This window comes from Pollachius pollachius (assembly GCF_949987615.1).
Source record: "Pollachius pollachius genome assembly, chromosome: 14".
Lineage (NCBI taxonomy): Eukaryota > Metazoa > Chordata > Actinopteri > Gadiformes > Gadidae > Pollachius > Pollachius pollachius.
Genome location: NC_136947.1, coordinates 9,461,527 through 9,605,705, shown reverse-complemented (window position 1 = coordinate 9,605,705; position 144,179 = coordinate 9,461,527). Strand labels below are relative to the sequence as shown.

Genomic DNA, 144,179 nt, shown 5'->3' with positions numbered 1-144,179 from the left:
CCCCCCGGCGCCGCCCCCTCCCCCTCCCCCGCGGTCCACCTCCCTGCGGAGAGGAAAATTAAAAAGCATCACAAGCTGTCAGCCGCGCCGGAACAGGCCACGCCCCCTCAGAGTGGGCCACGCCCCCCTGGTCGTCAAACCATCGCTTCAGGTCAATAGAAGCCACAACAGCAGCAGCAGCAGCAGCAGCAGCAGTAGCAGCACGCATTGGGAGCTGATAGTATTTCCATGCGGACGTGTGGAGATGATGTTGTTGTCTCATTGTTTATCTGTGTAGCCACAGGCAGCTCAATCAATCCAGGTCAATGACGTTTATTATTAATGACCATAATTGGCCCGTTATTGGTGTTTTTCTCTTATTAAGGATGCGTCGTTAGAGTGCAGAATAATGAGCATGTGGGGGATGGTGAGGGGGTGTGACAGTGGAGCAGCTAGAGGCTTTCGTACTCCTGCCCCACGCCCAGAGTCTACCAGTAGCTCCGCTCTCCTGCGCACCAGTTAACCAACAACACAAGGTTCACCCCACTATGAGCCACAAGGCCATCACAGTCTGTTAATGACGGAGGTCATACATCATGTGCTCAGTCTGACCTCGTAGGATCTGACGAGATCAGCCTCATCTACAAATAATGACCCTCATTCACTCTGTTTCAACTCACAAGGAACTCAACCCTGCCTGACCTTTGAGTACTCAGAATCAGAATCAGAATCAGAAAACTTTATTGATCCCCGGGGGGAGATTGTTTCGTTCCAGGTGCTCCGTGCAAATAGAAATTACAAGCACAGAAGATAAGATTAAAAAAAGAATAAAGTAAGAATTGGACATCTCTTAGTGAAAGTGGACATCTCTTAGTGGGTTATAATACAATATTTACATTCTGTTTCATGTCAGATTATCAGAGGGAGGAGTTATAGATTTGAATGGCTACAGGCAGGAATGACTTCCTGTGGCGCTCAGTGGTGCATTTAGGAGCAATGAGTCTCTCACTGAAGGAGCTCCTCTGTTTGACCAGAGTGTGTGGTGAGGGTGGGAGCCATACTGCAGGATCGCCCGCAACTTCGACAGCATCCTCCTGTATGACACTGCTGTCAAAGTGTCCAGCTCCACCCCCACTCAGCACACGGACAGAGAGGGTTGTGCTAGGGAAGGGGGTGTTAGGTGGGTTGGTGTTACGAGGGTGGTGTTACAAAGGATGGAGATACAAAGCTCATCCTACCTGAATCATGGCCACATTCAAAGATCTGGCCACCAGTTTTGAAGTCGTTCAAAACCACGCAGACAAAGAGGCACAACGTGCTTTGAAAAGAACAACAAAGGGAAATGGTAATCTAACTCCTGAATACTACGCAGAATCCTAGATCGATGATCTAATGGAAAGTTTTAACCTCAAATGAAGGGCCTAATTAAGAAGAACGAGGCAGCCTGGGCCTCCAGGTTCATGACTCAGCCTCCAGAGAGGAGGCTGGAGGTAGCCCGGGCCTCCAGGTTCAGAGCCTCCAGAGAGGAGGCTGAGAGGAGGCTGGGCCTCCAGGTTCATGAGGCCGCCTCCAGAGAGGCGGAGGCGCTCCTGGCTTCTTCCCCGTCAGCGGCTGGCTCCGTTCCCAGCCTGCAAGTGTAAATTGGATTAGCAGCTAGCATGACACCTGGGAGGCTGGTGATGCTGGCCTGCGAAGGGCCATGAAAACTGTCAGAATCCAATATGCTGTGAATATGTTAGCGACGAGCGCTAGCCAGCTCAGCGGTTAGCTCTGACGCTGTCGGGACACAAACGCCCCCGGTCCAAACCCCACTGGGCCTTTGTGGGCGGGGTAAGCATCTCCACTATGGATTTACACCATCATGGGGGAGGTGGTGTACTCTGACATCCATAGACATCGACGTTAGGATACAAAGCACATTTGGTACCGAGAATGTGAGGGCAGCGAACGTGTCAGCGTGCAGGGCAAAGAACAAGTCTGACTACTGCATGTGAGTGCAGGTAGCCTGAGAGGGCGTGTAGCTAAAGAGAGTCCGAGCACAGGCAGGGTAAATAAAGGCTTTGTTTCCTCACTGACTGTCACATGCTTCAGGTTTCACCACGTCTTCTTCTCCCGCCGTCGCATTCCATGTTTCATTACAAAGAAAACACACACAACTGTCTCTTTGTTGACCGTCTTCTAACAGAACTGTTTGTCGACACAGAACATCATGGCCGGTGACCTCTGACCCCTCGCGTCAGGCGCCCTGGCGTCATGGGAGATGTTGACATTTGCCTTCAGCGGTGCTCACGCTGCACATCACGGACATCTGAGGAGGCCTCCTGGCCGCCCGGGGAAATACTAACGCGAGGCGGCGTCCAGCGTCCCTCTGCGTGACGTGGGAGGCGGCCTCTGACAGGAAGCCGGTCCCTCACGGAGGGAACGCCGGCGCTGGATCTGATGGAGGCACGGACGCTCGCTCGGGTCAGCGGAGGGTTAGAGTCGGAAGAGAGACGGTCAGAAGAGAGACCAGATGAACAGAAGGTCGGAGAGATGATGGCGTTGGTAGAAGAGGGGTCTTCATTCAACACGTTCCTAGCCCCCGGTATATCCAGACACACAAGCACTCATCTGCAGAGCCCTAAATCTCGTAGAGGACGCTTAACGACAAACAGAGAGCAAAAGGACTCTCTGATCTGAGGCCTTATAGGCATCCCTGAGCGAGGGGCCCCTTAGAGCCCACCTGCTGCTTCAGGAAATGCGTCTGAATGCACGCTACGTCAATTTGGATAAAAGCATCTGCTGAATAATGAACTGAATTAACATGAGTTAATGTTAACAATTAATTGTTAACACATGTTAACAATTAACATGTGTGATAGTAAAGTAATTATAACCTCTTTTTGTTTCAACTTAATTATGCAGTATTGTATTCTTTCCTTCTCCCCATGAAGCAGCATCAGGTTTATGGGCTGTTTCCCCCTTCCTCTGTGTGTGGCCGTTGAGGAGATGGAACTCCTAATGTATTACTATGAATATATATCTCTGAGTATAGAACTATGGAGATATAACTCTTACTACTATTTTCACGGAGGGGGATAAAACAAGGTCCTGTTCCTTTAAGGACGAAGCAATTTATTAACCCGACGTGAGGAGAGATGGAGAGCATGACCTCGACGTCTGTCATGGTATTGATGGTGTGGTCCCCCTGTCATGTTTCGCAATGTGTTCTGTGATACTATGTAATGTGGTGGCATGCTAGTACTGTGGTACTATGATGGAACTGTGGTACTATGTAATGTGGTGGCATGCTAGTACTGTGGTACTATGATGGAACTGTGGTACTATGATGGAACTGTGGTACTATGTCATGTGGTGGTATGCTAGTACTGTGGAACTATGATGGAACTGTGGTACTATGATGGAATTGTGGTACTATGGTAGTTCTGTGGGACTATGATAGTACTATGGCACTATCATAGTACTGTGGTACTATGATGGAACGGTGGTACTATTGTAGTTCTGTGGGACTATGATAGTACTATGGCACTATCATAGTACTGTGGAACTATGATGGAACTGTGGAACAATGATAGTTCTCTGGTACTTTCTTAGTACTGTGGTACTATTATATTACTTTGGTACTACGTTAGTTCTGTAGTACTATGGTAGAACTGCTATGTGCCACATGTATATCACTACTCCACTGGTTTGAGGAGGTCTCTTGGGAATTAATGAATGAATGGATGAATGAATGAATCGTTGCCCCAACACCACCTCTGCCAAACAGCCCTCCCCTTTGAGTCCACAAGCCAGCACACGTCTGTCCCCCCCGGCCCCTCATTGGCCGGCTGGCGGTGCCAACAGGAAGGACTGCGCCAGACACAGCCAAACAAATCGTATGTTTCCTGTTTCAGCAAGCCGCTCAGACGCAGAATTAAACCCTCAAGTCTTACTTCTGATCTCCTCACATCCATTAATCCACAGAGAAGATTTGTTCACTTGTCTGTAAGAAGTTATAATTCATTCTCTCTCTCCATTCCAGCTCAACGGGAAAACACTTTAACTGTCTACTTTGACCGAAAAGGGCCGACCGTTATACTCCTCAGACCTGGGTGAAGGTTGATGAGGGACCTTCCTCACCTCAAGAAAGGTGGGGGAGGTAGGAGGGAGGAGGGGAGAGGAGGGAGGAGGGGGGAGTTAGAAGAGAGGAGGGGCTGTGGTAGGAGGGAAGTGGTGGGGTTGGGGGGAGGATTGGGGAGAGTGGGAGAGGTAGGAGGGATGAGGTAGGGAGAGGTGGGGGAGGCAGGAGGGAGCTAGGAGGGAGGAGGGAGGTAGGAGGAGAGGGGAGGTGGGGGAGGGATGGAGAGGTAGGAGGGAGGCAGGAGTGGGGAGGGGGGCAGGGAAAGGTGGAAGGGAGGAGGGAGGAGGGAGAGGTAGGGAGGCAGGGGGGAGGGGGGGGGGGGGGAGGCGGGGGGAGAGCTATGTGGCTGTGGCTGTGGCTGGCGATCCGCCCCCTGGGTAGATTATCCCCGGGAGCTAATCCCGTCTGAAATCATCTTCAATTTGAAGAGTAAGCTGAAAATCACTCTCACTGTAAGCCTGCAGCTCACTCAATACGCTCCCGATCCGACAGAGGGGATGAGCTGCTGTAGGCAACCCACAGGACCAGATCCAGGAACATAGAGGACCAGGACCAGGACCTGGACCAGAGGGGTGTGTTACAAGTATTGGTATGGAGTCATGGGGAGCAGGCAGGTGAGGGGACAGCTTTCTCTGCGAGAGAGTGAAGGGAGGAATGGATGAGAGGGGGAGAGATGGAGAGGTGGAGAGAGGGAGAGATGGAGAGATTGAGAAATGGAGATATGGAGAGGTGGAGAGGGAAAGGTGGAGGGATGGAAAAGGTGGAGAGGTGAAGAGATGGCTGGAGAGATGGGAGAAAGATGAGGTGGAGGAATGAATAGAACCAGGGATGGAAGGATGGAGGGTGGAGGGACAGAGGGACCCCATCAGATCCATGTCAGTCCTGGCTGTGAGAGCCAGCAGGGGGTGGTTTATTTACTGGGTCACATCAGAGAGAGAGAGGCTGGAACAGAGACCCCTGTGGAGGTGACCCCCTCTGGGACCCAGGCCGCGGACCCCCGCGCGGCCCTCCCTGCCCCTCCAGCACCACACCGACCCAGCGGTCAGAACCCTTCCTGGCCCTCACACACACATCCTGGCCCTCGGAGGGGTTGGATCGGTAGGTTTGTCCCTCGATGACCACGCCTCACCGACCCAGCAGTCCCAGGGGGTCAGTGGCCTCCATTAAACATTGACTGGGAGGAGGTCCAGACAGGGCAATAGGTCACGACCTCTGACAAGGTCCTGCAGTTCACTCTGAAGCTCTGTTCACACTGAGGGAGTAGAGAGAAGCTTCACACAGGGACTCTCCACGACGCTTTAGACAACGCGCCGGTGAACCGGAGCACAGGGGAATTCCATGCACTGCTTCCGAAAAAACAGATCTGCTTTCGGTGTATTTGTTTGTCTTTGCGGGCTGTAAATCTCCTCACAGCGAGATGACACAGCGCTATCATGGTCTGAGCAACACCATTTGTTCTCTAAAACATACCAAAGCTGGGGCTAACCGTGTTTAATTAGCAGTTCTGTTAGCATCAATCACCGCGATCGATCGGAGATGTAGCGATGGCCAGAGCTGTCTGGAAGATGGAGCGTTCTCAGCTCGCTGATGAAGACGAGGATTTCAGGAAGCCTCGCTGAACCAGCAGTCAGCAAGGGGAAGCTAAGGAAGCTAACCCTCAAGGTCAAACGGACGCACGCGCTGGGAATGTGGATGGATGGCGTGCGATCCGAGTTCAGAGATCAATGGGGGAGCAGGCAGCCATCTTGTTAGCGGCAGAGGCCCGAGCTGCCTGCTCTGAGTCCAACACCATCCTGTCTGCAGGATTACATTACGCTACGCTACAGATTATAATGCCGCGGGACGCCGTCCCCGCCCACTTGCCACCAGGACGTCAGCTGGCACGCTAATGACACAAGAGTTACCATGTAGACACACCCACACACATGCATGCACACACAGACACACACACAGACACACATACAAAAACAACCACAGATATAGTCACACACACACACACACACACAAATATAGACACAAAACACAAACACTAACACTATAACAGACACACACACACTCACAAACATGCACACATACATAGACAATCGCAGATGTAGAAACACACACAGACAAACTCACAAATAAGGAAATAATCCTATTGATTTACTTTCTTCTGTGGTTCAGACACACAGACACACAACAGCGGGTTAGAGATAGATGTTTGTAGCCTGCTCCTCTATTAGACAGAATAAGACCTCTGTAAAACGACACCAGACAGATTTATATCAGGACATAAAACACGGCAAAACGCCCAGAGCCAGATAGAGAGAGAGGGTGAGAGAGAGAGAGAGAGAGAGAGATTTTTATTTTTTTATTTTTATAATATCGCTCTTTTTACATTTTACTTTTTAAAGCACTTTTAAAGTATAACATTTGATATGTATAGATATTTTGTATTTAACGGTTCATAATTATTATTATTATGATATAGACCTTACCTTTTTACTTTTTATTTTATAACGCTGTTTATTTTATTGTTCACCTGCTTTGGCAATGCAAATGTATATTTCTCATGCCAATAAAGTTTTTCTGAATTGAATTGAGAATTGAATTGAGAAAGAGAGAGAGAGATAGAGGGAAAGAAAGGAAGAGGAGGAGAGAGAGAGAGAGAGAGAGAGAGAGAGAGAGAGAGAGAGAGAGAGAGAGAGAGAGAGAGAGAGGGAGGGAGAGGAAGAGAGAGAGAGAGGGAGAGAGAGAAAGCCCCCAAAGCACCTCCATCAGCTCTCTCTAGAGACTCACATCCATCAACTCCACCACTTCCATCACCCCACTACAGACACACCTCCTTCACATCCCGCTACACACTCTATTCAGACTTCAAACGCTGAAACAGGACCCCAGGTAGCCAGAGACAAAATGGAGGGAGGACAAAACAGCTTTCTGTCCATTCGATTCTTATTGCTTTACGTTTCTAGATCTGGTCAATAAAACAGGTTCATTGGTACCAGGGGGCATGGTGTGGGGAGAAGGGCTTGCTCACCTCGTCCAGGATGCCCTGTATTCGATTTGGAGGAAAACAAGGTTCTCACACACAAGGAGTGTGTGAGTGAGGACTGTAGGATTTTCCAAGGAAGATTATAGAATGCTGAGAAGCTCCTCATCCTAGTTCTAACAACGTCCTTAGAAAGGTATTCGTAAAGACAAAGGACCATCTCAACATTCTGAAAGATTCCCACATCCAAGAGCTCACTGATGAGCTGCTGGATACGCAAGCAGAACAGAATCAATTCTTACTTTCTATTCGATTGATTGATTGACTATTTTGCAATTCATTATTTTTATTTGAAATACATCTATTCCCATTATATGATAAAAACAAGAATATTTATAATAGTAGAATTGCAGCAACGTTGGAATAGTAGTTCCGACGTTGCTACCATTCTACCATTTGTTTTCCGACAACACTTGCTATGCTGACAAGCTCCTCCCCCTCCAAGCGAGGTAAGGGGTCATGGGCCATGGGGTTGACGTCGCTGGCGTTTTAATAGCTGAAGCTGGCATCTTTCCAAAGGAGGAGGAGGAGGGAAAGGAGGAAGAGGAGGACGAGGAGGAAGAGGAGGTGGCGGAGGTAGAAGGGCGGGAGAGGGAGATATTTCTAAACGGCTGGTAAAGTGGGTGGTTGGAGTCCTGACCCCTCATTAAATAGTAAAACCCTCTGAGTGCTGTTTCTAGTAACCACTAGAACAGGTCTCCAGTCCACCATGAGGAGGCAGAAGAGGATGAGGGGGAGGAGAACGAGGGGGGAGGAGAACGAGGGGGGAGGAGGATGATGCAGAGGAGAAAGAGTAGAGAAGGCAGAGCAGGAGAGGAGGATGAGGAGGAGAGAGAGGGGAGGAGGAGGAGAAAGAGGGGAGGAGACGGGAGGAAAGGAGGGAACATAAGGGAGGACAAAAGAGGTTGGGCTGAGAAGGGAGTGAAGGAGGAGATGCAGGAAAGAAGAAGGAGTAAAGATACCTGAGGAGAAGAGAGGCTAAATGGGGGCAGATGAGAAAATAAGGAAGGGGGAGAGAGGAGCGATGGGAGGGGGGAGGAAAGGAAAGATGAAAGGAGCAGAAAAAAGGATTGGAAGGGGGGACAAAGGAAAGGAGATTAAAGGAGAGGAGCGGCTTGGGGAGCAGAGGAGGAGATGAAAGAGGGACAGGGGGGGGGAGGAGAGGAGGAGGGGAGGGGGGGAGAGGAGGAGGGGAGGGGTAAGAAGAGATGAGGATGGGAGGGGGAGACAGGGGGAGAGGAGAGGACCAAGGAGGCGAGAAGGGAGTGAGAGAGAGAGAGATTCAGACCGAGAGAGAGAGAGAGAGAGAGAGAGAGAGAGAGAGAGAGAGAGAGAGAGAGAGAGAGAGAGCGAGAGAGAGCGAGAGAGAGAGGGAGCGAGAGAGAGAGAGAGAGAGAGAGAGAGATATTAGTAGAGATATGAGTAGAGATGGGAGATCTGGGGAAGAAGAGGAGAGAGAGAAGGAGGGCGAGCGAAGGAGAAGAGAGGATGTTGGCACTATAATGAGATTTGTGTGGAAAGGATTTGAGAGCAAAAAACAGCAGGGATGCAAGAGAGAAAAAAGAGAGAGAGAGCGACTGAGCGAGGGAGAGTCTGATCCCTCCCTCCTCCACCTTCCACAGCCTCCAAATCTTCTGCCTGCGACACAAACAATCTGCATCCCCCCCCAGACGTAGATCTCATGTAAGTGAAGTCCCCACATCTACACCATTGTTCCCGACCCCCCTCGCTGCTCTGAGGAGCCACGCCCCCCCTCGCTGCTCTGAGGAGCCACGCCCCCCCCCCTCGCTGCTCTGAGGAGCCACGCCCCCCACCTCCGCTGCTCTGAGGAGCCACGCCCCCACAGAGCCGCTCCTCAGGGAGAACACTCCGAGCACTTTCCATTAGATAAGCTAAGAGTCGGCTGTCAAACTGCCTCCCATTAATTCTCAGAGCGGCTCCACTATCTCCCCGCAGGTAAGCTGCTCTGACCTTCAGCACTGAGCTCCGGGGGTGTGTGTGTGTGAGTATGTTTGAATGTATATCTCTGTGTTGGTATGTGCGCCAATGTCCGCGTGTGTGTTTGGGTGTGTGGAGGCGGGAGTTAATGTTTGTGTGTGTGCTTGTAGAGGGGGAAGTGTGGTTGTGTGTGTGTGTGTGTGTGTGTGAAGAAAAGAAAGAGCTTGGAGATTATTGCTCTTATAATGCGTTTTTATTCAATAGAGACCCCCTCCCCCCACACACACACACAGACACACACACACACACACACACACACAAGATCCCACACATACTCCTCCACAAAAGCACACACTCACACACACACACAGTGTGTGGAGCTTGATGTCTGTCCAGCAGTAAACACCACTAGAGTATCATATGTAAACACTAGCAAGCTCAACTGCTGCTCCAAAACGCTGTGAAACGTCCAGGCTAACCGCTAACCGCTAACGGCCCAAACGGCAGTTGGACTCAAGTGTGTGTGTGTAAACGGGGACACTTTTAACTTTTAGTCCCTGGCTGACCAAGGGGCCCCCAGCACCCGGCGCCCACTCAGCGCTGCGTCACGCGGGGACTGTCAACAGACCCGCGGCTAACGAGCGCTATTAGTTGACCAGGACTAAGCTGCCGCTGCGCGCTAGCAGGACAGCGCTTTCAGGACAGCGCTAGCAGGACAGCGCTAGCAGGACAGCGCAAGCATTATCCCCCCAACTCCATCACCTCCCTCACGGCAATCACGCCACACCCCCATCCACATACCCCCCCCCCCCCCCCCCCACGCACCCCCAAAGACAGGCTCAGAGAGGACCAAGGGCCCCGCTAAACACCCCCGACATAGAGCCCCACCCGTCCCTAGCCGTCGCCCCGGCCGTGACGGAACGTGCTCCCCCAGCCCAGGGGGGAGGGGGCCCTGTCTGGGTGGTTTAGCTCCCCCGTCCCCTGGGGTCACGTTGACAGGCCCTCCCCATCAGGAGCCCGTCCTGGGCTCCACAGACGGGGCCGCGGGGCCCGTGAAACAGGGGCCGTGATACGGGGGGGGTCGTCATGGCGATGATACGAGGGGCCGTGATGGCGAGGATACGGAGACGCCGTTTTGCCCCGCCCCCCTCTTACGCCATTGGCAGTTTGAGTCACGCACTTTGGTCTCTGATCACTTTAAAGCGCTCAGGCGACAAAGAAGAAAAACACTCGTTGGGGTTTTCTCAACCGCTTCGTGTTCCGATACGTGATCAAATATAAGAACATATAAGATAATAATTTAATAATATGTTAGAACATCTCAGATAGGAGAATAAGGAAAAAAAAATCCCTCCATATCTTTGTATATATATGTGTTTTAACTACTATACCATTGAGGTGTGGTGGAAATGCACGCCTTTCATTCATGAATACGTTCATTTCAAGCGTTTTCTCCGACAGTCGCGGCCTGCTGAGTCCTCAGCTGAGAACATCTCCTGGAGACACTGATCATCTTGAGGAACGCCGTCTGAACGGAAAACAGTTTATCTGAACGCATGTTCCATTGTGGAGCCGCCACTGCTCGATAAAACCCTATTATCCTCCATAACTCCCTCAACTCTCCCCCTCCTTCCTCCCTCTCTCCCCATCTCTCTCTCTCTCTCTCTCGCTCGCTCCCCCATTTCTCCCCCCCCTCTCTCTACCCTGCCTCTCCACCCCTCTCTCTCTCTCTCTCTCTCTCCCCCTCCCTCTCTCTCTCACTCTCTCTCTCTCTCTTTGTGTTTGCATAGGCACTGACCGTCTCTCCATTAAACCTGAGGGGAGTAAATAATGTGTCGTGCTGCCAAGCACACACGTGTGTGTCTGCCGACCGACGGCGAGATAATCATCCATTAAGTTGGGCTGAAAGGCGCTGTTGTGTCAGGATGGTGCTATTGAACACAATCAGAGCCCTCGCTCTCTCTCTCTCTCTCACTCTCTCTCTATCTCTCTCTCTCTATCTCTCTCTCTCTCTCTCTGCGATATCGAGCGAGTTGAAGTTATTACAGATTCACAAAACATGGGCTGCGTAGAAGGCAGGGAAAAAGATTGGAGTGTGTAAAATTATAAAATGAACCGACTCACATCCCACGTGCTAGCTTGTTGTGTGTTTGTGTGTGTGTGTGTGTGTGTGTGTGTGTGTGTGTGTGTGTTTGTGTGCCTGTGCGTGTCTGTGTGTCTGTGTCTCTGTTTGGTGTGTCTGTTTGTCTCTCTGCGTGTGTGTGTGTGTGTGTGTGTGTCTGTGTGTGTGTGTGTGTGTATGTGTGTGTGTGTGGGGCAGCAATTGGAAGTTGAAAATAGAAGCCTTATCTAATAGGGCTGTGACTAACAGCAGGCTGCATTGCGCTTGTACTGGTTTGGTTTGTACTGGTTTGACTTCAACTGGTTTTGTTTGTACTGGTGTGGTTTGTACTGGTTTTGTTTGTTCTGGTTTTGTTTTTACTGGTTTTGTTTGTACTGGTTACGTTTGTACTGGTTTGGTTTGTAGGGTTAGGTTTTCCAGCTGTGGCCTTCAGGGGCCTCTGATAACTGCCTCTCCTGCCGCTGACCCCCTGGAAACCCTCAGTCGGGTACTCCCTGTTCACTTCATTTACTCTTTGGAAGCGTGTGACGAGACCGTGAGACGAGGCGGATAATACCGGACGCCGGTTGGCCGCCAGGGGGCGCTAGACCCGTCGCACGTGGCGCTGGGTTCAGGACCGGCGCGTGGACAGCTCTCGGTGCTGAACCCTGAGTGCTGAGCGGAGTGTTACATACACCGTATTAATACCAAGAACGGTTAGAAGAACGTGCACAAAGCACTCAGTTCACAACGTGAGGCCGTGGAGCCGACTTCATGCTAACACAACAACGGTGTTCAACTCGACAACCGTCCTACCTTTCTGTTCCCGCCACCCTGACGGTTAACGTTACGCTGTCGTCATGTTCCTATACGACCGGACACGTGAGGCAGAGCCGCAACACCCTGAGATCTACACCCGCTGAGCCTCGTGTGCATATGGAGCAGAAGTGATGGGGGTCCTACCTGGTTGGTGGAGAGTGGCGTGCTCCTCGGGACGAGCAGCTGCAGGGCGACCTGCAGGGCGGAAGTGGTCAGACCGGCCATGATGGCCCAGGTGAGCGGCAGCGGCAGCATGCTGTAGGTGGCGAACAGCGTGAACAGCACGTAGCCCACGCCGTCGCCCAGCAGCCCGTAGCCCAGCCCCGCCGCAAGGATCTGCGTGGCCATGGTTGCCCAGGTGACGGCCCCGCTGTACTGCAGGTAGCTGTGCGAGGTAGTGTCCTTGCGCACCACCACCAGCGCGCAGATCACCACCTCCACGCCCGTGAAGAAGCCCAGCAGCGCGCCTTTGACGGGGTCCATGGGCACCGAGGCCAGCGTCAGGTGCAGCACTAGCAGCGTGAGCTTGGTCACCACGTCCAGGATGTTCATCACCACCACCGACTTCCGCCGCTGGCCCAGGAAGTAGCGCTGGTAGAGGCGCTCCAGGTCCCGCGACTTGAAGGAGTTGCGCAGCGTGGGGAAGATGACACCGCGGTACGTGTAGCCCCAGTTCAGGAAGAAGTCCGAATTGCTTGGCGCGCAGTCGATCTGCAGGAAGCCCAGGTCGCTGCTCGCGCGCTCCGGGAACACCTTGGCGTTCCCGCCGTTGTTGTGCCGCTCACCGACGGACGTCCGACCCGCCGACTGCTTCCGCGCCCCCTGCTCGTCGTAGCGCGCGTCGTCCTCCTCGCGCGGCGCGCAGCCGTCCTGCGCGGCGCCTCCTTGCTCGTGGATGAAGCGCTGTTCAGTTATGTGCCGCACAGCGTTTTGCCATAGCAGGCGCTTGGGGCGCGCGCTGCTGACGCCCCCGCCGGTCGGCGTCTTGTTGATTGTGTACAACTCCTCGCTCGCGCTCGAGCACCGAACTTCTGATAATTCCATTGTTCTCGGTTCCCCGCCACACCCCCCCCACCCCGACCCCCCCCGCTCCTCGGGTCTGACCCCCCCTCCCCCCCAACCCGCCTCCCGCCCCCGGATACGAGTTATCTAAACGCGGTCAGCGATCCCGGAGCGATCATCGTCGGGCGCGTGTTTGAACGGAGGTCGCATGCTGGTCTCCGGGGTGTGTCACGCACGGCCGATAATGGAGCGCGCTCGGGGGTCTTCGTCGTCTCGCACGTTGGGTCGCACGGAAGCCACGCGCACATCCTCGCGGCGATAAACCATCACCCGTGTTGTTGGCCGAAGGGTTCCCGCCTCTGCTCGCCGTCACCGCTGCCGGTTCTGCGCTTGAATCAGCGCGCGACGCTGTCTCGTAGCACCGAGGAGCACGTGCCCACCGCCCGCACCATCAGGGCGCCGGTGGACCCGGGGGGTCGTCCACAGACTCCGGTCCGTCTTCAGACCCGAGGAACCTCCGAGGTCTTCCGGCGACCCGCTGGGTCAAGAGACACCGGAGACCGACACCTGGATGAGGCGCGTGTTGTTCAGCCACTTGCGCGTGCGTCGGTACCGATGCCGATTATTCCGTTAACGTTGCACCTCGTTTTGGCGAGTCCAGGTTTGGGTTGTACCGGTTCCTCCGAAGACGTCTGAAACGGTGGAGCTCGAGCCGGTCCCCCTCGTGCGGTCCTTGAGATCCACGCGCGGGTCAGGAGGGATATTCCCCGAGTGGTCAAACCCTCGGTCGCTCGCACCGTTTCGGAATCACATCTCTAGGATCAGCGTCAAGTGCACGAGACCCTCACAGTGTGCCGACCCCCTCCCTCCTCGCGCCTCTTCATAACACGCCGGCTCGTGCTTGACTGCAGCGCCCGCGTGGCGGGCTGTTGTTGAGGCGGTGGGACGGCGGGTCACGCGGAACGGGCAACCTAAGGCAGCTCAACAGATAACAGCTGTCGCGTGTTTTTACTCCATTTCGTCCGAATTAACTGGCGCTCCAAATTCCTGAGAATTAAAGATCGCGATGTCTCAAGGTTTCCCCCGCGTGTTAACGACGAAAGGCTGAAAAACCAAACGGCTGAAAAACCAAACAGTCCATTAGCCCGTGTGTGCTGCACGAGACATCGTCCTCCTCGCCGGTGCTGGTCGACTCTCTTCTCCGGTCCCCTCGCGCGCTACAGTCTTTGTTTTTATGTGTAGCGCGTGGAATGGATTGGCAGCGCGCGGCGATGCTGCTGGTCGGCGGAGGAGCGAGCGAGTCAGATGGCTCCGCTTGACGTCAGAGCAACCTCTGCATGTGGCGCGCGCTTGTGTGTGTGTGTGTGTGTGTGTGTGTGTGTGTGTGTGTGTGTGTGTGTGTGTGTGTGTGTGTGTGTGTGTGTGTGTGTGTGTGTGTCTGTCTCTCCCTCCTTATCTCTTTTTTCCTTTTTGTCTTTCACTTCCTCCCCGTCGCGGCATACTATCTCCTCATGTCGTGCTTCTCCCTCTTATTCTCTTTCTGTCTCTCCCTCTCTTCCTCTCTCCCTCTCCTTCATCTATCCTCTTGCCTTATTTCTAGCCCGCTTACTCCCCCCCCTTCTCTCTCTCTCTCTCTCTCTCTCTCTCTCTCTCTCTCTCTCTCTCTCTCTCTCTCTCTCTCTCTCTCTCTCGTCTGCGGAGCAACAGACAGTGCGGCGCGAGGCGAGCGGAGCGGAAAGGATTAACGCGAGGAAATAAAGAGAAAAACAGGCCCTTGTGTGTGCGTTCGTGTGCGTGTGTTTGCTTGTGTGTGTTCGTGCGTGTGAAAGGGAGGGACGGGGTGGCAAAAATTAAAAGGGATACTAGAGTGATTATTTCACAGGATCATTCTGTTGCCCTTCCCTGGTGTGTGGATATCAAAATGTATAAGTCTGTGCGTAGGAGGAGGGGATGTGTGTGTGTGTGTGTGCGTGTGTGTAAGTGTGTCACACACGCACACACACACACACACACACACACACACACACACACACACACACACACACACACACACACACACACACACACACACACTCCTCCTGGTTTATGGTAGATAGAAGCTAGTGTCTAGTGCATATCGTCACATTAAACAGTAATAAGTGAAGGAGAAGGTGAGGTCTGTTCATGCATAAGGGGATCCCAGCTCCCTTGTGACCGGTTAACCCCAGGCACAAAGTTTAACGTTAGAGAACAAAAGTGACAGGTAGGGTGGCTAGACAATACAAGGAATAGGAATTATTGAGGAGTTACATCGGTTGTTTACCACCCTCTGGTTAACCAATACAATAGTTTTATTGGGCAGCAGAGCTGCACTCCGCATCCTAAGACCTGCCCAATACGGTGTAAGAAGTCCTTGCTTTGCCAATGCTTTGGACTTCTCCTTGCGGAGCTAACTCCCATCTAAAGCCTTGGATTATTGTATATTTGTTGTATGTTATTATATGTTTTTTACTTACTTAATTACTTGTGACTAATTGTTATAAGTTTAGATTACTCTTTATCCTTAAACATTCCCACCACAGGTTCTGATGAGATCATTAAGGAGGTGGGGTTCTCCTGTTGGAGGTCTGAGAGGAGCAGAGACCAGCACCTTCTCTGGTGATGAGGTCATTAGGGAGGTGGGGTTCTCCTGTTGGAGGTCTGAGAGGAGCAGAGACCAGCACCTTCTCTGGTGATGAGGTCATTAGGGAGGTGGGGTTCTCCTGTTGGAGGTCTGAGAGGAGCAGAGACCAGCACCTTCTCTGGTGATGAGGTCATTAGGGAGGTGGGGTTCTCCTGTTGGAGGTCTGAGAGGAGCAGAGACCAGCACCTTCTCTGGTGATGAGGTCATTAAGGAGGAGGGGTTCTCATCTTGGATGTTTACATGAGGGGTTGAGATCTCCTCTTGAAGGTCTGAGGGGAGTGGAATTTGTCTTCTGCAGCGTGGGAGATGAGGAGCAGCTTCTCCCTGAGGTCTGACGCCTGGAGGAGGAGCAGAGAGGAGCAGAGAGGAGTACCTCCCCGGGAGACAAGGGAGACGAGACGAGGACCTCCTGTGGATGAGGAGGAAAGGAGCTCTGCTCCAGCGAGGGCGGAGGAGGAGGAGGAGGAGGAGGAGTAGACCTCCTCCTGTAGGCGCTGACTCCTTACTCTGCTGTCTATTTTTACCGTCTCCCCTCTCCTCTCCTCTCCTCTCTCCTCTCTCCTCCCCTCCCCTCTCCTCCCCTCTCCTCTCCCCGCTCCTCTCCTCTCCTCTCCTCTCTCCTCCTCTCCTCTCGCTCCTCCTCGCTCCTCTCTCCTCCCCGCTCCTCTCCTCTCCTCTCTCCTCCTCTCCTCTCGCTCCTCCTCGCTCCTCTCTCCTCCTTGCTCCTCTCTCCTCCCCGCTCCTCTCCTCTCTCCTCTTTTCCTCCTCGCTCTCCTCTATCCTCCCCCCTCTCCTCTATCCTCCCCCCTCTCCTCTCCTCTCTCCTCGCTCCTCTCCTCTCTCCCCGCTCCTCTCCTCTCTCCTCGCTCCTCTCTCTCCTCCCCGCTCCTCTCCTCTCTCCTCGCTCCTCTCTCTCCTCTCCGCTCCTCTCCTCTCTCCTCCCCGCTCCTCTCCTCTCTCCTCGCTCCTCTTTTCCTCCTCGCTCTCCTCTATCCTCCCCCCTCTCCTCTCCTCTCTCCTCTCTCCTCTCTCCTCTCTCTCCTCCCCGCTCCTCTCCTCTCTCCTCGCTCCTCTCTCTCCTCCCCGCTCCTCTCCTCTCCTCTCTCCTCCTCGCTCCGCTCTCTCCTCCTCGCTCCTCTCCTCTCCTCTCTCCTCCTCGCTCCGCTCTCTCCTCCTCGCTCCGCTCTCTCTTTGTGACTCGTTCTCATATTACTATGGATTTCTTTATCTACCTAAACAACACATACATTATACATACAGGGTAAACATTTTAAATAGGTGACAGGGTGCTGGCCGGTTAACTGTAAGGAGAGTCCAGGCATCAAGATATATCTGAAAACATCTCCCTTTGGTGTGTGAATCTTCACATGCATGTTGTTGAGGATTGTATTTACCCGCTGTAGAACATAACAAACCCGTCGTATCATCCTGCAACGCCTCTCTGTGGATATCTCAGCCTCCTAAACCGAGGCCATATCACTTCCTTAACAACTATTTTCACTTTTTAACTTTTCCCTCCCTCTCTTAGAACTAAATTGTCATCAATTATTTAAAACGTTTTGACATCCTCTCTGAGGTCGTAATTGGACGCCTTCAGCCCAACGCTGACATGAGACCTCCTCAGATACCAAACGTTCCTCATGTCAGAGACGCTAATCATCTGCTGAATGAGGGTCCTGTTTCTGGCCATACACTCAATGACATTAAGGCCCAACGTTTAACGTCGTCCCGGGCCGACGTCGCCTCCCACCAGCCGCCGTTTCATTCGCCGTCTCAACAGAAAGTCTGAGAAGGAAATTAGGACATTTGGGCATGCGTACATACCCATTGTGAGTGAGGACAGCCGAGCAGGCGCAACACACACCCACACACACACACCTATTAACACACACACACACACACACACACACACACACACACACACCTTCCTCACAACATTTCATTTTATTTCACGTGCTGGGGAGGGAAGAGAATTCACACACGCACACACACACGCACACACACGCACTCCCCTCTGTCTGAGAGATGGTTGAGAAGATAGGGATGACTTTAACGTTGTATAGAAACTACATGCAGTTAGTTTAATAAGAACTGATTCATTTCAAATAGCTATGGGTGGAATCAGCTCACACACACACACACTCTCTCTAGGTGTGACTGGAACCAATCTCTTCCTCTATGGCTTTCACTGCGCTCCTCCACTACAGGGGCACAGGGTGATGGTTGTTGAGTCAGGTTTGTAGTGTGTGTGGAGACGGCTGGTTCAACCTGGGCACACTGACTACTCAATGTGCAACAGATGTGCAGCCTCACCCAGCCCCAGAGACCAATCAATCAGTCTGACTCAGGCCAGGAGAGGCTGCTTCAACCAGCCATCCTCCACACACGCTCCAGCCTGCATGGGCTTTCTCCATACAAGCAAGAGACAGCGAACACGCACATGTCTGGCTCATGGGGCGACCCTCTCAAAGAGATGGTGAACGTCCTACAGGAAGCATGTCTTTCACCAGAGAAGACATGCAGAGACCGCCTTGTGTGCGCTCTTCCATTGAAGGTCTGCAGGGAATCTCACATGAAGGCTGGGACAGAGAGACTGTTCAAAGCCCTCTTCTGTTGAGAACTACATGGGTAGGAACGGCTTCACATATGTTACTGTCTTGTGATGTCTTCCAGGGACCTTGAGAGGCTTTTTGTGTCACACATGTCCTATCCTAAATCATGGGATGACTGTTTGATGTCGTCAGAGATGAAAAAAACGTCAGTCAACATGCAGGCGTGTGAGTGAGTAACACAGGACGGTATGGGAGAGAGAGGGGAAGAAATGCAGCATAGGACCCAGGCAGGAATCGAACCAAGGGACTGGGCCTTAATTGACTTTATTTAGTTGGACTCATTTGAAGGCACGAGGAATCCCTCCACCTGGTGTTGAACAGTGGTAGTGACGAAAAGCCTTATAATCAGGTCAGTAATTGTATGCAGGTGTGCATACAAACTGTTTGAATCAGTCAGTACGTTTAAATGCACAGCTTAATCTGATTTAAGCCATAGTTTGACTATGCTCCTCTATTGGACAACTGCAATTGTCCAATAGAGGATGCCCTCTTGTCTACTTTCAAGACTCCAGAAAGTAAGAGTTTGCTTGGATGGTCCCAGTGTAGTTTGAAAAATGCACTCCCTGCCGGCGACTTTCATTGGTTAGTGCTGCAAATTTGTCCCGGGAGTGCATTTTTCAAACTACACTGGGACCATCCAAGCAAACTCTTACTTTCTGGAGTCTTGAAAGTAGACAAGAGGGCATCCTACACGACGGAGTTGGGTATCTTACATTATGTCAAATTAAATTACTTAGTTCAACTGAATTCCCCCCAAATTATTGCATTAACATGCCGCAAGTGTCCTTCAATGTATTTTAATGGTCTGCTTGGATGGTCCAAGTGTAGTTTTAAAAATGCACTCCCTGCCGGCGACTTTCATTGGTTAGTGCTGCAATTGTGTCCCACCCACGGACGCTCTGCCTCATACGGATACAAATCACTTTTGCTACACATGTACCACCTAGACTTGTTGTAAAACTACCTGCAAAAAAAACCACAGCTGAGACTTGCAGGAGCAGATTCGAGCAGTTGTAACGATGGACTTGTGCTTGCTCGTTAAAATGCTGAATCAACATAGCGTTCTACATCTTTTTATTAGTGAGGAAATTTTTCACAGATGTGCAACTTCTGATGCATGAGTTCAAAATTTTGGTTTACGACTGCACACATTTTGGGCATGTTCTCAGATTATGAAACACAGGTGTGCGAATGTGTTTTGCACAAACTGCGCTGCAATGATTGTAGTAAAAGGATTTGTGCACCTGTAACACAGACTTGCGTACTCGTAGACCCTATTTTGTGTTTACAATGGTAGAAAAAATATTTACGACTTCAAATGTACTGTTACACATTTGTGACTTTAGAGTACACATGCACAACAAATATATACGACTTCAAATTTCCTGTGACTTTAGTGTACGCATTCAAAATCTGCAGTTACAGGTGCTAAAGTAACTTTTGCTACAATAATACCTTCATACCCCGGTATGATAGGTGGCGCTGTACCCATTTCAACTAGTGGTATTAGAGTCACCGGCTGACCTCTTTATGTCACCAGCAACAATAAACTCAGGCGTCATTCACTTCACTAGCGGCTCCAGGATTTTGATTGTGGGTGGGCCTCCAGAAAACTGGATGGGCCAGTTAAAATAAGCCAAAAAAAAAAAACGGGTTCCCCTTCATTTCCGTTTCAGCACCTTTCTGCGGCACTGAGGACAGCGACTCAGTAGCCTACCTGTGTGGCTCTTGTGTCGCTGTCCTCAGCTCAGAGCTGAAGCGGACAAAGACACACACCTTGGCAGTAAGCATAACTTAATTTACCTCTTTTGAACGTTCAATACAAAAAGACTTAAACTGAATTTTTATCTTTGTAGGGTCTGTTTCTCTCTCCATTCATTTAACCAGCACGGCGCACAGGGAACTGTCTGAAATTATTTAACTGTTTCTTATAAATTCAGAATGACAGAAGAACTGTATGGACATGAAATAACAGCAGCATTGAATCGAACACAGCCGCTAAACACAAACAGCAGGAAAACGATAAAAAATTATTTCTCCTGTAGCTTATTTCTTAAGAAAAATTAAATGAATAACATATCTAACCATATAAACAACAGCATAAAAATCCGAGATAACTGATAAATAATCACAAATGCACACAATTCAATTCAAACTTGCTTGTGGGACTTGGGGCTGACAGCAGGAGACGGTTTCGTGCTGAACACAGCAAGAATTTCTTGATATTCCAGTAAATCAGTCAATTCCCTTTCAAATGAAAGCAGGGACCACGAGTTCAGTCTATCTGTCAACATTGTTGCCCTGGCAGCTGAAAAGACAGCTGAAAAGAGTCTCTCCACAGTACTTGTCGTCATGGGCAATGTGAGGAGGCTGTTCATGTTGGGGAAAATATCACGGGGGCATGCGTCGAGCACTTCTATGAGTGTTTCTTTTTTCTCGTTCATGGTCTTGTTGGCCTTTGCCTTTCTTTTAAGATGCTGCACAAACACAGTGTGCTCTGCGTCTTCCACTTTAATGGAAAAGTGCGCGCAGGCGGGCCGGATGAGAGCCTTGTCACCAAAGGTGTCTGACCATGGCAAGCAGGCAGCAGCGGCTCTCATAAAGCGTATGTGTCGGGCTTGAAACGAATGTTCAGCTCCATCATCTGCTTGTCCAGTATGTCATTCCATAATTTAATTTCTGTAGGATTGAATTTTGTTGTACGGGTGATGAGTTGCCCAGTAGTATCAACCTGCGTATTGCAGCCTGTGAGAAGGTAGTCCACACGTGGGGTAGGAGCCGCTGATTGGCTGATAAGCTTTTACTCAACGCTTTCCTCAGGCTGCTTATTGGATCAACAGCTAGAATGAAAATCACTCACTACTCACTATAGGCCTGGGTCAAAATGGGCGGGCCCGGACCTAAAATGGGTGGGCCCATGCCCAGCCGGGCCCAATGGTAGCGCCGCGGGTGGTTCACTTCGGGTCCATGTCATTTCTCCGACGCTCCATTGTTCCGACCGCTCGGTCATACGTTGAGCAGCTCCTCCGGGAGTCTGTATAGGCAACACCCCCATTCTCCTTCATGTCGCGGTTAATCTGGACTTCAGATAGTCAAATCCAAAGCTCCTTTCCCCCAATTCCTTCTCCACAATGGCCGAGATAACCCCCAACACGAGTCTTTACTTGTTGTGGAAGTACTAGAGAGTCGGAGAACCCGACGCAGTCTTTAAGATAAAAAATATCAGAGAATATCCCCGTCAGTGCGGACGCGACACATGAATGAATGAATAAAGATCTTAAACATATAAAACATGTGTGTGCCCAAAGTTATTACTTTACAACCTTGTTGATGAACAACATTTAGAAAAACATGTACTTTTGATTCAGCCTTGGATGAAATTGAAGTAAGTAAAACCTTGCCTGCTGTCAGCTCCCAGACCGTAGTCGAGGAGCACAGGGGAGACGTTCCCTCCAGAGCCGATGTTCTTTGGGGGGTAACACCCTTCTCTTTGACCGGCAGTGGGTCTGCTTATTAGACTGACCATTCTTCCGGCACTTTGAGTGTGCCCTGCCGAAGGGTCTGGAGAACAGCAATACATTTCTTTCTAGTTTCGAAACGATTTTACGGGAACCAATCACCAAGCTGGCTTTTCCCCCTGGCACGCTATTGGATGGTTTAACACAATGATGACAGGGAAGCAACGGCAAGCAGCCCATTGCGTACAGAGTCATTTGAAATAGGCCCATTGAACAAGCCTCTTGTGCTGAAGAAAATGACAGCAGCTTCCCCAGACCAGGCCGCCGGGAGCAGTGCATACTTCCGCAATCCACCAGTGCTCAGCGGCCAAGCCTGGTATTGCACCTGTTTTAGCAGGCTGTGGACGGGTCCGTCAATTCATGGAGTCCCAGAAGTAGATATCGCCGTTCACTCCAATACAAGTGGGGAACAGGAATGTGTCTCCGCAAAAAATGTCTGGTTATCAATCAAAGGCTTATAATTATATTTATACCATGTTCTACAAAAATGTAAGTTTTCTCTTTTCAAAACGCCTCCTCAAGCGTTTTATTAGCCGTTTTATGTATTTATGTTTTGCTGGAGAAGGAGGGGTGGGCAGCTGAAAGGAGTCGTAGTGAAACAAACGGCTCAGTGTGCATGGACCTATTAAAGAAGTGCACGGCTCAATAACATCTTTAATCATATTTACACACAGTAGGCCGAATGTCCTCTGAATATTGAAATAAAAAGATTCTCACAATTGTATTTCTGTCATTCAGATCTGATGGGTCTGTGTATATATTTGGGCATTTGATTCTCGTTTTCAGAAACAGAAAAACAGAAAAATATATTAAAAAACGAGTTGTAATTAAGATTTTTGTTTTAAAATACAAAACTGAAAATGTATTTACAATGTGTTTTTCTTTATTAGGTCAAAAATTGACAAACTAATCTAAAATAATATAAATTATATATTTTTTATTATTGTTGAAAAATAATTCTTGCCCAGATGGCAGGATGAGTGTAATTTAAAGATCACATACAGAGAATCATTGGGGGTGTTAGTAACTTATACTTCCATGTTCGGTAAACAATGCGACTGGGCTCGTTCGTGATGCTACAATGCTAACAATGCTAGAAAACGAGAATATTTCTGCATCCGGTACTTCACGGACTAGGGCAGGCCTGTCAAACTCAAATACCCAGTGGGCCGAAATAAAAAACTGGGTCCAAGCCGTGGGCCGGACATATCAATATTTATTATGAACTTAAGTTTTACCTATATTGAATCTGAAAGTGGCCTAAAGCTTAGGCTTATTAGCTATTGCAATAAAATCTATTCATTTGTAGGCCTAAACATGAACTCAGCCTTAGTTTTACACATACATATATAATCTGAAACAAGGAGTCTAACTCAGATCAAATTTCAAAATATAATAATGAAGACACTAATTCTCATGCCTCTCTCATTGAAAATCCAAACAATAAGATTTATTTATTTGTAGGCCTGAACATGAACTCAGCCTTAGTTTCACACATATAAATAGATATGTAATCTGAAACAAGGAGGCTAACTCAGATCAAATTTCAAAATAAAATAAAAAAGACACTAATTTCACATGCCTCAATTAATATCCAAACATATACAAAAGTGCAAAAATGAAACCTATGCTACATTAAAGCTCAGTTTACTGCACTGTGATTTGCCCTGGTGCCTGAACCAGATACTTGACATCTCTTCTTCGACGCAAGTTCCTCAATGTTTGGGGTCAGGCTCTGAGCTGAGGAAATCCTCAGGACTGAGTGAAGGTGTTCATCAGTGAGACAACTCCTGTGTGATGTTTTGTTCAACTTCATTACAGAGAAAAGTTGTTCACATAGGTATGTGCTACCAAACATAGAGAGCATTTGAGCAACTTGAGCACGCAGCTTTGTGGCATTGCGGCATTGTGTCAGGGATGAAACGTGGAAAATGTGCAGCACCAACAGAGTCATACTTCGACTTGAGTGTGTCGCTACATTGGAGTTCGATCAGCTCCATTTGGAGGTTGGTTGGTGCGCTTTCCACGTCTACGGCAAACGGATTACTGAGCAGTTCAAACCTACTCTTTTGAGCTTCAAAGTCGGCAAATCGGAGTGTGAAGTCGGCGCTAAGTATGCCGAGCTTTTCAGCAAATTGTGCACTTTGGAACACAGAGACCTGCTCTTTCATAGTTTGGCAGCACGGGAAATGGCCCAGGTTTTCTCGCAGGATTTGCATCTCCCACAGGCGCAGTTTGGTTTTAAATGCCTTCACCGCAGCGTGCATGTCAGTGATCACATGATCCCGCCCTTGAAGCTGCAGGTTGAGTGCATTGAGATGGCTTGTAATGTCACACAGAAACGCCCATTCACACCAAAACTCTTTGTCCCGGAGCTCTGTTGTGTCTTTCCCTTTGCTTTCCATGAACTGACATATTTCCTCACGCAACTCGAAACATATGTTCAGCACCCTCCCCCAGCTTAGCCACCGCACCTCTGTGTGATAGACCACATCACCATATTCCGAACCAATCTCCACCAGAAAGGACTTGAATTGACGGTGATTTAAACCTTTGGCTCTAATGAAATTAACTGCTTGTGTTACAGTTCTCATTACGTGATCCATTTTCAAAGCTTTGCCACACAACGATCCCTGGTGATACACTGTCAGCTCACCTGCGCCGTTCACCTCCAGCACCTTCTCCCGAATCCTGCCCACCAATCCATTCTTTTGACCGCACATCGCAGGCGCCCCATCCGTTGTTAGTCCCACAAGTTTATCCCAAGGCAGACCCATTTCATTCACACATTTGCACACCTCATCAAAGAGATCCTTCCCGGTAGTTGTGCCATGCATTGATTTCAGTCCTAAAAGTTCCTCTGTAACGCGCAGGCTCGAGTCAACTCCGCGGATGAAGATTGACAGCTGGGCCGTATCTGATGTGTCAGTGCTCTCATCCACAGCGAGGGAGTATGCGATAAATTGTTTTCCCTTTTCCGTCAGCTGTTGTTGTAAATTGGTGGAGAGCTCACATACACGATCAGCAACGGTGTTTCTGCTCAGACTGACGTTTAAAAAGGCTTGTCTTTTATCTGGGCACAAGACATCGCAAACTTTTAACAAGCAGTTTTTTAGAAATTCTCCCTCGGTAAAGGGCCGGGCGGATTTAGCAATCTCCTCCGCCACAATGAAACTGGCCTTTACAGCAGCATCACTTTGTATTTTGGCTTTAACAAACATAGTCTGCTGTGACATCAAACTTCGTTTCAACTCCACTACCTTCTGTAGCTTCTGTTGAATGTTCATATCCTTGTACTTGTCTTGATGTCTCGTTTCATAGTGCCGTCTTAAAGTGTACTCTTTCGTGACAGCCACATCTGCTCCGCACACAAGACAGATGGGTTTGCCCTTCATATCGGTGAACATGTATTCAGCCTCCCACCTCTCTTGAAAAACCCTGTTCTCAATGTCCACCTTCCGTTTAGCCATTTTTTTTTTCGGGGAAAGCGACAGGTAGCTAACAAAAAGTTAGCTAAAAAACCTAGGCTACTTCAGGTGATAAACAGTATGCGGCTGCTGCAGTAAACATTCTAGACTAGAGCGCTACAGGTAGTGGGGGCTGGGCTCGCGCTTGCGGGCCTCGATTGACGTATACCAGCGCAGCGGCAGTGCATTGTGGGACTTGTAGTTTTAACGCTGAAATGCGATAAACCGGCGGGCCAGTTCTGATAGATTAGATATTATCTGGCGGGCCAAATTAAATTACACCGCGGGCAGGATTAGGCCCGCGGGCCTTGAGTTTGACAGCTATGGACTAGGGCGTGTCTAGGCGCCCATGATGCGGAAGCAAATCTCTCCTTGACGTTCCCCTGCGCCATTGAGCAGTTTTCATAGGAATGAATGGGCGGCCATTTTTCAGTCTGTGGTCCATTATTTTTATGTCCATGCCCCAGACCAACGTACAGTAGCTTGGTCTGGCAATAGCCAGGCTATCTGCTTATAGGTCGGAATATGGTCGGAGTGAAGCGGCCATCGTTTCTTTACAGGCTGGGTACTTTATTCATAGTTCCACTAACTTTACAGTACACGTTTGCATCATCAACATGAATGCATGTTGATTAATGCATTCATGTTGATCATCATCAACATGAATGCATGCTGATGATGATGCACTTCTTATAGGGGGTAACTACATTGGCACGACACCGGCTTCCTCCATCTTCTCGCGCCACCTTTTTAAATGAATCGCTGTTTCTCGTTTTCCGACGTCGACAACAACACGACTACCGTCTCCTACTTCTAGCTCACGCCCCTCGGAAAAAAACTTGAGCATGCACAGAATGCAAAATCCAATTTAAATTCGATTGGCTGTATACATGCACGCTTAAATTGACTAACAATCAAATAATCTTAATTAGACTATGAATAACCCGATTCGAATCGATTTTAGTCTTACTAAGTTGTATGCATGCATCTTAATAATCGAATCATAGTCGGACTATGTTCGATTTTCTTGAGTTTCATGTAACCGCACTGAGTGAATAAGGGTCTAAAATAAAGGTCCATCCGTACGAAAATGTTGCGGAAACAGGGAGGAAATGGGCATTGCCACCTTTCACCACCAACGTCGTGATTTATAAAAATAATCAATGCGGAAAGGAGTGAGCAGTTCTACACATCCTTTCACCCACGCATATAATTTTGGATTTATTCATAAATGTTATCAATGGACCCATTATGAAATATGAATTAGGGAAATATGTTCACACAACCCTTTCAAATCACAATTCTGCCAGACCAACTGTATCACATTATTATGAATCATTAATTAGCCTGAAACGTATATATGTAAGCCTAAATTCAATAAGCCTATAGGCTATATTAATTAATTATCCTATTGGCACAAGGCCTATAAATAATGCCCTGGTGGCCTCTGTATTCTGGCGAGGGGTATGAGACGCAAGCGCGTTTTTCTTAGGCGTAGGCGTATCCATTTTTCTGTGTAATGATAGGTCAGCAAAGGCTCCTTATATACTAGGAATAATCAAGACATTAAATCAACTCATTTTTCAAGTCAAGGGTCCCAGAGGGAACGTGGGGGTAATTTCAGGGGGGAAAGAAGTCACACACTCTCACACACACACATACACAGACACACACAGACACACACACACAAAATGTCTGCAGCTCCGGAGCTGAAGGTCGTAGAAACTTCGATCCAAATCGAAGGCGTTTTCCTTGAACCCAAATTATGTCTGAAGCGACCACTTTTTGAGTCTCTATGACATTCCGTTCTGGAGTTGTGTGCCAGACAATGCGATGTGTTCTGCATTGACATCTCTGTCCTGGGTCGGTTGTTTTTGTTTTCGGTCTGTGTTATGGTGGTGTGTAACGAGGTTACAAGATCTGAAACAAATGGACCTCCTTATGTTTGTACTGTATGTATGTATGTATGTATGTATGTATGTATGTATGAGAATAGGCAAATGTGTCGATGGACATGTGACCGAGAATGAACAGGTGAATGTGAAGCCGAGGGTACATTAGCCGATCAACCTACAGTGTAGGGGTTGTCACTTTCCATTGTGCAGAATAATTTAGCTTGTTTTCATTCGGTATCTTCACTCTGGCAACCTTCTAGCGGAGCGACTCTACAATATGGAACCTGGACTGCAGTCACCATTCAACTCAAATAATGACTAATAACGTTGTAAAACGGTTTATATTAGCCCAAAAAATACAACTGTGCTGCTTCCATCTAAAAACACTTTTCCATAGGGATAGTTTGTACCGTTGGCAAACCTAGCCTGCGTGAGTGGGCCTCAGGTTTTCACCGTTTGACAACATTTGACAACTCATCTCTCACTCAGTGAAACAGGCGACAAGAGCAGAATCATCTCTCAGTCAGAGAAACAGGCGACAGGGAAAACAGTATCCAGTCTAGTATAAACACAGATTCAGACATTTAAAGAGGTCTTGTACTAAATATATATATATATATATATATATATATATATATATATATATATATATATATATATATATATATATATATATATATATATATATATATATATATATATATATATATATATATATATATATATATATATAAATTACACACGGGTACAGCTGAGGGTCTAAATGTATCTTATGAAGACACTAATGAGATGCTTGACTATTGAATGTGAGCAGCCATATCTCCAGGGTCACACACATTGACCTGCTAATGTTTCGTGTGTGTATGTACTATATATGTATAATATATTTGTGCAGCTGGCCACAAAGGTTGCATATATCCATGAATTATGTGATATGAATTATGTTGATAATGATATAAACCGCCAGCAAAGTCATCAAAGTCACAGATTTCCGATTTGTGTTCCTTGAATGAAATTATGTTCTGTATTTAAATACCAGATGAATAAATATCCACAGCCCGGAAAGAGCTGTACTGTGGACCGCTCAGAGGTCAGGATCTGTACTGTCATCCTATTGGTCAGGCTTAAATGGAGCGTTCAAGTGTGAAACAAGGGAAGGGATTGGACCAGAGGCTAAATCTGTTAAATAGGGATCACACTGGTGTCACACTAGTTCCCAGCCATCACACTCTTGGGAGTGTGTGTGTGTGTGTGTGTGTGTGTGTGTGTGTGTGTGTGTGTGTGTGTGTGTGTGTGTGTGTGTGTGTGTGTGTGTGTGTGTGTGTGTGTGTGTGTGTTCGCCTCTCTGTGTGTGTGCACGTCTTTGTGTTACACCTGTGTGTGTCTGCCTGTGTTTGTGTGTGTATTTTCATGTTTGTTCTTGACGGAGTTTGTTTAATCGGTGCTGCGGTTTCCCACACACACACACACAACAGGAAGACGGCTTGACCTTTGACCTCTTGCCAGTATCTACCAGGAGAAGACTATGATCCTATTCTGCACCAATAAAATAATGTGGTTGTACTGGCAAGCGCCCAGTATGTACCAGTAGAATACTGTGATTTTTACTGGTCAGCTCCCGGACGTCCTTAGATCACCGCCAGGGGAGGACTTCTGCCTTCGACACGCCAGCCGTAAAACAACCTTCTGATAACCAGACGACAAGGAACTGGTGGCGCCGGTCTGATAGACCGCCTGAGGGAGGGGCGACCAGCCTGTCAAACACCTTCCTCTCTCCTGATGTACCTTTCCCTCTCCTCGCGGTAACGCTTCTCCTCATGATTTCTTCCTCCCCTCTCTCCTTCTGTACCCTCTGCTCCCCTCTCCTCTCCTTTCCTCTCATCATCTCTTTTTCCCTACTCTCCCCTCCTTATCTCCTTTCCTCTCCTCATCTCCTTTTCTCTCCCCTCCTCTCCTCTCCTCCTCTCATGTCCTCCTCAAACTCCACCAGATCTCTGACGGTTTAGGTTTGCTTGTTTTGGATCCTGTGGGGCAGCCTATGACCGGAGACGTTTGGTTGTAGACTCTGATTAACCTGCAGATCATCTATCCCTCTGGAAAGAGATCATCAGGACCATTACGCTACAACCTCTGACCTTTGAACTCTAAGATAGGAGAAGGACTCAATCAATTCCTGCGCTAGCTGGAAGTTAGCTGTCTCATTAGCTTTGTTAGCTCCATCAGGTTGTGCTCACTGCTCGCCTCTGTAATTCCTTTGATTGCATTTGGAAAATGTTCACCGAAAATAAATCGATGGATAGCAAACATCCTGTGCAATTTTATTAAACACAAGCGATAAAGGGAAGTTTAATTTAGGTTTGTAATTAAAATACAGAGAATGAATGAAAAACTCCTCATGACGTGTTATCTCAACCCACCAAATATTTAATCGTCATAATATTTAATTAAATAAAGTAGATATTAAGTTCAGTTTTGTTCCAATCTAATCCCATCAAATTCCATTGTGACGTAGCCATGCATGCTAATTCCCACTAGCCTCGAAGCGTATTAAAGTTATTTTAAGGAACTGTATGAGATGTGCGCTGGACCTCGTGTAACTAGCTTTTGGCTAACGTTGACCACACGAACCAACACAGCTTTATCTGTGGGGGAAACATAACATTGTACTATTGGTTGAAAGATGATCCCGCCCCTTTCCACAGCTTTCCATCACAACCCAAAGAGTTGGGTTGTGGAAGTCGATTTAGGTAAAAGATGAGTGGTAAAAATAACTATGATGAATATTAGAAAATAATAACTAATAAACTGATGTTTTGATGCAGTAATGAACGGAACGACTAGGATTCTAAATGTTGGTGATTTTGGTGGTGATTTTAACCTTAACGTTTGAGCAGATCTTAAATGGACCAATGAGTCACACATCCTGCTATGTGGTGTGGGTGTCTGTTTTCTTATCTATGTTTATTCTTGTTTGGGGGCCAGCGTGTGTACGTATATACTGTATATGCATATTAATACTTTGTGCATGTACGCAAATACGTATATTTCCATCCCGAGGAAAATAATGATTTTCTGCCTTTTTCCCACAGAAATCAATGAGTTGGTTTGTTGCTAATCACACACACACACACACACACACACACACACACACACACACACACACACACACACACACACACACACACACACACACACACCTGGCTATGTATAGATGGGCTATGGATCCCTGTGTGTGTGAGTGTTAACTAGATGGATGTGTTTCAGAGGTGTTCTGGCACTAAACTTGTAATAACAGCGACAGTATCAGCTGCTAAAAATGAAACAGGGTGTGAGAACAGCAGGTTTTTATCACAAGTCCCTGGAATGAGCTGAAACGCCATCGCACACGCTTTCTTCTCTGTCCGACTCACACTCCTCAACCGGCAGAAGGAAGACATTTATTTTGTGATTTACACCTGCAGTTAAGGGCGTGGCTCTGTAGCCCACCTGTGATGGGCTACAGAGCCGTGACGTAAAGCAGTATAGAGAAAAATCCTTCCGATCCGTAACAACCTCTCTGTTTTGTGAGAAAGCGACAAGCTTGCTACGTGCGCGTTATAGTGGAAGCTCGTAGAATAATATACTTCAGGCTGAAAGGTTGACCTTGCTGTTTGAACATGAACTAACCGTAGACGACAAGGAAGACGGCACACAAAAGACGGCAGGAACCGACCGCAAACATGTTGACATGGTGAACGCACTCAGAATTTCCCTCGTCACCGTGGTGAAGGTCAGACGCAGTCTTCGTTGACGCTCGTCGTTCTCTGGACGTAGACGTGATCTACTCAAGGTCACTCCCCTCCCCGCTGTCAGGCGGCGAGCACTGAGCAGGGTGCTAAGGAATGCTGAGAGCTCGTTCCCGTGGCGATAGAATCCATGGAGACGACAGAGGGAATAAAATAAAATGCATATTCTGTCTAAACAACTAAACGGTTCGAGGGACATTTCATCAAAAGTCCTACACTCTCAGCTCTTTAATCTGAGCGGCTGGGTCCCGACGGGGGGGGGGGGGGGTCCAGACCCTCATTTAGAGGACTTTAATTAGACCCGGCAGGCGAGCGATCCGAGGGGGGCCGGGGAAACCGCTCAGAGAAATATGGGACGATCAGGGGGGCTGGGAGCGCTCTATTTTTACCAGTAGTCTCAGGACATCGTCAAGATAAAAAGCATAAAATTCAGACTAAACCGTCCCTCTCAGCCAAACAGTCTTTGATTATTGACACATTTTTGTATATTCGTGCGCAACAAGAATAAAATATGTTTGTCTTTGCGCTACCGCAAACACACAACCAAGCTACACCTCCTAGATTCCCCCAAAATGCAGGGGTTGATATGTCGGTTTTATTGATCAGTTCTATTCCTGGCTCTGCTGTGAACAACATGTTCATGATAAGGAGCTAGCTGGAGGCTAAACGCTACACACGCAGCTAGGGAAGAAACCATTGATCTGGACCGAAGCATTAGCATAACTGAGCCGCAAACTCGATTTCACACCCCAGTTAGCTTCCTCTGCCAGCGAGTGGGAAATCATCTACCGTTACCACCTCGACTAGTGACGACCACCGAGGGAATCAACCCGGGTTCCTCAGAGCGGTGACGCAGAGAACTCACTGCTCAAATCTCTCTGATTCTGATACTTATTTTGAAAACATATTTGTTGCTCTTGTTGTGTTGTTTCATTTGTTAAGCAGTTTGTGTTGCTGTGTTGCGCGAGAAGGGCTATATAAATTAAGTTTGAATTAATCAGTGCCTTTTGGATCATACCAAAAAAATCTTAACCTAAAGATATTGGTACTATTGGTCATATTGATCACGTGATCACATGCTCTGGATGAAAGTATATTTATAATCTAATAATTATATTCTTTATTATCTATTCACATTCTCCCTTTGTCTAACCACCAGCATATATATAAACTATATTCCACATTTATGCATTCTGTTGAACTGTTTCATTTTTGTTATGTTTATCTTTACTGGTCTTGCACTATTTCTTCACCCCTATTTGTGACTCTTAATCTCTTAAACTCTTAATAGTTTTTCTTCTTGTTAATGCCTTCTACGTATTGGCCGCTTGCCAGGTCAAAAGGAATCCCCTTCAGAATGAGACTGTTCTACTTTGAGTATGAAAAAATAAAACACTTTGGCTTTCCTTTGACTTAAATAGATTTAGTGAAAAATAGATTGACTTGATTCCATGTTACCATGTTCACATTTCACCCAGCCGTGTTTCTGAGCTAAAGTGTGCAGTGGCGGCTAGTGTTAGCTGTCAGAGCAAACATGGCTGTCTTACGCTGCTGTCAGTTGGAGAGCGGGGTGGGGAGAGTGGGGGGGAGGAGGGGGAGACCGATGAGAGAGACTCAGAACGTTGGATTAACAGGTAGCTGCTGGACTGTACTGAGTCTTTTGATCATTTTAAATAATTATTTCTCAACAGTAATACTTGCTGCTCCATTAATCTAAAGCCTGAATTGGGCTTTTTTTCATTTCATTATATTAAAAATATATATATTATTTATTATTGTTAATTATCTATTAATGCTGCTACTTATTTTTACATTTTTACTCATCTTTATTAACTTCATCTTGTATTGCTTTGTGTTATTCTGATATGTCCAGGTTATTTTAGGGACAGGCTAAATATGACACATTGGGTTCACCTGTGTTCGCATAAACCAGGGAGGTGTTGGGCTTTCCCCTGGAGCAACACACCGGACATAAACATAACTAAACATAGATTCGAAACATAGCGTCTACAAAACGTGGCTTGACTCAGTAACCGCTGAAATGAATTAGCAGTCTCCCTCCATCCTCGTAGAAGGGCAAAGATCAATGATGACGCAAATTAGAAACTACCTAATGCCAAACTGCCTTGCTGTGGCCATGCACTTCAACCCGCACGCACAAACACACGCACAAACCCACATACCAATGCAGTCATCGATGTTTGCTTACGTCCTTTGGGTAATATAAGGGGAAAGTTGGTTCTTGCTAATTCAGCACAATTTAGCAATCGAGACAAAGATGAACCCAACCTTTAGCAAACCGCACCAGGGCAGTAACATTCAGTGTTAGTAGCTAGCAAGTATCCTAGTTAACACTGTATGCATCTCAAGATGGCAGGACGTGGCATCATTGGTCAATATTGGGTTTGATTTGTGACATCACAAAATTAGCCCGAAAAAGGGCAGAGTGTAAAAATATTAAAACTCATTTATGTAGTATATAAGGGGCCTTTTACTTCTGAATGCAGTAGCTCTCATGTACAAATAATGAACGGACAAAAGCAAAGTATCGCACTGTATTTGAAGGCAACAGAAAAAGGAATTGCTTGCCGCTAAACCGAAGCTAAAGGCTGCAGACCCTGGACGATGCTCGAAGCTCCCTCCTTGCTTCTCCGGTGACATTTATATCCACGGCTGGGGTTTACTGATACGCCCAATCCTTATTAAATATTAAAGGCCATCTGGAGGAGTCTGTGTGTGTTGTTTAAATGTTTGCTAACACATTCCGGTGACAGTCAAACATTTTTAGAAACCGACGGGATACCCAGCCAAGTTCAACATTTGCAGACTGCTGCTTAGCGGTCGACAAACCAACTATCTAACCAATCACGACTCACCTATTACAGTAGCGCTAGCTAGCAGGCTTGCTGTGTATTTGCCATTTCCAGCTCTATTTTTTTTTCCCATACAGTTATTTATAATTCAGCTAGCGGTCAAGACAGTCCAGCTATAAAGTTGGGTGCTGAATAAACAGCTTTACTAACGGCGTTACTTTTTTCAGTAACAAGTAATCTAATTGAATACTCCTCCCATCATTATAACGTTGTTACAGTTACTGCCAAAAAATACGGCACGTTACAAAATTGAATCCCTCTCTCTCTCTCTCTCTCTCTCTCTCTCTCTCTCTCTCTGAGGAAGAGGCTCAGAGCAGCGATGATTCAGAGACATTAGCATACAACGCACGCTTGCTTTGTGTTCGATCTCCACCTCTGTCAGAGCTAAACACGTGCCTTGTCCACTTTTCCCAAAGTCCTTCAGTCTTGACCAAGACAAAAGCCGCCTCTTGTCAATCTTAAACGGCTGTGGTGTACTCCGCCTCGCGAGAGAGTGCAGACAGCATCGTGTGTGTCTCTCACCCCCCCCTGAGACGGAGCACACACACGTCTCTCTGCATCGCGGCCTCACCACCGCCTTCAACCAGCTGAGAGACGCAGCACAAGGCCAGAGTCTGAGGCCTCCAGCCCACGGAGACACAGCTTGAACGGAAAAATAGAAACCATCATAAAGCGAGCAATCACAAGCAATCCCATTTCGATGGAGCGTTCGCTCGGCTCTGATATTTTTAGAGCATTAAACACCCACCAACCGTCAGCTAACGACCCGGCGAACACAGAACAACACTCAAAGCAGCCGCTAATGTTATTAAAAAGACTCTGGTACCATCAGGGCCCTGGCACAACAGGTGTGCCGATGGCTAACGAGGGATTTGAACCTTTTAGGCGGATGAAGGTGGAGCGGGACGCGGACCGCAGGGACGGGGTGTCTCGGCTCAGGAGAGGAGGCACAGCGTCTTACAGCAGGACAGGAATAGACTGGTTTTAATCAGTCTGGACGGCTGAGTGGCTGCAGACAAAGAGCTGACGAACACGACGGAGAACAATGGGCAGAGTGACGGGCGTGTTTCAGTCGCTGTCTGCTCGCCGTCACTCGAAGGGAATCAACGTTAAGGGTCGACATGGGCTGATGAAGCTCCCTATGCAGATATAGCACCACCACCACCTCCATCACCACCACCACCTCCACCACCAAAGTGCTCCCACTGAGGCTGAGTAAAACATACAAATTCTTATTTTCCTGGGGTTAGACACTGATGAAAACGTACTTATGAATATTCTGCCATGTTTCTGCCAAGGCTGTTGAATTCCACAAACTTTTACAGAAACACTTTGAGGTCTTGAGATCCCAGGGTTGGACATTGATTGGAGAGAGGCTTGGCTGCTGTTGGTTTGAGTTTCAGAGCACTAGGCAGATGCCTTCAGCAGACATTCCATCAGCTCTTCCTGCCAAATAGGAGCCCTCTCTCTCCATCCACTCCAGCATGAGTTTGTCGATAGATCGGGATATAAACTCAATGTGAGGTCATTACACAGCAGCTGAGATGGGGACATAGAGATGTGTGTTGTCTGTTGTGTCGCTGTCTACGTCTCACTAATGAACACCAAAAGAACAGTTGATCTGACCTATGACCTTGTCCGCAAGATGGACTCTACGACCTTGTGAACTGGTACCCTTCTCTCCCCACCAACACCACCGCCCCCTCCCCCATCACCTCCACAATCACCACCACATCCCCCATCACCACCATTTCCACAACCACCACCTCCTACGGGGTGGTGATGGGGGGTCAGTAATGCGGAGGGGTGATAGTGATGGGGGGGTGATCGTTGAGAACAGCTGGAGCGGTTACACCACCTCCTCAGCCGCTCGCTGTAATTAACGACATTTTAACGACCAAGCGCTTCAAATGAGGAGCGTTGAAGTTTAATAATGGGACTTGTATTAGCTGATATTTATATGACATTTACCAAAAGGTTGTCAAATAAGGATTTAGTAGACTTTGATATTGCCGTTTCTTCTCAATGAAAAATTGAATTCCTTAAATCTTTGATAAATCGACTATTGTATACAATACCTCCCCAACATACAATGTGTATACAGCATATACACACACTATATATACACACACACACACACACACACACACACACACACACACACACACACACACACACACACACACACACACACACACACACACACATATATATATATATATATATATATATATATATATATATATATATATATATATATATATACATAAATACATGCATACACACACACACAGACCACATTTATTCAATATATGTATTATTGAATTACATATGAGGCATGTTAAATGATGCCTGTGTGTGTGTGTTTCCTTTTTTAACCTTAGGATTGTGTTGCCAGCTACAAGCCCACTAGACACACACACACACACACACACACACACACACCTGCACTAGCCATGAGAAGAACACAGTAGGGATCCCCTGGGGTCAGGGGTCACCACAGGCTCCGACCAACGCTGCTAATCTTGGTCCGGAGGCATCGCTATGGATACCGGCAGTGTTGGGCAAGTTACTTTAAAAAAGTAATAAGTTACAGTGACTGGTTACTTCTCATAAAAAGTAACTCTTGCATTACTTTTTGTCACGGGCGCTGGCCAGGGCGCAGAAAATGGACTGCAATGCAGCCACGATAAACTTGAACAAAAAAATAATTTATTTTAAACAGGGTTCGTAGGCAACAGGGTCCAACGAGCACGGGCAAATCAGCAGTGGGGGAAAACTAAAGAGCTTGGCTAGGCACTGGGGCACTATAGTCCAGGGAAACAGAAAACTAGTGGGCGCAACGACCGGAAAAGTGTCCTATAGGAAGTCCAAAAACGGGAGGGAAAAGAGCAACTTACGATGCTGTGGTGTGGCGTGGCGTGGCCTGGCGATTCTGTGGCTCGCCGTGGCGTGGCGTGGCGTGGCGTGGCGTGGGGTGGGGTGGGGTAGGGTGGGGTGGCGTGGCTGTAGCAGGCGTACCGTGGCGTGGCTCCATGAACAAAGATAAATCCACATTGGCCGACCGGCCGCCTGCGGCTTGAATAGTCTATTCTGTGGGAGGTTGTATCAGTCACTGATTGGTAATCAGCCACAGGTGCGCTGGTGGCAAAGCATGCCAAAAACCAGGAGCGGAGTAAGGCCATGGAGTGGGGGTGGCTTGGGCACAGAGAAGGCAGGTAGCAGGCGGGAAAACCCGGCTCAGGATCAGGAAGAGCCGGCCCGGACTGTGACACTTTTAAGTACATTTTTTAATGCTCAAATGTGGATGGTTGATAATGGTGCAACGGTATGCAAAAATAAAACTGTTAAACAAATGGGTGCATGTACAATAAAATAAAAGTAAATAACCTTAGTAGTAATATACCTTAGAAAGGTATAATTGTGTAAAAAGTGTGTTGGTATGGTTGTGGGTGTGATGTGTGTGTGTGTGTGTGTGTGTGTGTGTGTGTGTGTGTGTGTGTGTGTGTATATGCGTGTGTGTTGAATGTCTGAGCAGAACCTTATTAAAGATGTTCTTTAAACTAGAACGAAGCAGAACCACAAAGGGGTTCTGAGCCTGAAAAGGTTTTCTTGTGACCTTAAGATAGAGTCCTAAACATCCAGTTTCTGTTCCTCCCGATCTTCAGATCCATACCCCAGGATTCCCCCTGGTCTGACCCTTACATACATAGTACAAAGTGATGACCCCAGTGGGATTCAAACCACCTACCCTCGAAGTGCTACTGTCTTGAGCTCCTCAGACCAGTTGATTCCATCCCAACCTGCAACCTCAAGGGTTAGAAGTCATCACCGTAACCACGGCGAAATTACAGTACCTCCTGAAGGCTCTTTAATGTCCCCGTAACCACGGCGACACTACGTATAGAACCTCCGGAAGGTTCCGTCTGGGGGTGAGGACCGAACATGCGACTGTAACCATTCCGACATTACCAGGCGAGTCCTCCGGGAGCGTTGCCAAGGGTGACCGCCCCCTCGACAGCGGCGGATTTATGTACGGTGCTGATTAAAGCCGATGGCGTGGGGCGGGCAGGTGGCGGCCGCGCCCCACGCCCGCGCCTCGCCCCCGCCGCCCCTAAATGTCACCCGGACGTGATGGATGGCAAGGAGCGGGAGAGACTCATGAAAAACAAAAGGGCCACCTCACCTCAACCGCCACGTAGATAAATCTCACGACACGGAAACACACGCTCCACCTAGCTCGTTTACCGCATGCCACCTAGCTCGGTTGGCACGTGCAGTGGAAGAACTGAGATTAGCGTAGCATATAGCGATGAGCTTCGAATATAATAAATTAGAATTGATAATATCAGTTAGTGCAGCACATAGTGATTGGCATTAATGCGTAGCTTTTGGCATTCGATATGTGAATGAGGAGAGCGTGCACAGATTAGCATTTAGCATACAGATGATGAGACTTTTATTGATTGGTATGAAGATTAGAATTTTGCATGTAGATTAGCATGGTTTTATCTATAGCGGACGGTTGGGGGAGGTGTCCATTCTTATGCTAATCTCGTAATAATTTCGAGATTCTGCTGCTATAAAGTGGTTTCTAACTATTTATTTAGCATGAATGCAGAGAAACCGTACGTTTGTCCGTCCTCCCTCGAAGGCAGGACGGACAAAGAGGGTAAACCTGGAGGGAGGAGCAGGAATCGATGGGTCTGTCTTGCACGGCGTTATGGGTGGACCTGACGGACCTAGGACCACCCACTGTTCAACAGGCCCACCCAAAACCTTTCTTAAAAAAAAAAAAAATAAAGGTTATTATATTTTAATCATTATTATTATTACTTTTTTAAAAGGCTTCTGAAATGCTTTATTTTTGCAATGCAGCAAACTTTGTTGATATTGATGCTTGATCCGATTTGCGTTAAAGGGCTGTTATCTTCGTGGATGACCATGAAATCGCGGTAGGCTACAGTATTAATTATTATCTCGTAGTAGCCTAGGCTACATTTGAATGCATCTGCTTTGTATAATAAGCCAAGCTCAGTCTGATGCTAATGATATCGAAATATTGTTGAAAACTTAAAACAATTAAACAGAATTATGAAATAGTCGGCCTCATGTTATACAAGCATAACTAAACTATGTGGGAAATATTCGATTCCTGACCACTTTTACAGTCTCTAGGCCTTAAATATATAGAGTGGCGCGCAAAAGCACAGCCAGATATGGTGCGTAATTGGGATTCCAATGCGCTCTTCTTTGGTCAGAACCTTTTACACTCCCGGACCCTACACACACTGGCAGTTTCTTTTTGATGTAAATTCGATTAGACCCTCCGCGGTTCCGGGGGGGGGGCGGTCTTGGGTAGAGGTGTTGCTGCGTTGTCTCTACAACAGAGACAATAACGCAGCGATATGAGCAGTTCTAACTGGAGAGACGGTGAAATCCGCAAGCTGCTGACCATCATGGGAGAGAAGGTGATGAGGTCGCATTTAACAAAGACGTTGAAAGATGGTGCGATCTACGAGAAGGATGCAGAAGAACGTTCCTTGCGTGTCAATCCGCGACCGAACCGGCTTAGCAGTGTAAAAAGGCCTAAGGAGAGATCGCGGACAGGTCCGTCCTATGCACCGAAACTTTTTACAATGCAACAAAATATTTAAAGAGCATCAAGCTATTCAAATCTCTATATGCACGGATAATATAACAGTATATTAGTCAGTTATTTGTATTAGGGTTAAACAGGGATTAGATAACGTTTTTAATTTAAGGACCACTCGCAATTGGTCTGGCCCATCCACAACTGGAATCCTGGCACCGTGTCTGGTCTGTGTACCTGTCGGAAAAGCAGTCCTGAACGGCGAAGCAAAGGACAGAGAAGCCTGAGGAGTGAGTGAGTGTTTAGTGTCCATATCTGTGGATCTATAGATCTGGCTGACAGATCCTTACAGATCCGGACAGCAGAGTCGCTCACCTTTAGCAAAAGACTCAAGACTCAGCCGCACCCCTCTAACGCCCTTATTGTATGTTGTACATTCTGGAAATCTAATCTAATCCTAGCTATCTTTAGTACTTAGCATTGTTTAGCCTCTTATCCTAGCTATCTCTGTTGTATACGGGGAATGGGTTAACACTTGTTTCTATGGACATCCTTACTGTACCGACAGCAATATATTGTTGTTTTTTTTCTTTATTTCTTCTGACTAATGTACTTAATCTACTTATTATTGCTAAATGCGATAGACGGTGCATGGCTGTGCCTCAGGGTACTCTGTGGTCAGTGGGTTCATGAAGGGACTCACACCAACATGTGCCTCTCCCCAGGAGTGAAACCCCTGCTGCCTTGCCCATGGGCACCAGGGCAGGGAGGCCGTCTCTCGCTCTATCCTCTGAGGGTTTTTTATTATCTAGCGACGAGCAGAGCGATCCATAGCCGATGGCTTCAGCCACTTATTGGATCGGTGCCGTGATTGATTGGTCCGAAACAGGGAACCCAGTCAGTTCATAACGACCTCCTGATACCAGTTCAAGATGTGGAGGATATCAGCACTATGAATGTGTTACCTTTGCTTTGCTGTTCCATTCATCCGTCCATCAGGCTTATCAAATCCTCCACTCATTCATTCATCCATTTTGGTTTTTACTTCCTCCCATCGATTCATCCTACGCTATATCCTCCTGTCTGGTTTTCTCATTCATTCCTCCATTCGGGTGGTGTTCCCACCATCCTCCTCCTCCTCACTCATCCACCTGTTTGGTTTCTCATTCATTCCTCCATTCGGGTGGTGTTCCACCCACCCTCCTCCTACTCCTCACTCATTCACCCATTCATGCATTCATTTGATGTCCCTTCCAACCGTCGCGTTCTTTCACTTGTCCATCCATCCATGGCCACTCTCTTAATGACCTTCATGTCTTCATGTCTTCATGTCTTCATCTCCTGCCATATAACCGCGGGTAAGGCGGTAAATCACAGAACTGCCATTCGATTATTCAACTCTGTCACACACGACAGAGGAGGGGATTAGATTGAACTCCCGTCAGCATCAAAACCAAACACCTTCAATGTCGAGGCCTTTCCTTGAAAAACTGCAGCCCCGAAACGCAAATAAAAAAAAGTTACTAATAGTCGCAGAAGATACAGTCAAACAAGAACGCGCCTCTTTCCAACAACCGCTGAACCATCAGGACGGAGACCAGGGCTAGTTTCCATAGTAACCGTCTCCTTATGTCACATCCCCCTTTTCTAGAGCAGTCGTGCTGGGACCCCATGTGACTTTGGCCCATGGAAGTTCCTGTTTCCTGACGGCCGTTGGAGCGTCGCCCCCCGGCTCACACACACCATGACAGACGTAGGGACACACTCATGTTTATACATACACACTCGACCTTTGACCTCCAGATCTAGGACGGCAGCAGGCGAGGCTGTTGGCAGCAGACAGACGGCCAATGTCAGTTGGAGGCTGCTGTGAGCTGCTGGGATCTTACGATGGAGGTGGCTGGGGTGGTGGTGGAGGTGGTGGAGATGGAGGAGGTGGTGGTGGTGGTGGTGGAGGTGGTGGAGATGGATGTGGTGGAGGTGGAGGTAGGCCACCTTTCAGAGGTCAGAGGTCACATCCTGTCATGTTCCCGCCCCTCCCAGGCACCCAGCCAGCTTGCTCTCGTCATTGAACGCACCACTGGGCCGGACGGTCAGCAGGTCCAGATGGAGGCCAGCAAACTCTGGAGCCGATCTGGGCTCCTGAACCCGGAGGCCCAGGCCAAGATGTTTGGGGCCAGAGGAGGAGTACGGGGCAGACTGTGGAGCAGCAAAGTCACAGACACACACACACTGCTTCTGTGGGTGTTCTTCATTGGCCGAGACCGTGCCAGGTGATGTCACTTCTTTCAGCCAATCAGGCTCCGTTCATTTTTCTAAGATACAGTTTTTCACCCAAAGCAACATTTTGGTGGGGTGTGGGCCAGTGTACCTCTGGTGGCACCTGTGGGTATTGCAGGTGGTATGCAGGATTTCATTCTTGTATTAGAAACATTTATAATAACAGAAAAGATCATGCAGAAAATGTAAAATAAATGTTTTATGAATATTGTCCAGTTTGTGAAAAAGTGTTATGGGCTATTTCAAAAAGAGTGTGTGTGTGTGTCTGTATGTTTTTGTGTGTTTGTATGTATGTGTTTGTGTGTATCTGTGTGGTTCTGTGTGTGTAGGATATTGTGTGTATGAGTGTGTGTTTTACGTTTCTATTCCTCCCTGTCTCAGCTGTGTGACACGCCCCCTCCTCCTTATCCTCTTCTGTACCCTAAGCTCCGCCTCCCTGTGTTCCGCAGGGCTCCCAATCAAACTCACCCTACGCCCCCGCCGTGCTGCACCACTCAGAAGACAGCCGTCTGTCAAACAGCAGGGGGACGGGACTAAGCAGGTCAATGAGCAGCAGCCTATCAGCAGGTCACAGAGCAGCAGGCTTCACCTCCGAACCTGCAGTTCCTACAGGAACTTTTTAAACTTGCAAGTCAACTCTCTGCAAAATTGCTTGCAGGTGTTTGTGTTGTTGGTGTGTGTGTGTGGTTGTGTGTGTGTGTGTGTCTACAGTTGAACGATGTCATACTCCCCAGACATGTCGGGGGGCGGGGGCAGGTCGGTCCAGGGGTGGTTAGGGTGTCTGACTCCCAGTCCAAAGGTTGTGGGTTTGATCCCCAAGGTCTGCAGACCCATCTGTATCACGCTAAGTGCTGCTGAGCAGGGCTTTATCAACGTCATGAATCATTAATCACCCCCACTGCTCCTTAACAAGCTGTACCTCACACTGTAGGTCACTTAGGCTATCTGCTGAACAACTTGGGGGACCTGCTTGGTTCCTGATCTCAGAGCCTTCAGACGTCCCCCACTGTAGCACATGAACTCAGACCCCCCTAGACCAGATGTCCCCCATTAGACCACAGTTATTCCAGTGAGAGACATAGAGCCATCGTCCCTCTCTCTCTCTCTCCCTCCCTCCCTTCCTCCCTCCCCCCCGTGTGACTTCCTCTCCGGCAGGTTGATCTGGAAGCCGATGCTACAACGAGGCAACAGGAAGCTCTGTGACATTCCCTCCTCTTTAGCGACGCTCCCGTCTCGTTAACGACGCTCCAGCGGCAATCAGCACCTAATTAAAGGATGAGATGAAAAGCCACTCAGGGAGGAAGAGGAGGAGGAGAAAAGAGGGAGGAGGAGAAGGAAGGGGAGGGGGAGAAGGAGAAGGAAGAGGAGGGAGAGAAATGGGGGAGGAAGAGAAGGAAGAGGAGGAGGAAGAGGAGGAGGTAGAGGAAGAGAAAGGGGGAGGCAGAGAATTATAAGGATGAGAAGGAGGTGGAGGAGGATGGGGAGGAGGAAGACGAAGATAAGGAGGAGAAGGGCGAGGAGAAGGGAGACGGTAAGACGCTGAAGTGCAATCAGGAACCAGACAGCTTGACCTCTGACCTTCTGAGCTTGACAAAAGGAAGTTATGTTGGAAGTGTTCCTGTGTGTCTACGGTTCGCTGAAGAAACGCTGATCTCCGTATCGACGCATCGGAGCGTAGCGGTGATCAAACACACCTCGCCTGTTTGTGAACTGAACGGGCGACTGTGCTTGGTTATGGAATGGCTTACGCTGAGATTGATATCTTGACTTAAAACCCTTTAAGAGCTTGGGGCGTGTGTGTGTGTGTGTGTGTGTGTGTGTGTGTGTGTTTGTGTGTATTGTCTCCTTTCCTAATCTCCACAAGGAGTGAGGACAGACCTCTCTCAGGTCCTCTACTGTGACTAAGAGGCTTATGGATATTTTATTAAGAAAAGGATCATCAGCTTATACATAATAGACTGTGTGTGTGTGTGTGTGTGTGTGTGTGTGTGTGTGTGTGTGTGTGTGTGTGTGTGTGTGTGTGTGTGTGTGTGTGTGGGGGGGGGGGGGGGGGGAGTTCCCTAATAGTCGTTGATTCAGTTAGCGCTTAGCTTAGCCTCTCCCACTGCAGGGAGGGCCCGTAGGCCATTTTGGATGATGACCAGAGGTGGAGGATGAAGGAATGGTTCAGATTATTCAGAAGGAATTTCATTTATTAGGAATATTACCCCCTGACTGACTTGACTGACTTGTTTAAACACGGTGGGAAGACACACGCGTAAACGCACACACACACACACACACACATTACATAGCATAGAATGGAACACAAACTAAATGTGACAGAATAGATTACTTGAATTTAATAGAATTAATCATAAGACATGATAAGACACACTTCAGTAGCATAGATTGTATGAAATGAACTATAATAGAACAGAATAAAATTGATCAAATTACAATAACAATGAAATAACAGAGTAAAATAGATTAGATAACATGAAGTATAAAATAACACAATCGAATGATTTAAATGGAATACATTACCAAAGGAGAGCAGACTAGAGCAGGAGCGCTACTTATCGGAGGTAATCGGGCTCCAGCTGGATAATAATAACATATTGATCGGCTAATTTGGGGAGAAAAGAGGGTTTTGTTGAATAATTGAGCGTGATGCGGCAAGGACTGGGGGTCTCGTGTGACCTGGTGGGCATCGACCAGCAAGTTGCCGCAACCTTCAGGTAGCATGCTGCTAGCCCGCAGCTAACCATAAGCTAACCGTTGGATGATGGTCCTCTGAGGAGGACATCAGCAGCTAGTCTTACACTTACCTCAGCTAGCCTGCAGCTAACCTGAAGATAGACTGCAGCTAACCTGAAGATAGCCTGAAGCTAACCTGAAGTATACCTGAAACTAGCCTGCAGCTAACCTGAAATCATACTGCAGCTAACCTGAAGATAGCCTGGAGCTAACCTGAAGTATACCTGAAACTAGCCTGCAGATAACCTGAAATCAGACTGCAGCTAACCTGAAGATAGCCTACAGCTAACCTGAAGCTAGCTTGCAGCTAACCTGAAATCCATCTGCAGCTAACCTGAAGCTAGCCTGCAGCTAACCTGAAATCAATCTGCGGCTATCCTGAAGCTAGACTGTTACTAACAGGAATCAGTCTACGGCTAACCTGAAGCTAGTCTGAAGCTAACCTGTATGAGCTAGCTATGAGCTAAATTATGGCTAGCATTCTAATCTCCTTAATGTCTCGTGATGGATGGAGAGGTGGAAGGGATGATGATTGATCTCATCTGATCAATGCAGCTCATGTTGGTACATCAAACGCGGGATGAGGGAGAGTTTGAGCTAGTGTGAATGTACATGTTTGTATTGTCTCTGTCCTATGTCTGGAGTACCCCCTCAAAAATGAGATGTTTCATCTCAAGCGGTTATCCTCCCAACAACAATATAAATTTCAAACAAACACACCCACACACAGGCTGCTCTGGTGTAGCCTAGCAGTATGTTTAGCCTAGCATTAGCTATAGTCTAGCATATGGTTTGGAGAGGCTTCTGGTTTAGCCTGCGATCTGGTTTAGCCTAAACTCTGCTTTAGCCTAGCGTCTGCTTTCGGCTACTATCTGCTTTAGCCTACTGTCTGGTTTAGCCTACTGTCTGGTATAGCCTACTGTCTGGTATAGCCTAGCGTCTGCTTTAGCCTGGCGTCTGACTCTGCCTCTGCTGGCGGTCTCCGTGGCTCATGGTGGCGCAGCAGACAGAGCCTGTAGCGTGATCCCCGTCTGCAGACGGGCTGGCCCGGTACCTCCATCAGGCTGAGGGCAGCGACCAGAGCATGAGGTCCTAGTGACACTAACTCGTGGTCACGCTGAACACACACAAGCTGGAAGAAGAGAAACCATGAATCCTTAGAGGAGGGATTTGCACAGAGACCAATCATTTTATGGTTTTATTATCTAATCCAGTGGGAGAAATGGCAAGTGGTCAGGTGTGATCAGCGTTTTACCTTTGCGCGACCTTGCAGGGTAACCAACTTTGGGACATATTTGATAACCCTGACCCTCATTATTTTTTACAAAGCAGTTTTTTACTTCGTATAAACCCTGATTTATGCAAAAAATATATATAAAAACTATTAGAATGGAAACACTTTTTTAAAATTTACAATTCATTTATTGATTGCACTATAAAAAATAAAGACATTGGCGATTAAATAACAAACTTGTAAAACAACAACATCAAAACAATAAGAAATCTCAAAAACAAAAGGAATACATAATAGTTACCCAATCTCCCCAGAAAACCACAACAAGTTTCCTGCAGACTTAACATCGGATTCTACTAGAACAAATAAAGAGTAAAAAAATATTTAATATAAAGTATAATACAAAGGTAACATTGTTATTTTAAAATGACAGCACTAGTTTGAGGCATTTATTTGCACTCTCAGACCTTTACCAAGACTTTATTTTCTTCTTCCCAAACACGCGTCTTCACTCAAAACTTTTCACCCGCAACTAAAACGCGCAAGGGAGAGGAGCGGCGAATCAAGAGACAAAGGTCGGCGGAGGACGCTGTAGATCAGCCTGCACTGCAGTCAATGCAGTCGGTCCGATCAGATAGATAGATTGATAGAGAGACAGATAGATCTAACAACTGTGAGTGATCAACAGTGAATGGACGGACAAAAGTTTATTATTATTCTTTTTTAAAAGATGGGCTATTTGGCGTGATATTTCTTACATGTGTTTGAGAGAGTGAGATTGAGGCTGAAAGCGTGATGGTCACGCCAGATGAGCTGACAACCCTGCCATGGCGTTGTGCGGCAGAGACCGGGGGTACATGTATGTACAAGTACAATATATTTGCATATTGTGATATATATAGGTATCAGCTGTCTGTTGAATTGCAATTGCTAAGTGAAATGTACTTTGTTATAGTATAGTTGACCCAAGCTGTCTTACTCTCATGTCTGTCCTTCTGTCTGTCTGTCTGTCTGTCTGTCTGTCTGTCTGTCTGTCTGTCTGTCTGTCTGTCTGCCTGTCTCTCTCTCTCTCTCCCCTCCTCTCTCTCTGAGGATCAGAGTGTGCTGTGGAGGTGTTCTTAGCAGATCTCCATGTGAATATAGAAGACAAATCAGAGAGGTGGGACACACACACACACACGTACACACACGTTTGCACGCACACACACACATGTGCACGTACACTCACATGCACATGCACACACATGCACAAAAATACACACTGCTTTCATTCTCCAATACAGAGACACATATTGAAGATAGTCGGGGCGAGAGAGAGAGTGGGATGGAGGAGGGAGGGAGGGAGGGAGGGAGACGGAGATGGCGGAAGGAGATAGACAGAGGGATGGAGGGAGGTTCTTTCTTCTCTGCATCTCTCGCTCTTGAAGGAGAGAGGGGAGGAGAGAGAGTGCAAGAGAGAAAGAGAGAGAGACAGGGGGTGAGAGATATATAGACAGAGAGGGAGAGAGAGAGATACAGAGAGAGAAGGGAGAGAGGGAGAGTGGGAGAGAGGGAGAGAGAGAGAGAACTCAGGGAAGACTGTGGCCCTGAGGACGTTGAGAAAATATGGCCTCATTAATATTCAAACGTGCAATTAATAGAATCCTTCACAGTGTGATTAGTTCACGTCGTTTAGGAATATATCAAATGAAATAGGATTTTTTTATATTCATCCATATTCTGTTCAGGGTCTTGAGATGAGTTAAAAAGCTGCTGACATCCCAAGTAATGAACATGGCTCAGGAGGTTTAGTGGGTTGGCTTGTAACCAGAAGGTTTGCTGTTTGATCCCCGGTGATCCCTCCTCCAGTGTCACGGTGTCCATAAGCAAGACACCTCACCCCAACTGCTGCAGACGAGCTGGCTGTTACCTTGCACGGCTGACACCGCCGTCGGTGTGTGAATGGGTGTGTGAATTTTAGGCAATATTGTAAGGTGCTTTGAGTGGCCACTGGCCACTGTTTAGAAAAGCGCTGTATAAATGCAGTTAATTTACCATTGATGAGAGGATTGATTGATCAACTACAGGGATCGCTTTCCCCATCATCACCGTTATCGAATTTATATATTAATATTACATCAGTATACAATCAATATGATCAATAAGATAAGTGGAGCTTTTTAAGGGGAGCAGAGAGCTACCTCAGTTCCTAGGCCAGTCTCTATTCAGGCTGAGTGGATTAATTAACACTTTCCATGGGCACCACACACACACACACACACACAGACACACACACATAAACAAAACACACTAGCACACACAAACATACAAATACACAGGCACACACACAAACAGGCACAAAATGAAATATACAGGCACACACACACACACACACACACACACACACACCATCACTCCACCACCATCAGGATCTTATTAATACGAGAGTCACTTCAAACGCAATTTGTCTAACCTGCCGTCTAAAGTCCCAGAGAGAGCGCCTCAGACGCAGCCTCCCCTGGTCTCAGAACCCCTCTCCTCCCTCCTCTCTCCTCCCTCCCCTCTCCTCCCTCCTCCCTCCTCTCTCCTCTCTCCCCTCTCCCCTCCCTCCTCCCTCCTCCCTCCTCTCTCCTCCCTCCTCCCTCCTCCCTCCTCTCTCCTCTCTCCCCTCTCTCCTCCCTCCTCTCTCCTCCCTCCTCCCTCCTCCCTCCTCTCTCCTCCCTCCTCCCTCCTCTCTCCTCTCTCCCCTCTCTCCTCCCTCCTCCCTCCTCCCTCCTCTCTCCTCCCTCCTCCCTCCTCTCTCCTCTCTCCCCTCTCTCCTCCCTCCTCCCTCCTCTCTCCTCCCTCCTCTCTCCTCGCGGTGCAGACTCCAGGCTATTCTTGGTGCTGCGCTGCCGGAGTTGAGGCTCCACATGTGATGGCTGACAGCCTTTTAATGAGGAAAACACCGAGCTGTTGAATTATGGGATGTTCTACCGAGAGAGTCTTACCTGACTGAAGACGAGATGCGATAGAATATGTGTGCATCAGATTACAACACAATGCCAATCAACACCGTCAAACCCTGAGGTGTAAGCAAACTACCTGTAGGTATCCTGCAATACGAGGGGGAGGGGGAAGGGGAGGGGGATGACTAAATTAGGAGATTAGATCAATGGAGATGGAGTGTACTGGCCAGGCCACTATCTTCCTCAGCTCAGATAAAGTCAAATCCAATTCCATAAGTTTGTGTGTGTGTGTGTGTGTGTGTGTGTGAATATATATTATAAATGTAGTATTTTTGAGTGTGTGTGTGGTTGAATAGGCTTATATAAAGTGTGTGTGTGTGTGTGTGTGTGTGTGTGTGTGTGTGTGAATATATATTATAAATGTAGTATTTTTGAGTGTGTGTGTGGTTGAATAGGCTTATATAAAGTGTGTGTGTGTGTGTGTGTGTGTGTGTGTGTGTGTGTGTGTGTGTGTGTGTGTGTGTGTGTGTGTGTGTGTGTGTGTGTGTGTGTGTGTGTGTGCACTGAATCGACGGCACCGGGAAAGAAGGAGCCCAAATGTCAGCGGGTTGGAGACGAAATGTCAACTCTCTCCGTGAGAGGAGATACCGGAGAAAGGCTCCCCCCTCTTCTCCTCCTCCTATCCCCCCCCCCCCCCCCCCCCCCGGACCCCCGTGACGGCCTACAAAGACCCTGCCTGGCGCAAAACGTCTGGTCCGACAAGGAGAGAAAAACGCGACCATCGATTTCTGATGCTGGCGGGAGCGGCCGAGGAGCGGAATAATGCATGCTATCGACGGGTTGCCGCTCTGTCGCTCCTCCGCTCCACCACCGCTCTACCGCCCCGCGCTGAATGTCAGCGATGCTGGAAGGCCGAGCGGCAACAGGGCGCGTTATATACGTTGATGATGATCTGCCGAAACCTTCTCTTGAGGTGGAGGTCTTCGAGGCCGCTGATGTCGCTTTGTGATCATCTGACGTTATGCTCTCCTGCTTGCATGTAGGCTAACGCAAAACAAAAAACGTCAATAACTTATCAAAATACAAATAAAGGAGTGAATATGTGATAAATACCCCCAGCACAACACGATAGAGAAGTGAAATAGAAAGTCGACAATTGACCTGCCAGCAGTGATTCTCTAACTTCCAAACTGCATCAATATTAATATGCAGATGATTATTTTAATTGGCAGATGAACTCACTGCTTCGGTTATTTGCAGAGGCTCAGAATAGTGCAACAGACGACACAGGCTGGGAAAATAACTACTTTTTGGTTTGCACCATTGATCATCCTCTCTGTTGTTGGGGGGGGGGGGGGGGGGGACTGGGTAATCGAAATACTTTAATATGCATTAATTATTAAATGCAGTGACTCTAAAGGCCTCCTTTATCTTGAACTCAAGTGTGTGTGTGTCTCTCCATTAAAGTGTGTGCGTGCGTGCGTGCGTGTGTGTTTCTTTGGGGCTCAGCGGACAGCAGCTCAACTCTGCCCCCTATAGGTTGACCGGAGCCTGGACTCAGTTCGACAATGCGGTCGGTCCACACACACACACACACACACACACACACACACACACACACACACACACACACACACACACACACACACACACACACACACACACACACACACAGGGAGCGAACTAGTAGGTTCTTCCAGGAGAAGTGGAGTAGAAATAGCCCTACCAAACATCACACACAAAAAAAACAACTATAAATCTCTGTAGATCAAACTTCTCCAACACCAAGAAACTGACTCCATGATAACCCCAACAAGCAGACCCACCAGAACACATCGTTCTACTGGAACATTCCGGAAGGTCATTCAACTGCTTTGGGTTCAACCGAGTGGACATCAGGGGACAAACAATTTGTTCCAAAACCTTAGAACATGACCTGATCAGGTCGGGTGATTCTGACCCGACATCCTATTGATTAACTGAATTATGATGATCTTTTTTTTAACCGTGTTAATACGCACTTTAGATTCAAGCAATGACAATGTGGAAGACGTGTCTTAGGGTTGTCCAGGCAGCTTGTGGGGGGGCAGAACGCAGCTAGGCAGATACAATGTCCAAAGTTGTGTGTAGTATTGCTGTAGTCTGATGTTCTCTAGCTCGTAGCGTCATGCATGTGTATAGCAGGGGGGCTTAGTTCATTCATTAGTGGTGCTGGCTCAGGTCAGAGCTCAGGGGTCGGGTCACCAGTCCGTTAGTAATAATAGTAATGATAATAATAATGACACAGGCTTCCAAAATCCAGTGTCTGCTCATGAAGACACTGCTTACGTCTGCTAACGAGCTGGCTGTCACCTTGCATGGTTGACTCCACCTTCAGTGTGTGAATGTGTTTGTGAACCAAGGGCGTAGGAACCGGGGGGGACGGAGGGGACGTGTCCCCTCCAATATCGGAGACAGGAGCATTTGTCCCACCTAAAAATTATACCGGATCTGTCAGGTTTCCGATATGTGTCCCCCCCAATGTTAAACTCATTCCTACGCCCCTGTTGTGAACCATTGTAAGTTGCTTTGTATAAAAGCCTCTGCTAATTGTAAAAATGTAAATGCTTATCATCGAACATCTCTACCAATCATCATCATTTCCCATTCATGTATAAAAGGAAACTTAACTTTTCAGGCCTGCGTTCTTCTGTGATGTCATCAGGCTCCCGTTGTGGCAGTAAGCCCCGCCTTCTCGACCCCTGAACAGCTCTGTGGGGCTCCGCCCACACACGGGACACACGGAGGTGATGTATAACCCGTTTACCTGCAGGTTGGGAAACGTGACAGAAAGAGCAGCAGGGGGGACCAGCCCCGTGTCAGAGCTCTTCCTCAGGGTGCGGTGATGGATGATACTGCCTGTTCCCTGATTGTCCACTGCACTATGGGTGTGCAGCTTCCCCCAGGCCCAGAGTTTAACCCGTCTGACTCGGGCCAGGTGAGTCTGTTTGAGCAACCAGCCGCCACCCACACACACAGACAACCACTCCAAACACATACAAAGTACACAGTTTATCTATCACATGTATCGCCATGACAACTTACGTCTGACCTGGTTGTCACAGCAAAGGTACACACACACATCTACACGGTACACAGTGTATATGTCACATGTATCACCACGACGACCGACGTCTGACGTGGCAATGACCTCGTGACCATGCATCCTCTGTTGGTTGGTGACGTGACACCCGAGGCACGCGATCCAAGGGTAATCCACTCAGACGGACCGACGGATCAACAGGAATAAACAACAGTTAAAGCGACGTTTATTGCTCGATAAGCAATCAATTTGGAGCCAGCAGCTATTATCTCTGACATTAATCGTGCTCAGTGACACAACATAATACACACACACACGCATACATACAAACAAGCACACACACACAAATATATACAAACAAAGATACAATAATAGAAACACACACACACAGAAATACAAACACACACAATAATACAAACACACACAATAAAACAAACACACACACACACACACACACACACACACACATATTCAATCACAAAGAGAAAACACACAATAATACAAACACACACATATATACAAACACACACACAAAAAAATGGGAGATTGAAGCGGAATTGACATTCAACCACCATAAAAGCCAGCAGTATATACATATTTTGGTAAATTTGATGAAAAACCTTTGACACAAATGTGGTATACAAGAGGATAGATCATGGTACCAATGTTAAGGCCCTATAAATTAAGAGCAATCAAACAGTGATTGCCATACAGATGCCTACAGCTGGAAAGCAGGCCTGCAGAATATCTAAACCCTGGCTACTGTAGAGCTATTTTGAATTAATAGTGTTTGACGGTAAAGGCCGTTCACGGTCTAAACTAAGGCTTTGCTTTGACAATATCATGACCGCTCCTTCCCTCCCCCCAGCCCGCCCCCTGCTATGATGGGGGGGATTTCCTCTGAAGATTAATTGCTGAGATATGATCTTTGTTGTTGGGTCGGGTGTTGCGCTTGGACTTAGCAGATGCCTGGGATTCCGGTAGCTCTCTCTAAATCCTTTAATCAGCTCTGCTCGCGAGCCGCCTGAGCAGCAAAAGTCCAGAGAGGATTAGCGAGCCCACACAACTCTCTCTGTTGGTCATTTCACTCCGTGTAATGCCTCACCTACCCTACACTACAACCACTCATTTTGGATTATTTGATCAAACTAAGGCTTTATGTAGAAAGTTCAACAGACTAACTGAACTGGTCATTTAGTCTGGCTTGTTGTTAAGGAAATGTGGGAGTAGAAATGGAAATGCCTTCTTTTTTGTTTTTTGCTGCTTTGCTCCTTCTCCCTTCATATAGAAAGGGAATATAACCTTAAGATGTCAGTGTTGTGCCAAATCTGTAGAGCAACAGTCATATAAAGATTATCACTATATGGAAAGACAATTTTTAAAAAACTTTTTTTCTAAAAACTTTTATAACTTAAAAAGTAGCACATTATGATTTATCTATAACTGGGATGACAAAAAAAAATGCATCTACTCTTGGCAATTATTCTTAACATGTTTTTACAGAGTTTTGACAGTAGGAAATGTACGTATACAAAAGAAAAGAAAAGGCAATTTAACTTTAGTAACAAACACATTTAGGTAATTTGCCTACTATGGAATAACACAATTATTTTCAAAAACACGTCTCGGAGATCCCTGCGACGGAACTTAACATGTCAACATGTTTTGTAATGAGGCGTATGTTGGTTAACACCCTACAAAGACAGGGCCGAGTTTGGATTTCCGCGTTGTTCTTGAACGCACCGCGTCGCGAGCAGGAAGCGTTGAGACTCGCGGGTTAATCTCCCCTCGCGCTTCACAGGTATTCGTACTAATTACCTCCCCTAACACCCCGTGTACGTCCAGGGTACCATACCCGAACCCGACGTCGCCGGGGAATCGATCCGCTGTCGGTCACGTTCAGATCGGGGGTGTCGAACACAACACTCCCGGCTGGTATCGATCCCGGTAACGTGGAGTCCAGTCAAGTGTAGTGTGTCAACAATTAACAACACCTCATCCTCCTCGGCTGTCAGCTGTCAGTCACGGTGATCCGCGGAGGGACCCGGGTCCGATGCCCGACGACGTGAGACCCGGGGACGTTACCGGACAGGAGGGTACATGTTATCGATCGACTAACAGGAGACCCACCGGTGTTCAAGACAGTGGAACGGCGGTACATTAACAGCCACAGAATGCCAGCCGGTAAGCGATGCGTGCGTGCGTGTGTGCGTGTGTGTGTGTGTGTGTGTGTATGTTAACGTATGTGTGTGATTACGTGTCTGCAGAATGACGTAAACGCCAACGTTCGTGGCAGTTATTGTGTGTGTGTGTGTGTGTGTGTGTTGACTGTTACCCCTCGCGCTACAACGCTCTAAAGTAGGCCTACCCCCACGAAACGTAATTCGTGAACGTTTTTCGGGCGCTGTGGTCCGACGGGGGACGTCGTTTGTCGCTCGGCGGGTGAGCTAGGGAGCTGAACCCAGCTGCTACACTGCTACACCGAGGCTAGCGGTGTGCTGTACGAGGCTCGGTCGGGTTTAGGAAGAACACAATGACGCTGAATAACGTTAACACACCCACCGTGTTGTGTTACGTTAAGGAGCCGACATGGTGGACACCACCCACGGGAGCGTGCAGGGCCCATGTGGGAGGCGGTACCTCACCCTCGGTGTACCTCACCCCCCGGGTTGTACCTCACCCCCGGAGTGTACTTCACCCCCAGAGCGTACCTCACCCCAGGCGTACCTCACCCTCAGTGTACCTCACCCCGAGTGTACCTCACCCTTGGTGTACTTCACCCTCAGTGTACTCTAGTCAGTGATAAGGACCTGCACAGCTGCCGTCCAAAATGTTCACCTCCACCTCCTTAGTACTGGCTCTTTGTTAGTGCTGGCTCTGGGTATGAGGCCCCAGCCCAGGGGCCTTGTGATGGCAGACAGTAGATGGGCCACACGGGAGTTCCCTGGTGAAGTTCTGGTGATCTTTTGTGTGGTACATGCCTCTGCTCGTCTTAATTTTAGGACTTAATCTGTCTCTTTATGCCTAATCTTTTGGGACACTATGACACTTATTGGATTATAAGTATGGCGCCCCACTATTTTGTGTGTGTTCCGTTAATGACGCCTTATGTGTAATTATTAATTGAAGTGACTTTAATGGCCTCCTTTGTCTTGAACCCAAGTCTGTGTCTATGGGTCACTTCACTCAAAAGTTAATTGTGCTAATAATAAGTGTGTGTTTGTGTGTGTGTGTGTGTTCCATTAATGAATGGGAATTCTACACACTTTAATATGTGTTAATTATTAAATGCAGTGACTCTTATCCTTTGTCTTGAACACAAGTCTGTGTCTGTGGGTCATATTAAAAAAAGTGAATTGTGCTATTAATAATAGCTACACCGTTTGTGTGTCTGGCTGCTCCAGTTAGCCAGGGGTTTGTGTGTCAGTGTGTGTGTGGACCTTCATTACTTTCAAAGTGTGAAGCACCACATTCAAGTGATGATGGAATAAGAGAGACCCTGGAGACCTTGAATGAGAGGCAGGATATTACAGTTGGGTGCTGGACAGGCAAAATGTCCCTGGTTCCATCCCCAATATCCACCACAGTGTACTTTTTAGAATCCTAGAGCAATATGCCCGTTACCCCTACCTGGTCCTTAATGACCAGTCTCTGTACTGTCTAACCCCTATCTGCTCCTTAATGACCTGTCTCTGTACTGTCTAACCCCTATCTGCTCCTTAATGACCTGTCTCTGTACTGTCTAACCCCTACCTGCTCCTTAATGAACTGTCTCTGTACTGTGTAACTCCTACCTGCTCCTTAATGATGTGGTTGATTGATGAATCAAGGACTCCGCGGTATATTTTAGTTGTTATTGTCTTATTGTGGTTGTTAACACTTTTAGGTTTTTTAATATATTTTTTAGCCATTGAGATGTCAAAAGCGATCTGATCCATTATAATAAGAGCATTTTCTTTAGCTGAAATGTGTGAAAATGTTCAGTCTTTAGAACGTCCTAAATGCCAATAATGCTTGTTGAAACGCTTTCAGCCAACGTGCGAGAAACAGAATGCTATTAAGATCTGTCAGCTGGACAGCGGGTGGAGACTCAGACCAGTGCCCTGGGACCACACAACAGCTGTCTGGGGACGCGACCACACATCCATCTCTCTCCGTTCTCACCACTTAGCCTGCTTCCTTTATGATAACAATCTGATGGGTGGTGCCACTCCGCTAGAGGAGGAGACGCTGACCGGGGCTGAAAGGAACAGCATTTGGCAGCGATATTCCAAATATATCAGTTGCATATCAAAACAACGGCTCGGCTGGGAGATTTCTCAACTTTGGCAGGTCCAAAGACAACATTCCGAAAGTACAATGTGGACTCTGGACCCAGATGATGGTGATCATGTTACCAGAGCAAAGTCCTACGTGTTACACTCCACTCACTATACTTTACTTTGCATGTGTGTGTGTTTTGTGTTTACCTTGATTTGAATGACTTTCATGGCAGATTTTGGCCTGTATTTGTATAGAGAGGCTGTAGCTCTGTGCTGATGTGATAACTTGAGCACGTACTGTGTAGTTATTAGCCTCCTGGCTAACATGTGGTTAGCTAGCTGTTTCTCAAGGACGTTCAGGGCTGTAGCAATGGATGTTCATCAGCCCGTCATTAACTTGTCATTAACTCATCATTAGTTTGTTATTGACGGGAGACCCTGATCAAACAAAGGCAGGATTGACAAGCCAAACACAGACATAATAATAATAATAAGTATTTTACATGCTGTGGTATAGTGCTGGTCCTTTGTTAGTCTCTAGACTGCTTTGTTGCCTCATTCTGTCTTTGTAACAATGCACCGTGTTTCTCTCTGTATGAACCAAAGTGCTGAAGGGTACAGGGAAAGTTATTATGGTCTGCCGGTACTTAAAGTATTCTAGATGAAAAAATGATTGACACTAAAAATAATGATTTATAATGCTCAAAAACATTAAATCATAAAGGATTTGGATGTTGCTAAGGAAGTCTTTCAGATCTTTAAACCGTAGCCAGCTCTAGTCTGACCTTATTTAGACATGAAAACAGAAGTTGTTTGACTTCTTTGAGATATTTCTGTAGTCTTCAATTCAACTCTATGGAAACGGACAGATATCACTGAACTGGTTGACATATGAGGAAACACTGGCACATATGTGAAACGACCAAACCTAAATTATGTTCCCTAGGGCAGTACAAATGAATAAAGTCAATAAGCAGAAGTACCAGGCTTTGACATATTTTCATAGCAGCCTGAGGAAAGCCACTAAAACAGACTGTATTAGAGATCTGCTTCTAAGTTCATCAGCATCAACAACCGTCGCACTTTTGAATCAAGAAGGCACGCATCACTTCAGTACTGGCATTGTTGTAATTGTCTGTCTGTCACTCTGTTTGCCTATCTGATTTGCATGCATATCATGGGATGGATGTTTAGCAAAGCAGGATTCACCTAAATATAACTTCAAAGGAAGAAAGAGGGATAGCAAATGTGGATTTTGGGATGTGTGTGTGTGTGTGTGTGTTTGTGTGTGTGTGTGTACACAATCCATGTGTCTTGCCTGCTGGTATGTGCGTCCACACTGGGTTTTGTATGTTCAGTGGCTGTTTGTTTTCCTGCAATAATTGGTTGTGTACTGTTCTGTATGTGTGTGGATTGGTAAAATATAAGTGTGTGTGTGTGTGTGTGTGGTTGTGAAAATGTGTTGTGGCACCAGTCAGCATGGTGGTGCTTTTTGAAACGTTCCCAAACGGACGAGCCCAGCTGGGGTGGGTTCTGCTGTAACCATGGTGACGTGGGGTCAGTCTTAACTCCCCCTTCCATCCCCATCTCCTCCGCCCACTGTGGTGTGGTTCACCTCGGTGATACACGCGCTACGCGTGATGAGGTGATCGCTCTACAGCAAGCACACACCGCCTCCTGGGTGACCTCGCTCAACGACCTTGGGCCAACGCCGGTAGCAGGGTGCATTCAGGTCCTTACATGAGGCCTGACAGCATGTCCACGCAGGGATGGGTGGATGTGGATAGAGAGAGCAAACGGGATAGACTAGTAGTGCACTGAACAGATGGTCTGCTCTCAACAGGGCGCCCTCACTAGGCAGTAGGGCTGGGCCATGAGTCAATACTGTTGTTTACCTTTCAATGGGGTTATGTCGTCATGAAATAAAGTCATAGACTTCTTTTGAAACCCAGTTGTATAGTTAGCAATTATTCGCCGAAGGCGAAGTGAATAATTGTTGTAGTATATGCTACACGTGAACACTCCAAAAATAAACAAGATAACACTTTTTGCTGGGATTTATTAGTTTTATTTGCGTTTTATTTGTTTTTATTAGCGTGACGATACGACCGTCACGCAATATCCCGAGTTTGAGTTCTCAATAATAGGATATTGCCCAATATACCGAGATAGCAAACCAATCAAATTGCACCATTTTAAGAGGTTCACGTGGAGCTTATACTAATATAAATTTTTCACCATGAGATTATATACCCCTTAACATTATCTTTTGAAGTGTCCAGGAGAAAGGGAAACTAGCTTAAGTCCCCATGACTATCGGTGTGTTTACAATGTTCCACGTCCCCCAGCTGTGCTAGGAAGCATGCTAGCCAATCAGGTGAAGCTTCTGTCTGAGTGGGCGTGGTCTTCCATCATATCTCTGAGTCCAGTGTTGCCTATCAGTGCTTAGGAGTGGTGTTTGAGAATACACCCTTGACTCACGCTGTGAATCAAACTACAGCCTCTCCTCATTGCTCATTAGGATGTAGAAACTAGTTTAACAGGAAGAGGCAGTGCTATGATTCCTTGTGATACACACATACACATACATATAAACACACAGAGGGTGGGGTCAGCATCCTGTCTAGCAGCCCAGTCCAGTACAACCCGGACTAGTATGATCTGGTGTAGCATAGCCCGATCCAGTACATTGTGGCCTAGTCCAGAACAATCCGGTCCTGTCCATTATTTTCTGGTCCGTAATAGTGTGATGTAGTCCAGTATAATCCTGTCCGGTCTGTAATAGTGTGATATGGTCCAGTATAATCCGGGCTAGTGTAGTTCTTAATAGTGTAGTGTAGTCCAGTATAATCCGGTGTAGTGTAGGTCAGTCCAGTCCATTTGCAGGGTTCTGTTGATCTTTATGGTTATTACAATATATAAATAATGTGTGTTTTCATTGCTTCATCATCGTGTGTGTGTGTGTGTGTGTGTGTGTGTGTGTGTGTGTGTGTGTGTGTGTGTGTGTGAACATTGTGTAATCAACACAGTCACCATCAGCATATTGCCCTGTTGTAGGTGTATATATATATGTGTGTGTGTGTGTGTGTGTGTGTGTGAGAGGGAGAGAGATTTGGTGCGACGACCTTGAAACCGCATCATTTTCTAACAATAGTGTCTGTCTGGCCACCAGGAGGATGAAGCAGCAACACACACACACACACACACACACACACACACACACACACACACACACACACACACACACACACACACACACACACACACACACACACACACACACACACACACACACAGGATACTAAACCGACTGTAAAACCCGTCTTCATTATTTCAGCTGCCTGTGATTACTCTGTAATCAGGATGATTAAAACACCTGCAGATCACTGCCCTTCCATGACGCACTGTTCCCAAACCAATACACACAAAGCACTCTGCTATTATTTCTTTATGAGCTAGCGTACGAGCAAGTGCGCATACAGCCTAAGGTGCCTATGAGCTGGCGTGCATTTGAGCTAGTGTGCGTACATGCTTGTGTGTGTGTGTGTCTGTGGGTCACTGGGAGGCAGTTGATATGCTACCCTGCGTACATGCAAGGGCGCCTTTAAGCTAGTCCATGTACGGGCTTTCAAACTAGTTTGTTTACATGCTCCATGCTAGCACGTGTACCTGCTGGTGCAAATTCAGCAATGGCTTTAGCGTTAGCTGTAGCTGGTTGCCCTTTAGGATGCTGCGGTCACTTTGTCTCTCTCTCCCCCCCTCTCCCTCTCAGAGAGAGGGAGAGGGGGGGAGAGAGGGAGGGAGAGAGGGGGGGCAGCAACGAGAGAAAGGGATACCGATGTGCAGTTGGTGTTCTAGAGAGGATGAAACGGAGAGAGAGAGAGAGAGAGACAGACAGATTGAGTTGCAGTGGGCGATAGACAGCAGAAGACAGTGGGTCCTGTACATCACCTCTCCAACAAGATGGACCCAGAAAGCTACGAGTCTGGTAGAGTGCATCTTTTTCCACTTGTGTGTATGTGTGTGTGTGTGTCTGTACTCACCTGTGTGTGTGTGTGTGTGTGTGTGTGTGTGTGCTTGTGGAGAGCGAGGGAGACAGAGAGTGAGAGCGAGAGGGGGAGCGGGCGAGAGACTATAATGTACTCCAGGTTGTGAAGGACTGCAGCAGGACTATCGATCTGCCCTCTGTGTGAAGGAGCCAGCCCCCTCGTCTCCGTCCTCCAATCATACGGCTGTTTCCATCTGACGGACCTGCCTTCTGACCAATGACACGCCGGGGGTCTGGTGGTGGCAGTAGTGATGGAATGCTCGCGTGCCCTAGCTCAGATTTATTACCTTAGTTAAGCCCTGCCCCTACTAATCCTCCAAAGCCAATCCGCATCGAGTTTCACCTGACTGACGTTTCCCTCTACAATGACGTAACGTTATGACAGGTTTTAGCTTTTTGTTGCTTTGTTCCCATAATACACACACATACACACGCACGTATTCACGCACGCACGCACACACAGCTGTGCAGGAACAGATGAGTGATTGACAGCTGTGTTCCGCAGCATCAGAGGTCGTCTATTGTCATTCATGCTCAATGAGTTCCGCACCCCCTTTAACTGCAGCATGCTGGAGGATACACACACAGACACACACAGATAGACAAGATACAAACTCACAGACGAGACACACGCATAGACAGGATACAGGCACACAAATTGAGGAGACGCACACACAGACAAGATACATACAGACAAGATACACAAACACGCACACAAAGACAAGACACACACATGTGGCAGAAATGCAACCATAGATATGAATAAGACAGAAACGTTGCAACAATGATAGCAGACATGGGTTATGCCGTGTTGGCTGGGTGTTGTATAATTGTCTGTGCATATTTTGATGCAGACTAGAGAGATGCAGAACAGGGAGAGGTCTGTTGTGTCTGCTGGCTCAAAGGCCCTTGGGCAGAGCATGTCAGGACTCGTGCAGACGTTGTTAGTTTGAGGCTGGCTGTCAGGTTAACTTTGAACGACCGCTGACCTGATGTGACCCTAGGGGCCAGTCCTTCAAGGTGCTTAACGATTGGTCGAAGACTCTATTGATGACAAATCAATAGAGTCCTTCACTATTTACTATTGAGTTGGACCGCGGACATCGGGGGACCCAGTGCCCTTTGGCCTGGGAGTCCTACCCCCCTGACCCCTTTACGTCACCCATCAAATCCTTGCTCGACTCCTCTGATCCCTGACGTTTATTCGACCAACGGGACCAATGGGAGAGGAGCTCATCTCACCTCCAGCGCCTTGTTCCCGCTCCGTTCGTTAAGCTGGAGAATTAATGAATGCGTCTGGATGATGTCACTGCTCTATTACTCTAATTCAGCGGCTGGCAGCGGGGTCAGGGTAGATGGCTGCTGGTCTTGTTGTGTGCTCACTGTTAGCTCTGGTTCTGTTACGTCGCAGTCACAAGATTAAACCGACGTTTGAAGTTTAAATATGATCCCTCTTGAAATAGTGTTGGAACATATATTTAGACTTCTTGGGATTGAACCAAGATGGCCGTGAGGTGTGTCTCGTCCCATAGATGAATCGGAGCACCCTCCCAGGGCAGAGGGGGGTGGTGGGGTGTCACGATGAGTACGGTCAAATTTACATTCCATATTAGAATATTATTTCAATAAAAAAGATAAATTAACGTGGAAATTGCTAAATTAACCAAAAATGTACTTAAGACTTGAGAGTGGAAGAATCAATCAGGAAAATCTGGACCCGCGACTTGACTTTCTCCCCCTACTGTCAGGCTTGAGTGGGACCCCCTGCTGTGAGATGTGACTTGGACTTGTTTTGACTCTCTCTGGGGACTTGAAGGCAGAAACGTGAGATTCTAAGGTCTTTGATAATGACCACGGTAGACATTGTTAGTTTATTGCATTGTTATTCCAAAAGTCAACGCAACTTTTACATTTTGAGCAACCCCCCCCCCCCCCTCCAGGTGACTCATTCTGGATCCTTATTCATGTGAAGCCCAAAGCAAACGGAACCGTTTGCCTCTTATTCATAGCGCAGCGACACAAACAAGAACTTGAATCATGTTTAAATAACTCACATTATTTCTGGTCTTTCTGCATTCATTTGGCTGAATTTTCTTGCGGGTTCTTTGTTATCAACCAAGTTGGCTGTCGTTGATGTCACACGTTCCACTGCTCTGATAGGTTGAAGGTATATCCAATGGTGTCCAGCGTCACGTTTTTCCGCGCATGTTGATAACAAACCTTGGAAATTGAAGATTAACCGAGAGGTTAACGCATTTGCGAATTGCTCTGTCGGTGTCGGGCTACATCAATGAAGCATTTCAAGCAATTTATTTATTTTATGTATATTCAACATAATTAATCAAATATATTCAAATCTCTGTCCCTTTTTGGAATGCAGTATTCAAATGAGATGTGCTTGTCACAGGCCACTGGACAGCCCTTATCAGGGGGAGGTTCTGGAGGAAGCAACAGTGTTGTCTTCTGGAGATGGGCATCAAGCCAGCGGGGCTGCTGTCTGCTCCATGGACAGCAGATGGATGTTTCAGCATGTCTTAACCCAGCTGACATCCCATAAACACAACCATATGGCGGAGCTGCCCCCCCCCTCCCCCTGCTCCCTGTACACCCCCTGCCTGTCCTCTTGGCCGGGCTGACGGTCTGCTGGCGTCCTAGTGGAGGAGGCCTTCTGTTCTCCGACGGAGAGACACGCACAAGAGGAGGCTTCTTTTTAACCGTCCACTTTGCCAAGAAGATGGCGGTTGTGCCTTACATCTCCGTCTGTTCTTCTCTCTACTGTGAACTAGAGTTGTACCGATACGATACTATTATCGGATATTGCTCAGATACTGCCTAAAATGCAGTATCGGCGAGTAAGCAAGTCTAGGCACGGATCCGATACCTTCACTTGACTAGCCCCTTTACCGACTATACATTTCTGTCATCGTAAGAGAACCCTTCAATAAGTGTAACTACTAAGTGCCATTAGTAGTTACAATGCTAAATGCTGTATTGGTATATACTCTGTATCGGCCGATACTGAAGTTCAGGAATCAGAATCGGTATCTGAAATTTGTATCGGAACAGCTCTGCTGTGATTTGAACTGGGTGTGTGAAGATGCGGTAGAGCATGCAGCAAACAGGATGTGGTGATGTGGTGTATGAGCAAAACCACGACGGGGACTTAGCCTCGACACAAAAGTGTCGACATGCATCAAGAATAGGGATGTAACGTTATGAAAATTTAACCTCACGGTTATTGTGACCAAAATTATCACGGTTTTCGGTATTATCGTATATTTAAATACCCAAAATATGCCCATACTTCAGACTTAGTCCTCTTAGAAGGTAGGGATGGTCAACGATCGTTGAATAGTCGGTGTCACATAGAATATTGAATAATGAATGTGACTATCGTTATTTATTACACTGCTCTTCTCGCTGTTGAACGCTCCGTTCACTTGCATGGGCCTTCACAACTTCCGGTGGTGAATAATTTTTTGATAACTCACCGTTGCTAAGCATATAATGACCACTGTCTATCGTATCACTCCGCAAGTAGTCCGGTAATTTATGAACCCCAGCGTCCTCGGTTGCTAAGCGACGTCAACGTCTTTTGCTGTCTATTTCTCTGCTGATCAACACTACGAATGCTGGTAACCAGGGTGCGATTTGCCAGTGGGGATGGTGGGGATTATCCCCCCCTCTGGTTTACACGTCCTACCCTCTGCTGAATTATTTTTATCCTCGGTGGGGATAAAAATTATCCCCCCCACCCAAAGTATTTTCACCATTACATCGTAATAATTAACAACCAAAATACACAGGGTCCGTCTTCATTTTGAAACATTTTAAAATGTTTCTCAAAATTATCCCCCCCTCTGGTTTTTTCACAAATCGCACCCTGCTGGTAACAAATAAATTGTAAAAAGACACACCGTGTTATTTTTTTTGACGCGTCTAGTTCACCGTCATGCAGGCTGTGTTCAGTAAAAAAAATTAATAAATACCGATCTGTTTTCGGCGCATGTAGGCCTATCTGCCTAAGCCCACGTTGAAATAATTTTGATGATGAATGTTTATGGCGCAGTTGGTGAAATAAACAGATTGATTTCATACAAATCATAAAAGCCTCTCCCTGTGTCATTGTGTTTGCGTGTATCCGAGGTGTGTGCGTGTGTGCGTGCGTGGTTCTTGATTGATTTTTCGAATATTATTAGAATACTTCTCAGCGAATATTGAGTAGTATTTTTGCCAGAAATGCACCTCCCTATTAGAAGGCTGATGGATGACTTGAGCGCTGTCGTCTCCTCCTTCCACCATGATTCCAACTTCAAGAAACTTAAAAACATTATGTTGTAGGCTACACAGTTCGGTTATCCACCGAGATAATAATTTTATTTGAAATAAAAACGGTAATTGTTATTGACCACATATTATCGGGGTTTACCGTTACACCGGTTACATCCCTAATCAAGAAATATGTGTTTCCAATTTTAATATTTAATAAACAGCAGTTATTTTTGACATGGAGAAGAGTGATCCCAGTAAGCCTGGGAACCAGACTAATCTCACAAGCTCATCTTTAATTTGCTCTGCAGATAAGGTCTGCCTACGAGATAGACCGACCAATCACAACCGTTCATCTAGTACGAGGCGGGATAACTACTAACTAGGTGATGGCGCAGAGGAGTGCTATAGAGGTTTTTTCAACAAGAACAAAGATGGCTGCTGCTGATGTACAACCGTTTCGTTGCTGTGATTGGTTGAGGGCCTATCCAATAAGGCCAGAGGCATTTTGGTCTGCGCCTGTTGGTGACGTCCTTTAGGAATCGAAAAAGAACACAGAGGTTCCAGACTAATTGCAGTTTGCAGTTCGTCTGGCCACGCCAGGCTAGCTCCCAGTGATGAAGTGTGTAAAAAGGGTAAGGAAAGGCTGCGATGTATCAGGAGAGGGCCAGGAAGCCCAGCTGCCATACACAGGGTTCGCAGGCCAACTTGGCCAACCGCTAGATCGCTGACCACGTAGGCAGTAGGACACGGGTTAGAATCCCAACTGCTGGTCCTAGGCTACATGGCATTCCTTCTCTCCAACAACCCACTCTCCCTGCTTATTTCATTGCCATACCCGTACAAATCAAACCTCCTTTATGATTGACCCATACCTTCTCCCCTTTTTGTTGAGTCGCCGGGAGTCATGAGGGTGTTGGAGATGAACGATAGGCTTATTATTAGTGTGTCTGAAGTCTAAATGGAGGACACACTGGAAATGGTGGACTTCATGTTGATTTGTGGTGTGGCTGTGAACTGCACATCAAAGAGGTTTTCTAGATGTCGTTTGATGTCGCTTGATTGATCTCCTGATCCTCTGTTTAGAATACAGGGCACATTAAAAAAAAAAAATTAATCTGGATCAAATTGATCCGGATTTGGAAATCCCATGATTTCTACATTGGATTTGGATTGGATCACTGTGATCCAAACACAAAATTTCAGGATAACCAACCACCCTTCCGATGGGATCAGGATAATTATTTTTTTTTTGGATCAAATAGATCCCAATCCGAGGTAAAAGTTTTGAAAAACCCAAAGGGCAGGTTTGATCCAGATCAAATGTAAGATAGGGTTAAGTGATCTGATCTCAGTTTGGAATCCCTCTTTTGCTTTTGAAAAACCCATTTCCAAGATTTGATCCGAACCGTGATCTGAAATCCCACTGGATTACTTTTGAAAAACTGGGCCACGGAGATCACAAAATCTGCTGTTTTAATTACGGCTGAGCGATTCATCAAATCGAAATCGCGATGCAATAGAACGCGATATGCATATCGCAAAGGCTGCTATTAAAAAAATTTTAAAAAATGGATTTGTTACCGTTACTGACTGGAAATCAGTACGATATTTTTATTTTTATTTTACAATTCAATAGTTAAATAAGGACGTTTTTATGTTTTTTTTTTATGTTGAGTGCTTCCAATGTTGTGATGGTCATACTAAAGAATGATTTATTTATTTTTTTGTGAATAATGCACAACATAAGGAACTTAATAAATTATAAAAATCTCACATTAAATCGCAATCGCAATATTTGTCAAAATAATCGCAATTAGATTATTTCCCCAAATCCTTCAGACCTAGTTTTAATGTAAAAAAAAAAGAGAATAAAGTCCTGTTATAATTAGTAGTTATGTGATACCTGGCATGAAATCCTCTGGATTGTAGCTGGAATCTGTTTAATGTTATGTTTTGAAATTCTAAGGTTAGTTTCTTCAAATATCGCCATAATCACCGTCTCAGAGGGCCTCCCAGGAGAGATTAAGGGTGTCCAAGGAAACACCCTTAATCCATGGGAGGGAACTCCCTTAATCCAAGGGAGAACCAACCCTCCCAGCGGTGGGTAGGATGAACGGGCAGACGTAATGGTATCTGTAAAAAAAAAAAAGCTCCAGTAAGACCCAGTTGTTAGAAGCTCAGTAGGAGCGTATTGAGTTAGAATTGAATCGTCAATGTGAACTAGTTTCTCAAGCACACTAAAAGAATAAGCCAAGTCTTAATTTCTACACGGTTCACAGTGGTATTACAGAGTGCTAATATTATGTTTTGGATCCTCTATGATGCCCATTCTGAAGTCAAGCGGTATCATCGCTAGCGCTTACTAATGCTAACTCCCGATTTCCCTGACAGCGGCAAAACCTCAAACATCAAAGGCGTCTGGGTGGGATACCAGGTGATTTGTGGCCGGTGGAGACCACCTAGGGTAATATATTAAACAGCCTCTTCTAGCTCCATCACTCTTAAAGCACCACCGCCTGGCAGCGATGGTAGCCTCACCCTGCTCGCATCCTCTGGGACTGCTGCTTGGCTAGTCTGCAGCGTAACCTCGGCCACTGTTCCTGGAAATCCCGCTAATTGTTGGACTTTTAACGTGACATTTTTACACAGAGCAGCCCCAGCCCTTGAGTTATCTATGCCTGTTATTAAATGATGCATTTCAAGTTAAAAGCTTTCTGCCCCTCAAAGAACCCCCCCCCCTCCCCTATAGATGGATGCTGGGAATATATATGTCAGCAGAAGCTACTCACCCAGTCTGTCACGCCTGTTATTTAGGAGTGGAGGCATGTGAGTCAGACGTGGTGGAGAGGAACATGTTGTTCTGAAGATGGATCTATTTTCACCACAGTCCAATTTCAGTTTGAATTGAAACATTGAAACATTCTGTTCCCTATGCACTTGGAGACAATTGCCAGAACATCCAGTACCCGTTCTGTGTCTTGATGTATTTATTGGAAAGCATTGCAAAGGTTTACTGTCGTGCACCGTCCCCCCCTCGCTCAGCCTGCCTGTATCTGAGAAGATCTCGCCTCAGTCCCTATAGCACGCACACACGCACATGCACGTGTACGCACATTAATACACAGTACATGATGATAGTCATACGTCATACGTGCATCTCACTCTGCCTTTCCCATTTCAAGCATCACTGAACAACAAGTGTGTATGTGTTAGGTTTAGTGTGTGTGTGTGTTTATGTGTGTGTGTAGGGCGTGTGTGTGTGTATAGCGTGTGTGCCTGTGTGGTGAGTTATTCATAGCAGTAATGACCTCTATCTCAGTCATGCTTTTCAAGGTGGGAGTGACGATGATGGAGGGATCTATCATCATCCATGGATGATGAGTGTGTGGATGCATTGTTAAAATGGATGTACAGAAGGACGAATGGATGGACAGGCCTTGGGCTGTACAGTATGGACTAAATTGTAATCACTGTATGATTTGAGGCATAGACGGTATTGGTATTATATCACGGTATGTTAATTTTATCTTCTAATAAAAATAAAGTGTATGTGGGCAGGTAACGCTTACCTGGGATCGAGTGTTTTGACCAACTCTTTAAAGCCCTTTCTATCGACATTTTGAAAGGGAACCATGTCCTTCCACTGGTAAACACTGACGGTTGTTATCTCGTTCCACCGCTGGCCTTTTTGGTCGTAAGGACTAGCTTTGGAAAATGCCTGCAGAAGCGATGTCTGTGGATAAGATGCAGAGACAGCTTCACGCTACCAGTGTCTGTCTCGTACGGTGTGGAATGAGAGCTTGTGAAGGGACTATTGTGCAAGCACGCCTGCGTGCTTTCTCAATAGTATACTGCCTGAGAAGGCAGCATCACTGTCAAATCTGTCCCTGGGAAAAGTAACGTCACACCGAATTGAAAAAGGTACTACTTTTCGTTACCTTATTTTCAGTAGTTGCGCGTAACTTTACTTTTTACATGAAAAAGTAGTTGCGTTACTTTATTAACGTGTTACTTACTTTGTCACGCGTTACACACAACACTGTCTACCGGTCACACCGGTCTCACGGTAACGTCTAAATCCATACCGTGGCGCAAATTCACACCAGTGTACTTTCTATACCGTTTATACAGTACACCCCTAGACAGGCCGTCAAGGTGTGCCCCATCAGAGTTCTTGCTGCAGATGTTGGTGGATCTTGGCCAACAGCGCCCCTAGTGGCTCAACCCAGTCATGACATGTTTATAATGATGATGTCCGTTTTATTTCCCCTGTCTCTCCTCCTGTAACAATAGAGCAATCCTATTGGATAATATACACTATCCATGTCACATGATTATACCCCCTGTGAGCTCAATGGTCGATGCTAACAGACCTCGTCTCCTGTTCTCCATCAATTTGCCTCGTTTGGGGTGTTTGTGTGCGTGTGGCAGGTATCTGTGTATGTTTGTTTGGCAGGTATAGTACGTATGTTTGTTTGGCAGGTAAAGTATGTATGTTTGTTTGGCAGGTATAGTATGTATGTTTGTTTGGCAGGTATAGTATGTATGTTTGTTTGGCAGGTATAGTATGTATGTTTGTTTGGCAGGTATAGTATGTATGTTTGGCAGGTATAGTATGTATGTTTGGCAGGTATAGTATGTATGTTTGTTTGGCAGGTATAGTATGTATGTTTGTTTGGCAGGTATAGTATGTATGTTTGTTTGGCAGGTATAGTATGTATGTTTGTTTGGCAGGTATAGTATGTATGTTTGTTTGGCAGGTATAGTATGTATGTTTGTTTGGCAGGTATAGTATGTATGTTTGTTTGGCAGGTATAGTATGTATGTTTGTTTGGCAGGTATAGTATGTATGTTTGTTTGGCAGGTATAGTATGTATGTTTGGCAGGTATAGTATGTATGTTTGGCAGGTATAGTATGTATGTTTGTTTGGCAGGTATAGTATGTATGTTTGTTTGGCAGGTATAGTATGTATGTTTGTTTGGCAGGTATGTGATGGACGTTCTCTCTGATGGGATGTGTACCCCTATTCCCTGGTGGGCGTTGACCCCTTCCTCCCTGCGGTGTTGACCCTCCCCACTGGGATTACAACCCATACCCCGTCTGGTCTATCTTATCTCAGCCCCGGGCTGATGCAAAGCGATTCACCTGTCATATCTGATACCACACAAAAGTGTGTCCTTGTCAGCGTCTCACAAGCAAGTGGTTTGTCAACCTGTCAGCCATGTTTATCACTGGTTGTCATGACCACAGGATAAATGGCCTCATCCAAACTTCAATGGATCTCTGTTCTGGGAAGAGAAACCCCAGCCAGGTGGAACTCAGACAGCAAGCAGCAGGACCCAACAGGGAGATGAGGACTGCATGGACTCCTCTGAGCGGCCCAAAAGCCATCGATCAACACTATTGATTATGAACCCATGCCATGACCCGGTTCACAGGAGTGTTTTGTCAGTGGGTCTGAGGTGTGTTGTTTTTAATCGTTTCGTTTTTATTGAATAGAAAGTGTCTGAAAGGTTGGGCGAACGGTTCAGGAAATACCAACACACGATCACAGTGGGGATGAGATTAGACACACTGTCCTACGTACTTCTCACCTCCTCTGAGCGCTCGCTTTTGATACCGCAGCATCGGCTCGTTTACCTGATGAAGACAATGAGACTGACTTTTTACCTGTTCCCTTCAACTCCTCTGGAGTAATAATCTATCAATCCATCTGAGCACAGACTGCTGCTTGAGTCCCATCCTAATATCCACAATTATTCAAATTGAAATGATTTCGATGGAAATGTGAGCAGCAGCCTAAAACCAGGAGACGGGTGACTTGGCATCCCATCTCTTGGCAAACCCCAGCAACTACACAACATGACTGTTACATAGTGATTAAACCGCAATGTTACGACTACAACATGACCGTAACAGTGATTCAACCGCTATGTTACGAACACAACATGACTGTAACAGTGATTCAACCGCTATGTTATGAACACAACATGACTGTTACAGTGATTCAACCGCTATGTTATAAACACAACATGACTGTTACACACTGACTCAACCACTATGTTATGACTTGTTTTAGCAAGGTGATTTTAACCACTTTGATAAGCAGTCATTTACCCCTACCAACAATATTACCTTTTATTTCTTTGGAGTTTTTTAAACTCTCTCATTGGTCACGCCCTTCATCAATATTCATAGGAGCCGGGGTCGGCGGCTTCAGGTATCTGCTGCGGTCATCGCAGTGTTTCTGTCAGATTAAAAACTTGATCGGAACTAGCGCCAAGATGGATGATCTGCCTCCCCCCCCCCCCCCCATGCCATCAGATGTCCTCTGGAAGCTGCTGAATTATGGATGACGATGGAGATTCAGAACTGAAGCGCACACAGATTAATAACCTCCTGCTATGGTGGCTGGCCCAGACAAATAAAAACAGAACCGGGACTTTTTCAAGAAGTACATTTGTTCCAAACAAAGCTGTGTGCCAAGCGAAGACTGGGCTGTAGCTCAATATTCCCCTTAATCATATTCCAAAGGCATTGTTTCAGCACCAACTTCTAGGAAAATTAATAGGATCCAAATGATTGATTTTGGTTGCTTTAGTTTTGTAGCCGAACGGAGATGGTAGATATTTTTGGATGCAGCAGATGTGTGTGTGTGTGTGTGTGTGTGTGTGTCTAGGCATGACACTAGGTAGCGAAGTTGTTATATTAACATGGAGCTATGGCATTTTGTGTGTGTGTGTGTGTGTGTGTCTTAGAATGGCGTTGAGTTAGCTAAGGTATTCAATTAGAATGGAGCTATGGCCTTTTGTGTGTGTGTTTGTGTTAGCATGCTGTATGTGTTAGCATGGGCCTATGGTCCTGCTCCATTCATAGCTGCGTTAGTGTAGCCTGGAGGCGGGGGACAGCCGCAGAGCTGGTGATGGACGACAGCAGATGGTGTTGATACATCAAGTGAATACTAACATGGTAGCACAGACACACACACACACACACATACTAACACACACACACACACACGGTGTGCAAACATTAACACACACATGTGCAAACACACCAGCACGCACACGCACACACGTGTGCAAACACGTGTGCAAACATACACACACGCAAACATTAACACACACAGAAAAGGATGTGTAAAGACATATGGGAGCACACAGGCATGCTGCCCCTGTCCATAAATCTCCCATACATTTATTGCATTATTTAAAAGGCTGGCACGGAAACGGACCTCCCTGTAGGCAAGGCGTCGGTTGGCACTTCTGAAAGGAAAGAGGGCCCAGTCTGGTTTTATTTGAGGGTCATCCGCGACCAGATCACTACCCAAGCAAAGGCCAATCCAGCTAATCTCCACATTCATTAAACACGACCGCCTAACTCAGAGGGAAAGATCGGGAGGGGAGTACCATATCGGTCCTCAAGAAGTGGGGCGAGGCTGAAATGGACCGACCCAAGTGGCCTAATTCCAGTGGCCTCCCCGACGTGGAGCGGAGCTCAAGTGGTTTTGTTTCATTACAGCCTTTGAAGAGGACACTAGGTGAAGTGGACTTGACCCAAGTGGACCCGCAGAATGTGTAAATGTACTCGCTGAAGAGGCTCTCCATGTAAACCCTGACACTGCAGCCCTAGTAGCCGCCGTCCGGAGGGTTGGGCAGGGAGCCGGGGGGGGCGATGACTTCGTGTATTTTCTCCGGGCTGTGGGGAAGGTGAACCGAGCTGTCGCCGTGGCAACACTCACCTCGTAATGGTTCTGTCGAGAGACCCGGGGGCTGCCTCCTGATTTCTTTAATCGTGGCCCACTGAGAGCCCAGACGGGGGAAAGAGGGGCACAGGCTGTAAATAAATCCACCCCAGACTCCGGTGGGTTGGAAATAGGCTACCGTACGGGCAGACCACAGGCCTGGGGAGAGAGGCGGGAAAACGTGGGCCGTCACCATTCCCCCCCCCCTCCGATGGTGCATGAAGGTCGGTGAAGGTGAGAGGCAGCAGCAGCCAGACGTCACCTTCCAGCCCGTTTAACCCGGGGATGGAACATGACTCACTAGGAGCACAACAACAGAGTAACTGAGTAACTCGGAAACTCTGCCTGATGCAACCTGTGGTCGTATGGGGAGAAATGTATCTCCTGCTCTGAGGTGTCTCGTCTTCTTTAGAGGACTGATGGGGGTTTTGTAGTAAATGGACTGCATTTATAAAGCGCATTTCTAACCAGCGCTCTACATTATTGCCTTATATTCATACACACATTCACACACCGACTTCGGTGTCAGCCTTGCAAGGAGACAGCCAGCTCGTCAGGAGCAGTTCGGGTGAGGCGTCTTGCTCAGGGACACCTCGACACTAGAAGGAGCCAGGGATCGAACTAGCAACGGATTACCAGCCAACCCGCTCTACCACCTGAGACACATGCCAGCCCCGTTTTCCCTCCCCTGTCCGTGGCTGTCCGTCGGGTGAAGTGTATAAACAAACCTTTCTTTGATCAACCTAATTATTAATTCTCATAATTATCTCATCCGTCATGTCCACTTTGAACAGAAAACGCCCGATGTCCATTGCAAACTATTCCGCTGTAATTGTAATGCTCCGGGTGCCTTTATTATTTGATTATTGAGCCTGACCTTCCCTCACAGCCGTGTTAATGGTCTTCTCTGTCTCGTTCCCTTTGGGTGTTGAACCAAAGCAAACTAAAAACCACAGTGTGACTTCAGTGTCAGTCCGTGGGTCTGAGTGCAGAGGTAGCCTGCAGCCCGACGATGATACAGAATCCCTGCCCTAGACGGAGAAGCGTGGTGGAGGGAGTGCTGGAGGGACAGGGGGCTCGTCTGCAGGCGCTGACTCCGTGGCGTGAGAAAAATGTCATGACTCATGCGCTAGGCAAAGGGCACAGAAACACTCCAGGCGAGGCCTTGGCTAATCTCTTAGATTAAGGCTAGATGAATGACCGACAGCAGCTGCAGCCGTACGGTTTGCAGAGGCTGAACCCGTCTCCCCGCATGACACTGTCACTTATCCTCCTCCTCCTGCTCCTCACCGGCTCAAGAGAGGAGATGAGAATTGATTTGACGAGAGTTGAATCGTACAGACCTGATGAGGAGATGACCCCCCTCTGTCCAGAACCACAAAAGAACCACACCACCATTGTTGTCCCCGGCCGATCTGAAGCAGTGAAAGTATCTATCATTAAGCTTCCATTACCTCATCATTTCCAGGGCTACTGTAACCAATAGCAACCGAACCCAGATCTGATCTGTTCTAGTGTTCCTGTAACCAATAGCGACCAGACCCAGACCTGAACACGGGGCGGCCATCGCAGACGATACTTATGACATACTATTGTGTGGCGGGTCTGAATTATTCACACTCCGGGCTTTCCAAGGACAACTGCGCCTCTCTCTCATTTAACAAACGGGGGCCGGGATGTCGAGGAATGATGTGTCGTCACCGCCGATATCTCCACTGAGATGTGCTGTCATGCTTCAAGGCTTTCACCGCCTTGACTAGGGGGTGTTCTCCTTCCTCCACGTCACGGATGAGTATCCATTTCAAAGTCAAAGGAGGAGGACTGGTTGAAGGTAAACCCCGGGTGAAGGCGTTCAGCGGGGAGGGTTCACCCTCCGCTGACGGTCGGCCCGGTCCTGGTTTTACCTCACTCCTCGCTCCTCCGCGGAGGCTGATACTCCTCCGCAAGCGGAGAGCGTGGCGAGGAAACTGGAGACACCCCGCGGACGAAGCACCCATCGGTGTCTCTTCCCCCTGGCAGACCTGCTGGTGCTGGGGGTGATGGGATGGGGGTGGGGTGCCCAGGTGTGGACAGGCTGAAAGGGCCCCAGCCGGCAGCCGATTGGTCGCGTTCAGTTTCCGTTGACAACGTTGACCGTTCTAGAATAACCTGTGGCACCTTCTAGAAGAGACGTGTTGAGGGGAAAGGCTGGTCTTTTAAAATGCAGTGATCCTTGCGTTTACCTTCACTTGGGTTCTGGTGGCCACTCAGGTGTTTGCAGGTCTGAGCTGCGAGCTGTCATTTTGTGAATGGAATCAATCTCAGCTTCTACTGGACTCTGGGTTTGTTTGGATCGATGGTGGCTGGACCCCTGAGATGTTCTGAGGTGTCACCTGGAAAAGCTTGAGAACATTTTTAACGCAACATCAACCATCAACCAGTGAAAGTTCCTTCTCTGAAGAAAATATTCAAAGCCAAACTTTTGAACAGAAAACCTTTTGAGGAACAAACTTGTGAGGACCTGAATCTCAAAGGAGCACTTGTGTAGGTCTGCCAGGTGGCCATGCCCTCCTGCTGTGAGCCTCTGAGGAGGGGCTTGTTGCGGCGCTACAGGCAGGTGCCGCGGGCTGAGGCTGACCGAGCCTTCCCTTACCGGGGCCGGGGGTCCACCAACCGATGCCTGGTACATTTCGGTAGGTCACCCCCCCCCCCAGCACTGAGCTTTGAGTCTCCCTGTCCTCCCTCTGCCTTCCCCTTCCTGGTGTTCCTTATGGTACTGAAAGAGGAGGTTTCAACCTTCATCAATAGTCAGGGCAGGGAGTAAAAGATCGCAATTTTATGTCACAGACTAATTATCCTGTTTTATTTTCGCCAATATTATATTGAGTGGGGAGGCTATGCAGAGTCTAGGTGAAATCTGGGCACCTTGGGTTTAAATTTACACAAACGTGCATCCTGTTCAGTTTAGTCCCAGCTGGGGGAGATTTGATATCCTGTTTAATATTAAGGCAATATTATATTGAGGAAAATATTCTGATTTTCAATATTGTTCAGTATGTTTTGATTAGAATTATTGACAAATGGTTTGTGGCAGTATAACGTGTCTGGCTTGATTGGCTGGACCCAGTTGTCATTGTATTTATCACAGCTATAACGGTATCGTGATCAATCGTGATTTAACAAATAAAAATGTCTCTTTGTTATATTTAAAAAGATCACATTACGGATCTATTGATTTCCTGTAGCACCCCCTACTCACTATGCACTTTCACAAGTTCATCTCCAGTGAGTCTAATTGACTGTCACATCGACTATCTCACAAATGGAGTTTGATTTTGGGGAATATGTGGGCTGATTAAGGCGTTTAGTGCCCTAATCTCTCTGGGGCCTTCTGCTCTCCTGTTGTGCCAACAATAGTTGAATCACTGATCTGAAGCCAATCCAACGGCTAATTAAACGTTCTGTTAGCTTCCTGTCTGAAATGCTTCAAATATGTTTCCCATACATTTTAATAAGTAACTTCATGTCGGTCAGGAATCCTTCAAACCTCCAGTGACGTTGCTATTTTTGTTGTATGAGAATCATGGTCTTCTTTCTAAATTCACTGAATAGTCTTTCTGTTTATCACCTCAGCTCCTCTGTTTCAGTTTTATACCCTTCACTCGTTATTATGGGAGTACATTGTGACGGATCGTAAGTCATCAAAGTGATATCAACGGATCCTTTGCCTTTGTCTTTCAAAAGACTCAGAAGCCATTTCTTCTGTGAAGATATTCACCCCAAACTGATCCTTATAAACACACTAATACCGAGTGGAAGGCTCAGACAGCCACCACCGGGCTTATTGGATCCACCCTCTGTGTTCACGTGTTACCCTGCGGGCTCTTTGTTCCGACTGGAACCCGACTCCCTGCTCTGAAGTGGATAGGTAAATGGTTCACCTATTGTGGTTCCTGTTTCCATGCTGTCACTTCCTGGTCCTCTGCCTCATCTGATTACCGTGCAGACCGTCTGATACCCAACGCTGTCCGCCCAGGCCTCGTCTCGGCCGCTACATCTGCCCGGTCAAGATTGAGTGATACTGGTAGTGGTTGTTGCACTATGACCCCCTGCTGAGTGACTGCAGCCATGAGGTTTAAAGAGGGGGAAGAAGGGAATCACATCCACCTTTTCAAATGACAGTGTTTCGAACATTCAACCGATTGTATTATTAGTATGATGGCAAGTTATTACAAAGAAAATGATTGTTGACTATTTGTCGTGGGGTTTTGTCTTGGAGACTATAAATAGTGTTATTTTGTCCAATAATAATAAGACCCATCTGTAGTTATCTTTACAAATAGATTTGCAGATGAAAAAGGGATATGGAAAGAATGGATGACCAGAGAGGATATAAGGGATGGAGAAAGGATGGATGCTATACCAGTTTTCTTTGAGCCCATTCTAATCTCATGGCGTCCAACTCTCATGTAATCAATCTGATGAAAGCATCTTGTTGTTGTCATGGAGGCACGACCAGGAGGTGGAGAAGGAGGAGGAGAAGCAGGTGGAGGAGGTGTAAGGAGGAGTAGTGGGAGTTATTAAGGAGATCTATGAGGCATGACTACCAGCTAATTGCTGGACCGCTTCATCCTCATCTGCATCTCCTCTCATCGTTCTCAGTGCTGTTGTCTTACGGAGAGACCACATTCACGACGGCTTCTCCTAACCTTGTTCACGAGTCTCACAATCATACGGGTCCTCTAAGGGTTTTCCTTGAACAGGTCCGAGAACTGCAATGCACTTAACACCACAAACGCCACAGCATCTTAAAATTCCATTTAGATTCAAATCAGTTAATTCACCGTAAACCGCTTAAGATAAAAGCCTCTTCTAAAAAGTATTTGAGTAAATAACTCATTTATTTTCCTCACCCTTTTCTTCTGCCTCCTTTGAAGGACCAATCACCTCTTCCAGATGCCTCACTCCCTCCCCCCCAGTACCTCATTCTGGTCACCTGAACCCTTCACCCAATAAGATGTCAGTTGGGGTACCTTTGAGGCTAACCAGAAAACAAAGCTCAGAGGCGAGGGATTGGCAGTGATATGTACAGAGGTAGAAAAGGAGAGCTTTATACCTTGCGCCGCCTCCTCTCCACTGACTCTCAGAAGCCTTCTGATGGCCCTGGATCAGCTGAGGGAACGGTTGTTTGCGGGCGCCCCACGTTTGTCCTTGAGGGGTGTGGGGCTTCGGGGTTATCGTGAACTTTCAGTATTCGTTCAAATCCCCCTGCCCCGATAGAGCTGCATGACTCGGCAGCCAAGATGGCTCCCTCCGTTCTGTTTCAACCTCCAGCTGCGCTTTTCGCGTTATGCAACTAAACCAGGAAGTGGAACTTTGGGGGATTATTTTATTCATCAGATCAAACACGGCTTTCCAGTCGAATCCCCGTATCTCCCGTGTGCCGCGATCAGGATGCCGACATTGGCCGAAACGGACGGCTGAGCGGGATGTTGTCGTTGTCCTCCACTCGACCAGTGCCACAGAGCATGTCGTGTGTGAACGGCGCCACAGAGCACGTCGGGCCTGGCTCACGATGGCCCACACAAACATTGGCGTCTCTTTCCATCTTCCCACACATCCCCCCTTTATCAAGGCCTGGAACCCCCCCCCCCCCCCCCCCCCCCCCTCCCAGTGGCGCCACAACAGCACGGCGCTTTGATACCCGCCGTCGCTATGCAATATTAATCATGCGTGTTGGAGTTAATGCCTCTTTAATGTATGTTCTCCGCCATGCGTCTCCCCCCGTGTCACGCTACCCTAAACCACTTGTTTGGGTAATGGCTGTCTGGTCTCCCAAGAGGGGAGTCTGTATCGCGAGGAGGGGGTTGAGTTCACAAGGATATTTAAACATCCTGGAACGGGGTCATTACTGATTCTGGGCCCGTTAAAGGCTCGCAAGCATCAAGCCCAGATCATTCGTTAAACCAAACGCGGGTTTAGCGAATCACCCGGGCTGGATGCTGTTGTCTACCACACCTACATTTACATTTAGCAGACGCTTTTATCCAAAGTGACTTACAATAAGTACATTGTCAGAAGAAAGAGAAACAACAATATATCGCTGTCGGTACAGTAAGGATGTTAATAGAACAAAGTGCCAACCATTAACAATCACTAGGTTAACCCTTTCCCCGTATACAACAGAGATAGCTAGCTAGGACAAGATGCTACACAGTGCTAAGTACTATTTTTAAGTCGCATGATGTACAACATACAATAAGTGCGTAAGAGGGGGGTGGGGGGGGGTAAGAGGGGAGGCTATGCACAGTCTAGGTGAACTCTGAGCACCTTGGGTTTTTATTTACCCATGGGTGATCCTGTGCAGTTTAATCCAAGCTGGGGGAGATTTGAACCATCATTTGATGTGCGAGGTCTGCTTATCTTGTCCCGGCATGTGTAGTGGCGGCCGTCCAGGGAGCCGACTTCTCCTCATGTGACGAGCTCCACGTGAGAGCGGCGGTGGTACCATTTAGCAAAAGACTCCTGGATAAAAGGCCAGATGGATGGCTGATTGCTATCTGTCTCTTATCTCTGTCTTGTTCTCTCTCGGTCTCTGTCGCACTCTTTCGTTCTCCTGTTCTCCCTCTGTCATTCTCTCTCGTCTCTCTATCATTCTCTCTCTCGTTCTCTCTCTGTGGTTCTCTCTCGTTCTTGTTCTCTCTCGTTCTTGTTCTCTATCTCTCGTTCTCTCTGTCTCTTTCCCTGTCTGAAGGAGCACCACATCTCCCCCTCCACTCAGGTTCTGACGTGCCGAAGCAAATTAAGTCTTTAAACCCGGGGCTGGCGGTTCTGACACCTGGGCTGCTTTTATTCTGAAGCCAATCAGAGATTCCAAAATCAATGTCATCGGAGGCACTCTCAATTGACCAATAGCAGCCCTTTATCCATTTATTGTCGTGCATCCCATACCGCGGCGTTCCCCTCGTGTGATTGGCTGTTGGAGGCCAGAGGGCGGTCCTGCAGCTGCTGCCCTCTAACGTCTCCCCATACGGTCATGGGTCGTTAAGGGGGAGGGATAAATCAGGACTCTCACCGGTGTGGTGCCCCTGGGCTTAGCGTGGCACCAGGTAATTGCGGCCGCTGTAATGAGAGACGAAAAGCGGGAAGAGGTTAGCGCCTCGACCGCACTGCTGATAGCACGCTTAATGATATTATTAATATCTGGGAGGGGGGAGAGGAGGAAGGGAGGGGAGGGAGATGGAGGGAGCGAGGAACATGAAGGGAGCGTAAGAGCTTTCGTATCGAAAAACAGTTGAACCGTGGACGATGGGTATCGAACTGGGTACATTTTCCGGCTGGGAATCGAACAGCCTGACCGATACGCTACGGCGCCAACACATCACCTCCATCTGGAGTCCCTGAGGAACAGAAGGAACATATGTCTCCAGTGTTCCTGCTCCTTGACAGTCTCATCAGTCTGTCATCGCTGGAGCACTGACGGCAATTATTCCTTCAATTAATAGAGATTTTTTCCTTCTTTGGAATAGTCGGGTTTAATGCAATGTGTCCGCCTGTCTCCCTGTCTGTCTGTGTGACAGTAGTGCATCAATATTTTCTGGCTGGTGGCTGAATCTTTGCGCCTGAATGCCTCCCCGCCTGTCTGTCTCCCTACCTGACTGTCTGTCTGTTGGTCGGCCTGTCCGTCTGTCTGTCTGCCCATATGTCTGTCTCTGTGGTCTTGTGCACCAGTCCCTCTGTCTCGGGGCCACAGTAGAGTGTGTTAAGCTAACTAGCGTGGCTCCATCGATTCTGTCAGCTAGCCGAAGATCCTGGGTGACCTTTAACCCTGGCTGGCTGCTTCCTCTAACAGAATGAAAGTCTTATGGAAGACAGGCCGATCCGCTGGGAATGGGGGGGGGGGAATCGCTCGCAGCGAGGTCATCCACAGACACATACACACACTGACAGCATGTACGCACACACACATACACTGACAGCATGTTCTCAAACATACACTGACAGCATGTATTCACACACACACTGACGGCATGTACACACACGAGCACGCACATGCGAAAGCACACACGCACACTCTGACATCATTTATTTACTAACACACACACACTGGCTGCATAAACGCACGCACACTGACAGCATTTGCAGGCAGGCAGACTGACTGACTGACTGACTGACTGGATTAATGTTATCTAATCCTGTGAATGTCTCAAAGAGACGAGGAGGAAGCCCTTCCCGTCTCAGCTGGGGGTGCGGGTGCGCTGGGTTATTACCTGATGTGCACAGCGGGGCGGAGCCTCCCTGATGACCTGTGTGTGTGTGTCTGTCTGTTTCAGGAGTGTGTGGCTGCTGCGGGCCCCTGAGGCCCCGCTACAAGCGCCTGGTAGACAACATCTTCCCAGAAGACCCCAAAGTAAGTAACCCCGGGTGAACCCCTGTTAAGAGCCATGTCTATTTGTAGCACCATGTGTGGGGCTGTGCCTGGGTGGTTAATTTCACAGTCCTGTCACAGTCCAGGACCTGATCCACAGAACCAATCCAACGTCCAAAGTCATACATGTTTCACCTGAAAGGCACACTCTTTTCATTCACACCATGTTGTGTATTTCGTTGTTTTTCCCGAAATGGACGAAAACATTTGAGTGATATATACCAAATACTTTTATGAGTAAATACTAACAGTATTGAGTATAGTACCCTGTGTGTGTCTTTTATATTCATAAGCGACGATCACTTCAATAATGATCATGATACGCATGCTAGTATGCTACACATGCTTTTCGGTTACACGTGACCGTTACAGTTTGTGTTGCCATGTTTTGCTCAATCATGCATCAGAATCATAACAAGCGCGTTCTTTTTGTTTGTTTCTCTTTGTGAACCGCTCCTTAATGAGCTGTCAATGGTGCTGAGCGACAAAACCTTCATTCTACAAAACCATGATTGGATTTTCAGTATCAAGATACACACAAAGATGTTGTTGTGGTGACGCATATTTAGAATTATATATATATATATATATATATATATATATATATATATATATATATATATATATATATATATATATATATATATATATATATATATATATATATAAATATAAATATATAGAGATATTAGCTGTGGCGTTAAGATAATTGGACTGTCATACTGGTCCCTGAAGCCTTAACGAGCTGAGGGATCTCGGATCATTAACATCGACATCACATTAACAACACATAACTTCCCCCTCCCCCCCACACACACAACCACGTACCGTCAGCCTTCCAAACAACCTCTGCTAATGACCTTGCTAAGTGCTGGCGTCGCGCAGCGTAGCGAAGAGTCTCCTCTCCCCCCCTCCCCTCCCTCACATCCCTCAGTGTTGAGGTGTGTTTGGGTGAGGGAGATTTGTGCGTGAGGGAGGTGTGTGCCTGAGGGAGGTGGGTGTGTGAGCATTGCGTTACAGACAGTGTTGCCAGGTTGGGCCAGATTTCCCAACCTGGCAACACTGACGCACCTGTCTGATTGATCTCAGCGGTAGGTTCTGGTGGGGGGGAGGGGGGGGTCCTTTGCTGTCAGCCGGCAGGTGGAGAGGGACCTGGTTCCGCTCGGCTGCTCCTGACCTTGTCCATTTAATTATTACCAGTCTGGAGCTCAGCAGAGCTCTGTCTCTGGGGGGGGGCTTCATCTTGGCTTCATCTTCCTCCCTCTGGCCCCTGTGACGAGACATCAGCCCTGCTTTCAAACACCCGCGCTTGTCTCTTGGAATTGCGTGTTTCGATTGCCTCAAAACACGGTATTCGATGGCTTTAAATCTTTAAGAACCAGTGGGGGTTTTATTTTGATTGGTAACATTTTTAAAGAATGATTGACAGTTGACTGTGTGAACAGGATCAGATATAGCTGGGACGGAAATGGTTGTGTTAACCTACCTTGGAATCAACTGGAATTCCTAAGTGAGCCTGTATCAAATCGAAATGCTAATTAAATTTTTAGGCCAAAATTAAATGTATGTATTAAAGTTACGCCTGGAACTTTGAATGCTTCCGAACCCAAGTCCTTGGTTATTGTTTGAGTGTGTGTGTGTGTGTGTGTGTGTGTGTGTGTGTGTGTGTGTGTGTGTGTGTGTGTGTGTGTGTGTGTGTGTGAGAAATAAGATTGTTCGGCGCTGTGTTTAAGGGGAGAACTGATTTCATGAGCATTGTTCAGCACCAAGCCTCATAATGGGCCGATGAAATAAATCAAATAAGTAGAGCTAAAGTTAATTAACAGAATTCATCACACTGCTATAATAACTGAAATAGGAACAGTCACACGAGTTAATGGGACGCAGTGTGTATTTTGGATTAAGTTGATGTCAAGATATGTTCAGTAATGAGCTAATTCTTCAGTTGTTTGAAGCAAGTAAAATAAAGAAATATCACAAATGACCTGGTTGAAAGGGCCAGTGTCAACCAACTGGTGGACACTACTGCAGACAGTAAGAGTGATGTAAAGAGTGGGATGGATAGTCAGAGAGAAAGTGACATTAGGAGTGAGATGGAGGCGGTAAGAGAAAGTGTGACATTAATAGTGAGATGGAGACAGTAAGAGAGTGATATTAAGAGTGAGATGGAGATAGTAAGAGAGTGACATTATGCGTGAGATGGAGACCGTAAGAGTGATATTAGGATTGAGATGGAGACAGTAAGAGAGAGATTGACCTTAGGCGTGAGATGGATACATTAAGAGGGAGAGTGACATTAAGGGTGAGATGGAGACAGTAAGAGAGAGGGTGTAATTAGGAGTGAGATGGAGCTGGTAAGAGAGAGGGTGACATTAGGCGTGAGCGAGAGAGAGCGACATGAAGATAGAGAGAGAGACAGAGAGAGCCAATAACAGAGAAATTAAGAGAGAGAGGGATGGGAATGACAGAAGATGAGCAGAGTGAGAGTCACAGACAGATGGACAAAGATGGAAAAAACAGGTTACAGCTGGAGATATGTTGGCTGAGACAGCAAGGCAAATACTTCAGGGGATACTGAGAGAGAGATGGAGACAGGAGCAGAGAGAGTGAGAGAGAGAGACAAAGATACAGAGAGAGAGGGACAGAGACACTCATAGACAGACTAAATGTGGAGAGAGACGGGGCGACACAAGCACACACTTTTAGGGGGAGCAGATGGAGCGATAGAATTAGAAAGAGAGGCTGAGGGAGGGAGAGAGGCTGTGGGAGGGGGAGATGGGGAGAGCAGATCCAGGGATAGAATTAGACAGAGGCCGAGGGAGGGAGAGAGAAAGGGAGGGGGAAGGAAAGGGGAGATGGAAAGAGTTAGAGGCAGATAGAAACAGAGTCAGAGGAAGATAGAGAGAAACAGAGTTAGAGGAAGAAAGAGATAAACAGAGTTAGAGGAAGATGGAAACAGAGGAAGTTGGAGGCAGATAGATGGAAACAGAGTTAGAGGCAGAGAGAACCAGCGAGAGAGGCAGGTAGAGCTCGAAGCGGAGGCCACAGGGAGGTGACCTCTGACCCACGTGTCCCCAACAGGACGGGTTGAGTAAGTCGGACATGGAGAAGCTGACCTTCTACGCTGTTTCGGCGCCAGAGAAGCTGGACCGCATCGGGGCCTACCTGGCAGAGAGGCTGAGCCGGGACGTCGTCCGGCACCGCTACGGGTGAGCTGACCTCTGACCCCTCCTCACACAGTGCCGCCCTGCACACAGTACTAACATAGAACTGAAACAGATAGGACTGGCTTTGTACCACAGTACTAACATGGTACCTACAGTACTAACATTTAGTAAGAACTGAAACACATAATACTGGCATAGTACCACAGTACTAATATGGTACCTACAGTACTCACATAGTACATACTGAAACACATAGTACCGCAGTACGAGCATAGTAAATAGTATACTGAACGTTTCTGAAACACATAGTACTGGCATAGTACCACAGTACTACCATAGTACCAGAGAACTAACGTGGTACCTACAGTACATGTAGTACTCCCATAGTACCCCAGTACTGCCGTAGTACCACTAACATAGTACAGGACGACGTGGAGTCTGTCTGGTTGAAGGGGCTCTCGTTGTTTTGGGGGAGACTTCTGGTGTTGGGGCAGAACAGACCTGGTGGACGACGGGAATAAAACCTAAGGATAGAAACGAGGAGCGGCGTCTCTTGAATGGACTGACTCCAGGGAATCCATAATCAATGCTGGCAAGAAATGATGGATGTTTTATTAAGTAGGTGAGAGAGAGAGAGAGATGGACAGCTAGCGCTGAGGGGGAGAGTGAGAGGGACAGGGATGAGGGAGGGGGAGGGATGGGGATGGATGAGGGGGAGAGAGAGAGGCCCCAGTAGTGAGAAGTCTCTGAGCGATGTCTCCCCCTGTTCAATGTCAGTGTCCCTCGCCCACACAGGCCAGCATACAGTCAGTCCACTCTTACCCATGTTTATGACTAGTTCACCATGATTATAACTAGTTAGCAGAGCTAACCTGAGCCTGTGCTCTCTGAGACTGACCCTCATCCGTCTCCAGGAACGTGGTGATCGCCATGGAGGCCCTGGACCAGTTGCTGATGGCCTGCCACTCCCAGAGCATCAAGCCCTTCGTGGAGAGCTTCCTCCACATGGTGGCAAAGCTGCTGGAGTCCAGGGAGCCAGACCTGCAGGTCCTGGGCACCAACTCAGTACGTACCCCTCCCTATATCTATACTGCTACATACCAACTCAGTACGTACCCCTCCCTATATCTATACTGCTACATACTGCTACATACCAACTCAGTACGGACCCCTCCCTATATCTATACTGCTACATACTGCTACATACCAACTCAGTACGTACCCCTCCCTATATCTATACTGCTACATACTACTACATACCAAGTCAGTACGTACCCCTCCCTATATCTATACTGCTACATACTGCTACATACCAACTCAGTACGTACCCCTCTCTATATCTATACTGCTACATACTGCTACATAACAACTCAGTACGTACCCCTCCCTATATCTATACTGCTACATACTAATAAATACTGCTACATACCAACTCAGTACGTACCCCCTACTTATACCTATATACATATTAATACATACTACTACCCAGCAACTCAGTATGTTCCCCCTCCCTATACCTATATTGCCACATACTAATGCATAGTAATGCATACTACCGCATACTATTACATACTGGTTGATGGGTTTGGGAGGGTGTAGAAGGTGGTGGAGGATGTGGATTAGTGGTTCATGGGGTTGGGAGGGAGTAGAAGGAGGTGGTGGTGGAGGTGGTTCATGGGTTTGGGAGACAGTGGGGGATTAGTGTGTTGTTGCCGTTAGCTGGGAGCTGTGCTAATTAAATGAAGCGCCATCTCTAAGCACAGACCTATCCTCACTTTAGGAGGAGTTTACAGCCTGGCTGAGGAAGGTGTGTGTTGGTGCAGCATAGTGTGTGTGTGTTGGTGCAGAATAATGTTTGTGTGTGTGTGTCGGTGTGTATTGCGATATTGTGATAATGTATTGTGATAATGAAGTGTTCTTAATAAGTTGGAGTTGGCCGCTCTAAACAGGAGCATTAAGGGCACCTCCCAGCGAGGCTGTGGTCCTGATCGACCAGGGTCTTCACGGGGCGAAACCGGCCAGGGGAAACATGTTGTTAATACTATTTACATGTTGTATTATCAACATGTGAGTGTGTAATACGTATACAGTGAAAGAAACGTCTAAACACCCTATGATTGGAAAGAAGCTAAACTAACTTACTAGTCTGAACAGAACCGTAGAACTACCGGTTCAGATCTCGTCTCTTCTCGTCTGTGAACCGAGTCGCTGACGCAATGAATCAACCATCTGAGACGGAGAGGGGAGTAACGACTCCGCCGTCGGACTGAGCGCGTCACGGCCTTGAGTGTGATCCCCCACGCTGCGGAGTCCCCCTCTGTGATTGGCTGGTGTGGTCTGTGATGTGGCTGGTCGTGAGGTGAGGGCGCCTGTTGATCAGGCGGCCCCCTCGGCGCCTCCTTTGATCCGCGGTGCTCCTCCCCTGCCGTTGCGTGGAGCAGAGATCGACCCCTCGGGCGCGGTGCAGTGTTTAACGTCTCGGGGTGAATACACAGGCGTCGCGCTGCCTCTCCGTCTTCATCTGCCTTGCTCCAGCTGGTTTGTTTACAAGATGGCCGTCCGGATAAGCGGTCTCCCCTCCCGGTGTCTGCCGTCCTTGGAGAAGGTCGAGCTAGTTCATCGCGAATGGGGGCTAGCAGCTAGCAGTAGTGGCTAGCTGGCGTGCTATCCTACTAGCTTATTTTAATGAACAAACCTCCTCCTCCTGATGTCTTCTCCTCTAATGTGTCCTCCTCCTCTATAGTGTTCTACTCCTCCTCTAATGTCTCCTACTCCTCCTCTAATGTCTCCTACTCCTCCTCTTATGTCTCTTACTCCTCTATGACACATCTCCCTCTCCTTTAATTGGGCTTTCAGAAAAGCCCCCAGGGAGGCGGGCATATTTATTAGCAACATATAGTGTATCACGGTGATGTAAGACACACACACATACACACGCACACACACACAAACACACACACACACACACACACACACACACACACACACACACACACACACACACACACACACACACACACACAGTGTCTGTCTGTGTTACGTTGAAATTAGCACACACACACACTCATCAACCGAGCCTGGTCGCTAGAAGGCATCTGTGACATATGAAGGCCATTTCCCCGCCACTCGGCCTTATTTGCATGATTAGATCGGAGCTCAAACAATCCGTCCTCCATTTTGTCTGGACTGGTCCGTCCTGCACGCCAGGATGTTTCTCCTCTGCTCCTCTTTGTCCACTCTCTTTTGTTTGGTCAAAGTCACGTTGAGGTCTCACAAAAACACTCTGTTGGCGGGCTGTGAACCGACGTTGATCTGGGCCCACGCCGTCCCCCTCTTCCTCTTCCTCTGATGCCAGATCGGGGAGGACCTTCAGCGGGGGAGGCCGTGCTGATGGGTTCTCCTCTCCCCTCTTCTGTCGGGTTCTCCTCTCCCCTCTCCTGTCGTGTTCTCCTCTCCTGTCGGGTTCTCCTCTCCCCTCTCCTGACGGGCACAGACGGACAGAGAGGGAGGAAGAGAGGGAACAGACAGACAGAGAGGTAGGGAGAGAGGGAACAGACAGACACAGAAAGGGAGGAAGAGAGGGGACAGACAGACAGACAGAGAGGAAGGGAGAGAGGGGAGTGACAGACACATAGAGGGAAAAGGGAGGGAGAGAGGAGACAGAGACAGACAGACAGAGAGGAGGAGGCAGAGGCAGAAGGTGTTATTGAAAGAGAGGGGTAGGACTGTTCCTCTTTCTCCACCGTCACGGTGATAGGAGGGGGGCCGAGTGCTGCTGCAATATGCTAACGGACGACGATAGCTTAGCAACTGGTGGCCCTGCGCGTCCGTTTGGCGTGCTCGTCTCCGTGACCCCCGTGAGACGCCGGGGGTGTTAGAGGGCGTGGAGGGGACCGCAACCACAATCTTTGCAGGCTAATCGTTTCTCGCCGTCAGACGACAAAAGCGGGGATGTGGGTCCGGGCCGGCCTTTGTTGGAGCTTCCATTAGGGAGGGGGGGGTGCGGGGGGTGAGGTCTATTTCCAGCACCGCCGCCGCCACTAGCTAGCTAGCGTCCCCTCTGAGTGTCTGCTGCATTCAGCATTTGACACCGGTGCTTTATGCCGGTGCTAATTAAAACCCGGGCCGTTAAGGCTGTTTAAATCTGAATGCTGGGGGTGGGGAGAATTAACATGACGAATGGTTATCAGCTCTGCGCACACAGACACACACAGACACACACACAGACAAACCCACACACACACACACACACACAGACACACAGACACACGCACACAGACCCACACAGACACACACACACACACAAACCAGTTGGTCTGAGCTCCATGAAAACATTTCCATCCCTGCCTTCCGATGCAGAGGTGCAGGGAAAGGACAGGAAATGATGTCGTAATGCAACATATTCAAATTGCTTGGTTGGATTTTAGTTTTAATCCAATCATCCACGGTGAAATGGCCACAGAAGCCCTGCGGACCGTTTAAAGGAGCTAACCAGGCTAACTGGGGTCTGGGGATGGAGGATGCTAGTGTGAGAGCATTAGCATACCAACCAGGTCGGCCGGCCCACCAATCAGAGTGTGTCTCTCTTGTCCCCACAGTTTGTGAAGTTCGCCAACATCGAGGAGGACACGCCCTCGTACCACCGGCGCTACGACTTCTTCGTGTCCCAGTTCAGCGCCATGTGCCACTCCACGCACGAGGAGCCCGAGACACGCTCCAGGTACACACGCGACGCACGTGCACACGCATGCACATGCACACGCATGCACATGCACACTCATGCACATGCACTCCCTCCACACCACAGCCAGGCTCTGGGGGATCATTCCCTCTCTCCTCATTGGTCAGGGCTAACGAAGCAAGCTACCTGCATTAATGTGGTTTGTAGTTGATGAGTTAATTAGTAGTTCATTAGTTTGGAGATGAACTGCTATTGGTTTGGATGTAATGGAGCATGGAGGAGCATCTGGCTCCTGTACGGATGGAACATTGGTTTTTCGTCTGTCTGTCTCTCTCTCAGTCTGTCTGTCTCTCTACCTGTCTCTCTCTCTTTACCTGGTTGTCTCTCTCGACCTGTCTGTCTCTCTGTCCCTCGCAGTCATTCTACATGTCACTCTCTACCTGTCTGTCTGTCTGTCTGTCTGTCTGTCTCTACCTGTCGGTCTTTCTCTCGACCAGTCTCTCTCTCTCTCCCCCTGTCTGTCTGTCTCCCTGTCTGCTTCTCTCCCGGTCTCTCTCTCTCTCCCTGTCTGTCTCTCTACCTGTCAGTCTGTAGGATCTGGGTGGCGGGATACACGGGGCCTGAAGGGCGTGGTGAGGGAGACTGAACCTGTCTCTCTCTCTCTGTCTGTAGGATCCGGGTGGCGGGTATCAGAGGCCTGCAGGGCGTGGTGAGGAAGACGGTGAACGACGAGCTGCAGGCCATCATCTGGGAGCCGCAGCACATGGACAAGCTGATCCCCTCCATGCTGTTCAACATGCAGGACGCCGAAGACCTCGACAGGTACCCCACATGGTCCAAGACCATCTTTTCCTTACCCGAATCGTGAACTTGAGTATCGGCCGATATGGAGTGTATATACTGATACAGCACCTAGCATTGTAACTACTAATAGCACTTGTTCTCATTGAAGGGGTTCTCTTACGATGACGGCAATGTACAATCGATTCACTTACTGCCAGAACTAGATAATTTACAGTCTATTATTATTATAATACTTTTGTGTTCTTCAAGTTAAGCGTGAGCATCCATGTTTTTCCAACTTGGTAGCTCAAACGCACGTAGGTCGGAGACAACGCGTTTCCCGTTCCGACTTTCGACCTCAAGCATCGAATGCAGCATTACACTTGTTCATGACGCTCTCCGCCTGTCTAGTAAAATAGTGTCATGTGAAGGTATCGGATTTGCGCAGAGACTTGCTTACTCCCTGATACCCGTTAATACAGTATCGGAGGAATTTCGGACACTGGTATCGGTACCGGAACAACTCTATACGACGCCCCCTTCTCTCTGTCTCTCTGCTCGTCCCTTCCTCTGTCCCCCCCGCCCCTGTCTGTCCGTCTGAGCCCCTATGCAGGCGGCGGTCTGATTGAGCGGATCCAAAGGTACGGCCACACTGAATGCGTTGCGCGCGTAAGGCGCCTAACCTGCCGCTTGATCATTGTGTGTCACAAAAATGGTTCAACGGGCCTTACGGGCCTACCCAGGTAGATGAGCCCGCCCAAAACTTATTTTCCCCCGCTGCTTTTCTTTTGCTCCACAAACATGGCTGAGATCACCACCATCGCTGCGCTGTATTTGTTGTGGGAGTTCGAGGAGAGTAGGAAACCCAAACGACGTCGTGTTTGGGTGCATGACATCCTCCGTAGGCGCTCACAGCTGGGTGAGTTTCACCACCTCCTACAGGAACTCCGCCTGGATGACGGCCGGTTCCAGCCGTGTTTTCGGTTGACTGGGGCCATGTTCGATGACCTGCTAGCCCGGGTTGGTGCCAGGATCTCCCGTCAGGACACCAACTGCGGGCGCTCCATATCAGCTGCAGAGCGCCTGTCTCTGCCGGTGACGTCGGGTCAAGCTCAACGCTGATTGGCTATCGCGGCTAAGCATCACGCGTAGGAGCGTAAAAAGGCGCGTTATTTCGGCGCGTAAAGCGCGTCTAAGGCGCTGCTTTAGAGCGTGTAACGCATCTACGCGCCTAAACCAATGGTTCCCAATGCAAAAATGGCGATTTTCTATGGCTCTAACGCGCTTAACGCGGTCAGTGTGGCCGTGCCTTAAGGCCTTGACTTAGCGTCTCATCAGGACCCGTCTGAGCGCGTGCCAGACAGATGCCGCTCCCTGTGGCTGTCATGGCGACGTCCCGACTGCCTGTTGCCAAGAACCGCACACGAGCGAGCAAACATATACGCACACATACACACACGTGCACGCTTGCGCGCATGCACGAACACAAACACAAACACAGCTGGGAGCCCAGAATATATCTTTAATCCTTTCTTTTTTTGAATAAACCCCAACCTCTGTCACACTGTCGCAGCCTTTTTCTCGGTACGTCTCTCTCTCTCTCTCTCTGTCTCTGTCTCTGTCTCTGTCTCTGTCTCTGTCTCTGTCTCTGTCTCTGTCTCTTGGTCTGTCTGACTGTCGCTGTCTGTCTGTCCTGGTCTGTCTCTCTCCTCACTTTATCCCTCTCTATCTCTGTTTCTGTCTCTCTCTCTGTCTCTGTCTCACTCCGTCTCTCTCTGTCTGTGTCTCACACACACACACACACCTAGACACACACACACACACACACACACACACACACACACACACACACGCACACGCACTCGTTTCCCTTCCTCCTAATCCCAGTCCTGTAGCTTTCTTTCTTTTTGGGTTTGTTTGTTTGTTTGCCTGTTTATTTCTCATCTTGCCCGCACCTTATTCCTCACGCCCAGATTCTCTGCCACGGTCTGGTTCTCCCCCTTAGATCGCCCCAGATCCCCTTAGATCCTCCCAGATCCCCTTAGATCCAGCTAGATCATCCTAGGTTCCCCCAGATCCCCCTCGGTCCCCCCGGACCCCCAGCCCGAGGTACCTTAGACGGGGCGCCCAACCCTGGTGTCTCACCCCAGGAGGGCTGCCTGCTCCCTGGGGAACGCAGGGGGCGGGAGGTGGAGGTGCTGGGTGGATGCTCTTCTCCTGCATGCGTCACTCTCTGTTCTCCTCCCTCTCCTCCTCCTTTCTGTTCTCTTTGAGGACTCGCCTCTACCTCTGCATTCTCCTCCCCTCCCATCATCCATCATTCCTTTATTAATTCCTCCTCCAACCTCCCTCCCCCTCCCCACCTTATCCTCCAAGTAGTTTCCATGTCAACACACATCTATTTTTAGAGCCACCCCCAAATCCCCTCCCATCCCAGGCCCCCTCTGACTTCCCTGTCTCTGTACCTAGAACTCTGCCTCCACCCTCAGCCTCCTCCGCCTCCACCCTCCGCCTCCACCCTCATCTTCCTCACCCTCCACCCTCAGCCTCCACCCTCCGCCTCCACCCTCATCTTCCTCACCCTCCACCCTCAGCCTCCACCCTCCGCCTCCACCCCCATCTTCCTCACCCTCCACCCTCAGCCTCCTCCGCCTCCACCCTCCGCCTCCACCCTCATCTTCCTCAGCCTCCACCCTCAGCCTCCTCCGCCTCCAACCTCAGCCTCCACCCTCAGCTTCCGCAGCCTCCTCAGCCTCCACCCTCAGCTTCTTCAGCCTCCACCCTCTGCCTCCTGCGCCGCCAACCTCCGCCCCAACCCTCAGCTTCCTCAGCCTCCAAGCTCTCCCAGCTTGCGCTGCCATCAGCCACAAGGCAGGAGGAATGGCGGCCATTCTGTTTCCCAGACCATCTTCCCCCTTTTCTTAGAAAAGGCTGAACGGTTCATGTTCTGTCCTTGCCGTTCTGTGTTCTTCAGTAGACTACGTCTTTAAGTTGAACCTCTTCAGGGCTGTTCTCCTGTGGAGACCAGCTTCACATCAACGGTTAAATGAACCACCACCAGCAGCGTGTTATTCACCCCCCCCCCCTCGCTTAATGAGGGTCAGTTTCAGACGTCTGGGGCTTAATGAGCCAGTCTGTCGCTATGACGACCACCGGCAGGCAATTAAACCCTCAATGTGACAAACTGGCCCACCGTGCTGAGCACCATTTCAAGAACACGGTCCGCCCAGGAAGAGAATTCAGTTTGGTCTGTGTAGTGTTTCCAGTGGAACCCCTGCTCCCAACACAAGAGATATCTGACATTAGGTTACCGCTGATATCCCAAGGATCCTTCCAGGTTGGAATCAAACCCCTAACCCTGGCAGTGCCCAATAGAAAACTGGATCAGTTGTAGAGTGTGGTTGTACTGGGCTGCTCCCAGTATCCCCAGTAAAAGACTGGTTCATCCTCTTTGGCGTTTGTGTAAATTCAGAGGCTCCTGGTCAACTTTCAGGAGAGAGAGAAAGAGAGTGAGGGAGGGAGAGAGTGAGAGGGAGGGGAGAGAGGGAGAGAGTGAGAGGGATGGGGAGAGGGAGAGTGAGGGAGAGAGGGAGAGGGAGATCTAGCTTGTTCGCCCAGCCCAGAGAGAGGCAGAGCAGCTTGTGACTGATGCATCTTTTCTTAGCCCTGATCGATGTGGTCTCAGCGGGGGTCTGAGCCCCAGAACCATCCGGTCTCTGGCCTCCATCCATCTCCAGCCCCCCCGAGAGGATAACATACTCTTCCTCCCTGACATCTGCATGTCACTGCTAGAACAACAAGGTTTTTATTAATTGAAAATATTCGGTTGTCCGGATTTTTCCGATAAACCTAAAATGGAAACGCACCAGGTGCTGTCGAAGCCAAGCTGTCAATAAGCGGCAATGCTTGGCCATTCAGGAGTGCTGCTGTGTCACCAGCTAATCCCTGGTTCCATGTCCCGCTCTGAGGCCACTGGGGTTATTATTCATTATGGAAGGCATCCATTTTGGGTTTGAAAAGATTTATGAAGCAGCATCATGGGATCATTGATATGTTACCATGTTGCCTTGTAAACTACGACATGACTTGAGTACAGTTTTCAGGTATCTGTACTTTACCCTGACAACTTTTATCTTTTACTCCCTACATTTTAAGGGAGTTAAAGATACAATTTGAGGGGAATTATCTTTTGTTTATTTATTTTACCTCATTGCGTGCCTTCAAAACATCAAGACGGATTTTACCCAAAATGGAAAGGACAACATCACACAGAATAGACGATCCCTTCCTCTGTGAATCCATCAGTGCGTATCAGGCAGACAGACGTAACGAGACGAAAAGGGCGTAAAACACAGAGACCAGGGAGACTTCTCCGTGAGGAACGGTGTCTGGGAGAACTAGCAGCCTAGTGAGGATGGATGAAAGTGAAGCCGCAAACACCACAGATGGAGCCGATTCAGAGCAGCGCTCTCAAGACATTCCCCGTCCGCGGCCGTGCTCAGGAGAACTGTTTGAAGTAGTCGCTCTGATAAGGATTCTTGGCGAATGCTTTGAGTCCTGTAGAGATGAAGGAATTTCTAACAAAAGGGTTTAGGGCTTAATTAGACGTGAAGTGCATTCTCGTTTTGATCATAATGTTTTGAATTATGTGGCTGACATTGAAAAAAATTTGAACGTTGAAGCAAAGTTGATGTTCAGTATATAGTTTATTTTATTTGAAGTCAGAATGGTTTAACTTTAACATTCTTTGAATTATACTAATATAACGTGAGGTTATGTTGGATTTGCACAGAAATTCTACTTGCGTAAAGAATTTGTGTACTTTATTTCTTTTCAAGAACTAAATTCATTCATAAAAACATTCAGCCAAATTCCCATTAGAATTTCCCCCCTGTAGTCAGTAGAATATTCCCGCAAGAATGCTACAAAAATAATGTATCCAGCTGAATATTTCCACTAAAAATCTTCCCCAGAACATTTCCATTAGAATATTAACAGCTGAAACCTAACACTAGAATATTACCGGCTGAAACCTAACACTAGAATATTACCGGCTGAATCCTACCACTTGAATATTACCAGCTGAATCCTACCACTAGAACATGGCCATTTGAATCCTACCACTAGAATATGACCAGCTGAATCCTACCACTAGAACATGACCAGCTGAATCCTACCACTAGAACATTACCAGCTGAATCTCTCCACCAGAGTGTCACCAGTAGAGTGTCACCAGTTGAGTGCGTCCACCATAACACCACCAGCTGAACCTCTCACGCAGAACGCTGGCAGTCAGACGGGCTGGGACGGCTCCAGCTGTGTCTGTGGGTTCATTCACAGCGCTGTGAGCAGGCTATAAATAGAACGCTCGGGTTATTGGATGAGTTAGGACTGCCGTGCCGAAGCCCCCCAGCAGACATCCTGTCATGATCCTGCAGAGAGTCTGAATCTCGCTCGGCTTAACAGCACTAATAATTAACGGCTCGGCACCAGGGCCTCAGCTGGCTCTCATAGCTCTCATTGTTACGTAGTGTTATGTAATGTTATGATCTCCACATCCACGCCGCACACAGCTCAATGCAGGGCTAGGCAGGCTAGCCAGGTGGGGAGCTACATGCTGGGCTAGCCAGGTGGGGAGCTACATGCTGGGCTAGGCAGGTGGAGAGATACATGCTGGGCTAGGCAGGTGGAGAGCTAGAAGCTGGGCTAGGCAGGTAGAGGGCTACATAATTGGCTAGATGCGAAGAGAGCTAGATGCTAGGCTACACGGGAAGAGAGCTACATGCTAGGTTATACTAGGCATATGTTTTTTGATGGTAGATCAAAGAGAAAGTGCTTTCCAATAAATCTGGGTCTGAAAATGTAAAACTTGCATAAATCAATTATTATTCCAACAATGGAAAATAGATTAAAGGAAAATTAAGATGCTATCTGATTAATCTCTCGCGCTTCATCTCTCTTCCACAATTTTCTCTCTCTCTCTCTCTCTCTCTCTCTCTCTCTCTCTCTCTCTCTCTCTCTCTCTCTCTCTCTCTCTCTCTCTCTCTCTCTCTTCCCCCCCCCCCCCACAGGGTGGGGCACCCCGCCACCCCCTCGGTGGGAGGTCAGGACCCCGACCCGGACCACCAGGAGGACCCAGTGGTCCTGGCTGAGAGCTGCTTCAGAGAGCTGCTGGGCCGCGCTGCATACGGAAACATGAACAACGCAGTGAGACCGGTCCTGGTGTAGGTTCACTACGCAAACACTCACTCTGGGGAGTTCACTCACTCACAATCACACAAACGCTCACTCTGGGGAGTTCACTCACTCACAATCACACAAACGCTCACTCTGGGGAGTTCACTCACTCACAATCACACAAACACTCACTCTGGGGAGTTCACTCACTCACAATCACACAAACACTCACTCTGGGGAGTTCACTCACTCACAATCACACCAACGCTCACTCTGGGGAGTTCACTCACTCACAATCACACACTCACTCACTCAATCTCACACACTTACTCACACACATACTCACTCACTCACTTGGGTAGTTCACTCACTCACAATCAAACAAATATTCACTCGCTCACTCACTCGCAATCATGCACATACTCACTCACAATCACACTCACTAATTGACTGACCGACTGAATAAGTCATAATCACTTACTCACTCACAATCTTACTCACAATCTCACTCACTCACAATCTCTCTCACACACACACACACACACACAACCACACAATCATACACATACTCACAATTTTACACACAATCAAACACTCACTCACTCTGGGGAGTTCACACACAGACACAGACACCCACACATACAGTCTACCTGTCTTGACCGGGGCACAAAGTGACATGTTCTTTTTCTCTGCAGCCACCTTGACAACCATCACCTGTGGGACCCAAACGAGTTTGCCGTTTCCTGTTTCAGAATCATCATGTACTCCATCCAGGTGAAGCCCCGCCCCCTCTCCCACAGCCTCCTATCACAAACTGTGTGTGTGTGTGTGTGAACACAACTCATAGTTGTTTGGTGATACGCAAACTTTTTTTGCAAGGTCAATAGAAGCATATTTCCTATGTAACGTTATACTGTATAATTATATATTTATTTTATTAGTATTTTATTTCTGGTTAGACTACAGACATTGGGACTCAAACCCACAACCTCTTGGTCGGCACCATAGCCACTAAACCAACCTTTTGTATACTATTCACGACGCCATCATCCAATGGGACTTTTTTTAGATACAGGTGGCCTAGAGCCAGCAGACCTCGGGGATTGAACCCTGAACTGCGTCTCAATGTATGTGCCCCCCCCAGGCGCAGCACTCCCACCATGTGATCCAGCAGGTACTGAACCACCTGGACACCCATGGCCGCAACACGCCCCGGGTCCGGGCCGGCATCGTCCAAGTGCTGCTGGAGACCGTCGCCATCGCCGCCAAGGGCTCTGTGGGTGCGTCACTTTGTCCGCTCTAGCTCTATAGAGCCTGCATTAATACACTCTGACCGCTCTAGCTCTATAGAGCCTGCATTAAGACTCTGACCGTTCTAGCTCTATAGAGCCTGCATTAATACACTCTGACCGCTCTAGCTCTATAGAGCCTGCATTAATACACTCTGACCGCTCTAGCTCTATAGAGCCTGCATTAATACACTCTGATCGCTCTAGCTCTATAGAGCCTGCATTAATACACTCTGACCGTTCTAGCTCTATAGAGCCTGCATTAATACACTGACCGCTCTAGCTCTATAGAGCCTGCATTAAGACTCTGACCGTTCTAGCTCTATAGAGCCTGCATTAATACACTGACCGCTCTAGCTCTATAGAGCCTGCATTAAGACTCTGACCGTTCTAGCTCTATAGAGCCTGCATTAATACATTCTGACCGCCCTAGCTCTATAGATCAGGGCTGCAACAACGAATCGATAAAAATCGATTACTAAAAGCGTTGGCAACGAATTTGGTCATCGATTTGTTGAGTCGCGCGATTAATACGTCTCTCATAGGCGCGGCACTGTTTACTGCCAGCCGCCAACAGGTTGGGTTCTTGGTTCATGCACGCTCACAGCGAGCTTTAGTGTGAGCGACCACAGCTTGTATTTTGTGTACCTTCACTGTCTTTGGGTTAAAAAAACTCCTTCAACTCAGTATCCGTCTAGTCCAACCAAAAACTCTGTCAGCTGCTGCTGCTACAGACGGTGTGCAGACGGGCTCGGAGTCGGCACTGCGTGCATCAACAGTCATTCAAGCAGCGATAGTAATCACACAACAGGACAGTGTATTGAGATTGAGATTTTGAGATTTTGGCGAAAACTTGTTTCCCAGCAATATAAAATAGATAGTAAAGATGGAATTAGGACCAGTTTATCTTGAGCTATGATCATCTTATCATCAATTAAAGCAATAATTTAAGTTCTATTGCAACAAAATAATAGAAAAGTATCAATAGTGTTAAAATAATCGTTAGTTGCAGCCCTACTATAGATCCTGCATTAATACTCTGACCGTTCTAGCTCTATAGAGCCTGCGTTAATACACGCTGACCGTTCTAGCTCTATAGAGGCTGCATTAATACTTTGACCGCTCTAGCTCTATAAACCTGCATTAATACACTCTAGCCGCTCTAGCTCTATAGAGCCCAAATGAATACAAGAAACTCGGACCACTCTAGGTCTATAGAGTCAACATAATAACAAGTCACTCTGACCGCTCTAGCTCTATAGGCAAGGCAAGGCAATTCTTCATCTCTTTCTTCTTTCTATCTCTGTCTCTCTAGCTCTCTCTCCCTCTCCCTCTCACTCCCTCTCGCTCTCTCTCCTACGCACTCTCTCTGGCTCCAGTGGATGTCATATTCAGTCTGCTCTGATGCTGTCATCTTTGTGTTAATGTGTTGTTGTGTGATAATTAACACCCACCATGCAAGGACCACTCACTCATGATTTGTCATTCTCTATGAGTGACAAACGACACTCGACTCGTTCCGGAGAGAACTTCCGCTGGCCGGTTGCAAACGGTTCTTTAACTGGTTCTGACTTGTTCCGGCCAGACAGAGACGTATTGTTTCGTACAGACTGCATGTTGCCTGGGTCAGGTGAATGGGTCTCGAACACTAGCTAAAGTCTCCCCATGTGTGCTGCTGTTCCAAAACCCTAAAACCCTTCAGACCATTAAAGAAACTTTTGACAGGTTTGACTCAAGAGTTCAAAAGACCAAAAGCCTTCGAACCAGAATGCCAGACTCCACCCAACCTCTGGCTGGGTATGTGACCGTAGCTAGTTAGCTAGATAGCATAGCTCCCTCCTCTGGTTAGGTATGTGACCGTAGCTAGTTATCTACATAGCATTGCTCCGTCCTCTGGTTAGGTATGTGACCATGCTAGATAGCATAGCGCCCTCCACCATTTAGGGATGTTACTGTAGCTAGATAGCATAGCTCCCACCGCTGGTTATGTATGTGACTGTAGCTAGCTCGCTAGAAGGCATAGCTGCAACCGCTGGTTACGTATGTGACTGTAGCTAGCTCGCTAGATAGCATAGCTCCCACCTCCAGTTAGGTATGTGACTGTAGATAGCTAGCTAGGGGAGCGTACCTATGTTCCCTGGGTCCTATGTTCCCTGCTTTCTATGTGACCGGGGAACAAAGGACCCTGTGAGCAAATCTTTTTTTCGTAGGATGGAAGGAACAAGTACCGCCTTTTTTACCTCTGATTCGCCTGTGATTGGTTAGAATGGCTCTCCTCTGATTGGTTAGGGTTAGGTATAGGGTTAACCCTCACCCTAACCCTAACCCTGACCCTAACCCTTTGCACCCGGGGAACATAGGACCTGGGAAACATAGGGATGACCCCCTAGCTAGCTATCTAGATAGCATAGCTCTGACTTCTGTTTATGTATACGAGCGTAGCTATTTAGCCAGATAGCATAGCTCCCTCCTCCAGTTAAGTATGTGACTTTTGCTAGCTCGCTTGATAGCATAGCTCCCACCTCGGGTTAAGTATGTGAGTGTAGCTAGCTAGCTTGATAGATAGCATAGCTTCCACCTCCGGTTAAGTATGTGACTGTAGCTAGCTAGCTTGATAGATAGTCCCCAGGCTTTTGTGTGTGTTAACTGATGCTGTGTGTGTTCTCCAGGCTTGCGTGTGTGTTAACTGATGCTGTGTGTGTTCTCCAGGCTTGCGTGTGTGTTAACTGATGCTGTGTGTGTTCTCCAGGCCCCACAGTGCTGGAGGTCTTCAACACGCTGCTGAAGCACCTGAGGATCAGCGTGGACCTGGAGCTGGGGGAGGGGCCTCGCCGGGCGTCGGCCACCAGCGTGTCGTCAGGGCGATCCAAGGAGAGCGAGGAGCGCATCGTCCAGAACGCCATCATTCAGACCATCGGTACCACATAACTTTATTGAAATGGCTCCGTAACACCATCATACAGACCATCGGTACAACAAACTTCATTTAAACTATTCCGTAACGCCATGATACAGACCATCGGTACCACACAACTTTATTTAAACGCTTCGGTAACGAGTACATCTGTATGACAAAACTTTATTTAAACGGTTCTGGGACGCAATCATACAGACCATCGGTACCACAAAACTTTATTTAAACGGTTCCGTAACACCATCATACAGACCATCGGTACGACAAACCTTTATTTAAATGGTTCTTTAACGCCACACTTTCGTGTGTGTGTGTGTGTGTGTGTGTGTGTGTGTGTGTGTGTGTGTGTGCAGGGTTCTTCGGCGGTAACCTCCCTGACTACCAGCGTGCAGAGGTGATGATGTTCATCATGGGGAAGATCCCGGTGTACGGGACACCCTGCCACTCCATGGACACGGTCAAGATAGGGTGAGACTCTACACACACACAGCACTGACACAACACACACACACAGCATTGACACAAACCACACACAAGGCACTGACGGAACACAAACTTCATATATATGTAATTTTGTATTTTGATATATATTTATCTTATTATATATTTGTTATATATTTTATACTTTTTATTTATATATATATATATATTTTTATATTTTATTTATATATATTTTTCAATATTCTATATATTTTTTTTTATTATATTTAATTTATATATATATTTATAATGTCCCTCGGCTCTTTCTCTGTGTGTGTGTTTGTTTTATTTTCTTCTTGAAAGTGGGATACAGCAAATTGCTGGTATCAAGCTAACCATGTGTGCGTGTGTGCACAGTTCATGCCTTGTGGGCTCATTGGTCGTGTCTGACGATGCGTCTCCATCACTGATCACAGGATGACATCGTCTTCAGTTCCCCTTATCTCCTGAAGAGCGTTAGAACGTGGATCAGGATACAGCAAAGAGATTAATAAAGTTTTCAGCAGAGCAATGGTGGAGACGAGTTCTTCAACACAGCCGTGATTTCCTACATCATTAATAGCCCATTTGATGAGAGACAGGGTGTTGTCAACAAGGGTGTCTCCCGGCCGAAGGCTCTGGGTTTGAAAGGCCTGGGTTAAAATGAAACCCTAACATTCAAGCAACCTCAAAGGAAATGGCATCCGTGATGTTTGAGCGTTTGATTCCCGAGACGGCAGTCCTCTGCTAAGAGGCTGGGGAGAAATGAGACGGGATGTTACTTATGGTCCCGGATGGGGATTCAGGTGTCGGGGAAGACAGAACAGGACAGTAATGGCATTCAAAATAGATCTTACAACCGTTTTAAAAATGTACAAACATACATTTTTTAAAAGATAAAAAAATAATGCAGTACAGAATACACGTCTAAAGGCTTCTGCTGACGTCATTTTCAGGAGACTGCTCCTTTAAGAAGCCCTGTGCTGGGGGGGTGACTCAGACTGTGTGGTTGTCTGGTGTGTTGTTCCGCTCCATGCCTCGGCCAAGCAATCTGCTGCCTCCAGCCCGTCTGAGGTTATCAGAACCAGAATCATCCTGAGGAAGTGTCCTGGTGAACTGTCATACCAGGCTGCCTTTGTCACGCTTGGGAAGTGGTTTTTGATTTAATTTGCAGGTGACTGAAAAGGTGTAGAAATAACCTGAACACTCTTCAGGTCTCCTCTCCTCTCTCTCTCGTCTCGTCTCCTCTTTCTCCTCTCCTCGACTTATCTTATATCCCCTCTCCTCTGTCTCCTTCTGCTCACGATGTCTGTGCTCTGTCCTCCTCTCCTCTCTCCTCCTGCTCACTGTGACTCTCCTCTGTGTCCTCCTCTCCTCTCTCCTCTGTGTCCTCCTGCTTCTCTCCTCTGATTCCTCCTCTCCTCTCTCCTCTTTGTCCTCCTCTCTCTCCTCTGATTCCTCCTCTCCTCTCTCCTCTGTGTCCTCCTGCTTCTCTCCTCTGTGTCCTCCTCTCTCCTGTGTCTTCTCCTCTCTCCTCTCTCCTCCTGCTCACCGTGTCTCTCCTCTCCCCTCTCCTCTCTCCTCTGTGTCCTCCTCTCCCCTCTCCTCTCTCCCCTCTAACAGCCTCTCTCCTCTGTGTCCTCCTCTCCTCTCTCCTCTCTCCCCTCTAACAGCCTCTCTCCTCTGTGTCCTCCTCTCCTCTCTCCTCTCTCCTCTGTGTCCTCCTCTCCTCTTTCCTCTGTGTCCTCCTGCTTCTCTTCTCTTTTTTCCTCCTCTCTCCTCTGTGTCTTCTCCTCTCTCCTCTCTCCTCCTGCTCACCGTGTCTCTCCTCTCCCCTCTCCTCTCTCCTCTGTGTCCTCCTCTCCCCTCTCCTCTCTCCCCTCTTACAGCCTCTCTCCTCTGTGTCCTCCTCTCCTCTCTCCTCTCTCCCCTCTAACAGCCTCTCATCTCTGTGTCTTCTCCTCTCCTCTCTCCTCCTGCTCACCGTGTCTCTCCTCTCCCCTCTCCTCTCTCCTCTGTGTCCTCCTCTCCCACTTCTCTTCTCTCCCCTCTAACAGCCTCTCTCCTCTATGTCCTCCTGCTCACTGCGTCTCTCCTCTCCCCTCTCCTCTCTCCTCTGTGTCCTTCTCTCCCCTCTAACAGCCTCTCTCCTCTATGTCCTCCTGCTCACTGCGTCTCTCCCCTCTCCTCTCGCCTCCCCTCTAACAGCCTCTCTCTCTCTCTCTCTGCCCTCCTCCAGACACCAGGGCACCAAGAGGATCCAGACCATGCTGCTGAGCTCCCTCATCATGGTGAGTGAGATCCTAATCTGTTATCCTTATTGCTGCCTGCCAGCGCCCCCGCACCCAGCCAGGGACGGCTCACAGACAGGCACATTAGCCTCAGCAGACCAGAGCAATCAGGCCCTGATGTGCGGCGTGGTGGAGAGTGATGGGCAGGTGGTGTCACGCGGCTGCTGGATGGTGCGGGTCACACTGCTTGGGTCTCAGCGGTAACATCTTCTACTTCCAAATGCTACGCTTATCCATCTCTACCGGGCTAATGCCTCACATCTAGCCTGACTGCTAATGTAGAACCAGCCTACCATAGAACCTATGACCTTTAACCTCATAGCAATACTTAAACTTCACTGTCTCTTATCCATCTCTAACATAATACCCAAACTAACCATCTCTAATCTAAGAGATTAACGTAACCATATCTAACCTAATTACTCAACCAAACGATCTCTTAACTAATACATCATCTGCTATATTTAACCATCTCTAAACTAACACCGAAATAAAACATACTGCTGGATGTCATGAAATAAGAAATATATTTCTGTACAACGCTCTTACTCTGAAAGACATTTAATCTCTCAGACATGAGACGGCCAAACACAGCTGGGAACACAGACACACTCACTTTTGATTCCTGTGATTGACTGAATCATCTTTCCTGCTCTTCGCTCATCCTCCTTTCTTCTTATATCCGCCTCTTCTCTCCTTGTCTTTCATCCTCTCCTCCCTAAACCAACCCCTCTCCCCTCTCTGCATCCACCTTCCTCATCCTCCTCCTCTGGTCCTATCACTCCCCTCCAACTCCTCCTCAGGAGTTGCAAGGTTTTAAAGTCATGTGTATTCGAACAGACTTATGATTTGTAGCAACAAGTGAACTACTTCCAAACACTAAGTGAATTACTACTCTGTGCTCAGGCTCGGGGAAACACTGGCTTAGGGTTGTAGGACAGAGGGGTCAGAGTTAAAAGTTTCTGTGTCTTGTGTTGACTGCAGGTGACCTCCGGGTTCAAGTCTAAGACCATGGTGGCAGCGCTGCCCTCCCCCTTCCTGGACCCGCTCTTCTCCATCTCCCTGATGGAGGACAGCGAGCTGCGACAGCTGGTGCTGGAGATCCTGCACAACATCATCGATCGCCACGACAATCGCGCCAAGCTGCGTGGCATCAGGTACCGCTTAGTTGCTAGGCACCCGACTGGGGGGGGGGGGGGGGGGATTGTGTGTGTGTGTGTGTGTGTGTGTGTGTGTGTGTGTGTGTGTGTGTGTGTGTGTGTGTGTGCGTGTCACAGCACATGTCTTTATATACACATTAATCTACGCAATGCAATTATAATTGGTGTATACGTAGTATTGTTTGGTTTTGCATGGATAAGTGGTCCTGGTGTTCATTGCTCTCTGTCCTCATCCCTCCAGAATCATCCCAAATGTGGCCGCTCTGAAGTTCAAGAGAGAAAAGATCTCGAAACAAGACGTTGCCTTCATGAAAAAGGTACAAGCTCTTCTGTCTGCCCGCCTGTCTGGGTATTTTTGTCTGACTCCCTGACTGTCTGTCTGTCTGTCTGTCTACATTTCTGCCTCTCTGTCCGTCAACCTGTCTGTCTGTCTTCCTGTCTGTGTGTTTCCATCTGATGGGGAAACTCTTCGTCCTCCACTCTCCTTCCAAAACCCATGAACCTGCGTATTCAGATCTTCAACCAGCGTCTTTAGGAGGCGGTGCCTGTAACAGCTGCAGGCGTGACGTAGCTGAACCACACATGAATAGAGCCTGAATGGTCCTGTGCTGCCGTCTGGGCCCACCAGGGTGGAGAGGTCGGGGGCTCAATGGAGGCCCTCCAGCCCAGCGCCTCCTCTCCTGGCTCGGGGAGACGCGGAGCTCTCAGGGCCTGGAGAGCCTTTAGGGAGGAGGCGGTCTCTACACCTGGTTATCAGCACCACTCAGAAGCCCAGTCTAGCAGCCAGAGACTGGGGTGGTATTGGGCAGCCTTGTGTCCACCAGTAGAAGACTGGGGTTGTACTGGGCAGCTCCCAGTTCCACCAGTAGAATAATGTGGCTATACTGGGCAGTTCCCAGTGTCCACCAATAGAAGACTGTGGCACTCCTTTATGTTACGTTTTTAAACCCATTTATTTGGTTGTTTTTTTTGCCTTCAGTTGAAACCTGTGGTTAAATCTGCTCTTCAGCTCAGATTGCCGGTTGTGTCGGTCAACGTCTCGTCTAAGAGGTCGAGCAGCAGCACAAAGCTCTGTCTATCAGTGTTGGGTTGCTATATAATTTCTGCCTGCTTCAGCAGAGATGTTGTTGTTGTAATGCCTTGCTCCATGCCAGCCTCTGCCATCCAGTAGCCATCAGGCTCAGGTCGTCACTCTGTTGGTCTGCCCGTAAGTCATTATGCAGATTCTCTTGGTATATGATTAAAGGTTGGATGAATGTTTTTTGGCAGACGGAACCGTAGACAGAAGTGATGCCCAGATCTGTACCGCAGCTATCCCATTTATCTGTGCTTCGTTCCTGATTTATCACCTTGTTTCTACTGGTTGAATACAGTAATCTCCACCTGATGTTGACTAGTTAGCTCCTGGTTTGCTACAGTAATATCCACCTAGTTAGCTCCTGGTTTGCTACAGTATTATCCACCTAGTTTGCTCCTGGTTAACTCCTGGTTAGTTACAGTCATCTACACCTGATGCAGTGTTTCCCCTATATGCATTCAGCAGCGGTGCACCGCCGCTGCTGGATTGTCAGCGTCACTGCAAAAAAAATAGAATTGCAAAAAGAAATAAAGTTTCTGCCAAGTTCAAGGCAAATTTGCACAATGATCTGGTCTCAGCAGATAACTTGACTCTGTTGGTTGTTATGTCATATTTGGAAGCTCAATCTATACATTTTTCTATACATTTTACAAAAAATGTAGGTGAAACACTGCCTGATGTCTACTTATTTGCTCCTGGATAACTAGTAGACTGCATCTCCACCTGCAGCCTACTAGTTGTGCAGAGATGTATGCCTATCTTCTGAGTAAGATTAGAATCTTATAAAAAGGTCATTCTATCCACCTTACCTCCTCGTCGTAGTGGTTCCCACTGCGTTGTACCGCACCAGCCGCCGGCAGAAGTACCACTGGCAGATGCTTACCACCTCACAATGCTCCCTGGTTACCATCTGGCCAGGTCTTTGAGGACGAGGACTCGGTGTGGTCTCCTTCTGGTCCGGGGGTCGGTCCTCCGGCGTGGCTCCAGCCTCGTCCTCCACTGCGCCGCGTTCAGCACCCCTCTCCCGCCGGCCGGCATCATTAGCGGTCGCTAATTGCGTTCATTATGGATGACTAGCGTGCCGTCTTCTACAAACAGAATGACCCGGGTTCTATTAGAGCCGTGGGAAGTGGCAGCAGGGAGGTGTTGATGGGCGGCGGCGGCCCCGTTGTTTCTGTTCACAGAGGAGAACAGAGGCTCCTCCACCGCCGGAGAGCCAGGAAGCTCCTCTCCGCGAGCGTGTAAAGGGGAAACACCTGGGGTGGGTGTTTCACCTTTACACCTCGGGAGGGAAGAGAACACATTGTCATCCTTCATGGTGGCCATGCATAACTCCATGGAGAACAGTTTGCTCCTCCTCCTGCTGCTGCTCCTTCTTCGCCTCCTGCTCCTCCGCCACCTGCTTCTTCTCCTCCTCTTGCTCCTCCTGTTCTTGCCCCTGCTCCTCTTGCTCCTGCTCCTCCTTCTCATGCTCCTGCTGTTCCTCCTGCTCCTTCTCCTCAATGGCAAATCAGTTCAGGGTGTTTCTCGGCTTGTATTTATAAATTGTTTTGTATAATATTTGTACTTTTGGTACCCCACAGGCGCACAGACCAACACACAGAAATAACTGTCAAAACACACTCACATTTTTTATTGTTCTCTCATCTGTCCCCTCCTCTCTCTTTGTCTTCTCTCCTCCTCTTCACCTCTCATTCCCTCTCTCCTCTTCCTCTTCCACCTCCTGCTTATCCTTTGACTCCTCCTCATCCTTTTCTTCCTCCTCCTTTACCTCCTCTTCCTCCATTACCTCCTCCTCTCCTGATCCTTTACCTCATCCTCCTCCTCCCCTCCTGTCTCCTCCTCCTCCACCTCCTGTCTCCTCCTCCTCCTCCACCTCCTGTCTCCTCCTCCTCCTCCTCCTCCCCTCCTGTCTCCTCCTCCTCCACCTCCTTCTTAGCATGGACAGCAGCTGTACCGCCACATCTACCTGGGTTCCAAGGAGGAGGACAACGTCCACAAGAACTACGAGCTGCTGTTCACCACGCTGGCCGTGCTCACCATCGAGCTGGCCAACGAGGAGGTGGTCATCGACCTCATCCGGCTCGCCATCGCTCTGCAGGTATCGCCCGGGGGTCAGGGGTCACAGGGCAAACCTTCCTCCCTGTCAGGTTGTGGTTTTTGTACTGAGGAAGGGGATGAACAACTCAAAGTTTATGGCGGCAGCAGCTCAGGAGTTGGAGCGGGTTCGGCCGGCAACCGGAAGGTTGCTAGTTCGATCCCTGAGTGTTGAGGTGTCCCTGAGCGAGAGGCCTCACCCTGACTGCTCCTGACGAGCTGGCTGTCGCCTGGCATGGTTGACACCGCCGTCAATGTGTGCATGAATGGTCGTAAGTCGCTTTGGATAAAAGCGTCAGCACAATCCCCTAAATGTAAATTTAGGGGATTTGAAGTTCAAGAGAGAACTTCAAATCCCACCAGGAAAAGTTGTTTTTACTGGTGAGGGAGGAACCAAGAGGGAGAGCACCTCAAAGTGGGAATACATAAAGAAGGGACTATAAGTAGGAGTTGAGAAGATGATTGCTCTTTTGTGTTGTTTTTTTCTCGAATTCACCAAAATAAAAACACCAGGAACTCTTCATTTGACTGCAGGTCCTTAATGATCGCTGATGACATTAAGGACCTGCCTGCTTTGGACCCCCTGCTGGGACTGAATGACAAACAGAAGGATTTAGGATGGCAGGCACCGACACACACCCAGCCGACAACGTTAAAAGCCACACATGCCAACACACACAGAAATAACAACAGGCATAACACACACACCCCGACAAGACAACAAAAACACTTGGCCCAGCTGTTCAGGTTCCTCTCACAGCAGGTATTTATCAGTTAGTAAATGTCATACACACAGACACACAGACAGATAGCCTCCTGCTGGTTCAAATGATCGCTGCTCGCTCCCCCGTCTGTTGCAATGTGAGGTGTGTGAGGAGGCCTGTCTGTTCTCATGTTCTCAGGTCAAAGGTCGTCGGAGGGTCATCTCAGTGTCAGAACTGTGGTGGGAATCCCCTTCTTCTCCTACTCCTCTCCTTTAGTATCTCCTCATCTCTTATCCTATTCCTCTCCTCCTCCTTATCTCTCGTCCACTCTCCTCCTCATCCCTTTTCCTATTCCTATTCCTGCTCCTCCTTCCTATCTGTCCTCCTCCTCATCTGCTCTCCACTCTCTTCCTCATCTCTTATCCTATTCCTCTCCTCTCTCCTCATCTCCCCTCCTCCCCTCCTCTCAGCCCCTCTCCCCTCTGGAGAATGCTGTACCTCCATGACAGACTAGAGCATATGGCTGTGCTGTAAGATCTGACAAAGACATCGTTCAAAGTCACAAAACTATTCCAATCATCAGGGACCGGAAACAAATGTTACGGTCAATTTAATGTTTTCATTTCTGTTTTTAATGGAACCGTCTGAGGAAGACCCTTAATGTTCCACGGATGAGTAACGCTCTTAATATTGTCTTGTTGTTGTTGTTTGCTTTTAGTGAATGAAGAAACAAAGTTGTTTTAGTTTTTAACCAACTTACGAAAAGGAGATTTTAGATTTTGGCGTTATGACCTCTGCATATTGATGAGATGGGGGGTCTTTAATGATTGAATGGGTCGAGGATGAGTTAATAGTCGACATCTTAAAGCTGCGATGTGATTGGCTCCTGCAGGACATGGCGCTGACCAATGAGGAGAACATGCCCATGGTGATTCGCTGTGGCATCATGGCTCTGGTGGCGGCCTACCTCAACTTCCTGAGCCAGATGATCGCCAACCCGTCCTTCTGCCAGCACGTTAGCAAGGTACGGCACTAGCAGTACACTGTTAGCTTTTGCAAGCACGTTAGCAAGCTACGTAGCTAGCAGTACACTGTTAGCTTCTGCCAGCACGTTAGCATGGCACTGTTAGCTTCTGCCAGCACGTTAGCAAGGTATGGCGCTAGCAGTACACTGTTAGCTTCTGCCAGCACATTAGCAAGGTATGTCGCTAGCATGACACTGTTAGATTCTGCCAGCACATTAGCAAGGTACGGCGCTAGCATGACACTGTTGTTTTCTGCCAGCAAGTTAGCATGGTATATCGCTAGCAGGACTCTGTTAGCTTCTGAGGCACGTCAGCATAATACATCTCTAACATGAATCTCCTCCATCTCGAGGTGGTGGAGCTGAGGAGCCTGGACGCCCCGCATCTCCTGCCTGAACACATCTTCAAAGACAAGTGTCCGTAAGTGCCCCTCCCCACCCCCTCACCTACCACTCTCCACTTGGGGCTGGTTTCACGTTCACACTGCTGCAACCATAGCACATTCGATCCCCAATGTCTACAGCCTCCCCCGTAGGCATCCTAGTGCATGATGTCCTATCTGCTCCTCATGAAGACCCATTCATCTCAGTTCACCATGTCACTTGGACTAACGGGTGTCTGCAAAATGGCTGAATAGTAAACACGAAAAAACCCTGAAGGGAGTTAATTCTACTGGTTGAAGGATGTTTGGTCACCATGGAAACACTGTCTCCCCAGCCTCCCGGACTCTCTGGACAAGGAGGACCGGAGCCTGTACTTCCAGACGCTGGACATGGCCGAGTGTCTTGCGGGACCAGGGTACAGCGTGGACCGGCTCTCCATCTCCTACGTCCCCCAGGTCACAGGTAAGACCCGGCAGGCGGACCTTCAGCTCCCCGGGGGGTGCACCGGGCCATTACTGTCAATGCGTACACACTCCGTTGGCAGCTGGACTGAAAAGTCATTAAAGGGTCCCTGATTTGACCTGTTGTGATGTTGATTATCCATTAAAAGATCAACCTTCCAGTCTTCCAAGTGAACTGTTCCCACTTGATAGGCTGGTGGGTTGCTCTAGCCATCATGCTTCTGAGTGGACACTTCACACTTGTGATTTCCAAATGGCTTTAAATTAATTATAATAATCATCCCTAGTGGTGAAGTAGAGGAAGGAAGAGGAACTTTTTAAGTCTCTTACTGTATTTTCCTCTTACCAAAACAACTTTACCACATAGGAGTGATATTCATCATCTAAAGAGCATTATTTTGAAGTTGTTCTTTAATCTCTTGAAAGAGCTTAATTCACTATGCTTATGAAGACCCAGAGAAGCTCTTGGAAGCCAACGTCTGTGGTAGTTTGTTTACGGTGAAGGAGGAGGAGATCACTGTTGACGTCCTCTTCAAGGATTTGTTATCATTTCACTTTCTGCCTCATGGTATTTCTCGGAAGAATTCGAATTTGAAAAATTTCTGCTGAAATAAAAGACATGTAAACATGTCTGAAACCAATTTCAGGAGGCCAGTGGCCTGTACTACGAACCTCGATTAGAGGGTTAGCGAGGTTTGTTGCGCTCAAAGCCTGGGTTAGTTGGGACATGAAAGTAGGTCTCTTTTAGCGTCGCTGTATCACCATGGTGACTTATGCTCTCAACCAAACCTGGTCGGGAGCAGGTTTTCAGCTAAGTCTATCGGGAGATCGGCTACTTAAAGCGATGCGCAGCTTCCTCGCCCCTCCTCTGACAATGGTGTCACCAATTGTGGGTGTTCCTGTGGACCTCGGAGCCCGTTTCATACAGGGGTCTCCCCGACAGAGGCTCTTTCGGGACCGATCCCTAAGCATTGCCTGAGAATATTCTTTGAGAGATACAGGTTCTACTCAGAGGGTATTCGCTATTTGATCGTCCTTGTTGGACCTTATGGAGACAATGCTTACTGTTGCGCATTGTGTCCCCCTGAGAGAGTGGTAGAGTGGAGGTAGCGCGTCAGTCTTGAATTTCTGCACGGGGGGTTTGACTCCCAAGTGAGGCGCATTTATGTGAAGCTTAAAAAGTCCCAATTCTCATGCATTTAGAATACTTATTCACCAAAGGTTATGGAATTATATTTTTGTGCTTATTTTGAAATTCAACCCATATTTTCAAGGCTGTGCTGGCACCACATCTATGGGGGTAAAAGGCATGATGATAAACCGGCGAGATTTGAACCCCGGTCGCTGGCGTTCGGGTCTTATACTAATCCACTACGCCACCACCGCTACCTCTCAGCGGTTGAAAACATATGCAATACATTTCTTACATAGGTGTATTTAAAGTGAATTCCCTAAATTATAGAATAAGGCAGGTTGGACTTTGCTTATGCATTTTGAAATCATCATCATTCTAATGGGATTATTGTCGAACAATTCTGCATTTGGCATAGCGAGCGAGGTTCGTAGTATACCCCACTGATCAGAGGCCTCTTTAAAGTTAAAACTCTGGCTGTGCAATGACGGGACACGGTCGCTCAGACACACCGTCACCACGAAGTCCTGGAAAATTTCCTGGAGTTACGGATCAACCCTTCAAACTAAAATACATCATCAGTAGGATTGATTATTAAACTGATTCAATATTTATGTTTTAAGGCAGCAAAAAAACCCTGCAGCCTTCCATTTCTTTCTGAATACCTCAACTGATTCTTGTATCCTTCAAGTTCTCCTTGCATTTGAAGGATACATGGGGTATATCAGGGGAGTAATCGTAATAACAGTATTAACACGTTAACTTTCTTCTGTCAAACAAGTCCTGTACACGGTAGGCAAGATTCTTCACAAGTGCAAACAGTCATCAAGAGGTAACCAATCACCTGATCCCTATCAATAGGTCCCTGTGATCACTGTAGACAAACTCTCCTTGTCTTCCATAGAAGCACTGTCCTGTCAATGGGTCTGTGATCTCTGTCAAATAACTCCTTGTTAAACAGAACTGTGCTGTATCAATAGATATGTGTCTGATCAATAGATCATGCAATAGGGAATTTCCCTTATCAATAGGTCTCTCTGATCACAGTGTAGAATCCATCCACTGTAGAGGATCCATCCCGTATTAATAAACCCCAATTACCTCCCCCAGTATGTAACCCCCATCCCCCTTCCCCTAGCGACACCTCCACCGCTGTGGTGTCACTGGAGCCCCTTGGTATCTCTCAAGTGGCCCCAGAGGGATTCCAGCTGGTTGATGACAGATCCGTCAGGAGTCGCCGTTTGAGAGGGCCTGACGTGTTGAATCCGTGCCGGAGGTTCGTCTGATGGAACAGCCCCAGATAGCCGTAGATGGCATTTAAGTCTGTCATCACAGGCTTCTTATGAGCGGCGCTACGATTTCTTTGAGGTGCCTGACGATAGGCAGCTCCACCCCGGCCAAACCCTCTTGTTTCGGTCCTCTCGGATGGACGGGGACAGAGGGGGGGGGGGGGGTCTATTCATGTCTTTCCAGCTATCTAAAGAGACATGAAGATCTCGACTACAATGACCTTTGCGTCAAGCAGCTATTCACGATGTAAATCTTGAATAGTCTGCTCTTCTGAGTACCTGCTAACTTCACGTCTCATGTTTGTGTCGTACAGATTGTAATTTCCAAGCGTTGCATAATGCGTGAGTCAAATGGCATGAGATGTTTGACCTTTGAAACTAGATAAGAAGTAGGAAAGGATTTTAGTCGGGACTCACGGCCTTCTATCAAATGCAGATGGAGACAGATTCATTAAGTGCAGAAAGGAGATTGGATCATTTTAGATGAGCTACATGTTGAACTAGCTAGAGGTTAACTGATCCCAGGTTTGGTGATAGTCTGCTCCAGTCATTAAAGTACATTTAAAGAAAGCTCTCTGGCCCAGATTGATATTCAAGTAGTTGATGGATGGATTGCTTATTTTTTTTAAAGTTGTATCTCCCCTGAACTTCCATATCACATAAACGTTGATACAGGCAGTCAGACAGACAGACAGACAGACAGTGAGTGAGAGAGTGGAGTTGTTCCTTAGTGTTCCTGTGGGCAGTATCAGGTAGAGCCAGGGAGCGGTCCATCAGGATGGAGCCTCCTCCCGACAGACACTGAGTCACTGGTCTGTTTTTTTTTTGTTTTGCCATGCAGGGAATAGAACCTGCAACCCCTGTACTTTGTGCTCCTGCTGTGCTAGCATGATGTGTGTTGTGTTAGTGCTGACAAGCATGTAGCTCATTAGCCTGTAGTTACATGCTATTTGTGATATAATGGTATACAATTTAAAAAATATTTTTCTTGACTGCCTGCCTATGGATGTTTTTGCTGTGGTAAGTACACAATGCATATGTACAACTAAGTGTATTGTCTAGATAGATTAAGATGATAGATTCTGGATTTAAGATTATAGACTCTGGATTTAACATTATAGATTCTGCATTTAAGATTATCGACTCTGGATTAAGATTTTACATGGATTAAGGTTATATACTCTGGATTACGATTATAGAAATGGATTAAGATTATATACATTGATTAACATTAAAGACATTCAATTAAATTTGAAGATTCTAGACACTAGATTATGATTATAGACAGTGGATTAAGATATAGAGACTGGATTATAATTATAGAGACTGGATTAAGATTACATAGACACTGTATAACCTCTAATCAAATCAGAACTAGGTATCATGTGAGTAACTAGGTAGATATGACTTGGTTTTCAAAAGGGTTGTGAACCTACATAGAAACCAATTGGATCTTGGGATGACCACAATTAAAAATAATAGATGGGATTTTAACTGAACTGTATTTCAGAAATATAACTGCATGTCAGTAATTATATATAATAGTGATTCACAGCTACATGGGGTGCAGTAGAACACACACACACACACACACACACACACACACACACACACACACACACACACACGTTGATGCAAGACCACTTATCCTGCACAAAGGCACATCTGTACTTTACAGAGATGGAGAGAGAGGGGGAGATGGATAGAGAGGGGTAGATAGAGAGAGATAGGCAGAGATGGGGAGATATGAATAGATAAATACTTTATCCCTCCCTGTGGGTAAATTAAGGTGTGACAGCAGCACAAATTGGTATGAAATGCAATTTATAATAAAAACCTCAATGATATAAAAACAATCAGCAATACAAACCACAGTATAAATATACGATCAACAACGGTGATAGGCAGGTTCAACCTCCTCAGAGCTCCCTGTGCGGATTCAAACCAGCAACCCTGTCATCGCTCAAGGTCTTGTTTGCCGGGGACCACGTTGTTCCAATTAGCCTCCGTCTCCGACCGTCGTGAAACATCCACTCCTGAGACCGACCCAGTAGTTGTGAACCGCCAGGAACACTGGAGCCTCTAATGGGGTAAACAGATCCCCCAGGTGTGTCCACAGAAACAAGCTGGGGGACCCACCCTGAGGGGAGACGTTTAGCAGACGATTTTATCCAATGCTAACATTATGTACATTTGTCAGAAGAAAGAGTAAAGATAGCCAGCATATGATGCTACATTATGCTAAGTACCACTGATAGCTAGGATAAGATGTTACACAATGCTAAGCACTAAATATAGCTAGGATAAGATGCTACACAATGCTAAGTACAAAAGATAGCTAGGATAAGATGCTACACAATGCTAAGCACTAAAGTTGGCTAGGATAAGACGCTACACATTGCTTAGTACTATTTTGTAACTGCCAGGACGTACAATACACAATAAGTGCGTGCATTAAGTGCCAGGACGTACAACATAAAATAGGTGCTTAAATTAGGTGCCAGGACATACAACATACAATAAATGCTTAAGAGGGGGTGGGGGGGGTAAGGCTAGGGGTCTAGGTGAACTCTGAACATCTCCTGACACGTCTTACAGAGAGAGAATAAGAGTGGAGCTGGGTGGAGGTCTCAGACCCCTGTCGTTATTGGGGTCCCCTGTAATAAACAAAGGAGGCGTGTGATATGGTTTGGTGTAGCGTAGGGCTAAAGGTGTCCTGGACTGACGCCAGCTCCTTTATTGACGTGTCAGCCTTCGGGTCGCACAATTATGGAGGTGAAGAAATTCGAAGAGGAGGCAGGAGGCAGAGTTGTAAAGGGAGCGTGCACGAAAGAGTGAGAGAGGTCAGGGTTTGGAGAAAAACAACAAAAGGTTCTCTGCTCTCTGCCTTCCTCCTCCTGACGTTTCTAAGGTGATTGACAGGCAAGATGGACTCCCAAAACAATCACTGTAGAGATGGCCTTGGTGGTCGGGATTGACCTTAAATGGAAACAGGTTCCTGCAGAGGCGGACACAACTGGAAACAGATATTTTCAGAGCATTTGATTCACTACCAGCCAACGTATGGCTGTTGCATTTCTAACAAACTGCACTCCAAACGTCAGCTCCTGAATCATACCTAGGGCTCCTTTGAGATGAGCCTGGCATTAATTACAGGCTGTAGTAGATTGTGTCAATTAGCATATTCCGATTTTGCTACTCCCCCCCAAAGCCCCGCCCGATGTGTTAATTGATGCTCGTTTGCTGCGGCTAACGATAACGAGCGGCAGTGTCATTAATTAAGCTAGTGTCCTCTCCTGGCTCTTTCATTCCTTTTTTATTATTGTTCATTTAATTAGCCCTGTCGTTCAGGGGCCGGGCAACACATTCATCCGTTGCCATGGTGACGTCGCCGTGACCCTTGACCCCCTGACTGCCGACTCCGTTCGGAGCAGCTGCCGCTCAGACTGAGCGTCGGGTACGACCCGGTGTCCCGACGCCTCGTCTCAGCGGGGGACAGCATGCGCTGTGCTTTGAAAGAGCGGGCCTCGACCCAATGTCCCGCAAACTGTAACGTGTCGCAGCTCAGACGATTTTAGAGTCTGCCTCTCCCTCAATGAGGCTCAGACTAGAGTCTGCCTCTCCCTCAACGAGGCTCAGACTAGAGTCTGCCTCTCCCTCAACGAGGCTCAGACTAGAGTCTGCCTCTCCCTCAACGAGGCTCAGACTAGAGTCTGCCTCTCCCTCAACGAGGCTCAGACTAGAGTCTGCCTCTCCCTCAACGAGGCTCAGACTAGAGTCTGCCTCTCCCTCATCCCTTTAATCTGACTAATGGCACCTTTTTTTATTGATAACTAAAGTCAACCTCTCGTGTGTATCTAGCCTCATCTAGAAATACTTAAATAATATAGTATACTAGTAATACTTATACTTTATTAATATACTAATAATACTATACTAATAATACTGATACTAATGCTATGCTAATATACTATACTAATAATACTAATACTACTACTACTTTTAAATCTACCTTTCCAGAGAAGAGTAAATCCTCTCCTCTACGTAAAAACATCCTCCTCTTTCGCTGTCGTTGGTTTGCCAACGCACCGAAACGTTACCATACAGGGTCTGTCGTTATGGCTGCCAAGACCCCTCCCTGTCCCCCGTACCCCCTCCCTGTCCCCCGTACCCCCTCCCTGTCCCCCAAGACCCCTCCCTGTCCCCCGTACCCCCTCCCTGTCCCCCAAGACCCCTCCCTGTCCCCCGTACCCCCTCCCTGTCCCCCGTACCCCCTCCCTGTCCCCCGTACCCCCTCCCTGTCCCCCGTACCCCCTCCCTGTCCCCCAAGACCCCTCCCTGTCCCCCAAGACCCCTCCCTGTCCCCTGTACCCCCTCCCTGTCCCCCAAGACCCCTCCCTGTCCTCCAAGACCCCTCCCTGTCCCCTGTACCCCCTCCCTGTTCCCCAAGACCCCTCCCTGTCCCCCAAGACCCCCTCCCTGTCCCCCAAGACCCCTCCCTGTCCCCAAGACCCCTCCCTGTCCCCAAGACCCCTCCCTGTCCCCCAAGACCCCTCCCTGTCCCCCGTACCCCCTCCCTGTCCCCCGTACCCCCTCCCTGTCCCCCAAGACCCCTCCCTGTCCCTCGTACCCCCTCCCTGTCCCCCAAGACCCCTCCCTGTCCCCCAAGACCCCTCCCTGTCCCCCAAGACCCCCTCCCTGTCCCCCAAGACCCCTCCCTGTCCCCAAGACCCCTCCCTGTCCCCAAGACCCCTCCCTGTCCCCCAAGACCCCTCCCTGTCCCCCAAGACCCCTCCCTGTCCCCCGTACCCCCTCCCTGTCCCCCGTACCCCCTCCCTGTCCTCCAAGACCCCTCCCTGTCCCCCAAGACCCCTCCCTGTCCCCCGTACCCCCTCCCTGTCCCCCGTACCCCCTCCCTGTCCCCCAAGACCCCTCCCTGTCCCTCGTACCCCCTCCCTGTCCCCCAAGACCCCTCCCTGTCCCCCAAGACCCCTCCCTGTCCCCCAAGACCCCTCCCTGTCCCCCAAGACCCCCTCCCTGTCCCCCAAGACCCCTCCCTGTCCCCAAGACCCCTCCCTGTCCCCAAGACCCCTCCCTGTCCCCCAAGACCCCTCCCTGTCCCCCAAGACCCCTCCCTGTCCCCCAAGACCCCTCCCTGTCCCCCAAGACCCCTCCCTGTCCCCCGTACCCCCTCCCTGTCCCCCGTACCCCCTCCCTGTCCCCCAAGACCCCTCCCTATCCCTCGTACCCCCTCCCTGTCCCCCAAGACCCCTCCCTGTCCCCCAAGACCCCTCCCTGTCCCCCAAGACCCCTCCCTGTCCCCCAAGACCCCTCCCTGTCCCCCAAGACCCCTCCCTGTCCCCCAAGACCCCCTCCCTGTCCCCCAAGACCCCTCCCTGTCCCCAAGACCCCTCCCTGTCCCCAAGACCCCTCCCTGTCCCCCAAGACCCCTCCCTGTCCCCCAAGACCCCTCCCTGTCCCCCGTACCCCCTCCCTGTCCCCCGTACCCCCCCCTGTCCTCCAAGACCCCTCCCTGTCCCCCAAGACCCCTCCCTGTCCCCCGTACCCCCTCCCTGTCCCCCGTACCCCCTCCCTGTCCCCCAAGACCCCTCCCTGTCCCTCGTACCCCCTCCCTGTCCCCCAAGACCCCTCCCTGTCCCCCAAGACCCCTCCCTGTCCCCCAAGACCCCTCCCTGTCCCCCAAGACCCCTCCCTGTCCCCCAAGACCCCCTCCCTGTCCCCCAAGACCCCTCCCTGTCCCCAAGACCCCTCCCGGTCCCCAAGACCCCTCCCTGTCCCCCAAGACCCCTCCCTGTCCCCCAAGACCCCTCCCTGTCCCCCAAGACCCCTCCCTGTCCCCCAAGACCCCTCCCTGTCCCCCGTACCCCCTCCTTGTCCCCCGTACCCCCTCCCTGTCCCCCAAGACCCCTCCCTGTTCCCCAAGACCCCTCCCTGTTCCCCAAGACCCCCTGGTACCAAAGTCTGGTACGGAGCCGTCGGCCGGCGACTGAACACACAATTCCACTAGCAGCCCAACGGGGGCTCCCTGCTCCTGGGCTCGGCCCCCAGCAGAGGGGTATTAACGGAGGGAGAGAGCGGGAGATGGAGAGTGCCTCCTCCTCCTCCTCCATACTCAATTTACGACCCCTCCACGTCTCCCGAGGAGGAGGGTCTTTTACGAACACTTGATGGGGAAGACATGAAAGATCTTAACACTCTCTGATGTTAACCTTTCAGCCTGCGCGGCGCCAACGCTAGGCTAATGCAGCGCTATCGCAGCGGCGCTACGACGTGCATAATGAGCGCTTGCAGGCGGCGGCGGCGGCAGTGGCTTGGTGTAGTGCTAGCATGCTATTCATCTCCGCTACGTCATTAGCGTTCTGGGCGGGTGAGTCAGAGCTGGCGCTCCGAGTGGGAAGACGAACCTCGTGTGTGACTCACTCACACGCACGCGCACACACACACACACACACAGAACCCGGGCATCTACCTTCCCCGGTTCTCCTTCTCACCGCAGTGTACGGTCCCATGGCACTCTGACAGGGGCGTGTTCACCGGGCTGGCCCATACCCCCCCAGCCACCCTCCCTGAGTAACAAACTAAGTCTGTCTGGTCGTCTTGTGTGTTATGGTGTTACATTATTTTATTTTACTTTATTTCTGAAAAAATTCAACTTGGATGGCAATTCCAAGCAATAACAAGAAAAATACAAATAGTAAACAAACATGAGGTCATGGGATGTTCACTAAATTAAAAAAATAGTCTTATTTTAACTAAAATGGTACATATCAGACATGCTATGAAACGTCACCTTGGCCAAATAAATACAGCATTTTTCCCACAGTATTTTATCCCAGCTCTTGCATGCGACGTATGGCATGGTTCTTGTAGTATTATTCTGTGCTTCTCCGGGTCTCTCCTGCTAGATGAGTCGAGAACATGCCACTGGTACCCCACATGGATGGCCATTCCTCCCCTCTCTGAGGGACCGGGAGCAGGGCAAATGGAGTGGGCGACCTTAGCGCTGAGTAGAGTCCCAGAGACGTGTCCGGACTCTAGGATAGTGTCTGATGCTCTTCGACCTCGCTGTAATAGCGAGGTCATCATGTGTTGCCAAGCTCCTGCCAAGCTCCTTATATACCAACTATATAAGCACACCTTTAACCGGACGTCCGGACGGAATCTTTCTGGATTCGTCCCACAATGTTGTCAATCATTCCCGCATTCACACACTCATTCAAGCGCTCATCCACACACCCACGGCGGTGTCAGCCATGCAAGGAGACAGCCAGCTCGTCAGGCGCAGTCAGGGTGAGGTGTCTTGCTCAGAGAGTCCCTTATGTCCCGGCATCAGTTCCTCCCTGCTCCTGAGTGGCAGGTTCCCTGAGGGCCACTTTGGTTAAGAGCTAACTGATGAGACGTTAAGCTGTACGATGCCCTGGCTGACCTCTCTGTCTTCTCCACCCAGATGAAGACCGCCTGACCAGGAGGAAGAGCGTTGTGGACACCATCTCCCTCCAGGTGGACATCCTGCCCAACAACCTCCCTGATCAGGTCAGCTTTCCTCTCATTCTGGGTTTAGTGATCCCTGCTGTATATCGGTCTGTCCCTGTATGGAAGAGGCCAGGAAGAGGCTAATCTTTGTGTATCCTGCAGTCCCAGCTGGCCGAGGAGATCACCTTCGAGACCTTGAAGAAGGCCATAGGTGAGGTTCATTGTGGTCTTCATCACTTCTGATTGATCCAGCTCACAGGGTCTCTGATTGGTGCAGACTTTGGGCAGTAATGTTCTTATTAGTCAAGGCTTCGGGTTAAAAAACATTCTGATTGGTCGAGGCACCTGATAACTGTCTCTGATTGGTTGCAGACACCACAGGCCTGGAGGAGCAGGAGCGGGAGAAGAGGCGTCAGGTGATAGAAAAGTTCCAGAAGGCTCCGTTTGAGGAGATCGCTGCTCACTGCGAGTCCAAGGTAGCGGTCCTAGAGATCTGAGCTATAGGCTCTCCTACCAGACAGACCCTTTGAATGCAGGGTCACCATGCTAACTGGCTCTGTAATCCCCCAGGCCAACATGCTGCATGACAGACTGGCCCAGATCTTTGAACTGACCATTCGGTGAGTTGTTGAGATTCGGTATAGTTCTATATTTAGACTAAAGTTAGGTGTTTTAATGGCTGAAACAGCATGGAACTGAAATATTTGCTAATGATTACAATATTATATATGAATATATTAATATTAATATATATATTTATATATACTGTATATGTTAAGGCAGTGTTACATGTGTACAGCAGGCTACATGCTAATTCTAACAATAATAACACGGTGTACTTCTATAAGGCTTATCTTGTGTTGTTTGAGTATGAGTCCATGCTAACGCTAAGGCTGCGTTGTGTGAGTGGGCTTAATGCTAACGCTGTGCTGTGTGAGCAGGCCCCCCCCCAGCCCGTCCGGAGTGGTGTCCGTCTCGACCGGTCACCCCCAGCACCAGTCGGTCCCGGTCTACGAGATGAAGTTCCCCGACCTGTGCGTCTACTGACCGGGGGACACAGTCGGAACCATCTGGAGCCCTCTAGAACCTTCTAGAAGGACCCGGCCAGACTGAACATTCAAGAACCTTTAGAGGCAGGAACGGTGGGGAAGTGCATTAAAAAGGTCTTCATTAATCGGCTCTAATTGAATGCATTGTAAAGCACCATGACCCTGCCCCCCCTTTAGACCATCTCATCGCCGCAGGTACCGCCTAACCCGGCACACCAAAAGCCCAAATCGGTCCTATTTTCAATATCAGTTGGGTGTCTTTGAGGGGTTGGTTTCTTAAATCGTAATCTTTTGAATCTTATTGAAACCTCTTAAAATGATTAAAAGGCTGTGGAATGATAATGCCTTCATCAGCACTGGTTCACAGCGTAACCTCATGTCACTCACACACAAACACAGCCCACAGTGGTGAATTTAACCGGCAGATTCTCAGAGATGGTTGCTAGCGTGTGTCCACGTCTTGTACATAGTATAAATAGGATCAGTTCATGCCGTAGTCTTAACCTTCTGCTAATGTATGCTAGCTAGCTCCCCTTGGGTCTAGATACCCCTTTGAGCTGCAGTTCCTTTGTCAGTCTGAAGGAGTCTCAGGTTTCCCTTAAATTAAATGGATCAACATCGCTCTCCAGCGTTCGCTCTCTATCTCCTTGCCCCGATTGGTTTTATGGAGTTAAAACAACAACGGGAGATCGGTAGATTCTGTGTAAGGATGTCTTGAACAAAATGTTATGGTCTTCCCCCCGAGACGGAGAACCAACAGATCAATATCTCTTTCAGGAGAACCGACAGGTTAGTATCTCTCGGTAAGACCTCTGCTCTCAGGCCGAAGAACCGAACGCCTCCTCAGGCTCTGAGTGTCCAAGGCCCCCCCCAGCATCTAGCAACCATGCTATCAGACTTATACAACTACAACTTATGAATGGAGTGCCGCTAGGCTACACTATGGCTAGCTTGTCTATTGCCGTCAGCTATGCCACGGCTAATGATGTAGCCGCCTACAATGCTAAGACTAGCGTCCGTTGTACAAGAAAAGCCACCAGCGAGAGAACAGATGCAGCGAAACGATGCAAAATGGTACTTGTGATGCATTGTGGGTGTTAAAGTGTATAATATAATGGGGGGTTTTGTGAGAGAACAATAAGGTTTTATATAAACGTGTCCTATATTAACGGCGTTTGGCAAGGCCTGCACTTTGGGAGAATACAGCCACTATGTTCAAGAAAAGTTTTAACAATGTTTCATGAGAGGCGTGTGTGTAGAGTATTAATAGTATTGTATATTACTCATAGGAATACTGCTTCTGATTAAGCAATAGTGCACTAGACGAAAAACCCAGATATTTAAACTAACTGTTAATACAGAGCTTAAAACGTGTGCGGGTTTGAATCCCCTCCCCCCCCCGATTACATTTGGGGGGGGCATTTCTTTTCTCCCAGCCAATTACGTTCTAATTCCCTCCGCAGTCATCGTGGAACCAGATACTACTATCAGTCGTGCCCATATGGTCTAATTCCAGCGTACATTCCCCTCCTCACCTCCCTGATGCAGTGTACATTGATCTGTCATCGTGCTCGCTGAGTCTGAAGGCGTGGCGAGGCTACGTGCTCCCACTGCAGAGCTCCCATTCTCATGTCTAGATTCCCAGTCTCCTGTGTAGCCATGGCGACGCCTTGATGCATATTACCTGTAATGTGTGTGTGTGTGTTCCATCCTGACCCCAAAACATTTCCATTGCCAAAGACGCAGCCAGCTTCAGTTGGGTTCTCTCTCTTAATTGTGGCGTACCGGAGTAACACACACACACACACACACACACACACACACACACACACACACACACACACACACACACCAGCAGGAAGTACCTTTATAATCCCTCATGCTGAGCGCTATCTGTGCGTGAAGCTGTGCCTGTGGAATAGGAGAAGCCGTCTGGTCTTTCCAGACTATCAAGGCAACGCTGTGTGTTAGTGTGAGTGTGTTACCCATGATCCTCTAGTCGTCTCTTCTCGTGGCTCTAGCGATGGTTAGTGATCTCAGCAGCTGATCCAGTTCAAAGCGTGTGTTTAGTAGTTTGAACCTGAGGCCGGTTTAATCCGGTTTAAGTCTGGTCTCGCAGCTAGACGCGGGGGGAGGAGTTTATGTAGATAAAGAAGACAGGAAACAGAATGTGGAAATGTTTGGGCACATCCAGGTAGACAAGTGAAGGCAAAAATTGAATTTTGGGCGAGGTTTGCTTTGGTCGACTTGATGAGATGAGGGTTTCTATTGGCCGTTTAGTCACCAGGAAGGTATGGAAAGTTTATATTGGCTCAATGTGTAAGTTTGTTGTGTGTGTGGATATGTCATGAGACTCTGTGTTTAACAGGATGATAAGGCAGAGGCGGAGACCGAACTGTTTTTCAGATTGATTTCCGCTGTGTTTTATTCTTACTGTGATAAGATGATGTAAGGTTGTGTTCTAGGAATCCATTAGTTATGTGATGCTAGGAGTCCACTAGCCAGACAAACCCCTAGGGGCCGCGGTAGTGTTTTCACAGGTTCTATCCACTATGGACTTTAATAATCAAACTAGTTACCATATTTACAGTTGGTGATGGTGCATCCTTTAAATGTGTTTTTGCGCTTTTATCTTGGCTGAAGGTTCAAATGTTCTTTGCCATGTGAATACACCGTTCTAAAGAGTTCTATGTTCTATTTTTGTATAGTCCGTGTTCATCGTCGACTTGCCTGCTAGACATCGGCAGGCTGGTCATTTCTGTAGTGTAGAACAAAGCACAGGTACGCTTTTACTTTGAAAATCATCAGCAGTGCTGGCATCCTTGTGGAACATCAGCCGAGATCAGTCAAAATACTTGGACTTTTAATATGAAAAGTGTTGTGTGTTGACCGCTCAATCCTCTCTGTGGGGTTGTTAATCGTGTGAGCATGTGTCGTAGTTCCTCAAGTACGAGTTGTGATTGACAAATACTGCATTAGTTCTTATCGGTTCATGTAGCTGTGAAACACTCGGATCAGCGCAGCTTGTCGAGTCCAACTCTCAGAGGTACCTCCTCTTTGATTGGTCGGCAACTAGCCCCGCTTGGCTCTTATTGGCCCATGAGGCTTCATTAAACGGGACCGATTCACCTCTTAAATGGCCCAGTGGTTCTCTGTGGAAAGCCCGGTCTGCTGTCTGGTATTCCAGGCTGTGATAAATAGATTTAGATCTGACAGGAAAACATACGCTCTTATTTTGATTTCACGGCGGGTGCTAAGATACACAGCCCTCGGTGACAAGAGCACAACGCTGAATACTAACGAGTGTTTTCAGTTCACACCTCGCGGTCCGTCTGCTCAGTGGAGACTCTACTGAAATATGCATGAACCGGCAATTGATTTTCTCTTGCCAAACCACAGGCTAGCGACTAGCTAAAGGCTAGCTAACGTTAGCAAGGGGCTCATAGGTTGAATTATATTACCACGCAGCTGTGCTAGATGTAGATTATAGATTGATAGCAAAAAAAATAAAGCGGTTTAATAAAGGTGAATAAATATCGGAAATTGTGAATGATTTAGTGCACTTTGACCGTTGTGTTTCTGGTAATCTGAGGACTTTGATGAGTTCCCGTCGCTACATTGTGTCATTTTACGGACAGTGTTACGTACAGCAGCAATATCGTGATCACTCGTTCAATACCGCCGTACTATATATATATATATATATATATATATATATATATATATATATATATATATATATATATATATATATATATATATATATATATATATATATATATATATATATATATATATATATATATATGCACTTTTTAGAACCATACTGCTCTAACGTGGTGATCAATTAGGCATCCAGTCTTAGCGCGTATCATACGGAGGTTCTGGAGAGATTACTTGATGGTGAATTAGCACAGACACGACTCACTGCCTCAATAATGGTTCTGGTTCTGTGTGGACAACTTAGTAGTGCTAGTAGAGAACTAGTCAAGAGTAACTCGAGGTCTGACCTGGAGAGGGGAGAAGGTACTTTAGGTGTTTAGGGAACTAGACTTCTACTCTTCATTCTTCTTGTTCGTGATACGTCTGTTTTGTAGAACAATTCATTGTATGTATTTTCATTGTATTCAGCAATCAGAATAGTGATGAGTCTCAATCTGTTTCAAGGTGTGTGTTTCAGACCCCTGTTTGGAGGATCTGAACTCTTTCTGTTTGATGCAAGATATATTTTTTAAAAGCTAGTTCATTCGTTCGCTCACGCCTCAATGATGCAATTCTCGGACTGTGCGCTTTTCAATTTGCCAATTCAAAGCAGTCCACTGGGAGTGGCCCAGAACGACCCCCGGTGCTGTACTGGTGGGCACCAGCAGCGTGTAGATCGATTGTAGACGGTGTGATTGGTTGGGTGGCGCCACAGTTTGTTATTTTGTCGCACGCTTGGACAAAGTATATAACATGTTTAGAGGATGATCGATGGTGATTTCAACGCTCTGTTCCGCTGTGAATTCTGCATCAACAAGAATGTATCTGAAATCAAATAAAGTCAAATCTTTCTATCAAACCCGTCCCTGTTTCCTGTTTCTTACAACAATGTGTTCACAGGGTGACAAACCTCATGTTTATCAAACGTAAACTGCAAAATAACTAATATCTACCCAATAACGAATAAGTTACTCCCCATATAAAATTAATGTGGAAATGTATAAATCCCCCATTATGTATGAATAATGGAATGTTTAAATAATTTCCATGTGTTTAAATGTATAAAAATGATTCCTTCTGGTATATTGTCAGCTGATTGCGCCGTGTGATGGTTAGAAGAACCTTCTAGTTCTGTAAGAAGCCACAGTAGAAGTGGCTTATCGTACTTCTGTGAGTCTATTCCTGGCGGGGGGTCGTGGGGTCACTGCCGACAGCTCTCTCTGTACGCAGCAGACTGCGGAGAAGAATCCCTCCTCTCTTCATCGTTTCGGATGTGTTTGTACCCCGCCACCATCATGTCAGATATACTATATCTATACGGGACCAGGCGACTCTGGATTTGGATTTGACATTAATGGGTTGAAAAAAAATTATGCTCAACTTCCATTTATCAATTTTATTGTACAATAATTGTAAGAACAGTAAATTTAATTGATGCCTTTAGTATCAACATGTGGGAAAGAACAATACAAGGTGTTTTGGACGGCAGGTTGGATTAACATTTTTGGCCTGGAGACGCAGATCAAATGTGCTAATTGTGGGGACACCGCCCCCCCCCTCCCCAGAGATACTGCTCGTTAACACCCTCCTCCCCCTGCCAAAGTAAAATCACCACAGTCGTTTAACAATTTATTAACTTGAAACACTTTCATTTTGAAATCGACGCGTTAATGACTGCATCTAGGCTGAGCGCATGGGGAAATATGCCATGACTTTTACTTTGAGAACCCAAGGATTGTCCACCACTGCTGAGGAGAACCTTCATCTTTTATCCTCTTCCTCTTCCTCCTCCTCTCCCCCCTCCTCCTCCTCCTCCTCCTCCTCCGCCTCTGGTCTCTCCGTGGCCCCCGGTCTCTCCAGGGGCCCGGGGCTGGGTCTGAATGGTCTGATGGGCTGGTGGTTGTGGGGCTGAATCCCTCCGGATGTCGGGGGTCTCTGGGGCCTGGAGGTCTCCCCGCTGGAGGCAGCAGCGGCCGAGTGGGGCGGGGGAGGGGGTGGAGTGGATGGTGGAGGTGGGGGTCTTGAGGGTGGTAGTGGGGGTCTTGAGGGCGGAGGTGGGGGCCTGGAGGGCAGGGGTCTGGCAGGAGGTTGCGGCCTCACCTCCCCGCTCTCGTCACTGAAGAAACAAAAGAGGTCAGATGGGTGAGCTGAAGATGCACTGCTTCTACTGTTCAGTGTGTGAGCATACCTGTGTGCAGGTGTGTGTCTGTGTACCTGTCTGCAGTTGATGTGCGTACCTGTCTGCAGGTGTGTGTGCTTACCTGTCTGCAGTTATGTGTGCAGACCTGTCTGTAGGTGTGTGTGCATACCTGTCTGCAGGTGTGTCTTCAGGTGTGTGTGCGTACCTGTCTGCAGGTGTGTGTTCAGGTGTCCCTGTACTTGTCTCCAGGTGTGTGCGTACCTGTGTGCAGGTGTGCGTATGTGTGTGTGTGTACCTGTCTCCAGGTGTGTGTGCGTACCTGTATCCAGGTATGTGTGTGTACCTGTCTGCAGGTCCACTGGTAGGAGCCGTCGTGTGTTTCCCTCCCTCCATGTGCGAGTGGCCACCGGGGGACTCCCGGCTCTCCTCGCTGGAGGGCGGGGGGGTGGGCCGGGGTCTGGGCCGGCGCCTGCAGGGGGCTGCGGGCCCCTGGCACTGGGCGGGGGGCCGGCTGTGGTTGAAGTGGGCCGCCGCCATGCACTCTGCGCTGGTCTTGTCGCACACACACTGCAGCTTGTCACACCGGCCCTGGCCCTGGCCTGGGGAGGGTGGGGGGCATGGGTTTAGCCAATCAGGAGCACGGGGGGTTGGTTTCAGCGTTTAGTTCCTTAGACTTAGAGGTACACTTTGTTAGGATCTTATATAACGGCAATGGAGTGTGTCATGGAGTGGTGTCCTGGGTAATGGGGCGGTGTCCTGGGTAATGGAGTGGTGTCATGGAGTGGTGTCCTGGGTAATGGGGCGGTGTCCTGGGTAATAGAGTGGTGTCATGGAGTGGTGTCCTGGGTAATGGGGCGGTGTCCTGGGTAATGGAGTGGTGTCATGGAGTGGTGTCCTGGGTAATGGGGTGGTGTCCTGGGTAATAGAGTGGTGTCATGGAGTGGTGTAATGGGGTGGTGTCCTGGATAATAGAGTGGTGTCATGGAGTGGTGTCCTGGGTAATGGGGTGGTGTCCTGGGTAATAGAGTGGTGTCATGGAGTGGTGTCCTGGGTAATGGGGTGGTGTCCTGGGTAATAGAGTGGTGTCATGGAGTGGTGTCCTGGGTAATGGGGTGGTGTCCTGGGTAATAGAGTGGTGTCATGGAGTGATGTCCTGGGTAATGGAGTGGTGTAACTTGAGATGACGTAACGGATATTTGAAGTAACATATTGAAACCATGGGTAATGCATTATTGGATGATCCAGAGTGTTGCCGTGTAAGAGGCGGTACAGGCGACTCACAGCGAGGGGTCCCTCCCTCGCAGGACACCTGAGCACTGAGTCTACGGTCAGCCTTGCAGCCCATGGTGGAGATCTGCTTCAGACAGCACTGGTGGAGGAAGCAGCAGCTGCAGCACACAGGAAGGCTTTCTGTCAGACGTGACCATGAATACCAGCAACCGCTAACTGCCCCTGGCTACTTTGTAAATGTTAAATAACTGGCTTAAGCTTAAGTATTGTGACTGCAGTACAACTGGCACCAGTATTGGGACTGCAGAACAACTGGCTTAAGCTGGTTCAAAGTATTGTGACTTCAATAACAATGGCTCTAGTGTTGTGACTGCAGTACAACTGGCTCCAGTATTGTGACTGCAGTACAACTGGCTTACACTGGTTGTAAGCTGGTTGTGACTGCAGTACAACTGGCTCCAGTGAGGGGTCTACTGACCGGTCCAAGGGGTCCTGCGGCGGCCCCCGGCCCTCCTGGCCGCAGTAGCAGCCGTACATCTTGAACTCATCGGGGCAGCGGCCCGTCAGGCAGCGCAGCATCTGGCCCAACGCTGGCAGGGCGCGGCCCGCCACCGTGAAGACCTCACTGCACTCTGGGGGAAACAGAACAGTGAGGGGTTACCAGAGCGGAGAGGAGCGTAGAGCAGCGAGCCTAGATCTTGGACCTGGTACCAGGTCATGGCTTATGGTGTACCAGGTCGCAAAGAAAAAAAATATATATATATATATATTTTATTTTGAAAATCTCCGGATGCTGTCTCACTCGGCAGGCGATCGCCCGGTGTCACAGACTGAATGAACCCATCCTGACGGAGTGATGGCGATACAACGTTTCATGTTTCATCAGTAGTGAACTCAGTCTACGCTTTAATGTGTTTATCAGTATTGAACTCAACGCTTTAATAAAACCTTTATCAGTAGTGAACTCAGTCTATGCTTTAATACAACTTTTTTAAGTTGTGAACTCAGTCTAAGTCTAACTTTACGCTTGTGCTTGTTAAAGAAGATATGCAACAGCGACCCCCGGTGTCACACTTTATAATGGCTTACAGAATACGGTGTAACACCGGTCCGCCAAGATATTGTCTGACATATTACCGGTCTGTGGTGTAAACAGGCTGGGGACAGCTGCCCTAGAGGACCTTTTTATATTCAATATTTGGATAAGACGAGGAACGGTCCAACTAGTTCCCCGGTTCCCTGTAGAGACACACGGCCGACAGAACCCTTCTGTTCTGCTGTCTGGGTCCTGGTGCTGGCCCGCTCCATCTCTACCGTAGTCATGGTAACTAATAAATCTGTACTCTGTTGTGACGGTAAATAGATGTCGAAACTGTAGCCTTCGTAACCAGCTTCTTCTGTCCTGGTTTCCACGGTAACAGATGTACTGGTGGTCACTGTAACAGTTGTCTTTAATGGTTGTCATGTTAACGCGTGTATGTGTGTACCTGGGCCCTCGGGGGGGAACTCGATGTCCGTCATACCCATGGCCTCCAGCAGAGACCAGGAGAGAAGCCCCGCCCTTTTCTGTGCCACGCCCCCTCCTGACAAACACAAACCCAACAAGGTACTGAGTAATGTAGTATAACTGTTATAAAGAGTACTACAGAGTACTGACAAAGTACTCAATACTACAGAAGCCCTCAACCAGACAGAAGTACTGCCTAGTTCCCAAGGACAGAGTACCAAATAAATACTAACTACTGTAGAAATACTAGATACACTAAACCCCACGTAAGTACTGAGAACACTACAGAGGTACTCTGTACAGAAGTATGGTACTTTGGTACTCTGTACAGAAGTACAGAGTACCAAAGGAATGATAACTTCTACAGAAGTACTGAACACCAGGTAAGCACTGAGCACACCAGAGGTTGGACGACAGAAGTGGGTCCGGACTGAAGCCCCAAGCACACGGCACAGATGTGGCAAACAAAGGGTTAGACAACTATAGCTAGCTCGGTGCTTCCACTAAAACAAGAGGACTTTAGTTCTAGCTCTTTGAGTCCTCTAGTTCTCTAGTGGTGCTATGGCTTTGGGGCGGAACGCGCTCCGTGTGCTTTGGGCTTCAGGATGGAGTCAGGTTGAGATCGGTCCTCTAGACGTCTAACCGAACCCTGAGAGCTGTCTGCTGCCCGCTCCTCATCACAAGGAGGCCTCTCCTGCTCCTCCTCCTCCTGCTGCTCCTGCTCCTCCTCCTCCCCCTGCTCCTGCTCCTCCACACTGCGTGAGGGAGGTGTTGTGGGCGTAGCGTGGAGGTCGGACAGCGGTGGGAGTGCTACGGCGCGGTTCTGGCGCCTAGCGACGGCGGTCATGCGGTGTGACGTCTCCGTCGCAGTGGGAGACGAGGGCGTGGTTGTCTTGGCTACGGCATTCCGATCTTAAAGGGCGAGGCGAGCTGACGGGGTTAGTGGGGGGTGGGGTTAGGATTAGTTAGTGTCTGCTCCAGGTGCTTCACCTGTGGGCTCACCTGGGCTCGGAGACGGGGGGTCGTCAGGCGGAGTGGTCAGAGGTAGCTCCGCCTCCTCCTGTGATGTGTCAGAAGGAGTGGGCGGGGCTTCGGTCACAGCCGTTGGTCGAGGCGACGAGGGACGCGCTGATGGAGAAGGATCACATGTGAGAACCCCGGCTGCTTGAGTCAGTGTCTTGCTCAAGGGTTACCATCTTGTATAAAGCATCTCTGACCTGTGGGTGTAGCTGGTGTCTCTGACCTGTGGGTGTAGCTGGTGTCTCTGACCTGTGGGTGTAGCTGGTGTCTCTGACCTGTGGGTGTAGCTGGTGTCTCTGACCTGTGGGTGTAGCTGGTGTCTCTGACCTGTGGGGGTAGCTGGTGTCTCTGACCTGTGGGGGTAGCTGGTGTCTCTGACCTGTGGGGGTAGCTGGTGTCTCTGACCTGTGGGTGTAGCTGGTGTCTCTGACCTGTGGGTGTAGCCGGGTGTCTCCATGAGGTTGGTGTTGGGGTCCCTCCCTGCTCCATGGAGTGGTCTGTGGGGGTTGTCCTGGTAACCGTAGCTGTTGTTTTTGTTGTTGTTGACTTAGGCGGTATCGTGGTTACGGACATCAGAGGGACGTCCTCTACTTGACGAGGGGCAGTTAAGTAGTCAATAACAATAATAGGCAACCGACAAAAAACTCAATATCGTTGTTTGACGTTATTCTGTTTTTAACCTCTAGGTGGCGGCAAACTCATGACCGGCGTTAAGCGTGGAGTTGAGCTTTAAGAAAGCAATGTGGTAATACAACCGTAACACATTGAACAAATATGATTCTCCCTGCTAGGGGTCGTACTGACCTCTCCCAGTCTAATGACCTAACTCTCTGTGATCCTCATCCTCACCTTCCTCCCTACCATCATCATCGTCCTCCTCCTCGTCCTCCTCCTCCTCCTCCTCCTCAGAGGACTGGTGTGGGCGTGGCAGCGAGGGCCTGCTGGTGGTGGTTCTGCCGGGACGTGGACCTTCTGCTGTCACAAAAACAAGTGTGTTTCTACTCTCTCAACAAGACTGTGACCCGGTCTATCGTCGTTATTCGATTCCCATCAGAACAGTGGCCTGGACCACTGATCCACCAGCTCACATCAGCAGCTGTCTGGCTGTAGCGGAGGACGGGGAAGGTCTTTAAGCAAAACAACAAACGCCCATGGAGGCTGAGGCGGGGTACGTTGTTCAGGAGGAAGAGCAGGTTGGCTGGTAACCAGAAGGTTGCTGGTTCGATCCCCGGCTCCTCCAAGCTGAGTGTCGAGGTGTCCCTGAGCAAGGCACCTCACCCTAACTGCTCTTGATGAGCTGGCTGTCGCCCTGCATGGCTGACACTGCCATCGGTGTGTTAATGTGTCAATGAATGGGTAAATGTGAGGCAGTATTGTAATCTACTTTGAGGGGCTGCTGGCGGTTGAGACCTTCCTTACCGTCTGAGCCTGGGGCCCGGTGTTGTGACCCCACGTCGTCCTCTTCCTCAGAGGACCGCTCGGCCAGGGGGGGTCTGGACGGGCGAGGAGACCAGACGGAGCTGTGGGACCCAGACGAGGGAGCGGGGGGCCCTCCATCGTCACGCCCCAGTGCATCAGGGGGGGGGGATAGCGGCGGGCGGTGTTGCGAGGGGGTGAGGTTCCCAGTCGGGGCTGAGACAGGGAGAGGGAGATGTCTGGTCGGTCTTTGATGCTCAGATGTTAGGAGCGTTTGGATGGCGAAGTCTACTTCTACGTCTTCAAACGTCACGACGACGCCTGGAGGAGTCATGTGATCTCTCCCGAGCGCCGTTTGATCCGCGCTCGCGTGTAACCCAGTTCTGTCCTGACTGGATACACATCCTCAATTATTTACACAATCTTTTTTCTTCCATGACCGGATCCACTGTGTTTTCTGTGAGATTAGAGCACTACGCCCACGGGCGCTAAGCTAACGCTACGTCTGAGAGGAGGAGGGTCTGTATGTTTGTTGGTCTGTCTGTCTGTTGGTCGGCTGCTGTTGGCTGCTAAGACAGCAGGGTTGTGGAGATGGATGTGGAAACCTTATATTCCCTATGTTCCCCTTTTGGGAGAAACCACATATTTTATGTGGAGCTAACCTCATAACTTCAATTCATTTAAAAGGTTTACATAAGAGCAAGACACGTCGAGAAAGTCAAGAAAAGTAAAAGTTAAATAAAACTAAACATTGGCTCTAAAACCTTGACTTTTATAGACCTCTGAACAATAAGTCCCGCCTCCGAGACTCCCGGTTCCCTCGGTCAAATGTCTATGGGAAATAACATGGGGTTTTGTGTTCGAATGATCGTACATTACAAACTCTGTAAGTGGCGAAGAAGTAAAAGCTGCGTCACGTTTTGAACTACACACTTTTTCCTTCTTCTTCCTTTGGATTGTCGGTGCCGTTAAAGTAGTAAACGATTATTAATGATAACCGGAGGTTAGTTTTGTTACGTATTTTAAACACATAAAGCTACCCACACATAGCCACTAGGAAGTAGGATCGAACACATAGGCCGCAATTACCATACATAGCCACTAGAAAGTAGAATCGAACACAAAGGCCAAAATTACCACACATAGCCACTAGGAAGCAGGACCCGACATTTTGAGCTGCTATAACTATTCCAGCTATAGAGGGCAGCACCTTTAGACAGGTGAGGAGGGCGAAACCAATACGTCATATAGGCCACGCTTACTCAGTATTTAAGCAGGACCTGAATCCAACGAGATCAGAAACATCCGGCAGTCCATTCAAGGGAGTTAGGTAGAGAGGCCTGTTGTTTGTCGCTCACACGCGTGTCCATACAATTCCCCTCCTTTTGCTTCATAGTTACCATACCGAAATACTTTAACAAATAAAGTGAGTTCAAAGCGATCCCGATTAGACTACTTTCTTCAAGAACGCAACAGTTTCAATCTGCGCAGACTTCACACGTCATACTTGTTATGGAGGAGGGAGTAGATGTCCTTGCTTGCAACCATTCACAACCTAACGTGAAGATTTTTTGGTTTGACCGTTCTAAGAGTTTGTTGGCTGTTATTGAGACCAGAGTTTTCGCGCGGGCGCTGTGCGCACTCAACCCTTTTGTTCTAATTAAACCTATAGCAATAATGTGGTAACCCCAGTCGATAATGTTAACAAATTCTAAAAAATTGTTCAATGGAAAGTAGTATACTATGCATGCAAATAAATTATTAAATAGATTTTACTGTTATTCAGGGCTGAAAAGTGCATTGACATTTTAAAATGCAATTCAACTACTATTGTTTAGTTGAAAATAAGAATCATCATTGAGATTAAATATCTCTTCCAGTGTCGCTGCTTTTGCCTTGACGTGTCGTGTGTGCACGTGCGTAAGTGTGTGTGTGCGCGTGTGTGTGCGTTTCCGTGTATGTTTGTGCTAATGTACGATGTGCATGTGCGTGCTTGCGGTGTATGCATGCGTTCCCGCGTGCTGCCAGTGTGTGTGAGCTGCAGGCTGCTTCACACATGCGCACATGAGTAACTTGAGTAACTGGTGCGACAGGCCTGCTATTATTGTAGTAAGATTTACATGAACGAGCAGCGTTGGTGCCACCTCCGTAGGCGGGCTCTGGTGGTCTGCGCAGATCTGCGTTAGCATAATGCTTCTTCATAATAGTTAACTACTTTAACTGCACCGACAATCCAAAACCCCAATGGAAACTAGATGGAAAAAGTGTGTAGTTCAAAACGTGAGCTTTTACTGCGAAAATTACACAGCTTTTACTTCTTCGCCACCTACAGAGTATTGCTATGTACGATCATTCAAAAACGCCATGTTATTTCCCATAGACATTTGATAGAGGGAACCGGGAGCCTCGGAGGCGGGACTTATTCTTCAGAGGTCTATGGGTGGCTCACCTGGGTCTCTGGCTGAGGTATTGTGGGTAATGAAGTCCCCTTGTGCCTCCAGATCCAGCTCTGTCATTCAGGAACAAAGGGAACAGGAAGAGGAAGTGTTTGAGAACAGGAAGTGTTTGAGAACAAGAAGTGTTTTTGTGGCGATGAGGCAGGGAGGGGGGGTTATAAAGAGAGAGCGAGGATAGTTATTATCTGAAGGACCTTTATGTTTCGCTCGGCTCCATTATTAAACTAGTGAGTAAAGACAAACTGACCTTTACTGACGAAGCTGAGGTAGTCAGCGGCAGGCCATGCCCCCTCTTCCTCCAGCTCACCCTCCTCTTCCTCTGGAGAGAGAAAACTCAGAATAGCAACTGCATATATATACTAACGCACACACACACACCTACACAGCTACACACCTACACACACATTCCTCAGAGGAGAAGTGACTCAAGACCTTATATAACTAAAGGAGAATATTTCAGTTAAAACTTGCTTTAGTAATGATGATACGATAACTAAGCAAGTAACCAAAGTAACAGAATATTGTTATGATTCCCATGAGTCAATACAACTAAAAACACTAATGGTGCGAATGCTAACTTTATTTTTTCAGCATGTTTAAAGACAGTGTTGTGACAGCCGCCCTAAGGCCACTAACACCCCCACGTCGTGACAAATGTTGGCCATCTTGAAGGGGGATACCTGGAGTCTGGGACGGGGAGGCAGGGCGCGGGGTGATGAGGTCACTGGCACCGCCCAGACCTGTGATGCCATGGCCCAGACCTGTGATGTCACTGCTGTTCTCGGCTGCCGCGTCCCACGAGAGCAGTCTGTCCGCTATCCACGCAGAACGAGAAGTTATCATGACAAGGTCATACCACACACAACAAACTGGTTTCATTAAGTTAGGTTTCATTCAAAATTAAAGATTAAAATTAAAACATAAAACATGAAGCCGAGCATAATGTACGCATGCTGTTACCTTCGTCCAGGTAGGAGGAGTTAAAGGCTGTGGAGTTCTGATTGGAGGAAAGAGCCGTCGCATTGTCATACTCACTTCCTGTGAGAGGAGGAAGTAGAGAGCAGAGGGGTGAGAGGGGGCGGTGCTAGTATCCTCATAGCTACTGTGTCTAATTCAACTTTATTTTTAGTAATAATTGATTGCAGTATAAAGTGAACTAATATGGGTCTTGTTCATTGTTCTGATTGGAGGAGAGCGCGGTAGTGTGAGTCAACACTCCGTCTTACCGGCCAATCAATTGTCCTTGCTGAGGTGACACCAGGGACCTGCTGTGGATCAATGTTTGTGTATGTGTCTATCTGTGTGTTTGTGTCTATCTGTGTGTGTGTGTGTGTGTGTGTCTATCTGTGTGTGTGTGTGGGTGGGTGGGTGGGTGGGTGTTTGACCTGCAGGTTCTGGGGTAGAGGTGACATCGTCATTGTTCCCGCCTACGTTCCCGCTGATGTTCCCGCTGGCGTTCCCGCCACCTACGTTCCCGCTGGCATTCCAGAGCATCCCTGCTGGAGGATGAGACATGAAGAAGATTAGCAGGTAGGCTGCAGGAACCACACAGACAGACAGGCCGAAGGACAGACAGACAGACAGATAGAGAGATTGAGACAGACAGACACTCAAATAGACAGGCAGAGGGATAGACAGGAAGGCAGACACTCAACGAGACAGACCTTTAGACAACCAGTTTTACCAGTGGGTTAGTGTTAGTGTTAGGACTGTATAGGTGGTAGTTTTACCAGTGGGTTAGGAGGTTAGTGTTGGGGTTAGTAGGTTAGGTTTAGGAGTGTGTAAGGTATTTGTTTAACCAGTGGGTTAGGGTTAGGAGGTTAGTGTTAGGGTTAGGATTATATAGGGGGTTGTTTTACCAGTTGGTTCCAGGCCAGAGCAGGAGGTTTCTGGAAGGTTCCTCAGGGAGGCGTTGTAGGGGGTCAGGGCCAGGCACTCCACGGCGGCCGCGTCGCACTCGCAGAAGCTCCGGGCACACGGCGCTCCCACATCTGGAATGCACAGAACATGCCTTCATCATCATCACCTTGGTCACATGGTAGCTCTACCTCTGAAGAGAGTCAATGACGGGCAGCCGGCCGGAGGCTATGGTGGTGTTCCCAGCTGGAAGCTAGGATGGTGTGCCCAGCTGGAGGCTAGGGCATTCCCAGCTGGAGACTAGGGTGTTCCCAGCTGGAGGCTAGGGCGTTCCCAGTTGGAGACTAGGGCGTTCCCAGCTGGAGGCTAGGGCGTTCCCAGCTGGAGACTAGGGCGTTCCCAGCTGGGGGCCAGGGTGCTGTTCCTAGCAGTAGGGTTCTGGGTTTGAATGAAGACTTTGCAGTCGTTTTAGTGTTCATAAGGCCGAGAGACCACTCTCCAACGTGCCATCCAGTGAGCTGAGCTACAGGTCGTAGCAGGTAGGGGTCACAGGACAGGGTCGCTGCTAAGGAGGTAGACTCCAAGCCTAAAGGGCAAGGTTCAATCTCCTATCAAGCCTAGCTTCAGCAAGCTGCATTTACATATAGGTTCAACGGTTCATGCACACATTCACACACTGATATCGGTCTCAACCATGCAAAGCGTCAGCCAGCTCGTCGGGAGCAGTCAGGGTGAGGTGTCTTGCTCAGGGACACCTCGACACTCACACGCTAGGAGGAGCCGGGGATCGAACTAGCATCCTCCCGGGTACAAGTTAACCTGCTGTACCTCCTGAGCTAAACCAATCCCAGCAGCAGCTCCCCCTACCTGCTCCATCAGGGCCTGCAGCGGGAGTCGCTCTGGGTAAACCCCTTCTTCAAGTTAAAGGATGATCAGTGCATAGTATGTGAGGACCTGAGGGAGGCCGCTCTGTCGGCTGTTTAATTAGAGATCGTCTGATTAAAGAAGGGAGGTGTTGCGTGGAGGCCGGCTGCTCACCGCAGGTGGTGTTGAGGGTGGAGCAGGTGAGGTTGTCTAGCGGTGGGGGCAGCTCCTGCCAGCAGGGGGCAGCAGTGACGGTTTCGTAGCAGCGCCTGTGTTGGAAACAACAGCTGGGGGGGGGGGGGGGGGCAGGTTTTGATTGGTTGAACCTCTGACTTGTGTTTAGAACGTTATTTATTCAGTTATCTCATTTAAGTTTTGCACATCGTGGTACAGGGTAGGACAGAACATTTACAAGCAACAGTGCTATTGGTCCAACGCATTCACCTGTCCTGTCCTGACTTGTCTTCACCTGTCCTGTTATCAACGATCATTACCTCTCCTCACCTGTCCTCCCCCTCACAGGCCTCACCCCTCACCACTCCTCACCACTCCTCACCCTTCACCCCTCACCTGTCCTCAGCCCTCAACTGTCCTCCGCCTCACCTGTCCTCACCCTCACCCCTCACCCTTAACCTTTCCTCACCCCTCACCTTTCCTCACCCCTCACCCTTAACCTTTCCTCACCCCTCACCTTTCCTCGCCCCTCACCCCTCACCTGTCCTCACCCCTCACCTTTCCTCGCCCCTCACCACTCACCTGTCCTCACCCATCCTCCCCCTTCCCCCTTCCCCCTCCCCCCTCACCTTTCCTCACCCCTCACCTGTCCTCACCCCTCACCTGTCCTCCCCCTCCCCCCTCACCTGTCCAGGGGGTCCAGGGGCGGCCCCGCCTCCCGGTGTCTGCAGCAGCAGCCGTAGTCCTCCAGGTCGCGGGGACAGACCCCCCGCGCGCAGCGCAGCCGCGCCGTGAAGCTCACCAGGGAGGGGAAGCTCTCCAGGAGGGAGTGGAGCCAAGTGAACCTCAGGCCCAGGCAGTCTGGGAGAGAGGGAGAGAGAGAGAGAGAGAGGGAGAGGGAGAGGGAGAGGGAGGGAGAGAGAGAGAGAGGGAGAGGGAGAGAGAGAGAGAGGGAGAGGGAGAGAGAGGGAGAGGGAGAGGGAGAGGGAGAGAGAGAGGGAGAGAGGGGGGGGAGAGAGAGAGGGGGGGAGAGAGAGGGGGGGAGAGAGAGAGAGGGGGAGAGAGAGGGGGATGAGAGAGAGAGAAAGGGAGAGAGAGAGGGAGAGAGAGGGAGAGAGGGGGGGAGAGAGAGAGAGGGGGGAGAGAGAGAGAGGGGGGGAGAGAGAGGGGGATGAGAGAGAGAGAAAGGGAGAGGGGGAGAGAGAGAGAGAATGGGATGAGAGAGAGAAAGGGATGAGAGAGACATAGAGGGTCAGAGAGTCGGGAGGAGAGAGAGAGTCAGACAGAGAAACACACATAAAGAGAGGGAGGGTTTAGGGGACACATATTTTATGCGTCAGTGTTTACTTTCCTTTCTGTGCCTTGTGCAATGTAGGAGATATATCGAGAGAGGGAGATGACAAGTGAACAAGGGGTAAGATGAGTGACCAGAATGAGATGAGAGAGAAGCTGGCAAAATAAAGTGGAGAATCCCCTCCCCCCCTGTTTCCACAAATCAGTTTGTTGGCGGTGCAGGGGTCTGAGATTTAATCAGAGATAGTGGGCCGGGGTCTGGTCCCACCAGGAGGCTCCAGACGGGCGGATGGGAGGAGCAGAGACGAACCGGCTCACCGGAGATTACCAGACGTGACCACGACCGAGCCCTGGATAACCATCAGACCTCCGCGGGCCCCTAGCGCCCTGTTCCTGAGGCCAGGGGCCACCAGCTTAGAGAGTCAGGTCGCTGTGGCCACGCAACCATTTCTTAGGATTAAATCTTGTGCGTTCAAACCAAGTCTTAGCTTCCATTTTATTACCTTTTTCACCCGAAGAAATGTAGAAGAATATGATTTTTTTGTAATGTCTGTCTGAATGTCTTTCCATTCGACTGTCTGTTTGAGTGTCTGTCTTCTTGACTGTCTCTTTACCTGTCTGTCTGTGTGTCTGTCCCTCTAGCTGTCTGCCCTTCATGTCGTCCCCTTGCCTGTCGGTATGAGTGTCTCTCTGTCTGTCCCTCTGTCTGTCTGTCCCTCTGCCTGTATAGCGTTTTATTGTTTCTACATATTGATACAGACATTCATACTTTTCCAATATGTAGTTGGCTGTATCTGTTGTCCACTACTGGAGTGTTTTTGAGCAAGGCACCGAGGAACAAGGTCTCAGTGACCTCTGGGGGGGGGGGGCTGCAATCCGAGGCAATCCATTTGTTGACAGCTCATAGGCTCTTTAAGCCACTCTGATTGGATGAGCCTTTGTTATCCTTCTCTGAGTGGCTGGTTGCAGGGAGTCCCGGGGGTGAACTCACCAATGAGGAGGCCTTCTGGCTCGCCTGTCGTCGTGGGGTCGGTGCAGAAGACAGAGGTCTGGGCGGAGCCTGAGAACAGAGTCAGTGGTGAGTCAGTGGGGGTCTGGACCCCCTGCTGTGCTGCTGGTCTTGGGGTCTCAGAGGTTAACCGATTATGGAGACTTTTCAGTCCTTTAGAACAGTGGTTCTCAACTGGGGGTATGCATACCCCTAGGGGTTCTGTGGAGTACTGCATGGGGAACCCAGATATCTATTTTTTTATAATAATAACTTTTCCTTTTTTTCACCCTGAGCAAGTTTAAATTCTGAAAGCTAGGCAATAGAAAATCCAGAAAATCGACAAATTGTTGAAACGTAAACAGGGAGAATCTGTGAGAAAGAAAGCACATCCAGAGACACCAAAATGTCGTCAGTTTCAGCAGGAATATATTTTACTGGGATTCACTTCTACACACTCTGACCCTCCCCTGGCGTTGGGCTTCTTTTGGGGGAAAATTTGCCAAAAGTTGCATGAAGCACAGGCCCATGTTTCTCACTGAATTAGTGTATCTTTCTCCCAAAAATGTTTTGTACCGGTGAAGGCGGTACTCAGCTGAAAAAATATCTTAGAGGGGATACACTAGCAGAAAACGTTAGAGAACCACCGATAAGTTATCCAAATAAACTTCATGAAGGAGCAGGAAGGTTGGCGGCGTCTTGCTCAAGGGTTTCTACAGGTCAGGCTGTGGACATTAGGGATCTAACTCAGTTCCTTGGAGTTTGGAATGGAACCACCCAACCACTATTGGTTCACCTCTACCTGTTTCCATTCTGTCCTGCGGTCCTATGCTACATCATTCCCTCGCTACGTTCAACACACTTTCCTATCTTCACTCCTGTTTATACAGACGGATAAACCCGTATAAATTATATTTTGAATACCAAAAGAATTACAAATAAAACGATCAATTATGTTTTTTATATATTTTTTATATCTTCTACTTAAAATACCATCACCTTTCAAACAATATCCAGGTCCCCAACACTCATCATTGTTTAATTTCTTAATAACTCAATCTCTTATCTCCACACACCCCAGTGCTCCTGAGCAGGTGGTGTTGCCGTTCCGGTGAGATTGTGGTGTAGCTAGTGTCTGCTGTCTGCTCGTGGGTGTGTGACTCACCTCTGGCCACTGCCGCCAGCACGAGCATCCATCGGAGGAGGAACATGGCGTCTGGCACCTGAGGGGGAACAACGCAACGTTGTTAGCTCGTAGCGAGGATCATTTAGATCAGGGCTGCCCGATTTGGGGCCCGCGGGCCAAGTTTGGCCCGCGACCGATTTTATTTGGCCCGCGCCCTACCCACTGTATATATTATTGTTTTCCGCCATCAGCGCTCGGAATCTGCGATCGCTCTCATTGAATATTATTTATTGGTGCACTTCCATTCCTGACCCTAGAATAACATTGTGATACATTGATGGTAGGGTGGCGCTGTTGAGCTCCTATCCTGTTCAGCCGCCTCCCACATATTTGACTAAATATACTGAAAAATTTAAATTTTGGCCCACGAGCCTCCCCACGATTACATTTTGGCCCTCCACTGGGAAGAATTTGGGCCCCCCTGATTTAGATGAAGCCTAAGCTTATGTATGCGCTGACGGTACCAAGCCAGACTGCTTTTATTACTAGTGGACCCACATTTAAACGTCTCATCTGGGCTTCCCGAGCTTGGTCATGCCACTGGACTGCTAGAGACCAGCTAGCAGCTAGCTAGCAGCTAGTTAATGACATTGTACCATCATGGCTTAGCCGAGCTGAGTGACTCATTTGAAGTTGTATTAATGGATGCTTATACAACTTCATGAAGTCACAGCCTTCAGTGGCCCTAAGTGTTTTATATATTGGTTCCCATGTGCCCCTCTAATTGTTCTCTGGAGCCCCCTGGTGGTCTCAGATATATTTTACAAGTTATTTAGTCATACAGTGATTTATTCAGCTATACAGTATGTCCTTAAGGAGCAGGTAAGGGTCAGGGCGTCTTCCTCAAACACAGGACTGCTCTACCGGACGAATGAAGATTTCTTCCTGTTGCTGTTAACCTTTGTTGCAAAGAATGTCCGTTACCGCAGTGTTTTATCCTAGCGGTGTTCATGATGGATATGTTAACTAGGTTCTAATTAGCACATCAATCCATTGGATGTGTTTTTCGTCAGATGACCTGGGTGGACCCCTGCTGTGAGCGGTAGCTTGAAGCTACGGGGGGATGGCGGGGCTCTGAGCGGTGCTTTTATCACCGGGATCTGTAGCCTTGCTCACTGCCCGTCAGCTGGCTTTATTAGCACGCTTATAAATGAGCTGGCGCGGTTTTCCGCCACCTCCGCCAGCCTGGCCCACTCAGGGGTCCGCTCAGCAGGGGGCCGCGGGCGAGTGCACGGCCGGGTAGCGGTCAAACAGAGTGCTAACGCTCACGCTAGTCTTCAAAGCCAGAGAGAGATAGAGAGAGAGAGATAGAGAGAGAGAGAGAGAGAGAGAGGTTGGATTAGAGTGTGTGTGGAAAAAAGGGAGATGAGAGAAGGAGGAAGAGAGATGGATAATGATGAAGAGAGAGAGGGGATAGCTCAGAGAGGAAGAGGGATAGGGACACATTTATACTGACAGAGAGAGAGAGAGAGGGGAAGTGTCGCTTCTCCTTCAGCAGATGATTATAAATCCTGAAAGCAACCCACGCTCGACCTCCTCAACACAGACCCCAAGTCTCCTGCGTCTGGTCCTCATCCCTCCATGAAACATCTAGATCTGCTTGTTTTTATCACCGTCTCACATTAACAAACTATTCAGACAGTATGGTCGACAACCCCCAGCGTCCACCAGGAGCTGATCTGGGATCTGTCCCAGAGCGGGCATACGGAGCGGAGAACACGGACCCTTACCGTGATGCGGCCGGTCTGGGCTCGGTTGCAGCGTGGCATCCTTCAGGCCAAACCAGGGGGCATGCTCCAGACAACGGCGGGACCGGAGTGGAACCAACCGGCTACCGGAGGAACCGGTCAGGGTCCCGACTTGTGAGGGCACCAGGAGCCTCTAAAGACACACGAGTAGAACCTGCACTGATCTCCTCAGGGGCCACAGGTAAATGTTTCCTCTCTCTTCACAGGCCACAGGTAGATGGTTCTGCTCTCCTCAGGGGCCACAGGTAGATGGTTCTGCTCTCCTCAGGGGCCACAGGTAGATGGTTCTGCTCTCCTCAGGGGCCACAGGTAGATGTTAATGAAATCCTCAGGGGCCACAGGTAGATGGTTCTGCTCTCCTCAGGGGCCACAGGTATATGGTTCTTCTCTCATCAGGGGCCGACAGGTGAGGGCACTACTCTGGAACCACACCCCACCTGAGCTTTATCAGCTCTCGTAAGACTGCCCCAGGGGCCCCTTGTTGGTGTGGGGCCCCTGGGTGTCGGGTGGCCCCTGCCCAGGCATGTGCCCCGTCCTGCCTCAGAGGAATTCGGAGGTTGACAAGGGACCCTTGTGGTGCTGACTTTGTCCCGTGGGGGGGGGGGCAATGGTCCCAGGGCAGAGGGAGGGGCCCCCCTTAACGGGGGGGGGGGGGGGGGGGGGGGGAGCTGACCTGCCCAGCCCAGCAACGGGAGCTTTGAGGGCTTCATGATCCAGAGATCGAAAATAGAGGACCTTTGTGTGTGTATGTGTGTGTGTGTGTGTGTGTGTGTGTGTGTGTGTGTGTGTGTGTGCGCGTGTGTGTGTGTGTGTGTGTGTGTGAGAGAGACAGGTGAACAGGCTGTATTCCTGAAGGACAGAGCAGATGTTTGCGTTGCCAAACAGGAGAAGAATTTTAAAAACATAATAGAGCATCATGTGATCCACCAGTCAAGTGGGTGACTTACCCAGATCAGAATCAAATACTAATGAGAACGGAACAGTGTGCTCAGAGTTTATATTAGTTTATTATTGAATATGGATATTACTACATGCACTTTACATGTCTCTTAACTCTTGAAGTAAACACGCATCTAAAAAAAACATTTACAAATATTAACAACATATGGTCTGTTTTTCTATCGCTCAAGGATTCTTCATTAATGCAGGTAAGGGTGGTAATGTTGCCAGGTAAGTTTAGGTAACGAAACCCAGTGAGCTTAGGTAATGACAACAGGTGAGTTTAGGTAAAGAAACCACGTGAGTTTAAGTAACGACACCAGGTGAGTTTAGGTAATGACACCAGGTGAGTTTAAGTAGCCACAGGTGAGTTTAGGTAATGACACCAGGTGAGTTTAGGTAACACCAAGTAAGTTGAGGTAATGAAACCAGGTGTGTTTAGGTAATGACACCAGATGAGTTTAGGTTACGACCCCAGGTGAGTTTAGGTAACGACACCAGGTGAGTTAGGTAACACCAGGTGAGTTCTGGTAACAACACCAGGTGAGTTCAGTTAACAACACCAGCTGAGTTTAGGTAATGACACCAGGTGAGTTCAGGTAACGTCACCAGGGGAGTTAAGGTAACAAAACCAGGTGATTAGGCGTTAATTACAGCAAAATATTCCATATTGAACATGAACTAGTTTCAAATATTTCCAAAACGTTTGATTCATCGCAACATAGTAATTCTATCAACGAGAGAAAAGCTGAGGAGTGTCTCTTCTCATTCATTTTAACCTCTTGAGAGGAGGAGGATGGATGAATATGCACAGAGCCACACAGAGAACGTGGTAATAGAGAATGGGGTATTATTCTGTGATGGTTCCTCTGATTGTTTCCGTCTCCGGAGCGGCGAACACCCTCTGGACCCTCTGACTCTACACACCTCGTATCACTTTTAATTTCCTGTTCTGGATTGGAGATAGATGACTGGGCTTTGCCCGTTTTGTAAATACCACCCGTTTAGTCTGACTGCATGTCCTGTGTTTAACCTATCTAAGGATCGGGCCACTGATTCCAACGTGAAGGGTCATGTTGACAGCGCGTATCTCCAGAGTGATCTATTTAGATTTTCTTGCCAAGTAAAACAAAATGAGGGATGAATGAATGAGGAGAATGGTGCTAGTGGGTCTAGAATTCAGAGTTACAAAGATTTTTGGAGAGCTTTGTCACACAAGAATAATATGGAAATTAACAAAAAAGGTAAAAAGTCTGGATTCCAACAGAGCTTTTAAGGGGGATGTGGTCTGGGGTGGGGGATTAGGGGGTGGGGGGTAAGGAGTTGGGGGAGGTCGGTGGTTACGTGCACGGACTCATGCACACGCTGGTTCCCGCCGCGTGCCGATGAAAAGCTCTTTGTCTCCCAGCAGCCTCTTCCTCCGCGCTCCCCGCTCCTGGCGTCATGGCCGACCGCACATCTTAGCCAGGCATCTCTGTTTGAGGTCTGAACACAGGGGAGAGGAGAGGCTCAGGGTCCACCACACTCCTGCTGTTACATCAATGTTATCAGAACCCCCGGGAGAGGAGGGGCTTAGGGTCCACCACACTCCTGCCGTTTCATCAACCTTCACTTCAACGTGTCTTGAGAGGC

General features: G+C 48.3%; 2 protein-coding genes across 2 annotated transcripts in view; one reads left to right on the top strand and one right to left on the bottom strand.

The window, feature by feature from the left end:
• Positions 1 to 53,416: 53,416 nt before the first annotated feature.
• efr3a (EFR3 homolog A) lies at positions 53,417 to 123,705 on the top strand. The gene is made up of 23 exons (XM_079750818.1): positions 53,417 to 53,844; positions 80,300 to 80,376; positions 83,476 to 83,603; positions 84,476 to 84,626; positions 88,160 to 88,281; positions 88,915 to 89,064; positions 95,097 to 95,249; positions 95,898 to 95,976; positions 96,347 to 96,482; positions 99,241 to 99,408; positions 99,759 to 99,873; positions 102,104 to 102,155; positions 103,140 to 103,312; positions 103,557 to 103,632; positions 106,333 to 106,494; positions 108,087 to 108,218; positions 108,572 to 108,639; positions 108,937 to 109,064; positions 118,953 to 119,038; positions 119,141 to 119,189; positions 119,351 to 119,454; positions 119,549 to 119,598; positions 119,920 to 123,705. Exons 1-23 carry the CDS (start codon positions 53,835 to 53,837, stop codon positions 120,023 to 120,025), a joined length of 2,475 nt encoding a protein of 824 aa, XP_079606944.1. The 5' UTR covers positions 53,417 to 53,834; the 3' UTR covers positions 120,026 to 123,705.
• Positions 123,706 to 143,988: 20,283 nt separating this feature from the next.
• hhla1 (HHLA1 neighbor of OC90) overlaps positions 143,989 to 144,179 on the bottom strand; it is a gene marked incomplete at both ends in the record, with an annotated part of 12,058 nt that continues 11,867 nt past the window's right edge. Inside the window, one exon of the mRNA XM_079750588.1 lies at positions 143,989 to 144,032. Coding sequence (XP_079606714.1) covers positions 143,989 to 144,032 — 44 coding nt within the window. The remainder of the gene's footprint in view (positions 144,033 to 144,179) is intronic.

Bases quoted from the DNA above. Each gene is read 5' to 3' on its own strand.
- efr3a (XM_079750818.1), top strand. The intron at 96,483-99,240 runs GTGCGTCACTTT...TGTGTTCTCCAG, and splicing joins CGCCGCCAAGGGCTCTGTGG to GCCCCACAGTGCTGGAGGTC. The intron at 108,219-108,571 runs GTACGGCACTAG...CTCCATCTCGAG, and splicing joins TCTGCCAGCACGTTAGCAAG to GTGGTGGAGCTGAGGAGCCT.